Source organism: Leptinotarsa decemlineata, unplaced genomic scaffold (assembly GCF_025532065.1).
Source record: "Leptinotarsa decemlineata unplaced genomic scaffold, Ldec_3_MD MMD2_P_RNA_scaffold_6, whole genome shotgun sequence".
NCBI lineage: Eukaryota > Metazoa > Arthropoda > Insecta > Coleoptera > Chrysomelidae > Leptinotarsa > Leptinotarsa decemlineata.
In genome coordinates, this window is record NW_027412533.1 from 17,888,419 (window position 1) to 18,032,597 (window position 144,179).

The 144,179-nt window shown below is 34.8% G+C and overlaps 1 protein-coding gene across 1 annotated transcript; it reads right to left on the reverse strand.

Moving 5' to 3' along the window:
* Positions 1–1,401: 1,401 nt before the first annotated feature.
* On the reverse strand, positions 1,402–61,440 carry LOC111505065 (glucose dehydrogenase [FAD, quinone]-like). Its single transcript, XM_074170072.1, has 3 exons — positions 61,285–61,440; positions 60,991–61,206; positions 1,402–1,964 (listed from the first exon to the last, which is right to left on the reverse strand). Exons 1-3 carry the CDS (start codon positions 61,331–61,333, stop codon positions 1,402–1,404), a joined length of 828 nt encoding a protein of 275 aa, XP_074026173.1. The 5' UTR covers positions 61,334–61,440.
* Positions 61,441–144,179: the final 82,739 nt, after the last annotated feature.

Genomic DNA, 144,179 nt, shown 5'->3' on the forward strand with positions numbered 1-144,179 from the left:
CCACTAAGGCTGATCCGTGTTTCAGAAATATTTAAGGATCTTACCGCGACTGCGACAATTTTGTTGTAATTTAATTTGGAAAAATAACTTTTTGAAAACTTTTATAAATCGTCAAAGGCTAACGGAAGTTATCCATTGAGATGATAATAATTACAATAACTTATTGACTATCAAAGCAATAGGGATAATCATCAGAAACAACTCAGAAGGTGAATAAATAGCAAGCACCCAGAAGACGTCAGACCTCGTGCATTGATGAATTTAGTACACTTACCTTAGAGTTGCTATCTAGTATATGATGAGTCCTTGTTCAGAAAGATCGCCACACTACATCACAATAATGTACAAGACTTTTCGAATATAATAATGGGATGAGATAAGAAAATTAGGTTTGGTTATTATAAATTGTCTCTTTATTGTTAATGAAATTTTCTTAATGGAAAGTACAATTTTGGGACGAATTATATCACTTAACAGTTATAATTGAATTTTCGACAAACTACAACTCACATTTTTCCGTAGGACATTTTCATTACATCAGCAATTTTCTCAGCAATTATATAAGTCGGTGCATTGGTATGCCCCCGAATTATTCGGGGAATCACACCAGCATCTACAATCCGCAACCTCTCCATATTATGTACCAAACAATCCTCATTCACAACTGAATTCAGGGGAGATGTTCCCATTTTAGTGGTTCCAACTCCATGGTATATCGTGGTAGAGGAATGACGGATAGCGCAATACCAATACATTCTCTCAGATGGATGATTCTTCAGGTGCTCACATCCTGGATAGGTGCTAACAAAAGTGGCGTTGATTTTTCTGAAATCTTTCGTGTTAGCTAAGCTTCTGATGAACTTGATTCCTTGATACATGGTTTCGATATCCTTGTTACCTTTATCCGAAAAGTAATTAATGTTGATATATGGAAAATGTATGGCACTATTCGATTTCAAGGTTACTGTTCCTCTAGACAAGGGTTGAAGTAGAGGCACGAGAAAACTGAGATCTGTCAAGGAGTTGTAACCTTGATAAACTTCTTGGAGTTTCTCATTGAAATTATTCAAATCTTTGACGTTAGGTGGTACGGAGGCTGGAGGTGGTAATAAAATAAATTCTATGTCTGCATCACCTTTCTCAGGATTTTTTGTGTTGATAAAACCTACGTATTCTAAACCAGCTCCATTGGTAAGAGGAGTTTGGCCATTGAGGTATCTGTGGAGATTTTCCTCCAAACTTCGGTTAAGTGAAGTCAAGTTGGTTCTGAAGAATAAGTTGATGAACATTAGATGGTCCTGGAGGTTTTTTCCTACTAACGGTAAATTTTTCTTAACTCTAATACCTAGTTTTTCCAATTCTTTTTTCGGACCAACTCCTGATAGAAGCAGAAGTTGTGGGCTATTGAATACCCCGGCAGAAAGAACGACTTCCATCTTTGAAATATCTTTGACCACCCTTCACAAACTCAACCCCATAAGCGACACTCTTTCTCAACAAAATTTTAGTAACGAAAGCATTCAATGTGATATTCAAATTGGATCTACCTTTTCTGATGGGATCTAGATATGCTCGTGCTCCGTTACTGCGTTTGTTGAAATTTATATTGAATTGAATTCTGGATACACCAAGCTGACTCTTTCCGTTATAATCTATTTCTTTGAGGCCCCGTTCGTGAACAGCTTCAACTAAATATTCGGCTGTACTAGAGGGCGGTGCTGTATAGTTGACATGAATCAAACCATCGGATCCGTGATATCCTTTATCAAAATTTTTAAAATCTACAACTTCCGATTTCAAGAAATAGGGTAAGACATCTTTGTATGACCAACCGTGAACATCAAAGTCTTTTTCCCAACTTTCGTAATCTGATGGACTTCCTCGAACATACATTAGTCCATTTATTTCTGAAGATCCACCAAGAACTTTGCCTCTTGGCTGTACACATTGATGATTATCCATACCTGAAACAGAGTTTTAATTTAATTTTAACAGAGCCAAAAGTATTGAATTCATGATTCTATAATAGACAGCTCTGGTTCGATTCACTATATATTTTATTATTCGTACTAGACCAGATATACATTGAGTCTTGAGGAACACCATCATATAGACAGTATTTCCTGAAAGATCGAGCAATTTTGTTCTATAGAAACAGTTTGCATACGATTATGTTGTCCACGATGGATAGCAATGAGTGATGTGTCATTCGATCGAAAGATAATATGTGTATTGTAGATAATATGTATATCAACTTTTTAGTTTTTTCATAAAATAAAAACAACAATGAAAATTAAATGGCGCTTCGGGGCGACTTCATTGATTCCAGTGGCACATTTGCTTTTTCAACTGCAGGAAAACCCGGAAAAACCTGCAGCACCACATCATCTGAAGATCTTGATCCAACAATGTCCTCTCTCTTATAAAACAAAATGTAGGGGGTCTCCAGAGGCTCCAATAAATTCAATGCATCGCCAGAACACTTCGTGACACGATTATCGTCAAACTTAAACCAGTCCGTTTTTTTATATTTTCTCGAAGCAAGTCACTTATTGAGTATATAATTTTCACTTCAATACTCAATATATGAAAAGAAAAACCATTGGTTCATGGTCACTAGAGAAAAATAGAGGGGGTAAGAGACTTTTGGAGCGTATTCCCTAGGGGACGTACTTACGGTAGTGAGTGGGAAAGAGAGATGTGCGACATGATCGACGCATAGAAGGATGGAATGAGCATCGAGTAGATTCATTTGATAGATAAGGGCGCGGTGGAATTACAAAAATAACGGTATAATATTGATAATGAACGAAAAATCGGATTAAAGAAGAAAACATGGCCACGGGCGTTAATGAAAAAAACACGGCTGTCAACGTAATAGAAAAAAACATCGCTGCCATACAGGGCGTCTCATCGTTATTTTCCACGTCAGCGTGGAAAATAACGGTATAATATTGATAATGAACGAAAAATCGGATTAAAGAAAAACACATGGCCACGGGCGTTAAACAAAACAACATGGTTGTCAACGTAATAGAAAAAAACATGGCTGTCATACAGGGTGTCTCATCGTTTAGGAAAAAACATGTACGTTGGCGTGAAAAATAATGGTATAATAATAATAATGAATGAAAAAGAGGATTTAAGAAAAAAAACATGACGTCAATGTGTACAGGGTGTCTCAAAGTACGTCAATTTGGAAACATGACAGTTTAACGAGGCTCTATGGTTTTGGTGTGTGATTCTTCAATGTATAGAGGGTGTCTCATTTAGGAAAAAAACATGCCAGGTGGGGGCCTAACGTGTTAGCGTGCGATCCTAATGGAAAACATTTGAAAATGGGGGCAATGGTGGTATTCAGCAATGACATTTCAAAATACGTCAGATGCGCCTTTTCGTGTTAGTTAGGAAATGGGGGAGTGGGGGGGGTAAAGAAAACACATGGGAGGGTAATATTATTTTTTAGAAAGCATGTTAATGTCGTTAAACAGTTGAAATATTCAGTGATAAAATAATATCTGAAGAATACATACGGAAAGTTGGAGAGTTTTGTAAACGTGTTCAAGAATTAAAGAAAGCCATTTAATTTTTCGAAGAAAAAAAGATTGTTTCGAATCGGTTGGATAATTTGAATATTCAAGACAGAGTGTTCGATCGAAAAGTGCCTCAAACGAGATATCCGCTGCGAAAAATTCAACCTCACAGCGTAGGTTATGTTGCCGCCAATGCTGAGATTGAATTTTGTGCTTTTAAGTGCAATAATAAATAATGTTTTGTATGTGAACGTACCAAAGGGCGTTAAATTTATGGCAATTTGTGTGAAGCCCAATAATTTCGATCATGGATGCAATAGAACACAATGGAAATTGATGAGTTCAACATTTGTCAATGACGACCATCGGCAGTTTTAGCAAGTAAAGTCCCCAAAAAATACCTCCTTCAAATATAAACTGAGGCTGATATTCCACATCTTCGAAAAATTGAATCAAAAACTGTCGAATTCATTCCAGAACACGCAAGGCTAGCCAAAAAGAAGTCAAAAATGGAATTTGACCTTTATAGAATTCTCATTATAGTATCTACGATATTAGCATGTATTTTGATCAGAGTTTTTCAAGAAATAATTATGAAATTGAATGAAATGTATATAATTTGGTTTAAATGATAAATATTTGAATATTCACAAATATTCGTTTTATTTCACATTTCGAGTCAAGGATGAAATATAATATGGGGAGTATGAGGCGGATGTTTGCTACGGTTAGTAGTGGGCCATCTGCATGAAAACGGTTGCTTCATCAGTTGTTACTGTGCTTCTGTTGCGTTTGTGTGTGTACATTATCTTCAATAAACAGATGTAAGTACGGAATTTGTCTTGAAAACAATGTATAATCATGTATTTTATTTGCGAAACTCAGTGAAATGTTAATTGAAGAGCCTTCAAAATTTTTGGTCAAAATTGCGTGTGTAATCAAAAAATTTCATTTTTCATTCCAAAACTGAAATTTGTTTCCCAAGGTGTTTGTACTTACTTATAAATATTTCGAAAAGTATTAAAAATTTTTAGTTGAAATTGCGTGGGTGTAATAGAAAAATTCCATTTCCTTTTCAGAAAGTATTCAAAATTTTTGTTTAAAAGTGTGTGTGTGTAATCGAAAAATTTCATTTTTCATTTAAAAACCAAAATATTTCGTTTTCTGTAAAACGTTAGTTTAAAATTGCATGCGTTTGTGCAAATAAAAAATTTCATTTTTCATTTCAAAACCAAAATATTTCGTTTTCCAAGATGTGTGTACGTATTTATAATTATTTCAGACAGTCTTCAAAATTTTTGCTCAAAATTGTTTGTTTTTCATTTCAAAACCGAAATATTTTGTTTTCCGTAAAATGATATCAAAATTTTTGTTCAAAATTGTGTACTATACAGTGTTGGCGCAATCAAAAAATTTCATTTTCCATTTCAAAGCCGAAAGATTTCGTTTTCCAAGGTGTTTGTACTTACTTATAATTATTTCAGAAAGTATTCAAAACTTTTTTTCAAAATTGCGTGTGAGTAATCGAAAAATTTAATTTTTCATTTCAAAACCGAAAGATTTCGTTTTCCAAGCTGTTAGTACTTACCTATAATTATTTCAAGAAGTATTCAAAATTTTTGCTCAAAATTTAATTTTTCATTTCAAAACCAAAATATTTCGTTTTTCAAGATGTATGTACGTATTTATAATTATTTCAGACAGTCTTCAAAATTTTTGCTCAAAATTGTGAGTTTTTCATTTCAAAACCAAAATATTTCGTTTTCCGTAAAAAGTTTTTAAAATTTTCATTCAAATTTGCGTGTGTGCAAACAAAAAATTTCATTTTCTCATTGTAAATGGATCTAAACAAAATTAACGGAATTTCTCTTGTAGACACAGAGAATAAGGAACCTGTGGAGAAATTACAAAATTTTCCGCTATGAGAGCCGCAGAAAATTTTCTAAGCCGAATCGTGCAGAAGAAATTTGGAAAGACAGTACTGCTCGAGTTGGAGAAGCATATAAAGTTTCTACCGCAGAGAGTTACAAAGACCTACGAGGGATTGATGAATCATTTTGAAAAAGAGAAGTACGCCCCTACAGCATATGCAGGAATAACTTCAGTGAAGAATCCTGCACTGACACCTGTCGGATATAATCCAACGCCCTTCGTGGTATTAGCCAGGGGAGTAGTTGTTTTCTGATAGGTGTCAGTACATTAAACTACTGTGTAGGGTGTTGAGACTGGCCTGAACGAATTGTTCTTTTAGATGATTTGATTTATAGCCAGTCTTCAAGTATGCCCACTGACTATACGTGAAAGTACACATAAATATTTTTCAATAGTGTGCTTTGGAAAAATGAATAAATCAATTATTTAATGTCAGACTTTCGTTGGTGGTTTTGACTGATTCTGATAGCTACCAATTATAATAGAATAATGTCAAGATTTGGTTACAGTAATGAAGATTTCTTGAATTTATTAATAATTTATGGTGAGTGCAATTGAATTGCAAGTGGAACATGCCGAGTATTTCATGAAAGATATCCACAACTTCCGAAGCCGAATTATAATGTGATAAATCGACTACTAAAAAACTGTAGGTTGAAAGGAACCTTCCGTCCAAAAATCATTCGTAAGAAGACTAAAGTGGATGATGATGACAACAGTTTTGGGATACTTTCATGCATTTCCAAATGCTTCTCTGCACGAGGCTGAAAGGGAGATAGATATACCCTACGTGACAATTTGTCGAATTCTTAATGAGCATAAATGGCATCCCTATAAGTTCTACTGTGTCCAACATTTGAAAGAGACTGATTCACCTCGTAGAGTGGAATTCATTGAATGGTTACTTGTCATGACTCAAGAGGATGAACATTTCCTTGACAATATCATATGGACAGATGAGGCCAAGTTCACAAAAAATGGAGTTTTCAATAGACACAACAGTCATTATTGGGCGCCAGAAAATCCCCATGTTGTCCGCCAAAGGAGTTTTCAAGAAAGATGGCAATTCAATGTATTTTGTGCCATAAAGAATGAGTCAATTTTTTATATCGAGTTTTATGATGATAATTTGAATGGATCAAAATATGAAGATTTACTGAGGAATGGAATTCAAATGATTTTAAATAATAGACCAGGAAGAGAACGTGTATGGTACCAAATGGATGGTGCTCCACCCCATAATTCTCATTCAGTCAGCGAAGCTTCAACCGAAATCTTCGAAACCAGATGGGTTGGTAATAATGGACCTTTTTGTTGGCCTCCTAGAACACCAGATGGCAATCCATTAGATTATTTCGTGTGGGGTTTCATCGAAAATATGGTTTACTCTACTCCAATAACAACAATGGAAAATATGAAATCGAGAGTAACAACTGCTTTCAATAGTTTGACTCCAGACTTGATCAGATCATGTATAGCGACATGACAATCTTTTGAAGAGATTACATGTTTGTTTAAGAAGAGGTGGAAATGTGTTTGAACATATTCTGAAATATACTGACGATTGAATTAACTCATTAGTTTATGGGTTTATTATTTTCAGTTTGTGTTTCAGCGTTAATGAAACTATTGTTTGAAGAGAAGTTTCATTCGATGGTTGAGGAGTATTTTAATAATTATCATTTCATTGTATCATCTGTGACTAATTGTGAAATATCAAACGAAATCTGTTTTACAAAAATGAGTGATGAACAAGGAAAACATGTCAATTTCCATTTGAAACAGTTTATCTCGAAAACGGTTCAAAATAGAAATAGTATTATCTGGACAAAATTAATTTAAAATTGGATGTAGAGCTCAAAAATGTTGAAATATACAGGGTGTTACATTTGGAAAAATTGAGTTCCACTCATTTTTTCATGAGATCAAAGTATCTGCATTTTTTGAAGACCCTGTATAAGGCAAATGAAAATATGACTCGGAGTGAAGATCCTCATAGTATCACTCCACTCCATTTCAAATTTGATCGTTTTAGTGCAAGAGAGTTCAAGATTATCAGCATTTATAAAAGTTCATGTTTGGTAAAAAAAATATCGAAATCAATTTATATCTTCTAAACGGTAATAGATAGTTATAGAGAAATAGTATATGAATTGGTTGACAAAGTGATAATGAATTATAATATGATATTATATACGGGGTGTTCCATTTGAAAAATCAAAGAAGCCGCTACTTTATAGTAGAAGTGATAACGCCGTTTCGTCTGAATTTTCAGGTTGATCCGTTGAATAGTTTGCCAGAAACGGCTAATTAACCCTCATCATGAAAAGCCCTGTATAAATGAAGCAAGTTCTTTATCGGTTTCATCCACATACTTCTTATTAGCAACATCGTAATCAGTGGTGGGGCTCTTCACATGACACAATTTCACCACAATGAATATTACCATCCGAGGTATAATGCAACAAACATCCTCCAGAGGGCGTTGGCAATTTTCGCTTTCTGTTGCTGTCGCTGCGTCCAAACTTACCATAACCATTTTGAAAATGATGATGTATTGGGGAACGTAGTGTATCTTATAAAATTATTTTTGCCCCTTTGAGTTCAAAAAAATGGCAATGATTTCATTGTCGTGTGGAGTATTTCCTGCATCTCGAGAGGCTAGCAATAATTTGTAACGTTCGCATAGCTCGTTGGGATCGTCCCAATAAATGTATTTAATGGGTTTCGTCTTGAATGTCATTGCAAGAGGTGACGTTTTGGGTAGACATGATGTCATCGCAGAAGTAGTAGTAAGAGGTGTTTTAGGTTGAAAAAACCCAGTACCAGTTTTACGACGATTTCCTGCTGTAGGAAACAACGGTTTGATTAAGTTGGTGTACTTGTATCTCTGTGTGCCTTTTAGATGCCCAGCCGAATTTTCGTGAGGGCTCGATAAATCCAAAATCTTTTTGTATACATTCAAATCCTCAGTATTATAATTTTCAAGCATGTCGAGAAATAACAGTTCATATATACCGGGTGTTCCTTTCCAGTGATATCCAGCCAATTTTATGTATCCGCTATGCTTGTTAAATTCAATTTCCTTTTGGCCTGGGAACCATTTTGAAGATACCCCATCATATATGGAACCGTAGTCGGTTTCTTTGTCATTACCCCAATGTTTTTCAATGTACGGTTGAGACATTATCGAATATTGATCTATATATTCTTCTAAAACTTGTTAATTTATGCCTGACGCAACTGTCGTCTTGTTCATCTTCTGCATACCCACTAAAGACGTTTTCATCATCATCCTCATCTGTACCTGAAACGAGGGGTTGGAATGGAGTCGTTAGGCTCTTCCACTGTCTCTTGTTTGTGTTCGGTTTTTGCCTCAGTTTTCAATGGGGTAGTAGCTTACTGTGTTGCTGTTTTATTCGCTATTTCACTCAATGGAATAGACAGAGGTTTGAAAGATCTTTGCAATGACTCATCTTCTTCGGATTTGCTCAATTTCAGAGCCAAATATTTTTTTCGAATGACGCGTGCAATTTCGTTGATTTTATTCTTTCGAATAACATCAACTTCTTTGCTCAACGGTTTCATGATGGTGAATGATACTACATCACACACTGTGTATAATTATATATTTGTCGAATCCTTGACGATAACGTCCACCATTCTTATCGGAATCTTTCATTATTACAACGGTTTCATATCGATGTTGCCAACATTCGGCACACATTCTCTTGAATTCATCGAAAGACATGTCGGGAGAGACGTGTTCATCGAATACATGTTTCAAATTCATTTCATCCTGTTTGAAAAGTACAATCATATTGCAATTGTCTCGTATCAATTGTTTGGTGATTTTTGAATATGTCTGACAAAGATAGGCGGCGTCCATGTTGTTATGCCTACATACAGAATAATATTCGGGAATTTTCTGTTGACCATCGGATGCGATATCATCGAAAATGAATATGGAATTTGATTTGGCTTTGTGAGGGCTTATGATAAACTCATTTTCCCTGAACGGATAATATCCCAACCCCTTAACTTTACTGAACATTTTTTGAACCACTTGATATTTAGGTTGATACAATGATTTTGAATATAAGTAGATATTTTCAAATTTGGCGCCATTCGGGTGGAATAGCAATGTTCAGATACCGTTTGTCTTTCCACAACCACTCGGCCCACAAATTATTGCACGAAACGAATTAGGAAATAATATACCATGCTTCCCAACCACACTACTATTGTTGGCTTCATTCAAAAAGTCTAAATTTTCAATAGGTAATGTCTTGTCTTGTTGAACGACTTTCATGATGTGATGCAAGACTTACTCTGGTGCAGGTTGCGTCAATTCGCTTATCAATGAGCTCCCGTTCGAATTACATCTAGCTGGTTATCAGTTTTGCTGACCAGGTAAATCCTTTGGACGAATATTGTAAAGATCACGATATTGCGTACTCTCAAAGCGACTCCTTAGAAGACCGTCATAAAGCAGATCAAGTGTTGGAAAATAGAGCTTGGGAACGTGTTAAATCGAAAGACGCTAGATTTGGTGAAAAAGCTGCAGCTTGGCTCGTAACTACAACAATGAAAGCGAAACGTAATCTCGGCATAGGGTTGTCCTTTCGACGTAATATGCTTCAAAAAATTACTAGAAATTGGAAGTCACAACCTACCAATATTAAGAAATCTAGTGCTTCGGCTTTGCGAGCTGCTAAAACGGCATTGAGTCAAGCTAGAGGACGTAAAAACATACGGATACCTAGGATAATCCCATTCGAAGCAAAATCCGGAGGACTCTTTCCCCTCATACCTATATTCGCTGTCCTTTCAGCTTTGGGTTCGTTGGCAGGTGGAGCAGGCGCTATCGCAAAAACCGTAATAGATGCTGAGAATGACAAAAAGAAACTTGAAGAAGATCAACGTCACAATAAAGCTATAGAACATTTAGGTTCCGGTTTGTACCTACGCGAAACACCTCGAGGATTTGGTCTGTTCCTAAAGAAACAACAGCAACGCAAAGGGCGAGGTCTTTACTTGTAAAAGCAAAAAAACTCCTACTGAAGCTACCCCATAGAGCATTATACGATTGGGAAATTCAAAAATGTGCCCGTCAACTGAGAATTCCACATTTTCGTGAAGTCTTTATGCGCGATACGTTGCCAAGTCGTGGAGAATGTGCTCTATTGAACTTGGATTCTCGATTGAATAAAGGCACTCATTGGGTAGCTTACATTAAAAACGGCAATGCTGTACAATATTTTGATAGTTTTGGTAATCTCGGGTCAAACGATTACATATAACAATTATCAGTATCAAAATTTCGACCAGAGTTATTGCGGACATCTGTGCCTACAGTTTCTGCTCCATAATGTCTGCAAAAATGGTTGGAGATAAATCTTTGCGAGATTTAACCGATGCTGAATTGAAAACTTTATCTATCGACTATTTGATTGAGAATGCTGAACCTTGGGAATCATTGGATGTTTGGCATAGATTACCAAAAGACTACCAACATCGATTTGCTTTGCAGATTCGTTTACCATGTTTCATCCATTACCGACATGAGGTACCACCACCTACATCAGCTGCGTCATCGATACAGAAAGCAATGTATTATGGTCCTGTGAGTTCACAATTAGAATGTTATTATTGTAGAAATAAATGATTTTTATTCAAAATCTTGTTTTTGTTTCAATACTTATTTAAGGAGATGTCATAATGACATTATATCAGTCTTGTCTATGCTATTAACGCTAACGAGTCGTTTTTTGCCGCTCTCCATCAATTTTAATCCACCCATTCGATTAGATTCTGATTCTGAATATACTTTGGCTTTGCTTAGTTTCCATTCGTACAACACTATACCCAACATTGAAGAAGGTACGACATTTCACTTCTATGAAAACGCTGACAAAACTAAACAAAAAAGCATCGATATCTCTGTTGCATCTTACGAAATTGGTGACTGAAGAAATAATAAACAAATACATCTCACCTAATACATCTCAAGGAAAACCCTGAGGATTTTTTTTGCAATTGACGAAAAACCTAATTACCCCATTTACCTACCTATTGCACATAGAGACGAAATAAACAATATTACGCTGCGAGTGCTCGACCAACATTCTAGGCTCATTGATTTACGAAACGAAGAAATAATAACTCGTTTGGAATTGAAGTGGAAGTATGGTGCTGACTATCTATAAAAATAATTCACCTCCGTACCCCAAGTCAGTCTTCACCAAGACCTTCACTAGTTGACAACTATTGACAACGAAAAATAAATTGTTTCTGTAATCTCTTGGTTATCATGTTGTCCAATCAAGTGTTCAACATTTTCCGAAAACTGCAAATCGATGAGCAATCTGCTAGTTATGAGCAGAGTGGTGAGAAAATGGAAGCAGTTCGTGAACTTGGAATTGTAAGTATTGTTAGAGGCTTTCTCATCTATACCGACGAAGATATCAAACACTTGGCCTCCTCCGGTTGGTCTTTTCCCAACAATACAGGCGTCATCAACACAGCTCATCTAACATTAAACCCATCAAGCATTTTTTGAATATCTTCAACGATTATCAGTGTGTTTCCTACGGTAAACATACCATTCGATTGGTACGAGCTGGAGATGATAGCAACTGTTTCAAAATAGAACAGACTCCTGCTGCACTAACGCCGAAAACGGAAGTTGAATTGGAAATTGAAAATATCGAACTGAAAGTTAAACGAATCTTTCCGCATGATCAAATTGAATTGCAACTTTTGATAGCTATCCAAGCAGACCCTCCTATTCTCATACCGTTCAGAAAATTAGAACTTCATATGCTGCCTGCTCTCACACAAGGTGCAAAAATGAAATATGGACCGTCAAGACTTCCTCGTTCCTCGAAAGCCGTCGCTATGTGATTGTATGTTTCTAAAAAAATCGTGACTACACTGAAGTCAATAATGATCCAACAATATTCAATCATTTGAATATCACCAATATAACGCTCACTCTGAACGATGAGAATTACCCCAAGCAAAATATGCATTTGAATTTTGCAAAGGGGAATTTTTCGCAAGCTTATTTCAACTACTCACAATTTGGTCTCAGCTACAAATTGACTAATCAACATAATTCTCTTCTCACTTCCACCGTCTTTACGGACCAAGCTGTCTTTGTCATCGATTGTTCCAGAAGGGACGAGAGCATCAAAAGTTCCAGTGTTGATGTAAAACTTGAAATCGAAGCATCCGAAGAATTTCCTCAAAATACTAGAGCCTATTACATCATTGTGCACGACACTGTCATAGAACATCTCCCACTCAGCGAAATTATTAAAAAATGGAACTGAGCATGTGATTTTGCTTCAGTATCAATCGAAGAGTCAACTGTTGTAGTAGATATTCAAGGTTTCACCGTTGAGCAACAATTCCACCCTAAAGAAATAGCCATCAGGATTGGAATTCAGTGTAGTGACTTTTTACTGCTGCCAAACACACCATTTTCCTGTTTGAGTGAAGAAGATCGCCGTACCGCCTGTTATTTGGAGCGAAACATGCACAGATTGAGGTATTCCTCTGGTTTTGTGGAATATAATCAATTGAATGCCATCCTCATGGAAAATCTACATCTAACTGAAAAATTTCACGAGTTGAATATACCTACACACGTTGTGAATTTGGAGGGCTATGACAATACAACATGGATGGTTCCTACGTTCGACAACCCTGTATGCATACATTCGCAACCGAACCAACTACAATTGCAGTCTCCGAAACGTAGATATTTTATACAAATGGCTTTGTGATATATTACCAAAATAAAAATGTATAATAAATTTCTATTCGAATTCATTTCTTCTTTTTCATCTAACCTCACCGCCTTATGACAATATACCCTCAACAAAAATAGAAAACGTATGCAAAACGAACAAAAGCGCACGAAAAACGATTGAAAACGCACGAAAAATAATCGAAAACGCACGCAAAATGATCGCACCCAAAACGGGCGAACGCTAAACGATCGAGAACGGTCGAGAATGCACGAATAACGGTCGAAAACGCAAACAAAACGGTCGAAACTTATGCAAAATGTCATTGTCGAATACTTCGCTCCCCCATTTCCCTCACGTTGAGTCCACAACGCTTAACCTCTCGACACTTTTGGATGCAAAACGATCGAAAACACACGAAAAACGATCGAAAACGCACGGAAAACGGTTGAAACTCATGGAAAACCACGTATTTTGAAATGTGATTGTCGAATATTTCGCTCCTCCATTGCCCGCACATTGAGTCGACAACGCGTAACCCCTCGACACTTTCGGGTGTCCTCTTTCTCCTGATGATGCTAACTTGGTTAACAAAGATACGAGACATGTTGGAACGCTAGACTTCTGTTAAACCGACATGTTTTTTCTTAAATGATATATTTTTACGCACCTTGTACACTTCCACGTCATGTTTTTTTCTTTTAATGATGTATTTTGAGACATCCCATACATCCCAGTCGTATTCCTAACCCTTCATTATCAAACCGGCAACGCTACATTACTCCACAAATAACGATACATTTTACAACTGGCTAGCAACCGGTAAAACCTCAATACCATCTCCATCTCTCTTTGCATAGATTATGTCACACGCGTCTCTCGCTCTTACACACACATACACATCTTTACATGAAATATTAATTATTTCCCAAATCTAAGTATATTTTTCTATCTTCAATATGATAATGACGATTACATTCTACGGAAATAAAAAAAAATGCTGTGTATAATGAATGAGTCAATTTCGGTCCCGATAAAACTAACGCTATGAATACCCAACATTCGCAGTTACTTTCAATATCTTACGTTGATGTAGAGGCTAAGGACAATGTCTACCACGCGGACGTCGTGGGTTCGATTCTCATAACTATAAACTTTTTTTAATCAGAATCACGTGACTGGAACGAGACAAGGGGGCCGAGGAATGAGGCGGAGTCCCAAAGGGAGCCGATCGGTGATGCGGAGTACTAAGTGGGCCGAGTTTCACGCTTGAATCGCTACGATACTCATTTCATCCTGCGTCGATGACGTCACACGTGTCTCTCTTCCACTCACTAAAGTTTCTCTCTAAAATACTTACCAGCGACGCACGACCTTGAAGTGGGATCGTACATACATTGTTGACGGATGAACAGGTTTTTCATCCAACACACCCTAGCCAGGTAGGGGTACCCCGTGAAGGGCAGTACTGATGTCTGAGGACTTCATGCCGCCAATATCCCCTCAGTCATGAACTCATTTGTCCTTATTTGACAAAAATCTGCTAAAAGGGTAAGGAAGCTGGGCTCCAACCTGAATAAATTGAAGGCGCTTGGTCAAACTTTAGTCAGTTGATTTTTGAATACGAACCAGTACTAGGCGCTCTTGAAAAGTTGGAAGATTTTTCAAGCTATAAAAATTTTGAATCGACATTCATTGAAGAGAACTACAGTGGCAGTTATATATTGGAATATTTTGATTCGCTAAGTATTGGAGTTCTTGCGAGAACTAAGCGAAGATTTTTCAACAAGGAGACTTGCCGTCTGAGAGTCCATATATAATACTTTGACTGAACCACATGGCCTCAATCCAAAAATGTATCTTCTCGGCTATCAGCCTATTTTGTTTTATATAAGTCAAATATTACAAATGTGCCATGTACTTATTCTGATACTTCCTGTTGCTTGACAAGTGAGCACTGATGATGACGAAAGTCGAAAGCGCTTTGCAATAATTTCATAATTATACACTTTCATACTGAAACCTCTTCGATTCATTCATTCAATAAGTGTATTCAGCTTTCCAAATCTATTAACAATCACTAAATTCTTATACTTTTAGTTTAAACACACAAATCTTATTATTTAACCAATATTTGGCATTTTCAGCCATTCAATTATTGAATAATGAACACTTCTATTATTAAATAATAAATGAAGCTGTAGTCGTGATGTTTTATTGAAGTTTTTGTTTGAATTGCAAAATGTCGTATGTTAAATTTTCCTGGTTCTTTGAGGTTATTTGATACGGTGTATAACATACGACTTTTTGCAATTGAGCGTAAAACTTTTTTTAGTATTTGTTTGAAGGTGATTGACAATGTTTCATGATGAATTTCACGAGTTCGGCCTTCTATTGTCTACTATATAAAATGATTTGAAATTCCTGAAACAACTAAAAAATTAAAAAAGAAGAATTATATTAAACAAAATAAACCTGAAATGAAATAATAGTGAAATAAAATACAAGTAAAAGTAAAACAATTGAATAAATAAAAATGAAGAAATGAAAAAAATAAAAATAAAAAAAATAAAAAGTGGCGAGATTCCAAGTCACGTTAGTTCACGAAGTTTCAATTGTTAGTATCTACAATCGTCTTCGGGTGATGACTGGACTGATTCCTCCGAGAGATGACTATTTATAGGTCGTTCGAGTACTTTCACTTATCCCACTTTACATTTTCCGCTTCACTGGTTCCGTGGGAGATGACCGTTTGGTGGGAATCGGTAATTTTTCGCTTCATGATGGGTTTTCATATGTTGCGTATTTCTACGCTGGCTTGGCTGAATACGTTGTTGGACAACATGTATGCGGCTTCCTTGAATTCTCTCCTAAACCAATGTTTCTCTCTGTGCAAGATCTCAGCTTGGGACCACTCGATGTTGTGTTGATGGATCCAAACATGGTCTGCTATTTCTGATTTGCTGGTTTCCCCTCGCTATGTGTCTTTCTTGTGTTTGGCAATGCGAACATTCAATGGCCTCTTAGTTTCACCAGTATAGGATTTTCCGCACTCACAGGTAAATGCAATTCTTGGAATAGCAGTCCGCGTTTGGTGGCCTGGTTTTCGTGAGGCTGCTACGGATAGTGTTCCCAGATGTTTCCCACTTAGTGTCGGTTCTCTTCACCAAAACGTCTAAGAATGGCAATTCGTTGTGGATTTCCTTCTCCATTGTGAAAGTGATGGAAGGTCTCACGCTGTTGATGTGTTTCAGGAAGGCGTCTAGTTTAGTATTCCCATGGTTTCATATTATGAAGGTGTCGTCAACATATCTCAACCAGACTCGAGGTTTCTTGTGGGCTTCTTCAATGGCCAGAGTTTCAAACCACTCCATATATATGCTAGCTATGACTGGTGAAAGTGGCGATCCCATTGGCAGTCCTTCATCTTGTGTGAATAATTCGTCCTTCAGTGGGAAATAACAGTTTCGTACACAGTATCCTAGTACTTCCATAATTACTTCTATAGGTAGATTCGTTCTCTCTTTCAGGTTCCTGTCTTCGGATAGCTTTCTCTGTATGATTTGGAGTGCTTCTTCGACCGGAACGTTGGTGTAAAGGCTTTTCACGTCGAAACTTATTAGTTGATCTTCCTGTGTGACCTCAATTGACCCTAGTAGTTCGACAAAATTTTATTTAGAAATCGAATGATGGGGACGAAATTGTTGATCGTAAATATTTCACTACACCAAATAAAGTTATCGATTCAGGTACGGACTTGACTGCTTGGTACAATGAAAACGCTGTGGATGTTATATTGAATGAATTAGGTGAATTTGAAGAACAATTGTCGGGGTGGGCTTTGAGTAAAATTCTTTTGTTGGAAGTAGCAATTAATAAATATGTCATTGGTAACGGTTCTTCTTTCATTTCATTGCCACAAGAAATCGCAAGGAAGAAGGCATGCATTAATGTACAAAACAATGACAAAATGTGCTTCTTTTGGAGTATTATTAGCGCCTTGTATCCTGCAGCAAAAGATCCACAAAGGGTGTCAAAATATCCACACTATTCTTTAGTTTTGAATACTACAGGGCTGAATACTCCAATGGACTTACATCGAATTTCCAAATTTGAAAAACTTAATCATATTTCTGTAAATGTTTACTCTTTAGAATTGAATCAAGCAAAGGAAAAATCATTTTTTGTAGTAGTACCTGCCAGACTCACGACAACAAAACGAGACAGACATGTTAATTTGTTATTATTCAAGACAAACATTTTCCAAAATTGAACGATTATGAGGCTCCACCCATTAATGACGATGACGAGACTGAAATTAGATTCCATTATTGTTGGATCAAAGACATGTCTAGACTATTTTCAAAACAAATGAGTATACATAGAGGACAAAAGTTTTTTTGTGATAGATGCCTAAATTATTCTTCAAGTCAGCTAAAATTAAATGATCATACTGTTTTGTGCGAAAAAGTGAATGATTGTAAAATTTCCTTTCCTTCATACGATTATGTGGAATTTCGAAATTATGTTCATAAACAAAAATGCCCGTTTAAAATTTTTGCTGATTTCGAGTCACTGTTGCAAAAATGTAACGAAAGCATATCTAACAAAACTACAAAATACCAAAAACATATACCTTTCAGTGCAGGCTACAACTTCAAGTGTTCCTATGACGACAGTCTCTCTAATTTCAAAAGCTATCGAGGTGAAGACTGTATGAAATGGTTTGCCGATGAGTTGTCTGATATTGCAAAATTTGTTGAATCTGAAATTAAGAATTTCGAGCCGATGACAGTGCCTTTAAATAATATCGGTGCTGCAACGACTTGTCATATTTGCGAAAAACCGTTCGTCCCCAAAGATGTTATCGTGTACGATCACGATCACTATACGGGGGCGTTCCGCGGATTCGCGCACCAAGCCCCCTGTAATGTCAACTTTCGAAAATTATTCGTGGTACCCATTACTTTTCATAATCTTTCAGGATACGACAGTCACTTCATTATCAGAGATATCGCAAAAAAGGCTGTGTGAGCATACTTCCCTCAAATAAAGAAAAATACATTTCCTTTACACAAAAGGATGCTGAAACTAAAATTAAATTTCGATTTATAGATTCTTTTCGATTCATGGGAACATCGTTGGATGAATTAGTATCCACATTGGATCAAAATGATTTGTAAATTAAAAAAAAAGAATTTAGTCATTCAGATAATGAGAAATTCGCTCTTTTCACCAGGAGAAGATCACCGAGTTACCATCACGAGAAGAATTCTATAATAAATTAAATGATGAATACATAACAGAAGAGAAATATGCTCACGCACAAAATGTTTGGGAATCATTCAAAATAACAAATTTGGGATCGTATGCGGACCTATATTCGAAAACAGATATTTTATTACTGGCAGACGTTTTTGAAAATTTTCGTCAAAAAAGCATGGCAACTAATGGGTTGGACCCCGCTTGGTATGCCTGGGTACACGTGGGATGCCATGTTGAAGTATACGAAGTGTAAATTACAAATTTCAAAAGACAATGACATGATTATGTTTGTAGAAAAGGGGATATGGGGCGGAATATCGGTTCGTTCGAATAGATATTCTGAAGCAAATAATAAATATATGGAAGCATACAATCCCCAAAAACCTTCAAAATATCTTTTATATTTAGACGTCAATAATTTGTATGGGTGAGCAATGTCAGAATTTTTACCTCACGACGGTTTTCAGTGGGTGGAAAATTTTGACGAAGATGTAACTGAAATTCCTGACAATGCTTCAGAAGGCTACATATTGGAAGTTGATTTGGAATACCCTGAGAGGTTACATGATTCACATAAAGAGTTTCCGTTTCGTCTAGAACATCAAGCACCACCAAATTCCAAACAAAAAAAATTAATGGGTACCCTGTATAATAAAAACAAATATATTTTGCATTATCGCAACTTGAAACAATCATTGAAAAACGGTTTGATTCTAACCAAAATTCATTGGGTTTTGAAATTCGAACAATCTGCATGGCTGCGTCTCTACATCGAGTTGAATACACGTCTAAGGGCTGCAGCCACCAGTCCTTTTGGCAGAAATCTATATAAACTGATGGTAAATGCTATTTTTGGGAAAACGATGGAAAACATTCGATTACACAGGGTGGTCAAACTTGTGAATTCCTGGAACGGTCGTTATGGCGCCAAAAATTTAATTGCGAGCCCTCGATTTCAGAGTCAAACTGTTTTCGATACAGACTTGGTGGCTATTGAATTGAAAAAGACTGAACTCGTTCCCAATAAACCTCTGTACATCGAAATGGCAATTTTAGATATTTCAAAAACATGCATGTTTGATTTCCATTACGATTTCATGGTGCCCACCCTAGGTATAGAAAATTGCAAGTTAATGTATACAGATACAGATAGTTTCATCTACGAAATAACGTGTGAAGATGTCTATTCAGAACTCATCAAAAATAACCTATCGAAATTTAATACTTCCGATTATTCGCCCGATAATAAGTTTCAAATTCCACTTGTGAATAAAAAAATTCCTGGGTTAATGAAAGATGAAGCAAATGGTAAAATCATCACGCACTTTGCAGGGTTACGTTCCAAAATGTACACCTACAAAGTGCAGGGTGGAAAAGTTATCAAAAAATCAAAGGGAATTCGATTTAATGTAGTCAAAAATAAAATTGATCTCAAAGGTTATATCGATTGTCTCAGAAATTTAAAAGAAAAAATATGTGAGCAGTTCACTATTCGATCATATGCTCACAACGTTTTCAGTGTAAAGCAGGTGAAAATAGGCTTGAGTCCACACGACGATAAACGTAAATTGATCCCCAAATCATCCGACACTTTACCTTGGGGGCACTATAACTTGAAATGAGGTTATCATTTGGATTTTATTTATATTGATGTGATTTATCGAAAAAATTTATCCTTGTTTGAATATGACTGATAGGTGTGTGTTATTCTGAGAATTTTCAACAGCGGTAGGAGACCACCAACTTTTCAAGAATTGACTGCAAACAGAAATATGTTTGAGTATTTCAGTTTTTGTATACTATTTATTATTGTACATGTACACGTTGATATAATTTGAATGGAATATATTGAAATTTTGTATACTTATGTATTGTTCTACACACACGTTGATAAAATTTGAATAAAATATATATTGAAATTTTGGTGTTTTATTCTATCAAATAACTTTTTAAAGCTGATTTTTTTTTACCTTATACATTAAATGAAACAAATGTTACATTTTCTCATTTATTACATAAATCATACACTATTTTCTGTTTATAATGAAATAAATATTCACGTAAAGCATAGCATACAGACTATCTAGAGCTGAGGCTTGACAAAAACCTTCTATGATTTCTTCCAAAGTTAAATTAGTTTTATTCTCACATAACCATGATTTTATTATATTGAAAACACCTCGATAATAATTACAAAAGTTCAAAGCATCCAGCATAGCGATACGGTCAGAGAGCACACCAAGGTGAGTATTCAGGATCTCGTTTACATCTCGTTGAAACAGCTCCATGTTCGTGGTGTCCTTGGAAATGAAAACTTGTTTGGTATTACTTTCGATGTACTGTGTGACGTAAATGTAATCCCCGCAACGTGGTGTAATTGGATCATATTCGTCTTCATATCCATCGATTTGTGATTCAAAGAAATTTTCCTTTATTTGTTGCAGGATGTCAATGAGGGTCGCCCATTCATAACTTGTTAAATTAATGGAACGAATGGAGAACTGCTGCTTCAAAATTATGCATGGGCTGAAGTCTCTGCATGGACTTAGGCCACATCGAATTTCATAAGATGACATGGGGAATGCCATCAACAGCAATTGATGTTCGTTTCGAGCAGCCATTTCATATTGCTCCAACGCTATGTCTATTGCATTTAGAGTTCCATTGTAATATTCACCATCACTTTCGAACATTACTTCAACTTCACTACCGTAACCACTATAGAGAGACATTTTCAAACTGAATATCCATCTGTGTTTGCATGCGCTCTTATAGCTTCAGATCACGTGGTCCGTTTCAGATATTGTGCGTTTGTTGAACACACAAATATATCTTCACTGAAGGCCCTCCTAATACATTGTCAGTGTGCTTGTTTTCCATAAGATTCTATTCAAAATCGACATTTTCGATCCAACTGTTGTGTTTGTTATCCAAACCCAGCCATTTTACGTACATTTTTTATCTTTCTTCCTCAAGACTTTTTCAACGAGATATATATTAGGATTTGCAGTTTTTTGTAATTCTTCTCTATAAAAAGCACCCCTAATAGGTGCACCCTGCATATCTTCTAGCATGGAGGAGGTGGGGTTGGTAATATTGACTTTAATAATTTTGAATAATTCCGTAGTCCAATTGAGCGTATAGCCCTTTTAAAAACGTGTTTTGTCTAACTGACTCGTACAACATCACCGACTTTGAATTTTCTCGGTCCAGCTATTTTCACATGGGTGTATGTTGATTTGAGAATTTGTTTTTCGTTAGTTTTGGTGATTTTCGAAGGTTGTATGCCCGTCTTCGAGTGTCGCGTATCATTGTAGGATTTTGTGATTTCAGGCAAAACAGTCAACCATTTGTAGGTGCCATTCAAACTGAAATATTTGAAAAGTCTTTCTATTAACGTTCTAATGATACGTTCAGCCATAGAAGCCTTAGTGATGCTGTACGTATTGTAGTGATTTATTCCATGTTTTTTCATCAAAGTTTGAAACTTGTTGTAAAATTCTTTACCTCGATCGGTTTGTAAATTTTTTGGACAACGTTTCGTATGTGTCAAGATATCTGCAAATGTTTTCGTAATTTCCTCTCCCGTTTTTGATTTCAGCGGTCGAGTCCACACAAATTTCGAAAAACAATCTATGACGACTAGAATCAGTTTGAAATTTCGATTTTGGTGAGCGATCGATCTCATCTCAGCCAAGTCCATCTGCCATAAGTCATCTATTCCTTTGATAACTGTACGGCGTCGAGGAAAATTTTTTCTAATTGGTTTATGTAGTTCGTTGACAAGTTGAATCTTGTCTTTGGAAATCATGACGACTGATGGTGAAGATGTGTGAAACCCGCTCTTTTATTACGGTTATGCTTGAACTTCATTTTGTATCTTTTTGATTTCCTTGATAGTAGATTGTACCTTCGAATTTATTTCGGTAATTTGTTTGGAGATGTCACGTTGAAATTTGGTTAGTTTTTCATTTACTTGGATCATTTCTTTTTCGTGTTTGTTAGCTAGTTGATATATAAATGAAGCAAGTTCATTATCGGTTCCATCCACATACTTTTATTAGCAACATCGTAATCAGTGGTGGGGCTCTTCACATGACACAATTTCACATCACAACAATGAATATTACCATCTGAGGTATAATGCAACAAACATCCTCCAGAGGCCGTTGGCAATTTTCGCTTTCTGTTGCTGTCGCTACGTCCAAACTTATCGATAACCATTTTGAAAATGATAATGTATTGGGGAACGTAGTGTATCTTATACAATTATTTTTGCCTCTTTGAGTTCATTCAAAATGGCAATGATTTCATTGTTGTGTGGAGTATTTCCTGCATCTCGAGAGGCTAGCAATAATAATCCAGTCATTTAAGCTTAAATTAGGTAAGAATCTCGGAATTCGAGATACCCAGCTTTAAGTCTGTAAATACTTGTATATTGACACCCTGGAAGTTGTCTCAAAACCTACATATGGTAGGATGTAAGCAACTATTGAATTTCAAGGTCAAAGGTCACAAAAATCGGTTTTTTGCGCTTTTTTTGGAAATATCTCATTTCCTATAAGTTTTTTGCAACTTGTATTTATTATCAATATTGTAAAATATAAAATTATCTACAAATTTTGTTTGAAAAAATTTTTTATACGGTGAACCGTTTTCGAAATAGAGGGCGGAGAGCGCGCGGTCGCAGCATCACTTCAGGTCAACCGGTGCCTCCGGTCGAAAACGCGCCTTATATAGTTGATGAACTATCGATAAATCAATGATTATAAATATTTGTCAATTTTTATAAACTATTATATTATATTTTATCATTTTCTTCATGAATTAAATCTATATCTAACCGTTTACTAAAATTAAAAAATAATTAAGAGAAAAACTTAAATCATAATATAATTACATTTTCATTTACATTAATGACATTTTAAATAGAAAAAGTTGGGAAAGGTAATGTAAAAACGGAGATATACTCGACTAAAAGTTTTGATAAATATCCTCATTCTAAAAAACATATTTTATTTCTGCACGCATTAAGTAGCTGTGACACAACTTCTGCGCTTTTTAAAAAGGGAAAAAATCATTTTTAAAAGTTTTTGGGAAACTGACAAATTTGGATGAACTAGCTGCAGCATTTGAGGAAGAAAATTGTTCGGCCCAGAGATTATTAGAGAGTGGAACTCGAACCTTATTGGCAGTCTATAATGCTCCAAAATCTGTGAAAAGTCTCGATCATCTTCGTTATATGCATTACGTCAAGTCTACAAAACTCAATAAACCTGTGCAACTTTCAAATATTCCACCAACAAGTGCAGCTGCTCATCAACATTTCAACCGTGTATATTATCAAGTTCAAACTTGGTTAGGACATGATTTGGAACCCCAGGTATGGGGTTGGGCAATGCGAAACGATTTTCTGGAGCCTATCATGACAATTTTACCACCTGCTCCAGAAGATTTGCTAAATACAATTTTCTGCAACTGCAAGAGTGGTTGTGGTTCGCGATGCGGATGCAGGAAAGCGGGCTTGCAATGCTCTTTAGCTTGTGGCCAATGTAATGGGCAAGCTTGTCTCAATGCTCTACCATATCAGAGCGACATTAACGAAGATGGAACCTTTGACCCCAAAATCATGGAAGAACTTGAGACAAATGTCGTTGAAGACGATAATGAAGACCAGTTTGAAATTTACCAGCAGCCAGAAGACGACGATGAAGAGGAAGAAGATGATTAAAATTATAAATTGTAGATTTTGTACCCTTTATTCCATTTCTTTACTTTCAATAAAAATAAATGTATTCAATGATATTTTTTAATAAAAAGAATAATTCCTAATTTAATTGTTTTTTTTTTCATCATGTAAGAAGTTATAAATATTAATTAGGTTAAAATTCAAATATAATTCCTATATTTTCATTAACAATTCTGCAATTAAATGGGCAGGTAAGTATTGTTGAATAAATTAATACTGAATAAAAAGTGGATAAATTAGTAAACAAATTATAGAATATAATATAATAGTTAATAAAAATTGAGAAATATTTATAATCATTGATTTATCGATAGTTTATCAACTATATATGGTGCGTTTTCGACCGGAGGCACCGGTTGACCTGAAGTGATGCTGTGACCGCGTGCTCTCCGCCCTCTATCTCGAAAACGGTTCACCGTATAAAAATTTTTTTCAAACAAAATTTGTAGAGAATTTTATATTCTACGATATTGATAATGAATACAAATAGCAAAAAACCCATAGGAAATGAGATATTTCCAAAAAAAGCGCTAAAAACCAATTTTTGTGACCTTTGACCTTGAAATTTAATAGTTGCTTACATCCTACCATATGTAGGTTTTGAGACAACTTTTAGGGTGTCAATATACAAGTATTTACAGACTTACAGCTGGGTATCTCGAATTCCGAGGTGAACTTACTATAATGACTGGACTATAATTTGAGACGTTCGCATAGCTCGTTGGGATCGTCCCAATAAATGTATTCGATGGGTTTCGTATTAAATGTCATTGCAAGAGGTGCCGTTTTGGGTAGACATGATGTCATCGCAGTAGTAGTAGTAACAGGTGTTTTAGGTTGAAAAAACCCAGTACCAGTTTTACGACGATTTCCTGCTGTAGGAAACAACGGTTTGATTATGTTGGTGTACTTGTATCTCTGTGTGCCTTTTAGATGCCCAGCCGAATTCTTGTGAGCGCTCGATAAATTCAAAATCTTTTTGTATACATTCAAATCCTCAGTGTTATAATTTTCTGGCATGTCGAGAAATAACAGTTCATATATACCGGGTGTTCCTTTCCAGTGATAACCAGCCAATTTTATGTATCCGCTACGCTTGTCAAAATCGATTTCCTTCTGGCCTAGGAACCATTTTGAAGATACCCCATCATATATGGGACCGTATACTTTGTTGATTTCCTTGTCATTTCCCCAATGTTTTTTAATGTACGGTTCAGACATTATCGGATATTGATCTATATATTCTTCTAAAACTTGTTCATTCATACCTGACGCAACGTTGTCGTCTTGTTCGTCTTCTGCATACCCACTAAAGACGTTTTCATCATCATCGTCATCCTCATCTGTACCTGCAACATGTACGAGGGATTGGAATGGAGTCGTTTCAGGCTCTTCCACTGTCTCTTGTTTGACTTCGGTTTTTGCCTCAGTTTTCAATGGGGTACTAGCTGACTGTGTTGCTATTTTATCAGCTATTTTTCTCAATGGAATAGACAGAGGTTTGAAAAAGCTTTGCAATGACTCATCTTCTTCGGATTTGCCCAATTTCAGAGCCAAATATTTTTTTCGAATGATGCGTGCAATTTCGTTGATTTCATTCTTTCGAATAACATCAACTTCTTTGCTCAACGGTTTCATGATGGTGAATGATACTACATCACGCACTGTGTATACTTATATATTTGTCGAATTCTTGACGATAACGTCCACCATTCTTATCGAAATCTTTCATTATTACAACGGTTCCATATCGATGTTGCCAATATTTGGCACACATTCTCTTAAATTCATCGAAAGACATGTCGGGAGAGACGTGTTCATCGAATGCATGTTTTGAATTTATTCCATCCTGTTTGAAAAGTACAATCATATTGCAATTGTCTCGTATCAATTGTTTGGGGATTTTTGAATATGTTTGACAAAGATAGGCGGCGTTAATGTTCTTATGCCTACATACAGAATAATATTCGCGAATTTTCTGTTGACCATCGCATGCGACATCATCGAAAATGAATATGGAATTTGATTTGGCTTTGTGAGGGCTTATGATAAACTCATTTTTCCTGAACGGATAATATCCCAACCCTTTAACTTTACTGAAAATTTTTTGAACCACTTGATATTTAGGTTGATACAATGATTTTGAATATAAGTAGATATTTTCAAATTTGGCGCCATTCGGGTGGAATAGCAATGTTCAGATACCGTTTGTCTTTCCACAACCACTCGGCCCACAAATTATTGCACGAAACGAATTAGGAAATAATATACCATGCTTCCCAACCACACTACTATTGTTGTCTTGTCTTGTTGAACGACTTTCATGATGTGATGCTGGATAATGAGTGCGCTACGGTTATAAATAAAAACATCACAGTCATCACCTAATCATTCTCAATGTTGACTAACTCCGGTGCAGGTGTCATCAATTCGATTATCAATAAGCTCCTGTTCGAATTACATCTACCTGGTTATCAGTTTTGCGGACCAGGCACCAAATTGAAAAAGAGATTGGAACGCGGTGACACCGGTGTAAATCCTTTGGACGAATATTGTAAAGATCACGATATCGCGTACTCTCAAAGCGACTCCTTAGAAGACCGTCATAAAGCAGATCAAGTGTTGGAAAATAGAGCTTGGGAACGCGTTAAATCGAAAGACGCTAGATTTGGTGGAAAAGCTGCAGCTTGGCTCGTAACTACAACAATGAAAGCGAAACGTAAGCTCGGCATGGGGTTGTCCTTTTGACGTAATATGCTTCAAAAAATTATTAGAAATTGGAAGTCACATCCTACCAATATTAAGAAATCTAGTGATTCGGCTTTGCGAGCTGCTAAAATGGCATTGAGTCAAGCTGGAGGACGTAAAAACATACGGATACCTAGGATAATCCCATTCGAAGCAAAATCCGGAGGAATCCTTCCCCTCATACCTATATTCGCTGCCCTTTCAGCTTTGGGTTCGTTGGCAGGTGTAGCAGGCGCTACCGCAAAAACCGTAATAGATGCTAAAAATGCCAAAAAAAACTTGAAGAAGATCAACGCCACAATAAAGCTATGGAACATTTGGGTTTCGGTTTGTACCTACGCAAAACACCTCAAGGATTTGGTCTGTTCCTAAAAAAACAAAAGCAACGCAAAGGGCGAGGTCTTTACTTGAAAAAGCAAAAAAACTCCTACTGAAGCTACCCCATAGAGCATTATACGATTCTGAAATTCAAAAATGTGCCCGTCAACTGAGAATTCCACATTTTCGTGGAGTCTTTATGCGCGACACGTTGCCAAATCGTGGTCCTCGACTGCGAGAATGTGCTGTATTGAACTTGGATTCTCAATTTCAATGGAATTGGTCAGATATTTTGGAGGGGGTATAACGATTACATATAACAATGATCAGTATCAAAATTTTGACCAGAGTAATTACGGACATCTATGCCTACAGTTTCTGCTCCATAATGTCTGCAAAAATGGTTGAAGATAAATCTTTGCGAGATTTAACCGATGCTGAATTGAAAATTTTATCGATCGACTATTTGATTGAGAATGCTAAACCTTGGGAATTATTGGATGTTTGGCATAGATTACCAAAGGACTACCAACATCGATTTGCTTTGCAGATTCGTTTACCATGTTTCATCCATTACCGACATGAGGTACCACCACCTACATCAGCTGCGTCATCGCTACAAAAAGCAATGTATTATGGTTCTGTGAGTTCGCAAATAGAAAGTTATTATTGTAGAAATAAATGATTTTTATGTAAAATGTTGTTGTTGTTTCAATCATTATTTAAGGAGATGTCATACTGACATTATATCAGTCATGTCTATGATATTAACGCTAACGAGTCGTTCTTCTACGCTCTCCATCGATTTCAATCCACCCATTCGATTAGATTCTGATTCTGAATATACTTTGGCTTTGCTCAGTTTCCATTCGTACAACAGTATACCCAACATTGAAGAAGGTACGAAAATTCTACTACTATGAAAACGCTGAAAAAACTAAACAGAAAAGCATCGATATACCTGTTGGATCTTATGAAGTTGGTGACATTGAAGAATTAATAAACAAATACATCACGCCTAAAACGTTCAAGGAAAACCCTATCTAAAACCGAATAATAATACGCTGAAAAGTAAAATATTCTGTCTGAAGCACTCGATTGATTTCCAACCTGCAAATAGATTGGCTCACATACTGGGGTTTTCATCTACTCTTCTCAAACCAAACTTACATCACGAATCCGATCTACCTGTGGATATCATTAAAGTACGCACCATACACATAGATAGCAACATTACGTTTGGAGCCTTCTACAACGACACACCGACTCATACGATATACGAATTTGCTGTTGGTGTTGATCCGGGGTATGCAATTGACGAAACACCTAATCACCCCATTTACCTACCTATTGCACATAGAGACGAAATAAACAATATCACGCTGCGAGTGCTCGACCAACATTCTAGGCTCATTGATTTCCGAAACGAAGAAATAATAATTCGTTTGGAATTGAAGCGGAAGTATGGTGATGGTGATAGTTATCATAAAATATAATATCTTTAACCTATTTTACTGTACTAATGTTTCCCAAAGAAACAAACAACAAGTATGTTTTTATACTTTTATATATTCGCATACCAGTCCTCAATAAAGCAGTTCTCTAGCAAAAGTCGTATGATTTAAAACCTTTACATGGCGCAGTCAAAGTAATTGATATAAATAAGTTTAAAAAGTGAAAATGCCTAATTCATTGAAAGAAGAATCGGTTGTGTATCAGCACATTAATACTAATATAAAACAGCCAGAGCCAATGAGTATGGAAGGATGTCTCTCTGACAACTGGAAGTTTTTTAAACAAAAATTTGCATTTTTTCTTCAAGCAACACGAACTACGAATGAGCCTTCTGAATATAAATCATCGCTACTGTTAACTTGTATAGGAGACAAAGTTCTGAAGATATACAACAATTTCACTTACGAGGCAGGAGAAGACAAAATGAATTTTGAAGTACTGGATAAAAAATTTGAAGAATATTTCAACCCAGAAAAAAATGTAACCTATGAACGGCACATGTTTCTTTCAAGGGATAAAAAGCCAGATGAAAGCATCGATGATTACATAACGGATCTTAGAGATCTGAGTGCATTATGTGAATTTGAAACCCTTACCGACAGTTTAATCACCAGTAAATTAATTTTGGGACTTAAGTCGGACGTAGAATTACAAAATAAATTAATAAGAACAAAAAATATCTCCCTTTCAAAAGCTGTTGATATCTGTAGAGTAGCAGAAAGAACTAAGGAGCAACTGGAGAAAATTAGTAGTGTAAAAAGTAACAACTTAACAGTAGACAAAATAAAGAAGAGAGGACATCATGGAGAAAATGGAGCAGCTGTTACAAAATTCACTTCAAAAGAAACTCGTTTTGTACCCTGGCCATCGACCAGTCAAGGCACATCAAGATGTCAGAGGGTGACAAATGAAAGTGTGCGTGTGAAAAATAATAGTGAATATGTGAAATCGGGAAAGTTTAACTGCTACCGCTGCGGAACTCAACACGAGAAAAATCGCTGCCCAGCCTTCGGAAAAATGTGTGCAAAATGTAGAAAATCGAATCATTTTGCTAAAATGTGTAAATTAGTTAGTGAAGTTCAGCTACAGGTATATGATGATTTGTTTATAGATTGTGTTAATGATAATGATGAAAATGAATGGAAAGTTTCATTAGATGTTCATAATGGTACAAAAATTCCATTTAAACTTGATACAGGTGCTCAGGTCAATATAATTCCTGCAAAATTTTTAGAAAAATTAGAAATTAATCCAAATAATTTAATCTATGATAAAGCTACTTTGAAAACCTATACAGGAGAAAAAATAAGAATTTTAGGAAAATGTAATTTAAATTGTAAATTATCTGAATACTTAACATTTTATATAGTAGATGAACAAAATATTGTACCAATATTAGGTAAAGAAGACTGTCAAAAATTGAAATTAATTCAGTTGGTCCATTCTCTGAAAGCAGAACACTCTAAAGATGCTCATTATGAAAAAATAATGAAAGAATTCAATGATGTATTTACAGGTTTGGGTTGTTTAGAAGGCACATTCAATATAGAATAAGAACCAAATGCTTGTCCAAAAATTCATGTTCCCAGAAAAGTTCCAATTGCTGTCCAAAAAAATTAAAAAATAAATTATTAAATTTAGAAAAAAATAAAATAATTGTTAGAGTTGATCATCCCACAGATTGGGTAAATTCTTTAGTAATAGTAAATAAACCAAATGGAGACAAACGAATTTGCATGGATCCTAAAGACCTTAATAGGGCCATCAAAAGAGAGCATTATCCATTACCATCAATAGATAACATAATATCAAAATTAAAAGGTGCTAAATTTTTCTCAGTTCTAGATGCTTCTGATGCCTTTTATCAAATAAAATTAATCAGGAAAAGTTCGATGCTTTGCACATTTAATACACCTTATGGACGCTATAGATTTTTACGACTTCCGTATGGGATAACACTTGCTTCAGAAGTTTTCGAAAAAAAGATTAAATTTCTGTTTGAAAATATACCTGGCGTAGAGTCTTATATCGATGATTTTTTGGTTTGGGGAACAACTAAAGAACAACACGATGAAAGACTAAATAAATTATTGATGCGATGTAGAGAAGTTAATTTAAAAATCAATTTAAGGAAATATAAATTTGGCATAAATAATTTAATTTTTCTCGGTCATAAAATATCAGATAAAGGTATCGAACCTGACTTTGATAAAGTACTGGCAATAAAAAATTTCAAAATTCCTTCTTGTAAAAAAGACTTAGAGCGATTTTTAGGAATGATTACGTACGTTTCAAAATTCATACCAAACTTATCAATGAAAACAGAAATTTTAAGAAATCTTTTAAAAAATGATGTACTTTGGCATTGGGAAGAATACCACCAAAACTGTTTCGAGGAATCAAAAAAAAGTTTGTCATCAAAACCTATTTTACAGTTCTATGATGTGAACAAACCTGTCACGGTTTCAGTTGATTCATCTCAAACTGCAATAGGACCTGTTCTTTTACAAAATAATTTACCGGTTTATTACGCATCAAAATCATTAACTCAATCGCAAAGTAGTTGGGCCCCTATAGAAAAAGAGACACTCGCGGTTTGTTTCGGTTTGGAACGTTTCCATCATTTTGTAAATGGAAGAAAAAATGTAATAGTCGAAAGTGATCACAAACCACTTGAAACCATTGTAAAAAAACCTTTAAATATGTGTCCACCACGTATTCAAAGAATGTTCAGTCAAATTCAGAAATATGATGTAAAAATAATTTATAAACCTGGATCATAAATGTACATAGCAGATGCATTGTCAAGAGGTCATGATAATAATTATAAATCTGAAGCAGATGAAATTAATTTTGAAAAAATATTCGAGGAAAATTTAAATGCTCAAGTTTTTCTTGTAACAAATAATTTACAGGTTTCTGAAAGTAAATGAGAAGAAATTAAAAATGAAATAAAGAAAGATCAAGAAATGGAAGAATTAATTAAATTATCAAAAAATGGCTGGCCAAGTGAAAAACAAAAAGTACATGAATGTGTAAGAATTTATTTTTCAATGCAATGCAGAAATTTCATATCACAATGATTTATTGTTTAAAAATTCAAAATTAATAATTCCTAGAAAATTAAGGAAGAAAATTTTAGAAAAGTTACATACTAGTCATTTGGGTAAAGAAAAAACAAAAAATAGAGCAAGAGAGATATTATTTTGGCCAGGCATGACCCGGGAAATAGAAAATGTTGTTGCTAACTGTACAGCATGTGCTATGTATAGTAAAGGTAATCCTTCAAAACCTCTAAAACAACATGAACTTCCGAAAAGACCTTGGCAAAAAGTTGCTTTAGATTTTTTTGAAATTGAAGGAAAACATTATATTTGTATAGTAGAATAATATTCTAAATATCCAGAGATTGTTAGATTAGATTCATTGACTTCAATAGCAGTGATTACTCAACTTAAAAATATTTTTGCTCGTCAGGGCATCCCAGAGATTCTGGTTTCAGATAATGGACCCCAACTAACCTCAAATGAATTCAGATGTTTTGCAAATGAATGTGACTTTATTCATCTTACATCAAGCCCAAAACATCCGAGATCAAACGGGTTAGTAGAGAGAACTATACAGACTGTGAAAAATATTTTCAAAAATGTGAAGTGGCAAAAAATGATTCTTTTTTAGCATTATTGGAGCTAAGAAATACTCCTCTGTATAACAAAAGATATTCACCCACACAATTATTATATAATAGATCTTTGAGAAGTATTTTACCTGTTGCAGATCATCATTTGAAACCAGTTGATATTAAAAGGAACTATTTTAAAAAATTTTTTGAAAAAAGACAAAAAAGTCAAAAATATTATTATGATAAGAGAACAAAAAATTTGCCAAAACTAAAAAAAATGAAATAGTTTATGTAAAAACAAATTCTAAAAATATTCCTGGAGAAGTAATAGGTAAAAATTTCAGACATAGATCGTATGACATAAAATTAGCCGATAATAACAGACAAATTGTTAGAAATAGGAAATATCTCATAACTCGTGGAACTTACAAAAATAAGCATGTAAATAATTCTTTCAATAACAATTATACTCCAAAGGTAGATTTATGTTCAGATGATGACAGTGATTCTGTAGAAAGTCGAACCTCTGAAAATGAGAATACATTGAATTGTTCCACTCCAGTTTCAACAAATAATGATTATGTTACTAGGTACGGTAGGCTTATCAAGCCTCCGCAGAGACTAATGGTTGGTTGTTTGGGGTAGTATAAGGATATTGTATAGGATAGTTTAAGTAGGGTAAAAACAAAAAATATAAAAATAGAAATTTAAAGGAGGGGATGTAATAGTTATCATGAAATATAATATCTTTAACCTATTTTACTGTACTAATGTTTCTAGTCGACAACTATTGACAACGGAAAATAAATTGTTTGTGGAATCTCTTGGTTATTGTTTTTAATGTTTGAATATATCGTGGACTGTATGATTTGTTTTGAATGAAAATTTTGTCTATAGATGATTGAACGTCTTTACTGAATGACAATTGCTTGTACACTGGTTTTTACATTAATATTCGATACGACCATCTTATCTACTTTTACAAAAAATCATTCATTTCACAGCAGGCACCTCGCAGGGTTGCCGGTTGAAACAAAAGTAATGAGAAATGTAATTAACATAAGTTTTAACATAGCCCCCCTTTGAAGGGCACCTTCAAAATATGACCTTGCATAAACACATTACTGACACAGAAGTGTTCAATGAATTGTTTCTGATTGAAGTGGCAGGATACACAAATGTCTTGTAGATCGCTTGATAACTCCTGAAGACACCTTGATTGTGGCTATACGTGCTATTCCATCGTGACCGGGTAGCAGTTCAATGATGCGGCCAAGCATCCAGTGGTTTGGAGGTAGCTTGTAATTTTTGACCAATACCAAAGTACCGTTGGTGAGTGGAGTTGAAAGTCCTTTCCATTTGTATTGCTGGTGTAGTTGAGTTACATATTCCTTATTGAAGCGAATCCAGAATTGCTGTTGCAAATTCTGCACCAATTGAAAACGAGACATCTTTCCAGTTGATACTTCGGACGAATCATAATCTGGGACTGAAGTGACAACTCGCCCGATTAGGAAATGGGATAGGGTAATAGGCTCAAGGTCATTAGGATCATTTGATAGGGCAAATAGAGGCCTTGAGTTCAACACTGATTCTATTTGAGTTAGTAAAGTACTGATTTCCTCATAGGTGAGGATTGTATTCTGCATTACTCGTTTCAGATGATGTTTTGTACTTTTCACCGCAGACTCCCAAAGACCGCCAAAATTTGGAGTATATGGAGGAATGAAGTGCCATTTTATATTCAGTAATGATGTTTGATTAATAATTGAATCAAAATGTTGAGATAAATATTGTCCTAGGCCATGTAATTCATTCTTGGCTCCAACAAATGTGGTTCCATTGTCAGAAAAAATGTGCGCTGGAATACCTCGTCTGGACGTGAAGCGTCTGAGGCATGCTATAAAACATTTTGTGGTCATATCTGTGACCGCCTCTAAATGTATGGCTTCAGTGCTGAAACATATAAATATACATATGTAACATTTAACAAGTTTGAAACCTCTACTTTTACGATTCTTCAGAGATAATGGACCGGCATAGTCTATTCCAGTGACCTCAAATGGAAATGATTTTTCAATCTTTGTTCGGGTAACTGACCCATTGGCATTGAAATCAAGTCGGGTTTGTACTTGAAACATGTTAAACATGATTTTACGGTTTGTCTGGTTGAAGTTCTGCCACCAACAACCCAAAAATTTAGATTTATATTATATATATATATATATATATATATATATATATATATATATATATATATATATATATATATAAATATATATATATATATATATATATATATATATATATATATATATATATATATATTTATAGATGACAGCAGTAACTGTGGCCCTGGATGAAGTAGTGTATGATGCTTATGAACAAATAATAATCTAGCAAGATTATGTTTGGCTGACAGTAAAATTGGATGTTTAATATTTGTATCAAATGAAGGAAGACGAAGACGTCCTCCTACTCTCAATAACCCAGAATCATCAATAAAGGGTGAGAGGGATGATAGATGATGTTTATTGTCTAAAAAACCTTTCTTGACTAAAATCATTATGTCATTCTTGAAGCTCTCTTGTTGAGATATTTTAATGAGCGCGTTAAAAGCGGAACTAAGCTCTGATATTGTTAATAGACCCGTTTCTATTTCCAAATTATCTTTTTTAAGTTTCAAATTCTGAATGAAACGGAAACAAAAAGCAGTGACTCTTTCCAATTTGCTTAAGCTAGAATATAAATTGAAAATATTGAATTCATTATTATGAGAATCAGTTTTTACAGTAGTAACCACTTGTGTTTTGACTTTCAACTCAGGGATCTCATCCATAGCTAAATTGAATGGTAGCTGGGGCCATTCACCCTGTGGAGAATATAAAAATTGAGGACCATCATACCACAGAGTTGAAGAAAGTAATTTTTCTGGATAGAGACCTCGTGAAGCCAAGTCTGCTGGGTTATCTTTGGTGTTTACATACTTCCAATCGGATACGTTAGTGATTTCTTGTATTTTGGAAATTCGATTTGCTACAAATACTTGCAATTGACTTGGATGTGTTTTAACAATTGTGCACCCAGAAGGGCAGCCGATAACTCGAGTTTTGGAATTGACACTGGTTTTAGTGGTGACACCTTTGATTTGGAACAGAGCAATTGTACCCTGAATTCACCATCAGAGCCTTGGCTCTTGAGATATATACATGTGGCATAGGCTTCTTGTGATGCGTCACAGAAGCAGTGTATATCAGTAAGAATGTAATCGGTTTTCAAACAGTTTCTGGGAATTTTCAGACTATTCAATAAATTCAATTGATATCTGAATGTTGTCCATCTCTTGGCGTAAGCTGATGGATGATAATTTGAGTTCCCATAAACGTTGTATTATAATTTTCGAGATAATTATACAAGGGCTGAGAACTCCGAGGGGGTCATAAATTCGTGCTGTATCCGACAGAATGTGACGTTTGGTGATTATATCAGGAGGATTATACAATGATATTACGAACCCCAAGGTGTCAGATTCACACAACCACTATACACCTAGAGTTTTGGTGCTTTCATGTTCACCCAAGTCAATAATAGCATTTTTTATATGCCAGTGTCCAATGTTGGATAGTACATTGGCGTCGTTTGATATCCATTTTCGAAGTTGAAAAACCCCACTTGATAAAATTGAGTTGATTATTCGACAAGTAGAATTCAACTCTTGAGAATCGTTATTACCAGTAAGTAAATCATCAACATAAAAGTCCCAATGGATTACTTTACTTGGATTGGAATGCTCATTTTCATATTCACTTGCTAGTTTTCTCAAACAGTTCATCGCCAGATATGGAGCAGATTTCGTTCCATAAGTCACGGTATTCAATTTATATATTGAAATATCATCATTGGGAGAATCTCTCCACACAATTTCCTGTAGATATTGATGCTCGTCATTCATTTTGATTTGACGATGCATTTTACTCACAAAATTGGACACCACAAAATTGTAAGTCCGAAAACGAAATAGAATAGGAAAAATATCGTTCTGAACTTTTGGTCCAGTATATTGGAGATCGTTCAAAAACCACCCAGAAGTAGTTTTGCATGATCCATCAAAAACCGCACGTAATTTAGTTGTTATGCTACTTTCTTTCAATACCCCATGATGAGGTAAGTAATAGTGATGATTGTCCTTGTATTTCATATCTGATTCTGATAGTTTGGACATATGACCTAATTCAATATATTCATGTAAGAATTCTTTGTACAAATTTTTGAAATGAATGTTTGATTCAAATTTTTTCTCCAAAGAGTAAAATCGCCGTTTTGCAATTTCTAGTGAATCACCTGAATTATTTGAAGAATATTTCAGTGGAAATTTGACAACAAAACGCCCATTATTGTCTCTAACCGTATTTTTCTGAAATAAAGTTTCACATTCGATATCATCGATTGACTGAATAAAGTTGTCATTAGGAACTTTTTCAATTTCCCAAAATTTTTTTAATAGATCATCTTCTCCTGGATGCAATTGAATAAAGTTACACACTGTTCTAGAAGATGAAGTCGGAACAGAACCTGCAATTACCCAACCAAACATTGTATTCTGTAAGAAGGGTAAACCCTTTCCTAAATTGATTTTATCGTCAAGTAGTATTCCCCAAAAAAGATTGGCACCTATTAGCATATCAATTTCTCCTGGCTGATTGAAACGTGGATCGACTAAAACAATGTTTTCTGGAAATTGGCATTTTGAACTATTGATATGTTGAGAGGGTAAATTGTTTGAAATCTGATGTATAATGTAGCATGAGATTTTTGTTTCAAATTCAATGGTATTGGATGAAATGGACAAATTGCATTTTTTGTTCAAATTTGATGTAACTTGGTTAATTCCAGAAATAATTAAATTCGTTTTACTCGAAAGTAAGTTCAATTTGCTAAAAAACGTGTTTGTTATCAAGTTGGATTGAGCTCCACAGTTTAATAAAGCTCTACAATAATGATCATTCTCGTAAACATCTTTTACCCGTAAAATAACAGTTGATAATAACACCTGTGAAGGATCAACATCAGGATTAACTAACATTACAGTACTTAAATATTACTGGAGTTTTTTCCCAACACCAAATCGTTATTTTCACACCTCGACACGTGTTTCTATCACCAAGTGATCATCTTCAAGAGGAAGATAAAACTAAAACAGTTTTAGAGTTTTTTCCCAACACCAAATCGTTATTTTCACACCTCGACACGTGTTTCGATCATCAAGTGATCATCTCCAAGAGGAAGATAAAACTAAAACTGTTTTAGTTTTATCTTCCTCTTGAAGATGATCACTTGGTGATCGAAATACGTGTCGAGGTGTAAAAATAACGATTTGGTGTTGGGAAAAAACTCCAGTAATATTCATTACTACACCAAAGGTTCCAAACAGTAGATCACAATTACAGTACTTACTGCTTGTTCATTTTGACTTGAAATATTGTCTTTATTGTGTATATGAAGCAAAGTATTGTGCCTTTGCTTACATTTTGGATAGGGTCTTAAAAACATTTTTCTTTGGGATGCCTTAACTTTAAGCAATTTAAACAAAGTTTGACTTTTTTTGCATTTTCTATTCTTTCTGTAACTGATAGATTTTTAAACGAATCACATAAATAGATAAGGTGTTTACCTTTGCAATAATTGCATGTAGGATTAGAAATAGAAACATTAACTTGAGATTGCCTTGCATTATTTTTATGAAAAAAAATTCTATCTTTGCTACCATGAACTTGATTAGTTTGTAATGTTTCCAATACATCGGCTTTAGATTTTAAAAATGAAAAAAGTTCATCCAATGTGGGCAGTTCCTCAACAGTTTTATTTTCCTCCCAGTATCAAGTAACTGTCTAAATTGAGATGCTGAATCTTTTGTGATCAGATCGGTACCAAAAATTGCTTTTATGTGATTGTTTACTAAAATTCTGGTATTATCAAATCTTTTACACAAGAGTTCCCAAGCAGTCTCATAATTTGACTCAGTGAATTCAAGAGTGTCAATAACTCGCTTAGCATACCCTTCCAATGAGGATCTTAAATACTGGAATTTCTGAATGTTACCTATGTTCAAATTAGTATGGATAATAGAAATAAAAGTAGATTTAAATTCAATCCAATGTTCATAATCTCCTTTGAATATTGGTAATTTTATAGTTGGCAATTTGACTGACTGCAAATCAAATGAATGAGACGAACTTGTTGGAACCGACAATGGATTTATTATGTTTTTACCTAAAACAGGTCCAGAAATTTGACCTAAATTTGGGCCTGCATTCTGAACGAGTTGTGGCAAATTAAATATATATTCTTTCAGAAAGGCTGAATAATGGATAATATTTATTTCCAAACTCTTCAGCGACCTCAATTTGTTCCTTCAATTCTTGTTCATCACATTCAGTTTCTATGAGAGACTGAATTTCTTGAAACTCTCGCAAAAGTGGTTCATAATTTTTTAATCGAAGTTCAGTTTCGATTAAACCTGGCCTATTTTCAGGAGCAGAACCTTTAATACTATTTACAAATTTTTCACAATTTCCTATTTTCGTTTTAATAACACCCCTCTTTCTTTTGAGAGCTGACATTTCTTCAATCATTTCACTAAACAATGTAATTAATAGCCGTAATTTTTCAAGATAATTGTAAAATATTACTGATAGTAATTAATGATTAATAAAACTTGAACAACTTGAGTTCAGAGCGCTTGAATGCGACCACACGAAACAGTTGAACTGTTTTATAACTGCAGAATACAACCTACCTTCTCTTTCTTTTGATTACAAATAGATAGCAAATATCAATCAAGCCTTGATATTTCAATAAATTTTAACACTAAGGAACTCAAAACATCGAAATCACAAATTAGGAAAAAATTGTAAAGGTTGATAAAGAATGAATAATGGAAAACCGGCTCACCGAATTGTTGCCAATTTTTTTTAACGTCCCTGCTGGGCCCCAGTTCCTTTTTTTGGAATAGAATCGTCGCTGTTCCACGTTGAATTCCAGCGGTTGAATGTAGGTAAACAAGCGAAAAAACGAAATATCGTTTAGTTCACTTTTTGATTTCTATGATTGATTCAAATAGAATCCGGCTCGAAGGACCAATGTTTTTAATGTTTGAATATATCGTGGACTGTATGATTTGTTTTGAATGAAAATTTTGTCCTTAGATGATTAAACGTCTTTACTGAATGACAATTGCTTGTACACTGGTTTTTACATTAATATTCGAATCGACCATCTCATCAACTTTTACAAAAAATCATTCATTTCCCAGCAGGCACCTCGCAGGGTTGCCCGTTGAAACAAAAGTAATGAGAAATGTAATTAACATAAGTTTTAACAGTTAACAGTTGTCCGTCTTTACGGACAAAGCTCTCTTTGTCATCGATTGTTCTAGAAGGGGTGAGAGCATCAAAATTTCCAGTGTTGATGTAAAACTCGAAATCGAAGTATCCGAGGGATTTCCTCAAAATACTAGAGCCTATTGTATAATTGTGCACGACACTGTCATAGAACACCTCCCACTCAGCGAAATTATTAAAAAATGGAACTGAACATGTGATTTTGCTTCAGTATCAATCGAAGAGTCAACATGAGAATTGCTGTTGTAGATATTCAAGGCTTTACCGTCGAGCAAAAATTCCATCCTAAGGAAATAGCCATTAGGATTGGAATTCAGTGTAGTAACTTTTAACTGCTGTCAAACACACCATTTTCCAGTTTGAGTAAAGAAGATCGTCGTACCGCCTGTTACTTGGAGCGAAACATTCACGGATTTGGTATTCCTCTGGCTTCGTGGAATATAATCAATTGGATGCCATCCTCAAGGAAAATTTACAAGGTTCGATGTCATTTATGTGAGGGGACATCAAAAACATGACTTTCTAACTGAAAAATTTCACGAGTTGAATATATCGACACGCGTTGTGAATTTGGAGGGCTATGACAATACAACATGGATTGTTCCCACATTCGACAACAACAAAGGTGTCTCACCCTGTATGCATCACATTCGCAAGCGAACCAACTACAATTGCAGTCTCCGAAACGTAGATATTTCATACAAATGACTTTGTGATATATTACCAAAATAAAAATGTATAATAAATTTCTGAATCATTTCTTCTTTTTTATTTAACCCACCGCCTTATGATACCCTCAACAAAAATTGAAAACCTATGCAAAACGGTCGAAAGCGCACGAAGAACGGTCGAAAACGCACGAAAAACGATCGAAAATGCACGAAAAACGGTCGTAAACGCACGAAAAACGATCGTAAACGCACGAAAAATGATCGAAAACGCAAGAAAAACAACGTATTTTGAAATGTCATTGTCGAAAACTTCGCTCCCCCATTACCCTCACGTTGAGTCCACAACGCTTAACCTCTCGACACTTTTGGATCTCCTCTTTCTCCTGATGATGCTAACTTGGTTAACAAAGATACGAGACGTAGTGCACTTTTGGCATTTTGGAATGCTAGACTTCTGTTGAACCGACATGTTTTTTCTTAAATATATTTTGACGCACCCTGTACACTTAGACGTCATGTTTGTTTTCAATGATGTATTTTGAGACGTATACAATGACGGATCGCAGGTTAAGTTGTCATATTTTTTCATAAATCTGATTCATTATTATAAAATATATCATTTTCGCGCTTTCAATTTTCGTCGAGTAGTTCACGCCTAATTTTCAAACCGACAACGCTACATTACTCCATAAACAATGATTTATTGTACAACTGGCAACACCTGCTTGCACTAGCAACCGGTAAATCTCGATACCATCTCCATCTCTCTTTGCATCGATTACGTCACACGCGTCTCTCGCTCTTACACACACATACACATCTTTACATGAAATATTAATTATTTCCCAAATCTAAGTATATTTTCCTATCTTCAATATGATGATGACGAATATATTCAAGTATAATGAATGAGTCATTTTCGGTCCCGACAAAACTAACGCTATAAATACCCAACATTCGCAGTTAACTTAAATATCTTACGTTGGTGTAGAGGCTGGAACGTGACAAGGGGGCCGAGGGGTGAGGAAGAGTCGCTAGAGGGCCTGAGCGGTGATGCGGAGTACCATGGGGGTAAATGGGCGGAGTTCCACGCTCAAATCGCTACGATACTCGTTCCATCCTGCGTCGATGACGTTTCCCCCACTCCCGTTTGCGCCAGAAGTCTCTTTGTTCATCTACTAATGTGACAGTTTAACAAGGTCCTAAAAACGAAAAACGCATGACAGAAAGGCAGTAAACCCTTCATGATAGAAACTAGAATCGAAATCTCCTTAGACTTGGAGAAAAATGAAATTTCATTAGATATTTGAAGTGTAATTTAAAGAAAGAGTATTTATAATATATAGTGAGAAATTCATTGTGATAGCATTCCCGTGTGAAACATAGGACCCCATAATCAAATTTTTTTTAAATGTGGAGATATCGTTCGTTCGCGGAGTGTTCGTCTGTTCGTTCGCCACATTGTGTCAGATACTGTATCATTTCTTAATTTTTTTTGTGTCACATTTTGCAAGTAATGAAGTACGAAAAAATATGGACAATTTGAAACAATAGTGATTTTCGAGTTATTGTTCATTTATATATATACAGAGAGACCAATTCGTTTGTTTGTTTGCTCGTTCATCTGTTCGTTTGTTGGTTTGTTCGTTCGTCTGTTCGTTCGTCTGTTCGTTCGTCGATTAGTTAACCCATCTGTTTGTTCGTTCACCCTTTGGTTTGTTTGTGGGGAACGTATACAGCTCGTATTGAAATACGACGTTTAGGAAAAAGAAGTGTACGTTAACGAAAACAAAGAACCGTTTTTGTTTTGCTCGTTCGCAGTGGGTCGTTCATTCGTCTGATAGTTCGTTACATCGCATCAGATATTGTTAACATTTTTTTGTCACATTTTTACTAGTAGTGAAGTATGGAAAAATATAAAAATTATACAGAGCTACCACAGTTAGTAGAAACGACTCATTAGTCTGTTTAGTAGCATCTTTTTACTCAAATGTATGGCTCTTTCCATTGAAAAGACTACACGAACACTAATCTTTAAATTGATAGAGGCGGTTCATTTATTCGTCTAGTGACATATTTTTTTTAAAATCAAATAGTATGGCTCTTTTCATTGAATAGACTACAGGAACACTAATCTCTAAATCAATGGGGATGGTTCATTCATTCGTCTAGTGGCATCATTTTACTCAAATAGTATGGCTCGTTTCATTTATCAGTCTGCAAAAACAGTAATCTCCAAATTGATAGAGATGATTCATTAATTCGTATAATGATATATGTCAATTTGAATTTTGTTAATTATAGGGATAGGTAAGGGACATAGGAAGTTAAGAAAGTTTATAAAATCTTAGTTTATGACGGGTTGATGCTTAGAGTGAAAAGTTTACCATCTTAGGGATCTACACCAACCACATAAAAATTTGTGAACTGAATATTTTTTCATCAGACCATGTAAAAAACTAGGACAATTTGATGTTTGTTTCAATGTTGTAATAGCAGTTTGTGAAATTTTTTGTGTTTGTGTTTAGTTTTTGATTTCTTGAAACCGTATGGTATGGAGGTGTTATAAGACTGGAATCGACGTTTCAGGCATACAAGTTTGTACTTTTTGATGAGATCAAAGGTAATGAACTTGTGTTCTTTGGAACATCTTATCTGTTGGCTTGAAATTTCGACGGAGGGTCCAGGGTTCAGAATTGTTTATTTTATTGAGTCGAAATTTATCATCTGTGAGGCATCGTAGTTTAGGCATATGCCCTTCACTTTGCAAACAACTTCAAAATCTTGCTCTCTAGTGCTCCAGAGTCTGAAACTGTGATTTTTGGAGCCTGCAGATACAAATTCGGTTATATGTGAACCAGAACCGTAACCTGCTAATTGATCGGTCATATCACCAATAAATTGTCCCGTGGTAATGTCATATTCCTTCGATTTCGACACGTAGATCACATAATCTATATCGTAATACAGCACTCTGTCATCAAGCCTTTCTAAAGAGTTGTATAGTTTCAGGCGTGCCAATGCTGTGACGTATGCAGCAATAACCACATTGACTGTTGAAAGACAATCAAAACTTTCACTTCTGAAAACCCAGTTGACAATTAGGGTGTCCTCATTGATTGTTAATACGGAATTAATGACACGAGAAGGATCAGTAATCATTTTGAAGAATTCGGCTGGCTGATTGACAATAGATGTTTTACGTTGATTCTCACTCTCACCAAACTTACCCCAAAATGAATTCAACATGAGCTCAGCCAGCGATCTCAAACCAGGGTTATCAGTAATTTTGGAAAATTCCAAAAGAACATTCTCACGCTGCAAAAACTCTTCAATGTATTGTTGTTTCTCCTCATTGGTTTTGCATTGTTGTGGCCAATTTGATGATTCTTGTTTGATTTCGATGAATTTATTCATCATATGAGTGAAAAGACCGACTGTGTTTTCATCAATCTGTACTGTATCATAGGACCAAATCTCCATGGTTTCGAGAATGCGATATTCCATCTCAACGGCTTTTACAATTTCTTCAATCACCCAGGTACCAGTTAATGCTCGCTCGCCATCAGAATGTTGACACTTATGGGAACTGAAGTTTTCACCACATCTTCGACAAAAAACAAACATTAGTTTATTGTTCATTTTATGTGGCAGAACAGGGTGAAAGAGACTTTGAGGAGGAAGTATCGTACACTTTATGAGTTCTGGGATGGAGGAGAGAGGAACATCGCATTCCTCTTCACCAACAAGTACTTTGGGATGACCAACAGAAAATTTACCATATTTATACACCCAAGGGTATAAAGAACAAACATCTACGTATTTGATTTGTTCACCCTCTTTGGCTTTGTATTGTTTGACAATATTTCCTGTACGACCACTATAGAAAGAATCTCGTGGGTTAAGTGGAAGATTTTTCAAAAGAGAGTGATTTTCGATGAATTTTTGAATTTTCTCAGAAAGTTCCCGGCGAAAATCACATTCCCTCTTCTCGATGATCTCATAACCCAAAGCTTTGATTTTATCTATTTTTGCAAGTGTCATGTCATAGCGATGAGCAATTGTTTCGGAAGGACAATTTGGAAATAATACCAATGTGAGAAAATTTCTGCGAAATAATTTATTGCATGTTGGGGCAATTGTTACGGCTTCCGTGAATGGACATACCTTCGTTTCAGTCAACATGAGTTGACGAAATTCCAAACAGGCTTTGGTCAAGATATTAACATCTGAAATACAATAATCTATGATTTCTCGAGAAAAATCGAATACATAATTTTCAGCGACTCTTTCCGAATGCCACTTTATAAGGAAAGAACGTGTGCCTCTGAAACACGATTATCCGGAGAATAAAATTCAAGAAAGGGAATAGGACCCTTATAATTCTGATTTTCCATACGGTTAAAAAGATGCCGGAAGTATCCCTTTTTCAATTCTGAAAATCCAAAAGATTTGGGAAGTTTTGCCAAAGCCATTGGGAAATAATTGAAAGAATCCAAAAATTTTACATTTCCAATGGTCATTGATATGAGCTTACTCCCGCGTATGATCAGATCATGGGTTAGATAAGTTCGTGTTAAAATATAATTCAGAATGAGTTGATGGTCAAAGCCTCTTCCATTGTGGGCGATGACTATGATTGTTTTGAATTTTTTTCTGATGGTCAACACATGGTGAACAAATGGAGAGATGGGATCGTTGCACTTGAGAATTTGTAGACGTGCACCACAGTTTTTGCAAATTTGTTGGTCGGTTTCGAAGCAAGCGTCACAGCATTGGTGGAAAACATACAAATTCGGCTCGTGAAGTACCGATCCATCGTCCTGCATACTCTCCTGACGAGTCTCCAGATCATAAAATATGAACAAGAGAATATCAGTCTGAGGCTTTTTTGTGTCCGGTTGAATATAACAAAGATTCCCGGCGGGACACTGTTTGTTGCAAATTTTGCAGAAGATCTCTCCGCAGACGTGAGAACGATTAGTTGGTACAATTTTGAAATATTCCTCGCATCTTCTTATTTTTTCACAATTATCCCGAATATGATTTTCGAAACACACTTGACCTCGAAAAGATATTCTGCATGACTTGCATGACTAGATTATTAGGACAAGCCGGTGAAGTCTGACACGAAAATCAAGTACCGCCGCACCGATGGTTTTTCTTATGATCGAAGGGAACATGACATTCTACACAGTAATAATGACAGCAGAACGCTGCAGTTAGGAAAGTGATAACATTATAATGACCCTCATGAAACAATAAGTTCAACGAAGCTCCAAAACCGTCACCTTTGAAAAACAAATCACGACCCTTGGTCCCATATTGATTGAAAGTTATTTTATATGAAGAGAGATGGCGCAACTGCTGCAACTCAGGTATTCCGCAGCCATCTACAGGTACTGACACTTTGGCATCGGTTATCAATTGCGGAGCCCGTTGGGTCTGCAATTTCCTGATGTTCTGTCGTACATCGTTACATCTGGGGTTTTTATTGGCGTATGCCTGAGCTACAACAAGCGCTCGAGGAAGGCACAAACTATCATTATTTTTAATGGTTATTATACCTCGACGTTTGTTAAACTCTTTTTCGTAAGTATTATGCAAGCGGTTTCGGCCTTTACCTTAGGCATCCTAACGGATGTGACACCAAGGCAGAAGGTCTCGGTGTTTAAGCCACAAGAGTTTGACTGGTAGATGGCTGATATTTTAAAAAAAAACATCATCCACCAAAATGTCAGAAGCATTTTTGAAGGAGATCCACCCTGAACTTCTCGTGAAATCTTTGGAACAAAAGGTGGCCTAAACACAGAGACCTTCTGCCTTAGTGTCACATCCGTTAGGATGCCTAAGGGTAAAGGCCGAATCCGCTTGCATAATACCTTCGAGGAAGAGTGTAACAAACGTCGAGGTATAATAACCATTAAAAATAATGATAATTTGTGCCTTCCTCGAGCGCTTGTTGTAGCTCAGGCATATGCCAATAAAGACTCCAAATGTAACGATGTATGACCAAAGATCAGGAAATTGCAGACTCAACGGGCTCTGCAATTGATTACCGATGCCAAATTATCAGTATCTGTAGATGACTGCGGAATACCTGAGTTGCAGCAATTTTAGCGCCATCTCTCTTCATATGAAATAACTGTTTATCAATACGAGACCAAGGGTCGTGATTTGTTTTTCAAAGGTGACGGTGTTGGAGCTTCGTTGAACTTATTGTTTCATGAGGGTCATTATAATGTTATCACTTTCGTAACTGCAGCGTTCATCTGTCATTATTAATGTGAAGAACGTCATGTTCCCTTCGATCATAAGAAAAACCATCGGTGCGGCGGTACTTGTTTTTCGTGTCAGGCTTCACCGGCTTGTCCTAATAATCTAGTGAAAATCCCCTGCAAGTCATGCAGAAGATCTTTTCGAGGTCAAGTGTGTTTCAAAAATCATATTCGGGATAAAATTTGTGAAAAAATAAGAAGATGCGAGGAATGTTACAAAATTGTACCAACTAATCGTTCTCACGTCTGCGGAGAGATCTTCTGCAAATTTTGCAACAAACAGTGTCAGTGTCAAAGAAGCCTCAGACTGATAATCTCTTGTTCATCTTTTATGATCTGTGGTGTACGTCTACAAATCTCAAGTGCAACGATAACGTCTCTCCATTCGTTCACCATGTGTTGACCATGAGAAAACAATTATAAACAATCATAGTCATCGCCACAATGGAGAAGGCTTTGACCGTCAATTCATTCTGAATTATGTTTTGATACAAATTGACCTAATCCCTGATCTAATCATGCGCCATTTCCCAATGGCTTTGGCAAAACTTCCCAAATCTTATAGATTTTTAGAGTTGGAAAAGAGATACTTCCCGCATCTTTTTAATCGTGTGGAAAATCAGAATTATAAGTGTCCTATTCCCTCTCTTGAATTTTATTCTTCAGATAATCTTGTTTCAGAGGCACGCTCTTTCCTTATAAAGTGGCATTCGAAAAGAGCCGCTGAAAATTATGTATTCGATTTTCCTCGAGGAATCATAGATAATTGTATTTCGGGTGTTGATATCCTGACCAAAGCCTGTTTGAAATTTCGTCAACTCATGTTGATTGAAACGAATGTATGTCCATTCACGGAAGCCGCAACGATTGCCTCAACATACAATAAAGTATTTCGCAGGAATTTTCTCAGGCCAAATACCATTGGTATTATTCCCAAGGGTGGTTATAGACGTCGTAATAATCAGTCTGTGGTAGCCACCCAATGGCTGCTTCGGGAGGAAAAACTGCGAAATATCAAAATTCAACAAGCATGTCGTTCTTCTGAGGCACTCTTTGGCAATTTCAAACTTGATGGTTGGTGTTCTGAAACCAATCAGGTTTTCGAGTTTCAGGGTTGTTTTATTACGGATTCCCAAGGTGTTTAACCATCAGAGAGATACTCCTCTCCAAAATTGTCCTTCCGGAACAATGACTCATCGCTATGATATACCCTTGTAAAAATAGATAAGATCATAGCTTTGGGTTATGAGGTCATCGAGAAGTGGGAATGTAGTCATTTGCGCCAGGAATTTCCTGAAGAAATTCAAAAATTTACCGAAAATCACCCCCTCTTGAAAAATCTTCCACTTGACCCAAGAGATGCTTTCTATGGTGGTCGTACAGAAAATATTGTCAAACATTAAAAAGCCAAAGAGGGTGAACAAATCAAATACGAAGATGTTTGTTCTTTATACCCTTGGGTGTGTAAATATGGTAAATTTTCTGTTAGTCATCCCAAAGTACTTGTTGGTGAAGAGGAATGCGATGTTCCTCTCTCCTCCATCTCAGGACTCATAAAGTGTACGATACTTCTTCCTCAAAGTCTCTTTCACCGTGATCTGCCACATGAAATGAACAATTAACTAATGTTTGTTCTTTGTCGAAGATGTGGTGAAAACTTCAGTTCCCACAAGTATCAACATTCTGATGGCAAGCGAGCATTAACTGATACCTGGGTGATTGAGGAAATTGTAAAAGCCGTTGAGATGGGATATCGCATTCTCGAAACCATGGAGATTTGGTCCTATGACAGTACAGATTGATGAAAACACAGTCGGTCTTTTCACTGATATGATGAACAAATTCATCAAAATCAAACAAGAACCATCAAATTGGCCACAACAATGCAAAACCAATGAGGAGAAACAACAATACATTGAGGAGTTTTCGCAGCGCGAGGATGTTCTTTAGGAATTTTCCAAAATTACTGATAACCCTGGCTTGAGATCGCCGAATTCATTTTGGGGTAAGTTTGGTGAGCATGAGAATCAGCCTAAAACATCTATTGTCAATCAGCTAGCCGAATTCTTCAAAATGATGACTGATCCTTCTCGTGTCATCAATTCCGTATTAACAATCAATGAGGACACCCTAATTGTCAACTAAGAATTCAGAAGTGAAAGTTTTTATTGTCTTTCAACAGTCAATGTGGTTATTGCTGCATACGTCACAGCATTGGCACGCCTGAAACTATACAACTCTTTAGAAAGGCTTGATGACAGAGTGCTGTATTATGATACAGATTCTGTGATCTACGTGTCGAAATCGAAGGAATGTGACATCCCCACGGGACAATTTATTGGTGATATGACCGATGAATTATCAGGTTACGGTCTTGGTTCACATATAACCGAATTTGTATCTGCAGGCCCCAAAAATCACAGTTTCAGACTCTGGAGCTCTAGACAGCAAGATTTTAAAGTTGTTTGCAAGTAAAGGGCATATGCCTAAAATACGATGCCTCACAGATGATAAATTTCGACTCAATAAAATAAACAATTCTGAACCCTGGATCCCTCATCGAAATTTCAAGCCAACAGATAAGACGTTCCAAAGAACACAAGGTCATTTCCGTTGATCTCACCAAAAAGTACAAACCTGTATACCTAAAACGTCAATTTCATTCTGATAACACCTCAATACCATACGGTTTCGAAATATCAAAAAACTCAAAAATACAAACTATCACAAACTGCTGTAACAACATTGAAACAAACATCAAATTGTTCTAGATTTCCACATGGTCTAATGAAAAAATATCCATTTCACAATTTTTTATGTGGTTGGTGTAGATCCCTGATATGGTAAACTTTTCACTCTAAGCAGCAACCCGTCATAACCTTAGATTTCATAAAACTACTATCCTTCCTATGTCCCTTACCCGTCCCTATAATTAACAAAATTCAAATTGACATGCGTCATTATACGAATTAATGAATCATCTCTATCAATTTAGAGATTACCGTTTTTGCAGACTGATAAATGGAAAGATCCATACTATTTGAGTAAAAAGATGCCACTTGACGAATAAATGAACCATCTTCATCAACATTGAGATTAGTGTTCCTGTAGTCTATTCAATGAAAAGAGCCATATTATTTGATTAAAAGAAAAAGATGCCACTAGACGAATAAGCGAACCGTCTCCATTAATTCAGAGATTAGAGTTCGTGTAGTGTATTCAATGACAAGAGCCATACTATTTGAGTAAAAAAAGCCACTAGACGAATAAATGAACCGTCTCTATTAATTTAGAGATTAGTGTTCGTGTAGTCTATTCAATGAAAAGAGCCCTACTATTTGAGTGAAAAGATGCCACTCAACAGAATAATGAATCATTTCTAATGATTTAGAGGTTAATGTTCATGTTGTCTATTGAAAAAGAGTCACACTAATTGAAAAAAAAAGATACCACCATTCTATGATAAGTTGTTAGTTTGAATTTTGTTAATTTTCCTTATGGTGTACAAAATGTTTTGGCCTTCTCGTTGGCGTGCACTGGTAACAATTTTTGAATTGGCAAACAAAAACATATTCACTTTCATTTCTAAAATATCCTATGTATGTGAATTGTTTTAACCAACCTTGTATTTTTCAACACGGTGTTTATGCATTACTATGAACCCTCGTATACAGGGTGTCCCTGGACTTCCTCTTTTCCTCTTGGGAATGTATAGATGGGGTCAAAATATCACCAGTACTTCATATAACTTTTTTTCCTAAAAGTCTTCGTAACCAAATAACGGGCTCTCGAAGTTACAAAATGAAAAATGTTTTTCTTTGATAACTTTTCAAGTGAATATTCAAAATCATCCAAATTTTGGTAATTGACTAAACAAATGAATTCCGTCGATGAGCTTTCATGCAGGAGTCAGTTGTTTTGCTACAAAGTCAGGAACGGACTACCCCCGATGGTCCACACCCCAAAACTTTGAAATGACAGATATTTTTCAATATTTTTCAACAAAATAAGGTTACATGGACAATTTTATGAATAAAAGTACTCGTGTGGAAAGTCGATCGGAGCAACGAGTCTTGATAAAAATGTAGTTCTACTCGACGACATCAAACCCGCTCGTCCACCATTATTTGAAATGAATAATTATCAAAGCAGAAATAATAATGATAACGTTAATTCAACAACATTTATAACAGGAATAATACAAAGTATGCTAAAATGAAGTCGTAAACAAAAAGTACAGTACCTATATGGAAGTTTAAGTCACAATTGTGATAGCAGATATTTTTTCAAAAGGAATATCAAGTTCTGTAGATTCGTGGTGTTTTTAAACTAACAAGCTACTCTACTATGAAATATCGAATTCATTCCATATTTTGTATGTACATAATACGTGTGGAATAATCACGTTTCGTGTTGATCAGTTATCTGAATCTCATGAAACTCAACATTCGAATGTTTCAAATTCTTCTTCACAGCTAAACTGTTGAGGAGTTTCACTGATAATTATAATTTTATGAGAGAAATTCTTTAACACGAATCTAAATTCAGCTGAAAAAACGCACATCGGAAAAAATATTTACTTTACTAATAAAAAGCAAACGAATGAACTACAAAAACGGCTGCACATGATCAGGTGAAAAATATCCAGGGAATAATTATGTTCCATTTATTTCTTTCACAGATGTTGACAAAAAAACCTTTTAGAAAGTTTTGATAAAAAATGAGAAACTGGAATGCGATTTTGTTTTGTTGAGTGGTGCGTTGTCATATGACTATCATTGTATTGTCAATATTCTATAGGATATTTTGAATTTTTTTGATATGGCCGAATAGTTTACATTCAATGAATATGCAGATATGCATGTATTTTATGGACGAGCATTTTGTAATGCTGCAGAAGCTCGTCGTCTGTATTCCGAGCATTTTCCCAATCGAACGGTACCGTCAAGAGAAACATTCGAGCGTGTCGATCGCAGCTTGAGGGAGACAGGTATGTAATCCGTTGTATTGGAGGAAAATATTTTGGAAGCCGTCGCTGATGATCCTTCAATGAGCATCAGAAATCTATCAGAACAGTTCCATACATCCAAGTCCACTATTCATAGAATAATTAGGGAACAACTGCTCCACCCATTTCACATCCAGAAGGTACATGCCATGACACCTCAAGATTTTCCAGCACGACTGGAATATGCCAATTGGTTCATGGATAGGCAAAGAGAGGATATGACTTTTATTAATCGAGTTTTATTCACTGATGAAGCAGGTTTCAGTAGAGATGGAGTTATCAACTCTCATAATCTCCATATATGGGCCGAAGAAAATCCCCATGGGATATTGCAAACCAAACACCAACGGAAATTCAACGTGAATGTTTGGGCTGGTATCATAGGAAACCATCTTATAGGACCATTCGTTCTACAGGACCGATTGAATGGAGAACGTTATTTGGAGTTCATTCAGAACGATTTGAATGGACTTTTGGAACATGTTCCATTGCAAACCCGAAGAGATATGTGGTTTATGCATGATGGCGCTCCTCCTCATTTTAGTTTGATTGTGCGTGACCATCTGAACCCTATTTTCCACAATAGATGGATTGGTAGAGGTGGACCATATTCATGGCCATCGCGGTCTCCGGATTTAAATCCATTGGATTTCTTTCTGTGGGGGCATCTAAATAGCCTTGTTTACGCTACACCTATTCACACAAGAGATGCATTGTGGAATAGAATAACATTACATTGTGAAGCCATACGAAACGACCCTGGAATGCTATTTCAAGTACAGAGAGGGTGTCTTCGCAGACTAAGAAAATGTATAGAGAGAGAAGGTGGTCATATCGAGCAGTTTCTGTAGCGGATTTTTCATTTCTGTTTGCTCTTGAGGCTCTTGAGTTTCGTTAGTTAAACGTGTTTGCATTATAAAAATTCGTTATGAACATTTTACCTATCATTTCCATTTTCCTTAAAAACTAATATTTTCGAATAATGGTAGACATCTCAGGATAAATGTTGTTGAATTAACGTTATCATTATTATTTCTGCTTTGATAATTATTTATTTCAAATAATGGTGGACGAGCGGGTTTGATGTCGTCGAGTGAAACTACATTTTTATCAAGACTCGTTGCTCCGATCGACTTTCCACACGAGTACTTTTATACATAAAATTGTCCAAGTAACCTTAATTTGTTGAAAAATATTGAAAAATATCTGTCATTTCAAAGTTTTGGGGTGTGGACCATCGGGGGTATTCCGTTCCTGACTTTGTAGCAAAACAACTGACTGCTGCATGAAAGCTCATCGACGGAATGCATTTGTTTAGTCAATTACCAAAATTTGGATATTTTGAATATTCACTTGAAAAGTTATCAAAGAAAAACATTTTTCATTTTGTAACTTCGAGGGCCCGTTACTTGGTAACGAAGGATTTTAGGAAAAAAAGTTATATGAAGTACTGGTGATATTTTGACCCCATCTATACATTCCCGAGAGGAAAAGAGGAAGTCCAGGGACACCCTGTATAATTTTTCGTTATTGCATATTTTCGACAACTTTTTCTGTATAAGACGAGTTTTCAAATTCTTCTTTATTTTTGTTATTTCATTGTTTTCAATTATATTCTATAATATTTGTATTCATATATACTATACCTTGTTTTACTCACTATCTTGTATTGTCACTCCAGAAATGTTCAACTAACTGGAGTAGCTCTGTATAATTTCTATATTTTTCCATACTCCACTACTAGTAAAAATGTGACGAAAAAAATGTCAACAATATCTGACGCGATGTAACGAACGAACAGACGAACGAACGACCCGCTGCGAACGAGGAAAACAAAAACAGTTTTTTGTTCTCGTTAACGCACACTTCTTTTTCTGGAACGTCGTATTTCATTACGAGCTGTATACGTTCCTCACAAACAAACCAAAGGGTGAACGAACAGACGAGTTAACTAACCGACGAACAAACAGACGAACGAACAAACCAACAAACGAACAGATGAATGAGCAAACAAACAAACGAATTAGTCACTTTGTATATATAGAAATGAACAATAACTCGAAAATTACTATTGTTTTAAATTGTACATATTTTTTCGTACTTCATTACTTGCAAAATGTGATACAAAAAAAAATAAAGAAACGATACAGTATCTGACACAATGTGGCGAATGAACAGACGAACACTCCGCGAACGAACGATATCCCCACATTCAACGAAATTTTGATTATTGGGTCTTTTGTTTCACACGAGAATGCTATCACAATGAATTTCTCACTCTATATTATAAATACTCTTTCTCTAAATCACACTTAAAATATCTAATGAAATTTCATTTTTCTCTAAGTCTAAGAAAATTTCGATTCTAGTTTCTATCATAAAGGGTTTACTGCCTTTCTGTGATGTGTTATTTGTTTTTAGGACCTCGTTTAACTATCACATTTTTCTCATATAATTTATCACACTTTGCACACATTGCCGTCATGTTTTCTTTCTTGATGCATTTTGATGCACGTTGAATGGTCATGTGTTTCCTTGGAACGACGTATCCTGAAACATCCTGTACACATTGAGGGATGGCATGTTGAAACGTTAGGAACCCGACACGAAAACAAAAAACGATTGAAACGCCTGTAAAACAACATATTTTCGAACGTTAACTCCACAATACTTTTGAATATGAAAACTTCTCTCATTGGGATGACACGCTGAAACATTAGGCTCCATGGCTTAGTGCCTTTCTGGCCGCAATCTTTGTTTTGTCTCTGTAGATGAATTCTGCATTTCTTCTCCTTCCATTTGACGTGCTGTAGTGACGATGTGACTTTTGTTAAGGAAAATGTGGCATAGTGCCCTCCTGGCCGCAATCTTCATTTTTTTCTCTGTCGATGAATCCTGCATTTCTCCTCCTTCTATTTGGTGTGCTGTACGTGGCCATGTTTCTTTTCATTAATCCAATTTTTTATTCATTATTATTATTATACCATTATTCTCCACGCTGTCGTATTTGAGACACCCCGTACACGTGTTTTTCTCAAACGATGAGACACCCTGTATGGCAGCCATGTTTTTTCTATTACGTTGGCAGCCATGTTTTTTTCTTTAACGCACGTGACCATTTTTTTTCTTTAATCCGATTTCTCGATCATTATTATTATTATACCATGATTTTTCACGCTGACGTATTTGAGACATCCCGTAAACATTGACGTCGTGTTTTTTTTCTAAACGATGAGATACCCTGTATGGCAGCCATGTTTTTTCTATAACATTGGTAGCCAAGTTTTTTTTCTTTAACGCCCGTGGCCATGTTTTTTTCTATAATCTGATTTTTCGTTCATTATTAATATTATACTGTCATTTTTGTAACTCCACCGCTCCGTTATCTGTCGAATGAATCCATTCGATGCTCTTCACGTTTTGCGCGCGGTAGCTTCTGATTGCTCGGTGAAAAGTGGAGGAGTGAGGGGCGCAGTAGGGGCGCGACTCCTACTCCCATCACTCAGTTTTTGATCGAAACTACTTTCAACTATACTCAATTGATCAATTAAATTGTTTAAACTATTTTTTCAAATATCATCATCAGTTTCCAATCTATTCAATTTACCCAGTAAATGTTGTAACTTTGCTTCAACAAATGTTGTTTCACTACTAGAAGCTGAGCGAAAAACATGACTCCTAGTTCGTCTCTAATCAACTTTGACACATCCATATTCATAAACTTCGATTACAAATATCAAAATTAGTTAATCAATAAAAAATTCAATCGTGAATAATATAAAATATCAAATTTAATAATGGTAAATGAATATCGTGCTACAAAAGCGATAAACAATCATACAATATTCAGTTCGTACAGCTGCAAAGATATACCATTAAAATATAAACAAAAACAAAATCCTTATCTTCACACTACAAAAAAAAAGGATTACAATTGGAACACGGTCCCACATTCGAGGCGCCACTCTATTACGTTTACCCGTGGGTTTGTTAATTTCCAGATAAAACGAAGTTACTTTTTTTTGGTTTAAGTACGGCCGGTTTAGTTACCAACTCGAAACATTCAACAGGGCCGTGGATCAAAGATGTTATCACCAATAAAATAGAAGATTTCTAATCAGAATGGGCGCCAAGTGATTTCGCCGGTTTTTATTACAAAAATCACTAAAATATACAAGAGAAAGCTACAAGATTCAATCCTAAACTAATACCCAGGGTATGACCTAATATATGGATATGATAAATAGATCACGATAAAGAAAAACTTCAAGTTCACTGATTCTTAATGTTCTAATCAACGATATAATGAGCCGATTCTTGCAAGAACTTCGGTTGGAAGAATTGAATGTGAACAGGCAACACATCAATCATTCAATTCTTCTCAACTATGAATAAGGTTTCTAGTATAACGTAAAATATGGGCATCGGTTTGTCGGTAATTAATTCACTTTACCCAAAGAATGATCTTTCGATTCTTATGTTTATTGCTTCCGTAACGATTTTTTTAAGAAAAAAAATCCTCTGCGAGGTACTTATCCTCGTCGATTCTATTATCCAAGTCCGTTGCATACAACCACCAGGTAAAAAGGTGAAGCAATACCAACTCTGAGTAGTCGCAATACTTCAGGAAGTAAAACAGGCTGAAACTTCCCTTTGGATACACGAGTGTAAGAAACACGTAAATATGGAACGTGGTTCGTGAGAAATGAAACGTCTTAAATTATGAACAATTCAAGGTATTTTCAAAGTTTATGTTTCTGAAAGAAAATGTCGAATGCTTACCTCCTTGTGTCGAGATCCCTAGCACAACAGGAGACGTTTCGAAATAAATTCATTATCTCAATCCATTGATATCCTGATATCATATCAAATTAACAAAAACAGCCTTTTTAGAATTATTAGATTTCATTTTTGATACTACTGTTTTCGTTTATGACAACGAATATTATAAACAAATACTTGGGACTCCAATGGGATCAACTTTATCATCTATTTTAGCCCAGTATGTGATGGATGATTTATTATATGAATGTATTCCAAAATTATCATTTCAGGTTCCTTTTTTAAAAAAGTTTGTGGATGATATAATATGTGCTGTACCTTTTGAAAAAATTGATGATATAGAAACCATTTTTAACAATTACAATCCGTCTATTCAATTTACCATAGAAAAAGAAAGGAACAAAATAGTACCTTTTTTAGATACTCTTTCAATCAGGAAAGATGATAACTCTGTTATTTCAGATTATTTTACTAAACCCACTAATTCAGGCAGATTTACAGGGTGTTCCTTAAACACATGCTAATATTTAAGGAGGTACTTAGACCCATTTCAAAAAAAAAACTTCCTATGGACGTATGTCCTAAACGCCTTAACTTTTGAGATACAGGGTGGCAAAGTTTTCAAAAATAATCAGTGTTTTAATAATAACTGAGATAATTTTGTAGACATCTTTGGCATATTTGATACATTTGTTCCAAGCCTCAAGGCGCATTTTCTGATGTACACAAATTTGTATTTTTTCAAACAGTGGCATCCCTACGGGTTTCGCATTGAATATTTTTGGGGAAAAAGTACTACGCCAATGCTTTCTTTTCAAAATAAAATCATTTTTAAAATCCTCATTTATTTTTGAGAAAATCTTCTGGTATTTTTTTGTCCGACGCATGATTTTCACTCAAAAAAATAAAAATCGACAGAAAGCAAATTGAGAAATTAGATCAATTCTAAAATGAATGAGAATCTGAAAATTGCTTCATAACGCATTACCAATTCCCTAATAATATTTGAAAACATAATCTTCACAAAAACCAGTTTTATTTTATTTTGTGACAGTAAGTATAAACGAATAGCACAAATTTGTTAATTAGTAATAATACCAAAACTGATTAAAAAAATTGTTGGAAGCATGCACTTAGTATGCATGCTTCCGCCCTTCTACGCATGGAATTACGCACCCCGTTCAAATATTCCCGGCGTATTTCGTATAGTTTCACACGAGGCAACTATTCGCTCTTTTAAATCTTCTAAAGTATCAACGGGAGTTTTATGCACAAGAGTTTTAAGGTGACCCCATAAAAAAAATCTAAACTGTTGAGATCGGGGGATCTTGCTGGCCATTGCTGAGGTCCTTCGCGACCTATCCAACGATTGGGATAAACTGTATTTAAATGGTTTCGGACAATTACACTGAAATGAGCAGCATGTACCATATTCGATTCCTTAACGCAAGTGGCACATCTTCCAATAACCCAGGTAAGTCTTCTTCGAGAAAGTGTAAATAAGAACGACCATCAAGGTGTCCTGGTAGAAAAAATGGGCCTATTAGATGATCACCTATAATTCCTGCCCATACATTAACAGAAAATTGGTGTTGGAAATGGGTTTCGGTTATTGCATGGGGATTTTCTTCAGCCCACACATGATTGTTATGGAAATTTTGAATGGCATTCCGAGAAAAATTTGCTTCGTCTGTGAACAAAATTTGTGTCTCAGACTGCGGATTTAGTGCAATACTTTGTAGATACCACTGACTGAAGTTCACACGCTGTGGAAAATCTCTGGGGAGTAATGCCTGCACTCTTGAAATATGGTATGGGTATAACAAAAAATCAACCAAAATACGCCAAACAATTTGATGACATATATCCAGAGTTCTAGCGATCCTCCTCGTACTCGTCTCAGGATGTTCCTCAATTTCTTGCAGCACCGCTTCCTCAATTTCAGGAGTTCTTACTACACGAGGTCTTCCTTCCGGAACCCCATTCTTGAAACTACCAGTTTCCCCAAGTCGACGATGAATATTTGAAAAGGTTCGCCTATCTGGTAAGGCACGATTAGGATATCTTTCCTGATAAATGCGCCTGGCTTCTGTTGCATTACCATCGGCAAGGCCATATACGTAATGCATTTGCGCCATTTCCGCATTCGTATAATTTACCATATTTACTGATATTCAGAAAAACAGCGGACTACCAAAATAACTTCAATAACACTTCAAAATCAATCAAAACGCGCTGTGGCAGTTTTTAACACCAACACTTTACTTTAAACCAACATCAATATTAGCTACTGACGTTTGTACATACAGAGAATTCGTTTCTTATTGTTATGGTGGGTAAGCTGTTTTTTCTGCTTTCAATCTTTAAAAGAAATCACATATCGACAAACTCCATATTTCCAAGAGGTGCAGTAAATAAATTCTGCTACACGTCATTTATTCCAGAATAACTAAATTTATGTTTTCAAAAATTATTAAGCAGTTCTGCATTATGACGTAATTTTAATTGAGAACAGTGCATCTGACAACAAACAAATACCTTTTAGATCCTCAATCATTTTGCAAGATTAAGACTAATATTGTAACTGCATTAGCTTGTGCTAAATAAACGATACATAATGATCATTCAGTCAATTATACTAACACAAAAATTCATCATTTCGAACCAGATTCAAATAAAAGGAAATTTCTGGAAATGACTGAAATCAAAATTAAAGAAAACAATATCAACAAAAAGACAGACATCGACAACCTCAACAAAATTTATTCATTTTCACTAACAAAAAATATAAATCTGAATATATCCTGTAATATTAACACAATATAAATCACCATGATGAACGACAATAAAAAATTTGAAAAAGTATTCCACATTATTCAATGTCAAAAAGTTGTCATTTTGATGTTGAAGACTTCTTTCGAAATTGAAATTTCCAAATTAAATATCCTCACATAGCACAGGTATGCTGTTTTTATTTATATAAATATATATATATATATATATATATATATATATATATATATATATATATATATATAAAACATAATAACGGATAAAACAGCATATATATATATATATATATATATATATATATATATTCCCATTAGGCGGTGTTGCCTTTCATCCCATGTTCTCCTATATCTACTGATAGTAATCAAGAGTCATCTGGAAATGTGATCAATGATTTCCAAACCACGCTGAATGAAACCAAATTCAGTGAAGCCCATTAATCAGATATCCATGAAATCGTAGTTCAAATATAATTGAACGTCGACCAGCTACTGATCATTTCATCAGAAACCCGAATGCTATGAGATTCGTCAATTTAAAAACTTTCCTCTACAGTACCGTCTCTCCAGATGTTTTGGAAGGAATAACTTTTCCAATCACATAGCTATTTTCAATTACCCGTCAATAATGAAAAATTATTGAAAAATCACGTGAGATTACTATGCTTCCAAATCGCTTATGCAGTATATCAAATGTGGCATGAGTTGTGTGGCACGTAGTGCCATCTTGTTGAAATCACATGTTGTTGGTGTCCAAGAGTTGGTGATCATCGACTCATAGTGCTTGCCGTTATCAGTGATAGTCTGACCGAAGTGGTTTTTGGAGACATACGGACCGATGACGCCGCCAGCCCAAAATCAATACCAAAAACTGACACTCACGGCATGCATTGGACGCTCTTGGATCTCATGTGGATTAGTATCATCCCAAATTCAACAATTTTGTTTATTCACGTACCCATTCATCCAGAAATGAGCCTCATCGCTAAATATGAGTTTTCAATTAGAATTAGGGTCAGTTGCCAACTGCTTCAGACACGTCGTTGTCTATGGACATTTACCTAGGTCAGTTGAATTTTGTACAGGTGCAGACAAGTTAGGATTCAAAATTCGTCAATTAATGTGCAAGCAAAAATAGACCATTGGAACAAAAATGATATACATAGTGATAAATATGAACATATGTGAGCTAAACATATGATAGAAAACTTCAGAATTTGAAGTATCATGATTCGGGATGAAAATAGGCTTATAAGGTAAAGTATTCTATTCTCCCAATACAATATTGTTTGAATATGAAGAGTTTACATCTTGAAACTGGCTAACCAGGCGAATTTCGTACCAACTTTGAAGTGTTTTGTCAAGTTACTAGCTGAGTAATATTCACATATTTAGATTTCTGAAGCATGAGATCGGGCTAGACTGATACGGTTAGTGTTGCCAGCTCATTTTGATCTACAATTTTTTTCCAATTTTCCAAATGTTTCAATGATTCTTCTGCTATTTTCAGCAAACACTATCTAACATATAAAAAATAATGAAATTTGGTTCAGCAGTCACAATACGCGCAATTGTCTGCGCTGTAATACGTTAGCAAACTGAACTTGAATCGTTTTCACTTACCTTGACAACATGTCGCTTGCGGCGTAGTGAAGTATCCCCAATTCATATTTGTCTTACCAAGACTATTAGAGAAACCTGGAATATCACTAAAAGCATTTTTGTCGTCTCCAGCTTCCAGTAGTAGAACACTCCATTCAGGGACTTCGGATAACCGACTGGTCAAGATCGAACCTGCCGATCCTCCTTCAATTATTATAAAGTCGTAAATTCCATAATCTGAAAATATCGAATATATATATATATATATATATATATATATATATATATATATATATATGAATATGGAGAACTTACTAACGTGAGAATAAAATATAAAAAGGTTCAAAAACAGATAGAAAAACATGAAATGATGACAGTTGATAAAACTTTTTAGTTGACAATGTCAAGTGGGAAAATTCTGAATGAAACTCGAATTACTAGATCTTTTACATATTTCAGTAGGTACGATAAAGAAAATAAAAGATCTAGTAATTCGAGTATCATTCAGAATTTTCCCACTTGACAATGTCAACTGAACATTTTTATCAACTGTCATTATTTCATGTTTTTCTATCTGTTCATCTATTCATTTCAGAGATTTCAAATCATATCTCATTAGACAATGGAAGGCTGAACTAATGAAATTCAAAATCACTTTTACTTCCGTCATATATCCCGATCTTCAGAGAGTATTGGTATCTTCGCAGGATGGAAATAAATATCGACGACACATTCCGGGATCCATTGGATATTATGTGAAATGCTCTCATGATGATTCGCAGAATTCAGGGTAGAAACTCATTGCTTATATGCTACAAACCATAATCATCTAATACCTGAAAATAATGATCGTTGACCATCATACAAAGAGTGCAATATAAACTATCAGGATCATCAAACAATTCCCATCATGTTTCATAACTTGTCGAGATACGATGCATATTTCATTATAAAAAATATTGCATTGGGTATCAATGAAACTGTCGACGTTTCGCCGATAACAAAGGAAAAGTATATCTGCTTCACGAAAATATTTCTGGTAGCGAGATCCACTTCAGACGTATCTACTCATCCCAATGTACTCCATTAGAAGCATTCGTAGTGTTGTAATATTGGCCAAAAATGCTAGTAGATAACACTCTTCAAGACCATCTTCCACTGTTTTCTCCTCATATTTATCTTTTATCAGGCTGATTATAGATGCAATATATTCCACCATATCAGCAAACATTTTTTTTTTCAATTGCAGAAGCAGGTTCAATAATAATTGATAGATCAAAGTGGAACCAGGAAATATTCCTCAATCAGTAAATTAGAAACAGCACCACCCAGCGGGGAGAACTTTGCCTTAAAAGTCATCAAATATGAATAGTATGTCAGAAGGGGGATGGATTTCATATTCGATATATTAGTCTAAAACACTATATTTACAGGAACAATAGTAAAATGTTGAAAAAAAATCTCATCATACTATGAGCGCCACGTTGCATAGCGCCAAGTTGTATTTTTTTATCTTCATCAATCGGCAAGTATATGTGATTGTGATTGAGAGAATAGAGAAATCAACATGAAATTACACATACTTCTATTCATTCGTTGTGTGAAAACTTCATATTGAATGAATTGAACCGAAATGAGTTCTTCGAGATACTCTTGTTCTGTCTAATGTATTATAATTGAATATAAGTTTGTATCGAACTCCTAGTGTTGCACTTAGAATTGATATGTCATGCTACAACATGTGAAAGTTAGTGTGAGGTATGCGTGTGTATGTGTGAAAAATATGTGCATTGTGTATCATTTGGCAGCTTACAGACCCGTCTAGCAGTACATCGATAGAAGATGACTTTGTATTCAAGTTCAAGATCAAACTCCACTTCAAGGTCAGATCTTGGAATGGTGAAGGAGAGGAATCAGTTTTCAGGTCAAAGTGGTAGAAAACATACTTTTCAACGGAGGACATGATCATATCATATGCCATGTTGGTTCGAATCTTCGATAAAATTGGGTTTCAAGAAAATTATAGTATTACTTTTTGAATGGAAACATGTGTATTGCGACATGTAAAAGTTAATGTGTAAAAGGAATGTAGATACGATAAATATGTTTTTTTCCACTGTAAACTGGTTTGTTCTGACTATATGCATTTTGTTTTGTGAAATTTCCAAACCTCTTTCATCATGGCGTTCGCAAAGGATAAACTTGTATTATTTCCGCAGTCAAACTACACTTCACCGTCAGATCTTGTAATATAGTGTTGCATTTCAAATAATTAGATTGTACTGTGATATGTGAAAGTTCTTGGAAGGTGAGCATATGCATGTGTGAAAAATATCAGTCTATTCTATTGCGGAATGGCATGTGTTTCGGAATTGTTACAAATCTTCGTCTGACTTGATGATGTCAGTAAATGACTTCACATTCAATTTCAAGGTCAAACCAAACTTCACTTTCAGATTTTACCATGGTGGAGGAAGAAACAGGCCAAAGTGAGGCTATCTATACCTACTTTTCAGTTGAAGTCTCATCAATACCATCTACTATATTGCTTCAAATTTGTAATAAATTATGTTTCAAAATGTATGTAGTCTGACATTTTGAATTATGTTATTACATCGTATTTAAGCATGTAGAAGTTCATGTAAGCCATGCATATGTGTGAGTAATATCAGTCTGTTCTCCCGATGAATGTCAAGTGTTGACGCTACACATCTACAAAACTCAGTCCAGCACGCCATTGGCAGAGAATAACTTTCCATTCAGTTTCAAGGTCGAACCATACTTCACCGTCAGATCTTGCCAATGTGTGAGGAACTTCATGTCAGACATGCCTATGCGTGGGAAACATCTGTCTATTCATAATTCTAGTTTGAGGAGAATGAATCTTATTGATATTCCAATGCATAAAAGATATATTGAAATCCTTCTTCCCTTATCAGATTGCTATAACCACCTCTTCACTGGATATTCCCAATTGTGCATTGTCTTCGAATTCAAAAAAATAAAAGGAAAAAAATTGTTGGCACATCAATGATATAACCTAGTGAATAAAATACATCTTTAGAGTATTACTAATTCATTTTTTACATTTTTTCAGGGGAGTGTGAAAGAATCGGTCAACTGACCTAACACTACTCCTTTGGTTTTGCTGTCTTCTTCAGGTTAGGTTCTACATTTCTGTAATTATTCAACCGCAAGCAATAAACAATTTTTCATCATTATTATTCTTTTTACCAAAGTAGGCGCTGGTCAGGTCCCATCCTCCGAAGCCCCGATACATTCAGGAGGGCGCGCCAGCACTATCAACCAACGACCACTCCCCACACCGTGGGGTAAGTGATCATTGGGTCCGAGAATCATATTCCCTGAGTGAACGCAGTTAGTAAGAATGACAGCCTTCTGCATCTGTCCGGCTAGCATTTCTGCCATAGTAGGGAGTGCATTATTTCACCAAGGACACCAATAATCAGAACAGCCATCTCAACAGAGTGGTCTGGATAGAGTCTGTGATGTTCGAAGAGAAAATTTCGATATTTTATTTGTTTTTCCTCTTTTCGGACGATATTCATCTCGCCAGGAGCTCCACCACAAATATCGTCTTGGTCTGGTGGTCAAGAAGGACTACATCAGGCGTATTAGCTTGTATGAGCCTGAGGGTGGAGAACGAATAGTTTCAATAAATTCGGCACTTTTCGTTCCCCATAACGGATTTAATATCCCCCGGAGTGTAGAGCAAAACCGGTGTCTCGTCAATTCCATATAAGAGTATCGTAGATGGTAATATAGCACTCTTAGGGCAGCGTTATATCGATGGATATAGGCTGAGACCGCATATGCTGGATATGCTGAAAGCAAGTGCATTAGGGTCTGGGCGCCTCGTGGCAGACCTTGCACATTGTGTGCAATACTCATTACGCGACTGCGCATTATTATTATTGTCTTCTAAAATATCATGTGTTTACTCTACACCCGTCTAGCATGACGTCGGTAGATGATACTCTTGCATTAATTTCAGAATAATCGATAAGAGTGATGGCATATCTTAATCTCAGTTATAGTTACGCCAATGTCATATGCTGTGAAAGTCATGACTGAATGCAAAATTTATGTGTAATACGCAAGAAATGACAAGTTTCTTGTTATACGTGACCTCGAAATACAGACATAAGCTATAGAAAATCGGTCGATCGAAGCAGTTGCCTTTTCCGACAATTTTTAAGTTGTAACTGGACCTCGAAATTTTTCCCAATACTGAAATATTTTTTTTCTGAATATGTACTCTGTAATTCTATTTAACTCTTACAGCATTATCAGTGTTTTCCCTACATTAAATAGACCTAAATAATAATAGTAAATAGGCTGCAAGAGTTCTAAAAGTTTTCTTATGGAGATTAACATGGGAAAACGGCTAAGGTTCATTCTGCAATTTTTGGTTCCTTTCAAGGTCACGCGTACGGCAGAGTCCAATCAGAGCGCTCCAAATTGTCACGTGACCCAGATGCATCGTCGCGAGTACACCACACTGGCGCCACCTATGAGTCACTAGCTGAACTATCTATTGGTTGAAGAAGGACACTGTAAACACTAGACTCATAAGACGGCATCTGTCAAATGTGAATACATGCCAGCATGGCAGGTTGGGCGTTGCCAGTTGTACAATAAATCATTGTTTATGGGGCAATGTGGCGTTGCCGGTTTAGGAATTAATCGTGAACTACTCGACGAAAATTGGAAGCGCGAAAATGATATATTAATAATAATGAATCAGATTTAATAAAAAACATTACAGATTAATGAGGCTGTATCGTTTCAAAGTGTGATCCCTCAATGTTACAAGGTATCTCAAAATACATTATTGAAAACAAATATGGCGTCGAAGTGTACAGGGTGCGTCAAAATACATCATTTAAGAAAAAACATAACAGTTCCACGAGGCTGTAAGTTTTCAACGTGCGATCCTTCAATATGTACAAGGTATCTCAAAACACATCATTGAAAAACAAATATGACGTCGAAGTGTACAGGGTGCGTCAAAATATATCATTTAAGGAAAAAAAATGTCGATTTGAAATATGATATTAATGTGTATACAGGGCGTTTCAAAATACATCATTTAAGAAAAAAACATGTCGATTCAACAGAAGTCTAGCGTTCCAACATGTCGGAAGTCTCGTATCTTTGTTAACCAAGTTAGCATCATCAGGAGAAAGAGGAGATCCAAAAGTGTCGAGAGGTTGAGCTTAGTGGACTCAACGTGAGGGCGCGAATGGGGGAGCGAAGTATTCGACAATGACATTTGAAAATACGTTGTTTTCCATGCGTTTTCGATCGTTTTTCGTGCGTTTTCGATCGTTTTTCGTGCGTTTACGATCGTTTTTCGTGCGTTTTCGATCGTTTTTCGTGCGTTTTCGACCGTTTTCCGTGCGTTCATTCGTTATCGTTTCATCGTTATTGTCGTAACGGTTTTTCGTGTTTCAATATGACAGTCATTTATCATTTAACGCGTTTCGCTAACCAAGCTAGCATCATTAGGAAATGACTAAAGTCCATGCTTTGTCATATGAAGATTCATTTTGCGAATTTTCAGACTCTTGAACGGAACCTTGTGGAACACCCAACCTAACTTCTGTTTTACAGAGTAGTGTCGGTCATCCAATCAGAATGGAGACATCAAATATTGCTCGATTGATTGTGCTAGATGAAATTGAACTGGAGAATGAGGGTCGAATAATAATAATAATAGTGATAAAACATTAAAAGCTTGAAAGTGACGTAGTCAGCGTGGGAGGTGGTGGCGTGTGTGAGGATTTGTGGAAATGAATGAGTTATTACAAAAAATAATAGCGCAACTGTCAGAAGGGCACTGAGTTGTATATTCACTAATAATGATCGAATCGTCGCACACAGCACGTCAAATGAAAGGATAAGAAATGGAGGGAGAATTGCAAATTCAACAAACTTGTAATTAAAAAATGTTGGGTTATGAACAACTATAAGTTTATTCCAATTGCAGAAGCTTGATTCAAAACGCAGAATTTATTGAGAGAGAAAATGAAAAAAATCATTGGATACTGAAACATATGATATATTTGGATTCCTTAGGGTGGGAAGATTTCGAATCCATCAAAAAACGACCACTTCCGGTTTCCATTTCCGGTCCTCCGATTTCGATGATTTCAACATCAATGGATTCGTTTAGATGTCAAAAAACGTAGTTAATCATTTGTCGAAGCCAAAAGGGCCTTATAACCTATTTTCATTATACTAGCAGCAACAGACCGATGTGGGTACTCATTTCAAATGATTTCATTTGTAGATTATGAAAAGTATGATATACAGTGCCCAATGTGGAACAGCATAGAAAGAATTGCACATTTAAAGAAAATCATTGAACATATTCGAAATTGAAAGTTGTTGGGTTACGAACAACTACGAGTGTAATGTAATTGCAAAAGTTTTATTCAAAACACATAATTTGTTGATAAAAAAAAATGAAAAAATCATCGTATACTGAAACATATGGTATTTTTGGATTCCTTAGGGTGAGAAGGTTTCGAATCCGTCAAAAACAGGTCACTTCCTGTTTTCAATTCCGGTCGTCCGATTCCGATGATTTTGACATCAATGAATTCGTTTAGATGTCAAAGAACATAGAACATAGAACAAAGAACAGAATGCCAAAAGGACCTCATAACCTATTTTCGCTATACTAGTCGCAACAGGTCGATGTGGGTACTCATTTCAAATGATTTAATGTGTAGACTATGAAAAATATAATGTCGAGCGCCTAATGTGGAACAGCATAGGAAGAATTGCAAAGAGAACCATTGAAAAAACTTCGGATCGTCACGTACATCATGTCGAATGAAAGAAGAAAAATTGCAGAATTCATCAACAACGAAAAAACAAATATGGTGCAACATGTCAGAAGGGCACTAACCCACATCTTCATTGATGATAATTGAATCTCAACGTGCAGCACATCAAATGAAAGGAAAACGAATGCAGAATTCATCGACAGAGAAGAAGCAAATCTGACGCAACATGTCAGAAGGGCACAAAGCCACATTTTCGTTAATAATTGTCAAATCGTCTCGTACAGCACGTCAAATGAAAGAAAAAGAAATGCAAAATTCATCGACAGAGAAAAAACAAATATGGCGCAGTATGTCAGAGTGACACTAAGCAACATATTTGTTAATGATAGTTGGATCTCAACGTACAGTACATCAAATGGAAGGGAAACGAATGCAGAATTCATCAACAGAAAAAAAACCGAGACGATGCCAAGAGGGTACAAAGTTGTATCTTCACTAATAATAGTCGCATCATCACATGTAGTACTTCAAATAAAATGGGAAAAAAAGCAGAATTCATGTGTTTGTTGCGCTATTCAAATCCAAGGTGACATGGATCAATGTCAACGCTGAATATGCATATAACAAAGACTCTTTGATTTTCTTTTGTTTCATTTCAGAATATGTCATCACTAATTTTTATATTCAAACCCAAAGTGACATTGATCACTGTCAATGTCGAATCTACATCCGGAGATACGCAGTTCTCAAAGCGACGAAACAAAGGCTCTTTGTTTCACTTTAAAATATGTCATCACTTATTTTACTATAAATACGTCATGCATGGCGAAATGAGTTAGTTGCATCCGTTGAAAGTGATACCAGTGACAAGTGCACCGATTCTATTTGAAAGTAAGTGTTTTAGGTTTGACTTTTTCCTCAGATGAATTTATTCAAATGTAATTTATTTGAAAATTGGTGAGAATTGTTGAATCATTTGATTTCCAAAATTTTTCTCGATATATATATGTTGGATGATTTCAGTCAAATGTTTTACATGTCGTGGTTTGTTTGAGATAGTATTCGCATATATTGTCAATCAAAACATGAAGCTTTCATTTTTTATTTTTCACAGATGGATTTACAAAAGTTGAATGCAAGTTCGATCGTGAAGAGAAAGCCAAGTATCAAAGTAGTAGATTTGCCTGTGGAGATGCCGCAGAGGATATTCACTGCCAAAATCGTGAAAGGAAAATTTGGTGAGGCGGTCTTGTTAGATTTGGGAGATAAAGTATCATTTCTGCCCCACCGAGTGACGGAGGCGTATCGTCCTCACTTAGAAGAATTTTCATCAGGAAAATACGCTATTGTGTTCAAAGGGTTAATGGACATTGAGAAACCGAATCTTGTCGTTTCATTTGAGATTGTACAAAATTAAGGTTAGTACTGTTTCCAATTTTTTCTTTGTTTTATAGGCAAAGAGTTTTTGGGTGTATACAATATTTTTCATTCGAGTCAAAAATTCTCACTCACAGATATGATCCGCATAAAGTAGTGTTTCCATACAATATTTTTCCTTCACTTGGTACGTGCAGAATATGTGTTTTAAATTCTTTATTTTGAATGACACTTGATTTTTTATTTTCATTATGAGTGTAGCAATTACTTCATAAAAGACATTACCCTCTCTGTTGCCAAAACATTTTTTTAGTGTATGTTTTTATAGAAAAATCGAATTTATTTCAGTGTATTTTTTATTGAAAAATCGAATTTATTTCAGAATAATACATCAACGTGTGCAGTATCAGTCAGAGTCATCTCAACAACAACATTCAAAACCGTCGTAGCAACTTTTCCAGAACGAGTTTCAAATCTAAGCAGTTTCCATTTTTTTCAATCTATAGAGGCTTGAATTTGTCGATATTCAGTGATTTGTTGGACAAACTGCGTCTATTCAATATATACACAACCGTAATGAATTTGGAAGACTTTGAAGATTCATCATGGTGTGTTCCAAAATTCAAAAAAAACACGCCGTTCTGTATGGGTCATTTCAAAGGAAATTTGTTCAGCTGCAGTCTCAATAACGTTGATATTTTATATAAATGGCTTTATAATATACTACCAAAATAAATACAATACATATCACACACATTTTTTTTGAAAATGAAAACTTATCTTATACAGGGAAAGTTGTCAAAAATATGCAATAATAAAAAATTATATACCAGATTTTATAGAGATGAAGAAACATCATATTGAAAGATACTAAGTTGACAAAAACAGGACATTTTAGAAATAAAGGAAATAAGTTTGTCAGTCATTTTAAATTCTGATTCGTTTTATATATCATTGACATTTGTCATTAAATTTCAAGTGTCATATTTGGAAATTCATTTCGTATTGTAGTTTTTTCGAAATTCCCATTCAAAATAGCATCCTTTGATATAGATACCGAGTTTCAATTGTTCGGAGTTCTGAGTTCTTGTACATATAAACATAATAAAGTAACGATACAGACAAATATGAAAAATCGTCATAAAATAATTCAAATCCATTCAAGTGAAAGATAGTTTAACCTCAACTTCGATATTCTGAAACAAAAACACACAGTATTCACAATTCCATCTTTCGTTATTCCAAGTTCATAGTTATCAAAATTGATACGATTATAATATATATAGGAATATAAAACTATCTTCAAATACAGTTGCATGAATGCACATCAAGCATTTTGTCGTAGTACGGTGACCGGGCAAAGTTACAACTTCAGCATAATATGAATGTTCATAAATATTAGAGAAGGTCAAGATCATCAACAGGTATTAAGAAATTCGTTCGGTGTCCAAAGCTTTCGGAATATAATGCAAATAATTTTCTTTATGACTATTCGTTCGATATTAAATATTATTACCTCAAAATATATCGAAATCATAACACGTTTGCGATTCATTTTTTCAGTTACATTTGAAAAGTGAGTTTCAGTTTGCAGAAATAATAGCCCACACATGTTGGAAATTTTGCCATAGTGTGGTGAAAATCGTATTGAAAATTCTACGAAATATAAGCGCATACATACAGAGTGAACCAATATTTGAAATATGTCGTTTGGAACCCCCCATAACCCTTCTCTATCGAATTTTGGCAGAAATAATGCTGAGTCGTATTGTAGAGTTAACGTTCGAAATTGGGGAAAGTGAAGTATTCAACAGTTTTGCGTGCGTTTTCGAACACTTTACGTGCATTTATTCGTTATCGTTTCGTCGTTATTATCGTTTTTTTTCTTTCTATCTCAATATGACAGTCATTTAACACTTAACGCGTTTCGCTTACCAAGTAAGCATTTCCACAAATCCTCACACATTTTCTACCACGCCACCACCTCCTACGCTGACTACGTCACTTTCAATGTTTTAATATTTTATCATTATTATTATTATTTTTTGACCCACATTCCCCAGTTCAATATCATCTAACACAATTATTAGACCGATATTTGATTCCTCCATTCTGATTGGCTGACCGACACCACTCTGTAACACAAGTTGAGTTTTAATGTTTTATCACTGTTATTATTATTATTCGACCCACATTCTTCAGTTCAATTTCATCTAAAACAATAATTCTACTGATATTTGATTTCTCCAGTCTGATTGGCTTACGACACCACTCTGTACCAGAAGTTAGGCTGATTGTTCCTCAAGGTTCCGTTCAGGAGTCTGAAAATTCGCAAAACGAACCTTCATACGACAAAGCGTGGACTTTATTCATCTCCTGATTATGCTTACTTGGTAAGCGAAACGCGTTAAGTGTTAAATGACTGTCATATTGAAATAGAAAGAAAAAAAACGACAATAACGACGAAACGATAACGAATAAATGCACGTAAAGTGTTCGAAAACGCACGCAAAACTGTTGAATAGTTCACTTTCCCCAATTTCGAACGTTAACTCTACAATACGACTCAGCATTATTTCTGCCAAAATTCGATAGAGAAGGGTTATGGGGGGTTCCAAACGACATATTTCAAATATTGATTCACTCTGTATGTATGCGCTTATATTTCGTAGAATTTTCAATACGATTTTCACCACACTATGGCAAAATTTCCAACATGTGTGGGCTATTATTTCTGCAAACTGAAACTCACTTTTCAAATGTAACTGAAAAAATGAATCGCAAACGTGTTATGATTTCGATATATTTTGAGGTAATAATATTTAATATCGAACGAATAGTCATAAAGAAAATTATTTGCATTATATTCCGAAAGCTTTGGACACCGAACGAATTTCTTAATACCTGTTGATGATCTTGACCTTCTCTAATATTTATGAACATTCATATTATGCTGAAGTTGTAACTTTGCCCCGGTCACCGTACTACGACAAAATGCTTGATGTGCATTCATGCAACTGTATTTGAAGATAGTTTTATATTCCTATATATATTATAATCGTATCAATTTTGATAACTATGAACTTGGAATAACGAAAGATGGAATTGTGAATACTGTGTGTTTTTGTTTCAGAATATCGAAGTTGAAGTTAAAATATCTTTCACTTGAATGGATTTGAATTATTTTATGACGATTTTTCATATTTGTCTGTATCGTTACTTTGTTATGTTTATATGTACAAGAACTCAGAACTCCGAACAATTGAAACTCAGGTTATCTACACATAATAGACTCGTCCGGCATCTATATCAAAGGATGCTATTTTGAATGGAAATTTCGAAAAAACTACAATACGAAATGAATTTCCAAATATCACACTTGAAATTTAATGACAAATGTCAATAACCTATAAAACGAATCAGAATTTAAAATGACTGACAAACTTATTTCCTTTATTTCTAAAATGTCCTGTTTTTGTCAACTTAATATGATGTTTCTTCATCTCTATAAAATCTGGTATATAATTTTTTATTATTGCATATTTTTGACAACTTTCCCTGTATAAGATAAGTTTTCATTTTCAAAAAAAATGTGTGTGATATGTATTGTATTTATTTTGGTAGTATATTATAAAGCCATTTATATAAAATATCAACGTTATTGAGACTGCAGCTGAACAAATTTCCTTTGAAATGACCCATACAGAACGGCGTGTTTTTTTTGAATTTTGGAACACACCATGATGAATCTTCAAAGTCTTCCAAATTCATTACGGTTGTGTATATATTGAATAGACGCAGTTTGTCCAACAAATCACTGAATATCGACAAATTCAAGCCTCTATAGATTGAAAAAAATGGAAACTGCTTAGATTTGAAACTCGTTCTGGAAAGGTTGCTACAACGGTTTTGAATGTTGTTGTTGAGATGACTCTGACTGATACTGCACACGTTGATGTATTATTCTGAAATAAATTCGATTTTTCAATAAAAAATACACTGAAATAAATTCGATTTTTCTATAAAAACATACACTAAAAAAATGTTTTGGCAACAGAGAGGGTAATGTCTTTTATGAAGTAATTGCTACACTCATAATGAAAATAAAAAATCAAGTGTCATTCAAAATAAAGAATTTAAAACACATATTCTGCACGTACCAAGTGAAGGAAAAATATTGTATGGAAACACTACTTTATGCGGATCATATCTGTGAGTGAGAATTTTTGACTCGAATGAAAAATATTGTATACACCCAAAAACTCTTTGCCTATAAAACAAAGAAAAAATTGGAAACAGTACTAACCTTAATTTTGTACAATCTCAAATGAAACGACAAGATTCGGTTTCCCAATGTCCATTAACCCTTTGAACACAATAGCGTATTTTCCTGATGAAAATTCTTCTAAGTGAGGACGATACGCCTCCGTCACTCGGTGGGGCAGAAATGATACTTTATCTCCCAAATCTAACAAGACCGCCTCACCAAATTTTCCTTTCACGATTTTGGCAGTGAATATCCTCTGCGGCATCTCCACAGGCAAATCTACTACTTTGATACTTGGCTTTCTCTTCACGATCGAACTTGCATTCAACTTTTGTAAATCCATCTGTGAAAAATAAAAAATGAAAGCTTCATGTTTTGATTGACAATATATGCGAATACTATCTCAAACAAACCACGACATGTAAAACATTTGACTGAAATCATCCAACATATATATATATCGAGAAAAATTTTGGAAATCAAATGATTCAACAATTCTCACCAATTTTCAAATAAATTACATTTGAATAAATTCATCTGAGGAAAAAGTCAAACATAAAACACTTACTTTCAAATAGAATCGGTGCACTTATCACTGGTATCACTTTCAACGGATGCAACTAACTCATTTCGCCATGCATGACGTATTTATAATAAAATAAGTGATGACATATTTTAAAATGAAACAAAGAGCCTTTGTTTCGTCGCTTTGAGAACTGCGTATCTCCGGATGTAGATTCGACATTGACAGTGATCAATGTCACTTTGGGTTTGAATATAAAAATTAGTGATGACATATTCTGAAATGAAACAAAAGAAAATCAAAGAGTCTTTGTTATATGCATATTCAGCGTTGACATTGATCCATGTCACCTTGGATTTGAATAGCGCAACAAACACATGAATTCTGCTTTTTTTTCCCATTTTATTTGAAGTACTACATGTGATGATGCGACTATTATTAGTGAAGATACAACTTTGTACCCTCTTGGCATCGTCTCGGTTTTTTTCTGTTGATGAATTCTGCATTCGTTTCCCTTTCATTTGATGTACTGTACGTTGGGATCCAACTATCATTAACAAAGATGTTGCTTAGTGTCACTCTGACATACTGCACCATATTTGTTTTTTCTCTGTCGATGAATTTTGCATTTCTTTTTCTTTCATTTGACGTGCTGTACGAGACGATTCGACAATTATTAACGAAAATGTGGCTTTGTGCCCTTCTGACATGTTGCACCATATTTGTTTTTTCGTTGTTGATGAATTCTGCAATTTTTCTTCTTTCATTTGACATGATGTACGTGACGATCCGAAGTTTTTTCAATGGTTCTCTTTGCAATTCTTCCTATGCTGTTCCACATTAGGCGCTCGACATTATATTTTTCATAGTCTACACATTAAATCATTTGAAATGAGTACCCACATCGACCTGTTGCGACTAGTATAGCGAAAATAGGTTATGAGGTCCTTTTGGCATTCTGTTCTTTGTTCTATGTTCTATGTCCTTTGACATCTAAACGAATCCATTGATGTCAAAATCATCGGAATCGGACGACCGGAAGTGAAAACCGGAAGTGACCTGTTTTTGACGGATTCGAAATTTTCTCACCCTAAGGAATCCAAAAATACCATATGTTTCAGTATACGATGATTTTTTCATTTTTTTTATCAACAAATTATGTGTTTTGAATAAAACTTTTGCAATTACATTACACTCGTAGTTGTTCGTAACCCAACAACTTTTAATTTCGAATATGTTCAATGATTTTCTTTAAATGTGCAATTCTTTCTATGCTGTTTCAAATTGGGCACTGTATATCATACTTTTCATAATCTACAAATGAAATCATTTGAAATGAGTACCCACATCGGTCTGTTGCTGCTAGTATAATGAAAATAGGTTATAAGGCCCTTTTGGCTTCGACAAATGATTAACTACGTTTTTTGACATCTAAACGAATCCATTGATGTTGAAATCATCGAAATCGGAGGACCGGAAATGGAAACCGGAAGTGGTCGTTTTTTGATGGATTCGAAATCTTCCCACCCTAAGGAATCCAAATATATCATATGTTTCAGTATCCAATGATTTTTTTCATTTTCTTTCTCAATAAATTCTGCGTTTTGAATCAAGCTTCTGCAATTGGAATAAACTCATAGTTGTTCATAACCCAACATTTCTTAATTACAAGTTTGTTGAATTTGCAATTCTTCCTCCATTTCTTATCCTTTCATTTGACGTGCTGTGTGCGACGATTCGATCATTATTAGTGAATATACAACTCAGTGCCCTTCTGACAGTTGCGCTATTATTTTTTGTAATAACTCATTCATTTCCACAAATCCTCACACACGCCACCACCTCCCACGCTGACTACGTCACTTTCAAGCTTTTAATGTTTTATCACTATTATTATTATTCGACCCTCATTCTCCAGTTCAATTTCATCTAGCACAATCAATCGAGCAATATTTGATGTCTCCATTCTGATTGGCTGACCGACACTACTCTGTAACAACAGAAGTTAGGTTGGGTGTTCCACAAGATTCCGTTCAAGAGTCTGAAAATTCGCAAAATGAATCTTCATATGACAAAGCATGGACTTTAGTCATTTCCTAATGATGCTAGCTTGGTTAGCGAAACGCGTTAAATGATAAATGACTGTCATATTGAAACACGAAAAACCGTTACGACAATAACGATGAAACGATAACGAATGAACGCTCGGAAAACGGTCGAAAACGCACGAAAAACGATCGAAAACGCACGAAAAACGATCGTAAACGCACGAAAAACGATCGAAAACGCACGAAAAACGATCGAAAACGCATGGAAAACAACGTATTTTCAAATGTCATTGTCGAATACTTCGCTCCCCCATTCGCGCCCTCACGTTGAGTCCACTAAGCTCAACCTCTCGACACTTTTGGATCTCCTCTTTCTCCTGATGATGCTAACTTGGTTAACAAAGATACGAGACTTCCGACATGTTGGAACGCTAGACTTCTGTTGAATCGACATGTTTTTTTCTTAAATGATGTATTTTGAAACGCCCTGTATACACATTAATATCATATTTCAAATCGACATTTTTTTTCCTTAAATGATATATTTTGACGCACCCCGTACACTTCGACGTCATATTTGTTTTTCAATGATGTGTTTTGAGATACCTTGTACACATTGAAGGATCGCACGTTGAAAACTTACAGCCTCGTGGAACTGTTATGTTTTTTCTTAAATGATGTATTTTGACGCACCCTGTACACTTCGACGCCATATTTGTTTTCAATAATGTATTTTGAGATACCTTGTAACATTGAGGGATCACACTTTGAAACGATACAGCCTCATTAATCTGTAATGTTTTTTATTAAATCTGATTCACTATTATTAATATATCATTTTCGCGCTTCCAATTTTCGTCGAGTAGTTCACGATTAATTCCTAAACCGGCAACGCCACATTGCCCCATAAACAATGATTTATTGTACAACTGGCAACGCCGAACCTGCCATGCTGGCATGTATTCACATTTGACAGATGCCGTCTTATGAGTCTAGTGTTTACAGTGTCCTTCTTCAACCAATAGATAGTTCAGATAGTGACTCATAGATGACTCTGTGTGTTCTATAACTTTGGTGTTTCCATATACTTTTGTATCGATGAATCGAGCGCCTATTTTTGTGCGGTTACTGATAATAGGACATGAAACAATTCTGTACGATAAATTATTCAAATGAATCTCTCAATATACGCAAAGCCACGTAAATTTGTGCATCGATTACGTCACACGCGCCTCTCGCTCTTACACACACACACATGCACCTCTTTACATGAAATATTAATTATTTCCCAAATCTAAGTATATTTTCTTATCTTCAATATGATAATGACGATTACAATCTACGGAAAAATATCTCTTACAGTAATTATTGTACCGCACAATTTGTTTTGATGTTAGATGGCTATGAATACCCAACATTCGCAGTTAACTTCAATATCTTACGATGGTGTAGAGGCTAAGGACAATGTCTACGGCGCGGACGACCCAGGTTCGAATCTCATAACTATAAACTTTTTTTAATTAAAATCACGTGACTGAAGGGGGCCGAGGGAGCTGATAGGTTAGGTGGAGTACCAAGGGGGCCGATAGGTTAGGTGAAGTACCAAGGGGGCCGAGGGGCGGAGTTCCACGCTTAAATCGCTATTGTACAACTGGCAACGCCGAACCTGCCATGCTGGCATGTATTCACATTTGACAGATGCAGTCCTATGAGTCTAGTGTTTACAGTGTCCTTCTTCAACCAATAGATAGTTCAGCTAGTGACTCATAGGTGGCGCCAGTGTGGTGTACTCGCGACGATGCATCTGGGTCACGTGACAATTTGGAGCGCTCTGATTGGACTCTGCCGTACGCGTGACCTTGAAAGGAACCAAAAATTGCAGAATGAACCTTAGCCGTTTTCCCATGTTAATCTCCATAAGAAAACTTTTAGAACTCTTGCAGCCTATTTACTAATAATTATTTTTCCATTTGTCATTTCTTATTTTTTGCGTCACTTTATGAATACAACATTGTTTAAGAATCAGACCTTAAATTCCATTGGAAAGTTATAAGCAACAAGAATTCATTTTCTGAACTCTTATTTCTTATCACTTGTGCTTAATTAGTTTATTCCATATTGAACCATTTGAATGAACTTTTAACAATGCTCATATATTAATAATTCATAACCTATCCATCCAATGTTGTTATAATAGTATTACGTTTTTCCCCGTGGGTTGACCAATAGTTGACCACACTAAACAATAATCAAACTTTACTTCATTTCGCTTTAAATACAACAGATACTTCAACTGAAACTGCAACTATTATTCGAATGTATCGCCTTACTAGATCGCTTTGCGTATCGCACTGTAACTTCGATTTGACTGTGTCGATATGCTCGTGGCTAGTTTATATATCGTAATTGAATGCGCTAGAAAATTTTGCCAAAATTCTATCGAAATCGGTAGCACTTTTCTCGCCACATCTAGAACGGCAGCGAACATCGTACATTCGCGTGCTCTTAGCTACGTCACGATTGGTTTATGGCTACCCGTGGCGGCCGGTGTTATTTTTTTCAGGGCATGATTTACAACCCTACCCCATTTCCTGAGGTTGTTTGCCCCGAATAACATTCCAAGAGGGGACACATGTGAAGACTCAGCCTCTATGTGGACAACTTCAGGGTTGCTTCTAGGTGACAATTGGATTCTGTACACCAGATCATTTATCTTTTGGTTACCAAGTAAGGTCCTTGCCATGGTCTCTGCAACTTGGGACACGAACCTTTCCGACGTTGGGGTTGGTAGAGCCACACTGCATCGCTCTTCTTGAAGCTCACTTGCAGCGACTTTTTGTCAAATCTTATCTTCATCCTGTCGCTGGAAAGCTGAAATTTGGTCCCCGCAAATTCGTGTACAATTTCCAGTCTCTGCTTTAGGACATTCACATACCCTGAAAAAGTACCTCTTGAGATTCATCGAAAGGACTGCTACACAATACATCCATCTCAACATGACGCGAAAGGTTACACACCATGTATGTGATGTCTCTTTTGTTTTCCGAGACAAAATATCAAGAGGTAGTTATTAATGGTGCGATTATGCCTCTCGACCATTCCACAGGATTATGGGTGAACATTAGTTGTTCTTGTCTTCTTTATTTCCAACAGAGTCATTATTTCTTTTCATAAATCCGATTCGAAGTTGCGGCCCTAATCCGTGTGTACTCTTAGAGTACTCCGTGCCTGGCAATTACGTTCTGCAACAGGACTCCTGCCACCGTTTCAGCCTCTTGGTTGGGTAATGCTAATATTTGAGGCCATTTGGAAAAGTTGTCCATCACCACCATGAGGTACTTGTTACCAGATATAGTCATAAGGGGTGGTCCCAAAATATCGACTGCGATTCTCTAGAAAGGACACCCACTGATATATTGCTTTAATTTTCCTTTTTGCTCTGTCTTCAGAACCTTTCTCGATGAGCAAAGGTTACAGCGCTTACACCAGTTTTCCACGTCTGGACGGCAATTGACCCAACAGTACCTGTCACGCACTCTCGCTAGAGTTCTAGCTACTTCGAAATGCCCTCCAGTGCGACCATCGTGGAGCTGTTCCAGTATACTCAAGATACACGTCTTAGGAAGGATCATCTGGAATTTGTGGGTTCTTCCATCCGGGCTCTCCGATATTTGAGTGAGAAGGTCCGGCCGATCTTGGAAAATTCTTGCTGGCCGAGATTGGAAATCTCTTGCCATTATGAACAAGTTCATATTTTGAAATTTATCATTTACAATTCTACTTCATGTACAATCTCAATGAAAACACCTGAATTCAACTACATTTATTTATCAACAACTCACAAATTTTGTATATCTCTTCTCATTCCTGAATAACTCAATTTTCTCAAATCATCATCCAACATTTGTATCTAAGGAAAATTTCTACCTCTCGTTCTTCTAAACATTCCCTCAATTTAAATCAATCCCAAAGATTTTATTCTATTTCCGCAAATTTTCTACAACAGACATCTGGTTGGTTCTAATTTACAAGTTTTATCTGTTGTAATTATTCTGAAAAATTTGATTTTCAAATTTTGAAATCGACATTTATGTCGTTTAACAATGTAGAATTGAATATTGGGGAAAAAATTTCACAAAATTGGCGCATTGATGTTAATGATGTCATAATTTTCAATTATCATGTTCAAAGCTTACTATAATGATAAGAGTGACATTATTATTCAAAAGATTTCTATCTTATAAATGCTCATTGAATGAATTTTTTACGACGTGTGACTATTTCAAATTGAGAATATTACCGAGATTTATCTATGTCTAGCAAATAATTACAAATTTTTCCAAACCAATCCATATCCCAAATCAAGAATATGAAGAAATAGCAATCAGAGAACCAAAAATCAAAAAAGAAAAAAATAATAATTTGAATATATTTATAATTATATAAGAAAAAGGGTAAAACATTTTTTATCAGAAAAAGTCCTACGAAAAAAAATACAAGAAAATGCAAAAAATTACATGATATAAAATTATCGGAATCATATTCAATATTAAAATAGGTACTAAAAATTATAAATAATATATTTATCAGTATATAAATATAATTATGTATGATCAACAAAATAAAATGAATTACCTATTAATACATATTATGTTTATATAATAATATAAAATTATTTGTAAAAATAAAGGTTTCATCATCCTCAATATACTAGAAAATATTTATATAATTAAAGAATGAAAATCATATGAATTGAATTATTGCAAATGAAAATTTATTGGTAAAATTATTGAAAATTGAATTTTGAAAGTTTTAAGTGCTAAATTCGTTAAAAAATTAGTGATGAGAAAAATATTTTTAAAAAAATTAGACGGAATAAGTATCAAAAAAATTATATAAGTTATAAAAATAAACAATTAAAAGCAAAAAGAACGAAAAATAAGACTCAATTTTGACCGATTTTAAGGAGGGTGCCTTTAAAAAATTGCAAAAATTTCACTTGTTTCCATAGAATTTTTATAATTGGCTGAAATTTTCTCAAAATTTGTGCAAAAAATAATTTTTGCAATAAATGTTGAATATAAAAGGAAATCATCAAAAATTTTTGATAATAAGTTGAAATAGTTTCGAGGTAAAAATATGGTTTAAAAATTGGAATTTGGGGGAAATTTTGAGGAAATTTCTATTCAAAATAGGGATAATTGAAAATGTTACCAGTGCTATTTTAGGCTGTTGAATAGATAGAATTTTGGAGAAATTTCTATTCAAAATAAGGATGATTGAAAATGTTAGCGGAGCTACTTGAGACTGTTGAATAGATAGAATTTAGGGTGAATTTCTATTAAAAATAGAAATAATTGAATGTGTTAGCGGAGCTACTTCAAACTGTTGAATAGATAGAATTTTGAGGGAATTTCTATTTAAAATAAGGATAATTGAAAATGTTAGCGGAATTACTTGGCTGTTGGAGAGATAAAATTTTGGGGAAATTTCTATTTAAAGAGGGATAATTGAAAATATATTTCTATTCAAAATGAGGACAATTGAAAATATCAGCCGAGCTACTTGAGACTGTTGGATAGATTAAAATGATATGATTTAATCAATAATAATTAATTGGTATAAAACATTTTTTGAAAATAAATTTATAAGATGAAATTTTAAATTTTTTTGAAATTTATATGTTATAATGAAGTTAGAAAATTCAATGAATAAACTAGGATGAGATATTATATTATTTCAAATGTAGAAAATAAAGATTGAATTAGTAATAGTTAAGTTTTCGAAAATTAAATATTTTGGCGGTATTCTAGTCTACTCAGAGGAACCTGTTTAGTAATTGATAATACACGATTCAAATTACTTTCTTTCTTAGTTTGTATATCGTCGCTGTTTGAATATTTTAAATGAGAAATAATATTCAAAATCTTCAATTAGAGAGGAAATCAGATCAAGGTGTCACATTTTATGAAAATAATTCACCCTTCAACGAAAAAATTTGGAGGTTTATGATTTAAGATCATCTCTTGAATGATTACAAAATTTTCCTCCTGCCGAACATGATGACTCAGAACTACCTTATCTAACTTCTAAATTCTAATATGGCAGATTAGTGCACTGGATTCAAACCCCATTTATGAAGTTCAAACTATTTTCATAAACGATGACTTGAAAAACTATAATACTACAAGATAGAGCTTTCCCCTTGATAGTACAATCAACTTATTTCCATGATCATAATGATAATACATGAATAATTCCAATTATTACTACTGCATTAGTAGGCCAAATTATTATAAGATTATTTTTAAATGAATTTTCACATCGATACCTATTAGAAGGACAAACTATTGGAATAATTTGAACCGTCTTACCTACAATTACTTTGATTTTTATTGCTATTCCTTCCTTACGTTCAATTTACATTTAAGATGAAAAAATAAAAATAAGAAAAAATCAAAGCAGAGATTTCAAACCAAGCTACTTCACGACACGTTCCAATTACCAGTATCTACAATTGTCGTCAAATGAAAACTGATGAGTATTTCATTTTCATTTTTTATATTACTTTTTCATTTATCGTTTGAACCATTTATTTTCATTTCAGACCACAATAATTAGTTTTCTTCAGAAATAAGGTCGGTAGCCGGGCGGTTCGACGTGGGTGCTTTGTTCACTCTCTCAATCCACCGATGGTTCAAGCCGCAGCGCAGGCTGAACGATCGATTTTCACTTGCTATTGTCCAACCCGTGTTAGGAATCATATGTTAAAAGGTAAGACCTTGTCAGTCCTTAGCTCGCACAAGTTTCGATTTCTTAGGGTTGTCGTTCGTAGGAGTGCGACAGCTGGTCAACGAAAAAACATATTTTAAAAATAAGCATTTAAGTGTTCTATTTTTCAAATTTCTTTCTAATTGTTCATTCATGATTGATAGAAACATCATGCTTCGTAAGGTTAAAGATTTGTTTCCAGGATTATATTCGTTCTTAAGTCAGTGTTATAAATCAGCTTCCTATTTGAGTTTTGGTGAACATCTGATTCTGTCTGAGAGAGGTGTTCAACAAGGTGATCCCTTAGGACCTGCTCTTTTTTGTCTGACCATCAACGAACTCACTAGAAGCTTATCATCCGAATTTAATTGTTGGTATTTGGACGATGACTCAAAAACAGTGTTTCAAAGGATTTACAAAAAATCATCGATTATTCAAAACATCTTGGACTTGAACTAAATTTTGAAAAATGCGAGTTGATTACTCTTTCAACTCCGAATAATATTTCCGAATCCATTTTGAAATTGGCTCCTGGCATAAGAATTTTAGAAAAGTCTAAATGGAGTCTTCTGGGTGCTCCTCTCTCTAAAGATTCACTTTCAGAACATCTTCGAGAAAAACGGGAATCACTCAAATTGCTGACCACCAGATTGAATGAACTTCCAAAACACGTTACATTTTTTCTTTTGAAAAATTGTTTGGCGATTCCAAAACTCATGTGCGCCCTCAGTTGTTCCCCTACTTGGTCAAGTCAGTTAGAGCTTGACGAATTTGATAATTTACTCCGCCACACGACGGAATAAGTTACAAATAATCATTTCAATAATGATTCATGGCTCCAAGCAACTCTTCCTGTAAACCTTGGCGGATTAGGGCTACGTTCGGCTTCTTCCTTAGCTTTACCAGCGTTTCTGTCATCAGTCAATAGTGTTTCCGATCTTATCGATTCCATCCTTCCTTCCATATTTATCAATATCAAAGACGTTTTTTATTCTGAAGGTGAATCACTTTGGCATGCTGCAACTAATATTGCTCCTCCTACAGATAAAAAGAAAATACAAAGTGTATGGGACCGACCTCTCCTGAACATTATAACTGATGAACTTCTGGAATCTACAAGTGTATACGATAAGGCTCGTCTGAAAGCAGCAATGATCAAGGAATCGGGTGCTTGGCTGTTGCATCTCTTGGAACACTATTAGACGATGAATCTTTCAGAAAAGCAGTAGGACTTAGGATGGGTTCATCTATTTGTGTTTCTCATACTTGTGTTTGCGGTAGTATAGTTGATGAGAAAGGTACACATGGTTTGAGTTGAAGGAGAAGTGCAGGGCGTACATCTCGACATCACCCAGTGAACGACATATTAAAACGAGCTATGTTGTCAGCGGATGTTCCTGCAATTCTGGAACCCTTAGGTACCAGTCGATGGTAAACGACCAGATGGTATGTCTCTCATACCATGGAAATACGGTAAACCTGTAATATGGGACTTTACTTGAGTTGACACGGTCGCGGCTTCCCATCTAGCCGAAAGTTCCAAGACTGCTGGAACTGCAGCATTGTGTGGCGAGAAATTGAAAAGGAAAAAATACCAAAATCTTGGAAACAACTATCTGTTTCATCCAGTAGCGGTTGAAACTTTTGGTGTTTATGGCCCGGAGTCTCTGTTATTCGTTCATGAACTCGGAAGGAGAATAGGCCAAGCAACGAAAGATCACCATTCTACCTCTTTTTTGATAGAAATAATTAGTATTGGTATTCAACGTGGCAATGCTGCTTCAGTACTTGGAACTATTCCTCCTCCACATAATTTTGATGAGATCATGCATTGCCCTAATTTCAGTACGGAACTGAAACCTCTTCGAAACAAGTGATTGATCCACCTTCTTCTTTTTCAGTGCGGTCAGCGGACTCAGGTCATTCTTGCGTCCAAAAAATGAGTTGCAGTCCTCGTAGAACTGGTACCCTTTCAGTGGCAGAGCTTCTTGAAGCAAGAGCCGAATCGATCCCTCTACGAAACCCTTCTTCACTTGGAAGGATCGATCGCAGCTTGAGAAATGGTTCTTATGGAGATTCTGTGAAACATGTTCTTCCTTACGAATCAGTAGATAGTTCTCCTGAAAATTTAGAGAAGAAAATTGGATCGGATAATTTAGGAAACACTTGCTATATGAATAGCATTTTACAAGTGTTGTTCATGACGAAGAATTTCAAGAACGACGTTTTAATGATGAACGAGAACGGGAATGTTTCCTACTTATTCATCAAACTCAAACAACTGTTCATGCAGCTGCAGTTTCGTAAGAAGGTATCATCTTTCCCTCCAACCGATTTCCTGGAGTCTTTGAAGTCCACTAGATACTCGTTAGGACAACAAGAGGATTATTCCGAATTCTTGGGGTTCTTGTTGAATACTCTTCGTGAGCAAAACAATAGAAAAATCAATACTCCTGACCGCTCTGGACTGAATGATTCCGTACAACCCATCTCGTCTTATGTTTGTAAATCTTTTGCTGGAAAAATCCTCACTTGTTTACTTTGTGGTAAATGCTCAAGAAGTACTGAAAACTTATGTGAATTTCTGGAACTTCATCTAGCTTTTCCTAATACGACTAATAAACAGTCCGTGAAAAGCTTATTGTTAAATCATCTGAAAATGGAATTTTTAATAGGTGATGATCGACTGTATTGTCAAACATGCGCCAAACTAACCAAAATAAGTGATCATTATATGACAACAAGTATAGTGAGGCACCAGTCAATCTAATAATAATACTGATGATTTTCAAACAAGACTCAACCTCTAACGGAAGCAAGAAACTCTTTGGAAGGTTCGAAATAGATGAACATTTCAACCTAGCAGACCACTATTATAATATTCATGCAGTCATTGTTCACTGTGGTTCTGGCGTTGAATTTGGTCATTATTACGCCTTGGTCAAAGAAGAAACGGACTGGTTTAAGTTTGACGATAGTCGTGTCACAAAGTGTTCTGGCGATGCATTGAATTTATTGGAGCCTCTGGAGACACCCTACATTTTGTTTTATAAGAGAGAGGACATTGTTAGATCAAGATCTTCAGTATGCAACTGTTGAAAATAACTGAAATCCAACAATGTTTTTGCTACCAATTTTGATTGTAATCAAATCAAAAATAACGAAATTCGTCCAACATTCTAGAGCCTCCATCTTAGTATTTCTTAATATGAAAATATCATGAAGTTTTGTCCCTAGTAATGAATACCTATAAAATTTCAAGCCAATCGGAAGATATAAGACTTGCAAGATTTGATACAAACGTGTACACACGCAAACATACAGATAGGTAAGTTGAAAACTATCTGGTTATTGTAGAAATTTTATTATTTCAATCTTTCGTTCGGTCAGAATGACTTTTATCTATTCCCAATCCGACCCTGTGCTACATTTTACAATGGCTCTATGATACTCTCTCTCTCCCTCATCAGACGTGTGGGAGGAGCTACCTGACGGGCGTGTCATTTAAAAGAAATTCATTTACTATTCTGACTCCAGATTCAAAAGTAATAATTAGTTTTCACTAGTCGACGGCTGAAGCAAAACTTTATTAGTTGACTTTGATCAAATTCGATATTTCCCATTTCGAAAGGCATAATGCAAGGAAATCAAATTTGTATAAATAACACATTCTTATTAAATTGATAACAAAATAAAGGAAACATTAAAAAGAAAAATGAGAAAGTTGTTTAACTGAGAAAATGATAGGCTTCAATACCGAAATGGAATAACACCAAAATATTCGTTAGTTTTGATGGTGGAATTGAAGAAAAATGCTCAAAAATGAGAGAGAGAATATTTTTTATTCATCTAATATTCGAAAAAAATTTTTTTTATTATTTTTCCTTTATACCCTCATACAATCTTTCCTCAATCAGAATATGAAAAATCGTTTCTGACTCCTTTTTTTTCAGGGATGAAGACCCTTAATTATTAACATGACTATTAAGAATTTCGTTCACTCAATTAGATACAATTTTGTACTGAATTTGGAAGTTGGATTGCTTTTTAAACATTATTCTTCATCTCTGTTCATAACTTTTTTTCAAAATTTTCATAAAACTTGCTCATTTTCGTCCTAACATATGTCGGGAGAGACATAACATGATTGAGAGTGGTGAAATCTAAATTTAAATAGGTATCTTCCGACTTGATTCTTTGGCAACATCGCGGATGCAAAATAGTTGTTATGTACGAATAATATACATTTGCGGATGCAAAAAAGTGCTAGACATGTGAACAAAATATACAGAAAGGATTCAATATAGATATTGAAGCGAAAGGAAGCAAAATCCATTGAAAGTGAAGAAATCGAATATTTTTATTTTGAAAATAGAGAAATATGAAATAGTATCTCGTTTCTGAATAACATAAATAATCAATATACGCAATTATATTCATCTTATAGACATTATTTCTGGTGGACTCAAAATGCGTCGTCTGCGAAAGGACGCGAAATGCTCGCGCGGTGCAATTGGCTGCACCGCGCTGATCAGGCCAATAGCCCCAGAAACACGTGTATATATATATATATATATATATATATATATGAAGTGGATAATCTTAGCGACTGGAGAAATGTACAGCAAAATGAGAGACCCGTCAATCCATTTTGCTATATATATATATATATATATATATATATATATATATATATATATATATATATATATATATATATATATATATATATATATATATAGGTACTAACAGAGTGGAAACTTTGGGATCATTCAACCAAACTGTCACGGTTGACGGAGAGTAGTGTCACCTTCAACTGCACGTTATTCCAACCTATACAACCAGTTTTAGGGCTATAGTTGGAAACAATCTCCTGAGTCAAGTGGATGTTAGCATAGGAAATGATCTTCCTTGTATCATTGAGGTGTCAAAACCTTTTTTAGTGTGGTATCTTCTTAATATATATATATATATATATATATATATATATATATATATATATATATATATATATATATATACATATACATATACATATATATATATACATACATACATCCGTCTATCATTTCTGCGTCTTTACATGAAGGTTGTGATTCTGCGTCCATATGAGTATATACTATTTCAATATGCTAGATGTGAAGTTCAGGCTTTTTTCAACGGATAGCTACAAAGTATATTAAACTAACCTTAAAATTAAAAGAGTTTACCACAAATTCATATCACACCAACTTTTTTGAATCCGCACATAATGAAACCGATTCGGCTTCCTTGTATATTTTGAATTCCGACATATCAATCAACCTTTTTTGCGTCCTTGAGTATTTCATTTTTCAATCTGTGATCATTTCTGCGTCCTGCAGTGTTGCCACTTTTACTCGACTAGAATAGAGTGGAAGGGGTTTATATCCAGAATACCAGTATATGCCTAGAGAAGTTGTGTTGATTCGATGTGTACCTCTGGAATACTAGTTGTATACAGTGTGAACGTAAAAAGTTCTTGAATGTTGCTAGTTAGGACTTCCATTTCATTCACAGTAAAAAAATGAAACAAAAGAAAAATATATAGACATATAAAAATAATCTGAAAATAAAAAGGAAAAATTGAAAGATTTCAAATCAAGTTATTTGATGACGTTTCGATTGTTAGTATCCACAATCGTCTTCGGGTGGTGACGTCATCACAAGAAGTTACTACTTGGTTTGAAGTAAGTTGGTTTGAAATCTTCAAATTTTCAGCTTATTTCAATAAATTTATATATTCTTCTTATTTTATTTTCTGTGATTTTTTTTCTGTCTTTTGTTTGTTTTTATTATCACGTTTTATTGGTAATTGTAATTATTATCTTAGCTTTTGTATAAACCGTAATTGATTTATTTTAATTTTCATCTTACAATAAATTTGTTTTTTTACAGCATTGATTTCGAACCTGTTAACAACATATTAGACAATGGAAGCCCGAACTAGCAACATTCACCACGAATCATTGTCAATCACTTTCAGACAAACGTAAAAAGTCCTTTATTCTCTCAACTTCTGAGCGAAACAAAGTCGGACAAAGCTTATGTAGAAGGGTAATATTTTTAATAAATGCTGCCCTTTCTGCTCCAAGAAGGTACCGTGAACTTTTTTCATATGGAATGGGAGGTTGTATTATATACCTATACCTCATTTAATCGGACTCTCAATTTTCTATCCATCATTGGTTTATTTTTCATAAAGAGATCGGCCGTACTTGAATAACTGATGGAGTTACATTCTTTTTGAAAATCTGCAAACGACAAGTGAAAAATTAAAAAAAAAACTCATTCGGAATTGCCACCGGTTTATTCCATCAATTTTCAAAATGTGAACAGACGTTTACAAACTCATTTCTTACATTATGAATTGTTTGTGAGGTAATTTCGTTACAAGTAACTGTTATTCTAAAGTTGAGCTCAAGAATATACTGCAGTGGTGTATCATAACTACACTTTATATTCGTGAAATCTGAAGTAAAAGTTACACAACCGCAGTCATTTCGATGCCTTACGGCTAGAATAAAAGATGCTTTGTAACAAAATTATCTCAGAAACATTCGATAATGTAAGAAATACATTTGTAAAAATACTTCATTATTGTCAGAAAGTGAATAATGAACATTTATGTAGTGCATTGAAAAAATGAATCTATGTCATTACAACATGATGTAATGCCGATCAAATGAAGATAATAGAAAAGGAGATATGCTGTGACAAGAGAGTATCAAATTTTCACATTCCTGTCGTCTGGGAGGTTTCTTCATATTAATGTGATTCTGAAAGAATTTCGTAACAACTTTTTTTTGTTGATTTGTCCAAGGTACTAGCAATCGCTTTTTGAAGTTATTTGCATTTTTGTTCACTGTGGGAATTAATTCTCTTAAATTTTGTTGCGATGCCTCAATGTCTTCGTTTAGAGTATTGGCTGACTCAATTATATCCTCAATAATTTCCAAATTATTTTTCATGCCATAACTTTCTGCATCTTCCTCTTCCAAAATGTCATCATCCATCTACAAATCTATTTCATCTAAAGTTTTTCCTTTGTACTTTCCTGCTTCCCCTCTTTCCATTAGCATCAACAATTTGGCAATTTTTGCAGTCTGATATACATCATCAGGAAGACGATACACCTGTTTACGTACATCTATCGTATGACCCATTAATGTAGCTAACTGCTCTATATCATTTTGAAAACTTGAGTTAGAGTAGCCAGTTTTCTCAACTTTGTTGAGGTTAATGCCTCCGGATTCACCGCGCCACACAATCGCGCATGCTTCTGCATGACTTTGTATCCTATTAAAGGCCACTCTTTTGATGCAGGATTAGAAAATAAAAATAAATTAGATTCATTAACAAATTTAGATCGTGCCTGACGTGACAATTTTATATGATTCTGTAAATCCGTACTGAAAAGAACTGGAACTCCTCTACCCTTTTTCCTCTAGTAACAACCCTTTTGAAATTTTTCAATAATAATTTCTCTTCTGGGGTTACAGCGTCGGCGAATTCCTCATAATTTTTATTATTACTTTTTTCTGTGTACATGTAAGTTGCCAGTTTCATTCTTTGCAGTTCCCTAACTCTCCTTCTGTTCAAAAGAAGTAATCTGCAGAATATAGTCTTCATCAAAATTTTGAAAGCTTTGAAGTTTTTAATATTATGTTTCAGGTTTTATGCTGCCTTCGTTCCCTTTTCTATCAAATCGTCCCTAAACAATTTTGTTTGTATATGTATATACTATAATAGTAGCATATTAGCATATTCCTTATGAATCTCTTCAAAATAACTGAAATTGGCATAACTGAAAGGATTAATATTCATTTCTGAGATAATAGTCTGGTTCACATGTATTCGATTTAGCTCTTTTTGGTGACATTTTTCAGCCCTGTCCAAAAATTACGACCAAGGTGTCATTCGATTCGTATTTTTGCCTAGAAAGTTATGAACAATCAAGTGCAAAAAAAATGAGGCGTTAGTTTTTTCTTAATATCTCGGAAAATTTTCAAAAATTTTGGAAATTTGAAAAAAGATTCGAAAAGATCAATGAATTTGCGTAAAAAAAGTCTCGACTCCCGAAACTGTATCTCGATTATTTTTAATTTTTACAGAGCCCTGAAAATAGTGCCAAAAGTGGGTAGACTGGCTTCCACGCGCCTTTCGTCACTCTGACATAAAAACAAAAAAAATCATTAAAACATATTAAATGTAAATATAAGGAATGAAAAAATTCATGTAATGTTGGGATACATCAATAAACAATAATCCGCAGTCAGAAAATGTTCATCCCAATTTTAACGTCAATTATAAATTTGTAAATTAATAACTTTTTCTGAATTGAAAGTTAATATAAAAATCCCTATAATTATTAAACTAAAACCCTGGCATTTTTTTCCTATGGTAAAGTTATCCTTGATAGGCAAAAAATAGATTATCGTTTCCAAAATAAAAAAAATTGTTATTTTCTATTTTTTTTAACAATTGAAAATTATAATTTTATAAAAAATTCATTACAAATTTTTTTTCTTAATTTTTTATTGTTTCAATGTCTCATGGCTAAAAACTAATTGATATTTGTTTTAAATTTTGTACAGCTATTGTTGATGAATTTATTATAAACAAATACATTGTTTATAGGCAATTCGAAAAATTTTTTTGCATTATGTTAATTGAAAAAAAATCATGATTTTTAGAAAGAAAATGGTTTCTAAAAAAAATTTTTTTGTTGCTAAAAAATGCGCTCGTTAATACAATCATTTTTTGCAATTAAATATTAAAATTAAGGAACCGTTTTTTTTTAAATCATAAATTCTATTGTTCTCTAAGGTTTTGAATAAACTTTTTTTTATTCTTTCAATTGTTTATTAAAAAAATTGTTATAAACAATTTTTTTTTAGTACCCAGTCATACAAATAAAATTTTTTAAAAATAAAAAAATTCCGTTCGTTCGGTAGCTACACTCAGAAGACAAAATTTTTCAAAATTTGTGTTTTTGCATTTTGAAAACACAGTGTCCAAGGTAAGAATGAACAGCGAAAAATCGTAATTTGAGAATTTCGTTTTTATTTTCTCCTAGATTTATTTTCAAAAGAAATGTAAAATAAATAGCACTTTGTCATGGCCACTTTTTGCGGACTTCACGTAAGCAGAATTTTTCTGCGACGTTTCGTCTTGTAGAAAACATCATCAACTTTGTATTTTCATATGTGCTTAAACTAAAGTATACCCTGTATACGACTCTATTTTTCATTTTGGATATAACAACGTATCACACAATATGATTTCATAACCATTTCTCGTGCAAAAATAAAAATGATCACTAAACCTGCTTTTCTTCAATTTTAGATAATACGCGCTGGAAAAAATGACACATAATGGTCTGTTGTCATAATAATACTGTTGTTTGGTAGAATTTTTGGCATATTACCGTTCCTACTTTTACATCTCGTTACCAACCTAACGTCACCAACAATGGTATTTTCAATAAGCGTTTCGATTTTAACATGTGGGTTGGGATTCTCGGTATAAATGTAATTAGGCCTTTCATCTACCAAAACAATTCAACAAAAGAGCGGTAGGTAAATGAATTTGGAAGACGCTTTAGATAATTTGCCTTTAGCGGTTACTCACAGCTGCTGGTTTTAAAAAGGTGGTAATCAAGCACATAACGTTTGAATTGCTTGTGATTATTTGAACTGTCGCTTCCCTGGACAATTAATCTGTACTCATAGTGACACATCCTGGCCTGCAAGGTCCCCCTACCTAATCCCACCAGACTTTATCCTTTGGAGGTATGCCAAGAATCAAACATAGTCTCACAATTTTCAAAATGAAGAAGATTTGCTAAGATTGGTTACTGCGTCCTTCAACAATACTGTTCCTAAAATGTAAACTCAAGTTTTAAATTCGTCTGTGAGACGAGCATACATGTGCTCAGAAAATATCGGCGGGTTATTTGAACCTTTGTTATGGGTTTCTGTTTATTTCTTGCAATACATTATACCTTCTAATTATTTCAATACCATTACATTTTGAATTGAAGGGGTTATATTTTTAGGAGTGAATAATTTTTTGGGAAAAAAAGTTTTTGGCTTTCTACTACTCCATCTGATACAAAAAAAAGATGAGAGAATCTTCCAAAGAAAGGAAGGAAGTAATTAATTTGAAACTCTATACATGGATGTGTAGATCATGCAAAGAAGTAACTTTCAGATACAAACTGAAAGAAAGTCCTCCTGAAACAGCTACTTTCATATAAACATTGAATTACACGAAAGAAAATAATATACAACAAAATATACTTGTGTCGACGCGAACACCCCCTAGCGAAGAAAGGCATGAACCACTTTCGGGAACTGGCTGTACATTTAACAACCTTTTTTGCGTCCTGACGTAACCATCATTCAGATCGAATTCGTGGTTTCCGACAATTTATGGCGCGAAAATATGAATCCCCAGATTAGCTATTACTGAATACTTTTTCGTGCACTGGCTTCATTGATATCATAACTATACCATAACAGAAAAACCTTTCAGCGTCCGTATACGGATGCAGAAAGGTGAAGTCCGCAGGATCATACGTATTTATACAATGTATGGACGCAAAAAGAATGGCGGGATTTATATATTATATATACATATATATAGCATATATATATATATATATATATATATATATATATATATATATATATATATATATATATATATCCTTAGCATCATTTTGCGTCCATCAATAGGCTCGGTACATTACATTTTGCTTCCGTGACTATTTTACGTCCGTATATCGGACGTAAAATAGTCATCATAAATATCTCTCTAGATAAACGACTGAAACCAACCATATTACAGATCCCCAACGGATATATTCATGGCTTGTTTCTGGTTCAGATAATTTTCCTTCTCTCCTTACCAGATGTCAGTAATAGACAATTCAATGGAAGTAAGTTAGTGCCAAAAATGAAAGTAAATATACATTTTTAGTTCATCATAAATCCGATTGGGAGCGCGAGCGTTATATACATAATGTATATTTTCATTTCACTCCACGCATTAAATTGACTCCTATTCGTGGCAACCCTGTAATACCCATTAAACGTGACTTCGGGACTCCCAGATCAGAATTTCCATATATTTGTATTGAAGTCTGAAAAGTTGAAGTTTATAAACTATAAAAAAGTTATAACAAAAGCATAAGCAGTTACGATAACATTATAAATTTGATTATTACCGATTGAAGTTCTAAGGTTTCTCAATTCTGCTCGAATTGAAATTCTTAATGAAGTACCTAATATTCCTGCTCATACTCCAAAAATAAAATATTAAAATATAAAGTTTCAATATTTTTATGATAAGTCGAGAATAACCATTTGTTCGGTGGAATGGCTGAGAATAAGCAATAAATTGTAAATTTATTTACGAAATAAAAATGTATGCCAGTCTTATAGTCAAAAATGATTTTAAATTGTAAATTTGAAGGTGAAATCAATTTTTAAGGCTTAAATAAAAATCTATTGTCAACTTTGAAGGTTGAAAGTTTGTACTACCTTGAATAATCCAACTAAAGTAAATCTATTTAATAAAATAATTCAAAAATTAACTTTTGAGGGGCTGATCAAAATTGATTCATTCATGAAAAAAGTTAACATTGAGGAAGTTATGCGAATATATAAGAACATAGGAATTAATGTAAAAGTAATTAGAATGAAACTTAAAAAATTAGCAAAATTTCAAATATATAAAAATAATGTATATTAAAATTAAAGAGTAAGTACAGAAATACCAAAATCAATTTTTTTTAATAAATAAAATTCTTGCTAATATTCGAGCTATATGATTATATATATCTTACTATAGCAGAAATAAAAATAAAAAAATTAATTGTATTAAGATTATACGTTAAAATAACTATCGGACTTAATTTTTGCTAAGTTAATTGAGTTAATGCTATTTTTGCTATTCTAATTTTTTATAGAAGGGCTGAATTCAATATTTAAATTATGGATAAATTTAAATTTCTGAAAATAAATTCATTTAAATTATTCAATATCAAAATTGAAAACAAAACAAGTACAGATGCCAATTGTTGTGTGATAAAATATTTTATTGCTAATTCAGGGGGGTATAATCTTTGCGGGGATTTCAATGAGGAAATGATTGAAAGAAGGTTAATTGCCAAACCAATCCATATTCCAGATCAAGGTTATGAAGAAATAGCAATCAGAGCACCAAAAATTAAAAAGGAAAAAATAATAATTTAAATATATTTATAATTATAAAGAAAAGGGGTAAAAATCTTTATAAATGGGGTAAGGATCCAGAAGCTTAATTAACTTATCTTTATACATTTTAGTATTAATGTACACAAATTTTTGATATTTGTAGAAATGGGTAATTATATATTATATTATTATATATTATATTTAAGTAGGTACTAAAAATTAAAAATAATATATTCATTAGTATATAAATATAATCATGTATAATTAACAAAATATAATAAATTATTAATGAATATAATTTTTATATAATACCATAAAATTATTCGAAAAAAAAGGTTCCTTCATCCTTAATATACCAGAAAATCTTTATATAATTGAAGAATAAAAATCATATTAATTGAATTATTGCAAATGATAATTATTTGATGAAATTATTAAAAATTTAATTTTGAAAGTGTTAGGTGCTGAATTTGTTAAAAAATGAATGATAAGAAAAATATGTTGAAAAATATAAAAAAAAATAAATAAAATTACTGGAAAAAATCAAAAATAAATTATATAAGTTATAAAAATAAAAAATTGAAAGCAAAATGTACGCAAGAAATGAACTCAATTTTGACCGATTTTGAGGAAGGTGTCTTTAAAAAATTGCAAAAATTTTACTAAGTTTCATAGAATTTTTGTAATGGGCAAAATTTTTTTCAAAACTTGTGCAAATTTTTTTTTTTGCAAAATATGAAAAATTAAAAAAAAATCAGAAATTTTTAACCTATTAAAATTTTTTTTATTCAAAATTTTTTCGAGGTGAAAATATGGTTATAAACTGGGATTTTGGGGGGGGAATTCTATTAAAAAAGATAGATGAAAGTGTTAGTGACTATTTGATTGTTGAAAAGAATTTTTTGGGAAATTTCTATTTGAAATGTGGATAATTGAAAGCATTAGTGAAGTTAAAAGAGATTCCCATTTTGTGCATTCATAAACTTGCGTTTCTAACAACTTAACCATGCCACACAGCTCCCTACGGCTCTGAGGAATGATTTTCTACAGCCCCCTACGACTCTACATAAAGATTCTACGACTGTGAGAAATATATATAATAGATCAGAGCCTCGGAAATGGTACACCGAAATATGTCCTGAATGGATAGAATTTTGAAGAAATGTCTGTTTGAAATAGGGATAATTGAAAATATTAGCGGAGCTACTTTAGACTGTTGAATAGATAGAATTTTGGGGGAATTTCTATTTAAAATAGAGATAATCGAAAGTGTTAGCGGAGCTACTTGAGACTGTTGAATAGATAGAATTTTGGGAAAATTTCTATTTAAAATAAGGATAATTGAAAATGTTAGCGGGGCTACTTGAGACTGTTAAATAGATAGAATTTTAGGGAAATTTCTATTCAAAATAGGGATAATTGAAAGTGTTAGCGGAGCTACTTGAGACTGTTGAATACATAGAATTTTGGGAAATTTCTATTTAAAATAAGGATAATTGAACATGTTAGCGAAGCTACTTGACTGTTGAATAGATAGAATTTTGCGAAAATTTCTATTTAAAATAGGAATAATTGAAAGTGATAGCGGAGCTACTTGACACTGTTGAATAGATAGAATTTTGTGAACATTTCTATTTAAAAAGGGATAATTGAAAGTGTTAACCGAGCTAGTAGGATTGTTGAAATGATAGAATTTTAGGGAACGTTCTATTCAAAATAAGGATAATCGAAAATATTAGCGGACCTACTTTAGACTGTTGAATAGATAGAATTTTGGGGGAATTTCTATTTAAAATAGAGATAATCGAAAGTGTTAGCGGAGCTACTTGAGACTGTTGAATAGATAGAATTTTGGGAAAATTTCTATTTAAAATAAGGATAATTGAAAATGTTAGCGGGGCTACTTGAGACTGTTAAATAGATAGAATTTTAGGGAAATTTCTATTCAAAATAGGGATAATTGAAAGTGTTAGCGGAGCTACTTGAGACTGTTGAATACATAGAATTTTGGGAAATTTCTATTTAAAATAGGGATAATTGAAAATGTTAGCGGAGCTACTTGAGATGTTGAATAGATAGAATTTTGGAGAAATTTCTATTTGAAATAAGGATAATTGAACATGTTAGCGAAGCTACTTGACTGTTGAATAGATAGAATTTTGCGAAAATTTCTATTTAAAATAGGAATAATTGAAAGTGATAGCGGAGCTACTTGACACTGTTGAATAGATAGAATTTTGTGAACATTTCTATTTAAAAAGGGATAATTGAAAGTGTTAACCGAGCTAGTAGGATTGTTGAAATGATAGAATTTTAGGGAACGTTCTATTCAAAATAAGGATAATCGAAAATATTAGCGGAGCTACTTTAGACTGTTGAATAGATAGAATTTTGGGGGAATTTCTATTCAAAATAGAGATAATCGAAAGTGTTAGCGGAGCTACTTGAGACTGTTGAATAGATAGAATTTTGGGAAAATTTCTATTTAAAATAAGGATAATTGAAAATGTTAGCGGGGCTACTTGAGACTGTTAAATAGATAGAATTTTAGGGAAATTTCTATTCAAAATAGGGATAATTGAAAGTGTTAGCGGAGCTACTTGAGACTGTTGAATACATAGAATTTTGGGAAATTTCTATTTAAAATAGGGATAATTGAAAATGTTAGCGGAGCTACTTGAGATGTTGAATAGATAGAATTTTGGAGAAATTTCTATTTGAAATAAGGATAATTGAACATGTTAGCGAAGCTACTTGACTGTTGAATAGATAGAATTTTGCGAAAATTTCTATTTAAAATAGGAATAATTGAAAGTGATAGCGGAGCTACTTGACACTGTTGAATAGATAGAATTTTGTGAACATTTCTATTTAAAAAGGGATAATTGAAAGTGTTAACCGAGCTAGTAGGATTGTTGAAATGATAGAATTTTAGGGAACGTTCTATTCAAAATAAGGATAATCGAAAATATTAGCGGAGCTACTTTAGACTGTTGAATAGATAGAATTTTGGGGGAATTTCTATTTAAAATAGAGATAATCGAAAGTGTTAGCGGAGCTACTTGAGACTGTTGAATAGATAGAATTTTGGGAAAATTTCTATTTAAAATAAGGATAATTGAAAATGTTAGCGGGGCTACTTGAGACTGTTAAATAGATAGAATTTTAGGGAAATTTCTATTCAAAATAGAGATAATTGAAAGTGTTAGCGGAGCTACTTGAGACTGTTGAATACATAGAATTTTGGGAAATTTCTATTTAAAATAGGGATAATTGAAAATGTTAGCGGAGCTACTTGAGATGTTGAATAGATAGAATTTTGGAGAAATTTCTATTTGAAATAAGGATAATTGAACATGTTAGCGAAGCTACTTGACTGTTGAATAGATAGAATTTTGCGAAAATTTCTATTTAAAATAGGAATAATTGAAAGTGATAGCGGAGCTACTTGACACTGTTGAATAGATAGAATTTTGTGAACATTTCTATTTGAAAAGGGATAATTGAAAGTGTTAACCGAGCTAGTAGGATTGTTGAAATGATAGAATTTTAGGGAACGTTCTATTCAAAATAAGGATAATCGAAAGTGTTAGCGGAGCTACTTGGGACTGTTGAATAGGTAGAATTTTGGGAAAATTTTTATTTAAAATGAGGATAATTGAAAATGTTAGCGGAGCTACTTGAGGCTGTTGGATAGATGGAATTTTGGACAAACTTCTATTTAAAATAAGGATAATTGAAAATGTTAGCGGAGCTTCTTGAGACTGTTGAATAGGTAGAAAATTGGGGAAATTTCTATATGAAATAGGGATAATTGAAAGTGTTAGCAGAGCTAGTTGAGATTGTTGAATAGATAGAATTTTGTGGAAATTTCTATTTGAAATAGGAATAATTGAAAGTGTTAGCGGAACTACTTTAGACTGATAAATAGATAGAATTTTGGGGAAATTTATATTTAAAATAAGGATAATTGAAAATGTTAGCGGAGCTACTTGAGACTGTTGAATAGATAGAATATTGGGGAAATTTCTATATGATATAGGGATAATTTTCAACAATCTCAACTAGTTGAGATTGTTGAATAGATAAAATTTTGGGGAAAGTTCCATTTAAAATGAGGATAATTGAAAATGTTAGCGGAGCTACTTGAGACTGTTGAATAGATAGAATTTTGGGGAAATTTCTATATGAAATAGGGATAATTGAAAATATTAGCGGAGCTACTTGAGAATGTTGAATAGAAAAAATTTTGTGGAAATTTCTATTTGAAATAGGAATAATTGAAAATGTTAGCGGAACTACTTTAGACTGATAAATAGATAGAATTTTGGGGAAATTTATATTTAAAATAAGGATGATTGAAAATGTTAGCGGAGCTACTTGAGACTGTTGAATAGATAGAATTCTGGGGAAATTTCTATATGGAATAGGGATAATTTTCAACAATCTCAACTAGCTTTGCTAGTTGAATAAATAGAATTTCAGGGAAAGTTCCATTTAAAATAAGGATAATTGAAAATGTTAGCGGAGCTACTTGAGACTGTTGAATAGATAGAATATTGGGGAAATTTCTATATGAAATAGGGATAATTTTCAACAATCTCAACTAGCTTTGCTAGTTGAGATTGTTGAATAGATAAAATTTTGGGAAAATTCCTTTTTAAAATATGGATAATTGAAAGTGATAGCGGAGCTACTTGAGACTGTTGAATAGATAGAATTCTGTAAAAATTTCTGTTTGAAAAGGTATAATTGAAAGTGTTAACGGAGCTAGTAGGATTGTTGAATAAATAGAATTTCAGGGAAAGTTCCATTTATGATAAGGATAATTGAAAATGTTAGCGGAGCTACTTGCGACTGTTGAATAGATATTCAACACACACAATAATTTGTTTTCTTTAGAAATAAGGTCGGTTGCCGGGCGTTTCGACGTGGGTGCTTTGTTCACTCTCTCAATCGACCAATGGTTCAAGCCGCAGCGCAGGCTGAACGATCAATTTTCACTTGCTATCGTCTAACTCGTGTTAGGAATCACACTTTAAAAGGTAAGGCCTTGTCAGTCCTTATCTCGCACAAGTTTCGACTTCTGAGAGTTTTCGTTCGTAGGAGTTCGACAGCTGGTCAACGGAAAAACATATTTTAAGCATACATATTTCAGTGTTCTAGTATTTTTTTTCAATTTCCTTTTAATTGTTCATTTAATTTCATTTCCCTTCCCATTTTTGATAAGTATTTCTCTGTTAATATCTCAACTGAATATTATTCTTCATCCCTGTTCATAACTTTCTCACAAAATTTTTACATAAAACTTGCTCATTTCCATCCTAACATATGTCGGAAAAGACATAACATGAATGAGAGTGGCGAAAACTAAATTTAAATTGGTATCTTACGATTTGATTCTTTGGCAACATCGCGGATGCAAAATAGTTGTTATGTACAAATAATATACATTTGCGGATGCAAAAAAGTGCTAGACATGTGAGCAAAATATACACGAAGGAGTCAATACGGATAGTGAAGCGAAAGGAAGCAAAATCACTTAAAAGTGAAAAAATCGTATATTTTTTTTTGAAAATAGAGAAATATAAAATAGTGTCTCGTTTCTGAAATAACATAAATAATCAATATAAGCAATTATATTCACCCTAAAGACATTAGTTCTGGTGGACGCAAAATGCTTTGTCTGCGAAAGGACGCAAAATGCTCGCGGGATGTAAATATATATATATATATATATATATATATATATATATATATATATATATATATATATATATATATATATATATATATATATATATATATATATATATATATATATATATATATATATATATATTATACGAATTAAATCGATATATATATATATATATATATATATATATATATATATTTTGCGTCCTTTCGCAGATAAAGCATTTTGCGTCCACCAGAAATTATGTCTTTAGGATGAATATAATTGCGTATATTGAATATTTATGTTATTCAGAAACGAGATACTATTTTATATTTCTCTATTTTCAAAAAAAAATATTCGATTTTTTCACTTTCAATGGATTTTGCTCCCTTTCGCTTCAATATCTATATTGATTCCTTCATGTATATTTTGTTCACATGTCTAGCACTTTTTTGCATCCGCAAATGTATATTATCCGTACATAACAACAATTTTGCATCCGCGATGTTGCCACAGAATCAAATCGTAAGATACCAATTTAAATTTAGATTTCACCATTCTCAGTCATGTTATGTTTTTCCCGACATATGTTAGGACGAAAATGAGCAAGTTTTATGAGAATTTTGAGAAACAGTTATGAACAGAGATGAAGAATAATTTTTAAAAAAGCAATCCAACTTACAAATTCAGTACAAAATTGTATCTAATTGAGTGAGCGAAACCCTTAATATTCATGTCAATAGTTGAGTTATTTGGATCAATAAAGGAAGTGGTACAAAATATTCAGCTGATATAGTTACAGAGAAATTCTTATCAAAAATGGAAAGATAAATGAAATTGAATGAACAATTAGAAAGAAATTGAAAAAAAGAACACTTAAACACGTATGTTTAAAATATGTTTTTTCGTTGACCAGCTGCCGCACTCCTATGAACGACAAACCTCAGAAATCGAAACTTGTGCGAGCTAAGGACTGACAAGGTCTTACCTTTTAACGTATGATTCTTAACACGGGTTGGACAAAAGCAAGTGAAAATCGATCGTTCAACCTACGCTGCGGCTTGAACCATCGGTCGATTGAGAGAGTGAACAAAGCACCCACGTCGAACCGCCCGGCTACCGACCTTATTTCTGAAGAAAACAAATTATTGTGGTCTGAAATGAAAATTAATGGTTCAAACAATAAGTGAAAAAGTAATATAAAAAATGAAAATGAAATACTCAGTTTTCATTTAACGACGATTGTAGATACTAATAATTGAAACGTGTCGTGAAGTAGCTTGGTTTGGAATCTCTGCATTAATTTTTTCTTATTTTTATTTTTTCATCTTAAATGTAAATTGAACGTGAGGAAGGATTAGCAATAAAAATTAAAGTAATTGTAGGTAAGACGGTTCAAATTATTCCAATAGTGTGTCCTTCTAATAGGTATCGATGTGAAAATTAATTTAAAAATAATCTCATAATTATTTGGCCTACTAATGCAGTAATAATAATTGGAATTATTTATATATGATCATTATGATCATGGGAATAAGTTAATTGTTCTATCAAGGGGGAAGCTCTATCTTGTAGTATTATAGTTTTTCAAGTCATCATTTTTAAAAAAGTTTGAACCTTATAAATGGGGTTTGAATCCAGTGCACTAATCTGCCATATTATAATTCAGAAATTAGATAAGGTAGTTCTGAGTTATCATGTTCGGCAGGAGGAAAATTTTGTAATAATTCAAGAGATGATCTTAAATCATAGGCCTCCAAATTTTTTCGTTGAAGGGTAAATGATTCTAATAAACTGCTGCACCTTGATCTGATTTCCTCTCTAATTGAAGATTTTGAATATTATTTACCATTTAAAATATCCAAACAACGACGATATACTAACTAAGAAAGAAAGTAATCTGAATCGTGGATTATCAATTTACAGAATAGGTTCCTCAGAATAGACTAGAATACCGCCAAAATATTTAATTTTCAAGAACTTAACTATTACTAATTCTATATTTATTTTCTATATTTAAAATAATAGAATATCTGATCCTAGTTTATTCATTGAATTTTTCAACTTCATTATAACAAATAAATTTCAATAAAATTTAAAATTTCATCTTATAAATTTATATTCAAAAAATGTTTTATACCAATTAATTATGATTAATCAAATCATATTATTTCTATCTATCCAACAGTCTCAAGTAGCTCCACTAATATTTTCAATTGTCCTTATTTTAAATAGAAACATATTTTCAATTGAATAGAAATTCCCCCAAAATTCAATATATCCAACAGCCAAGTACCTAGTTCCGCAAACATTTTCAATTATCCTTATTTTAAATAGAAATTTACCCAAAATTCTATCTATTCAACAGTCTCAAGTAGCTCCGCTAACACTTTCAATTATCTCTGTTTTTAATAGAAATTTACCCAAAATTCTATCTATTCAACAGTCTCAAGTAGCTCCGCTAACATTTTCAATCATCTTTATTTTGAATAGAAATTTCTCCAAAATTCTATCTATTCAACAGTCTAAAATAGCACCGCTAACATTTCCAATTATGGTGTGTGGACAGAACATCCAAAAAATGGAGGCGAACCGCGGACACGTGTTTTTGGGGCTATTGGCCTCATCAGCGCGGTGCAGCCAATTGCAAAGATGGACAACAACTGGTTACCAAAAATGAAAAACTTCACATATGCACGGTGTCACCAACAGGAGCTAACCGCACATTTGTGGTTTCAATTAAAAGACCTAGCATTCCCAGGCATCATCTAACATCACCACGTAGGCAGCTATAGCTACCTGCGTGACTTCTAGATCCAGGATATAAATACAGAGATAAAGATGTTATTGAGTATGTATGATATAAATCAAAAGGGAAAATTTGTGGACAGGCATCATCTAACATCACAAATGTGCGGTTAGCTCCTGTTGGTGACACCGTGCATATGTGACGTTTTTCATTTTTGGTAACCAGTTGTTGTTCATCTTTGTAATTGGCTGCACCACGCTGATGAGGCTAATAGCCAGCAACACTTGTCAACAGTTTGCCTCCATTTTTTGAGTGTTCTATTCACAAATTTTCCCTTTTGATTTATATCATACACATTCAATAACAGTTTCTCTGTCCTTTACTTTGGAAAAAAGTTCATTATCAGTCTTCTGATTTCTGAGAGCTGGTTTCACATGATCAAATTGGCTAAACTTTTGAAAGGTATTAAGAAAGACTACCTAAATGAGGTAATCAAAAATGAAAACTGAGTTGTGCTATTCAAATTATTGATAGTGTTATTATTATGAAAGCGATTATTATTATTATCATTATTTGAGGTTGAGAAGGTTAATACTCTGTTGAAGAGTAATTCATGAATGAGAGGTCCCGGATAATACTTATATTTTGACAGAAAATACTGTAACCCAAAATGAAATTCGCTGATTTAGAGTGAAATAGTAAAGTGTCCGTTAATAATGATACGTAAAAGTCACTATTCATCCAATCTTTTCAAAATCTACACACTCACTGTTTCGTTGACCAAAACATACGATAAAGCTTTTTTCGTAAATACTTTTTTCCATAAAATCCGTAGACCTGGGTTACAATTGTTTTCGTTCATTTTATTCCGAGAACGAAATGAATGAGTTCGCATGTGTGAGGATATTCAATACACATATGGAATGTTCTTTTGCGGCGCTACCCTGATATTTTGAAACTCGAAATCTTATTAAATACACGATGCAAACTCCCCCTTCACTCACACAATTTTTTTCAATCTAGCTTGATATCTTTTGTATGCCAATTACCAAGAAAATCACCAAGATATTCATCCCACGTACCATGATTATCTTATAAATAACCGAATCATGATTTTTCACAACACGTTTAACCCTTTTCATTGGATGTGCATGAGGATGGTAATGAGCATTTAACTTTATATGAGAGTCGTAGGAGAAAATTTACTTTTCAAAATATCACTTGCACATTTGCGACCGTTATCGCAAATTATTCGCTCGGGCACATGATATATATTTTTCCAAATGGTGGATTATAGCTGGCTTGATAAGTACGTCACACGAAGTAGCGAAGGTGACTTTGAAGAGGTGTTATAAGTTTGACCTTGAACGACCTTGACCTACGTAATACGGCAACGCAAACAAGGTGACTTTGACGTGCTGTTTTGGGTTTAACTTTGAATGACCTTCATTCTTTTTCCATATTTTCGACAAGATGACTTTGACTTCCAATGAATTCGAGCCAGTTTTGCACCTACACGACCTAACGTAATCAAGGTGACTTTGAACGATTGTTTTGATTTTGACCTCGAACGACCTTGATCAACGTTACACAACGCAGGCAAGGTGACTTTGAGGCAGTATTTTGGGTTTGACTTCTTTCACTTCCCATATTTTCAACAAAGCGACTTCGACTCTGAATGAACTCGAGCCAGTTACGGGGCTCGAGTTCATTCAGAGGCTTCACCTACACGACACAACGTAGCCAAGGTGACTTTGAGGGAGTGTTTTGTATCTGACCTTGAATGACCTCCAACTACGTTACGCGATAGAGACAATATTATTTTGGAGTAGTGTTTTCAGACACCCAGCTTGTGGTGAAGTAGTACCTTCCTCTTCTTCAACCACGTTCTATAAATGTTCCGAGGATCACCATTTCACATTCAGTTTGAATAACCCAACGTACTCGAATATATGAGTGAAAGTAGTGCTGCAAAGTGACAGAGAGAATTACGTCAGGAGTATACACAGCAATCCAAGTGAACATATTTTATATTTCTATAACATAATTCCACTATATTCGAAATAGATGATTTGAAATTTAATATCGAAAAGACCAATTCTGCAATAATTCAACAAACTGAGGCTATGGAGCGGAAGCCTTTAATATCTTTGACTATCGATAAAGGTTATAAAATTGAGAAGATGTCGATGCTGTCCACGCGATATGGTTAATCAATTCAAATAGTTTTTTTGGACAAGGAAAACAATACTTCTTTCAAATCATGGCTTCCAAAACCTGTCACAGAACATTTTACGGAAGGAATGAACCACGAAGTGAATTCATCTAAAGCCAAATTCATTTTTACATATATGGATCAAAGTTCTCAGGATTATCCAGGTGCAAAACCCGCTCACTAGTCAAATTCGATATTTCAGATTGAATATAACTTCAATATCTTTGTAAATAGTAGAAACATGGTATATTAATGTAAAATATGGATTAGCTTCCGCACTTCAAACATAATCAAATTTCAAGTGATTGCTTTTTTTTGCAACATAATTTCCAAACTGATGAATGCATTTTGTGTATTTTCAGAGTACGAACATGTGGATGCAATATTCAGCCGAAGAGTGGCCGGAAGCAGTCAATTTGGATTCTGCAATAAGGAGGTTGGCTTGGGAATCAGCCGACTTGAGTTTTGATGCTCTTCACTCATCAAACTATGATTTATAAGTGTATGTTATGATGCTGAAGAGGTACGAAAACTTTTGGAGCTCAGCGAGAAATATGAACTTTGTGTGGCACTGTGCCATAAATATTCGTATGGAAGCTAATGATTGAAGCAGATTTGAAGCATTTTCTTCACAGCATATCCGTCTACCTACCACAGAATATCATAGAGAAATATCAATTGGAACCACATAATCCCAATTCACAACCAGAAGAATCTTTAAATAATGGTGTTGTGAATATTTGAAATCTAATGTGTACGTTTTAAATAAAATTATGTTTCAATCCATGTTTGTTTATATCTAATTGTTTGGTAAATAAAAGGCAGAAGATAATTATTGAGTGTTTCATTATTTATCAATATCGAATAAGTACTCCATGGTGAATTACATGTCAATCTTATTACAATCCAGTCTGAACAGAGTCATTTAGGGCATTATAGGACAAAACAGCATCGTGTAGGATGAGTGCATATACTTTGGTGTTTGTTGGAAACTTCACCTTGCGTGTTTTGAATTCTATTTTGATGTCAACAGCATAGCATCGGGTTGGTGGGAGCAGTCGATGATAAATAGTGGATTGTTGCGAAAGCTACCAATATCCATCATCGGTTCACTCATAGCTTCATCGTAGTAGCTGCATTGGAAGTTTTCTTATGCATAGCAGGCTGACGAGTCTAACTCCTTGTCAAAATCCAGATCCCAACGCTCATATGGGTATACTTCAGGGTTTAGAAATAGTCGAATATTATTAATATTCGCATGTATGAATTTCGTCACATCTTTTGATACATTTTCAGATTGGTCGTTGCTTTGAAAGCCGATGATATCGATATCGAGGTCTTTCGAGGCTGTTGTGTTCATAGCCCCAATATCTGAGGATGTATCACGAAGTGTGGGTAATTCATAGAGGTCCCATATATGATTAGCCACCTTTACTTTTGCATTATTCGCATTTTTATTGATGCGATTCAATAGCTTCAGTTTCTGACGATCTTCCGGCACAACGTGTCTGATTTTTCATTCTATTTCGTTGATTTCCAAATTAGCATCGACTTCCCCAATAAAGGAATTTCTGAATAAGCGTGCAATAATCAAAATGAGCTCTTACTTCTCGTACAATACTCCTCTGTTGTAATCTTCAGCAAACACATGAGATACTTCAAGGGTAATTTACCGCTGAATACATTGCTGACATTGATGGGGTCTTGATGTTTATTCACATCAAGACCCCATCCTATCGGTAGTAGCGAATTTGCATGTGTTTGTCCAAATTATATCATCGTTTCCATCGTGGTAGTTATGCCGGGTTTTCGAACAACGGCCACTTGCTCTCCACCCATTTTATAGCGAATTTCGTCGAAGAGGAAGGAGAGGGCGTTATTGGCTAGGTAGCACTGCTTTGTGGCATCAGATGGTGTGAACTTGCCTCGATATAAATGTAAGTGTCTGCAATATCGAGTATGAGGTCTTGAAAATTGATTGGGATTCGGATTTTATCTGAATTTTCGTAATATGGTGATCCATACGGTTCATATGTATGCTCATGGAGGCTGATTAGAGAATGATCAAACATGGGCTCCTCGAATACCTCCAGCTTATCACTCGTGGTTATGGTCGCCATGTTATTACTACTTTTCATATGGCACCAATAGATTTGAGGAAGTTTGAACTACTAGCGTGGAAACGTGGAATGAATCGACGTTTAGATCTTCTCTTCTTTAAATGCACATGAGCATAGTCTCCACCAAATGCATTACGCTGATTCAACTGCTGCCGCTGGTGTAATCGCTGGCTATTGAAGCACAACCCCATTTTAGAAACATTTATGGTGGAATCAATAGCTTCATTAATTATTATAATCTGCTCAGGAAATGATAAGTACTGAGTTAAAATTTCGTCAACTCCTGCTTTATCCTGATTTTTTCACAGATGATCATCTCTCACTATCGTTTTTGTTAAATTGTTTGAATGCTTATCGAGGGTTGTTTTTTCATATCAGATTGCATCGATTTGAAATCCTTTTCTGTATGTTCACACTTTTTTACAATTCCAACTAATTTCAGCCCAAGCGTAATGAGATCTTTCCTGACTGATGCGGAATATTTTTATTCTCCATCTAATCTTTGAAACTGCCCTACTTCTGCGACCAAACTTATCGATGCTTCCTCCACTCATTTTTGTGATACACTTATGACGGTCCTCGATGTTGTGAATCCACATATGAGAAATGATCGTTATAGCCTAATCAATTCCAATTCAACTATTATTGTATCACCATTGAAATTGATTGGATTACCATTATCATCCAATATGCGTGAAGTGATATTGTCGAGGTACATACGACCGCCAGGCTAGATTGGCATATAAATAATATTTCGCGGTTCCTTGGTGAGTTTGTAACCGGGCTCTAAATCAATATCAAAATCAAAGATAATATGGATTTCATCACCATTTGAATATGCTCCAGCTGTAACCTTACAATCCACACGAATAATTATCACCTCATTGATATTTACGGGCAATGTTAATTCATGAGTTCCATCGATATTAAACACATCGCCTTCGAACCCTAAAAGTTCAGCAATAGTGTTTTCATGTTTGAGATGGATGTGATATTTCGACCTTATTTCACATTTCAGAGTGTTGTTGTTTGCGTGTATGAGAAATACTTCATCGATATTCTCCTCAGCTCCATTTTCCAAGTGCATTTCTTTGGATTTGATGAATTTTTGAATCACCTTATTGATTTCATCAATTTCATATGCTCCAGGTTGAATTTTTATAATGATAGGAGGTGAGTTAGCTTCTTCAGAATAGGCGATAACATTATTTTTCACATCCACATGTGGAATATGGAGTTGTAGGAATATACAATGGGTGGGTAGAAGTTGGCGCTCAACTCGATAGAGTGTCCCGACAATGAAAACGTGCGTGACATGACTGATAAATTTTTACTGATTCATATCTTTTTATTGCTGACAGCAGAAATTGTGGAGTAATCGTTGTTTTTTAGGTGGTTTGCCCATGTGCGACTACATTCACATCTCTTACTTTACAATAACAACAGAAAATTTTTCTGTTGCCGCTGGAATTATTCTGATGGTCTTCGCAGTACTGATACTTAAAGACATAAATATCATTTTGTAGATTTTATGGTAACTTATCCCATACAGATGCAATTTCATGCGATGCACACCCAATCAACACCTCTTTCGGCATATCAGCGAGTTGTTCTTTACTTATTTCTCGTAAAATTTAATCATTCGAGTGCTACATAGTGTGGACGACACTTCATTGTACACATATTTGAAGTGAATACATTATGGAGGGAAAAATGATGATGACATGTGTTTGAAAAGAAAGTTAATTGAAGCAACAGATGCCGTTCGGAAGGAATTCAATTATATCAAGAATAGGTGATCAATCAGTATTCGAAAGAATCTATGAGCCAATAACAACACCTTTGAAAGCAATATCTGCCAATACTGGAGGAAAGTCTCGAATAAATCAGGTGATGCAGACAACAAAGAGTGCTACACCACTCACCGCCAAAAATATAGTTAAAAGTGAGGTGAAACCGAAATTTGAAGAGACTTTCTCGAAGGATCTTCAAGCTTCTCCATCGACAACTTCATATTTAGAATCATCTTATGTACTTGATAAAGGTGATGAGGTACAAAAGCACATACAAAAGTTACTATCAGGAAATCCGTTATACGAGTTACGTATGCGATATACGAAAATACTTTTTTTTAAAAGACTTTATTTTAGACAAATGCAACGTTACAGTTCAGGCAAAGTAACAAGAATGAATGATTATTGAATTAACAAATATTTATAAGTTACGTTTTTTCGACTTAGCATGTAGTCGCGTCTGGAACAGCGGATGTAACTCTATCCCTGAGTGATGCTCGGTCAGCGAACTTGGGTTCATAACTCCTCCATCCCTAAGACGAAAACAAGAGGGATACTGGTTTGTTTTCGGTATTTTCGGTATGGACGGGTCCTTCTTCTTGTTTTATGGCGGTGGTCCTTTTCTTATAAAATTTCCAGATTGCGAAAGCAGCGGCAGTAACCATCAAGAGGGTTATAAGGATGCTTGCAAAACTGGAGACTGCAGGATGAATTACTTTGGTGTCCTGGATTTGAAGAAACTTAGCATCGTCTTGAAGTTTATGAATTTTCTTCAGGTCTATGGATTTTAGGTGAATTTTTCTGGATTCCAACTCTTCAGGGTCAATCTTGTTTATTTTGATTTCTGGAATGGTTAAAGGATGTCCTTTCACAATTTCTTTTTTGTTCCATAATTTGAAATCTCCGATTGTGATTCCGCAGTTGAATGATATTTCAACAAGGCTGGGTTCTTCTATGAGTGTGAATTCATCGCTTTGGCAGGTTTCCAGGATTTTCAGGGGTTTTTCAGCTGGGATTACTAATACGTGTTGACTGGAGATAGGTTCTCTGATGGGGTTGGCTACGTAGACTCCGGCGGTGCGGCAATTTGGATTGTCGGTTACTTTGATAAGGGCTGCTATACAATCGTCTATTTGTAGATCCCGATGATCGTGGCAAATATTCGTGTCCTCGATTGTTGGGCACATCTCATCCTCGTACTGTTGTTGGTTTTCTCCAAGTAGTAGGAACGGGTGACTTGGGACGATTGTGGAATTATTAATTGGGATAGAAAATAGGCGAAACATTTCAAATGAGTTTTGAGAGAAAATTGGAAAATGTATAGCAAATATAAGTTTGTTTTCTGAAAAGGTAATCCGTGTGCCCACCAATTTATAATATGAGTATAACTTTTGAATTGAGGAATCCTGTCTTTATTGTATAATGAAGATAGATGCCCAATTATCTTTTCTAGCTGCGTAGCTGAGATAATAGTGCTGTGTAATGCATTTAATTTTGCAAATGTTAATGCATCTTCTAAATTGTCTAGAAAAGTAATTAAATTTTGGCATTTTAATATAATTTGATTTAATGTATTTTGCGTTCCCAAATATTCTATCAGGTTTTGACTGATATTGAATTGAAGAAAATCTAGCCGTTTTTTAATTACTTCTTGATTGGTAGTAAGAAGAGTTATTGTATTATTGTAATTGTCTATCAGCTTTTTTGAAAGCGATATCTTCATTGTGATTTCCTTCAGAGTGGAATTTTGGTTACTCTGGAGTTCGTGAATACCATCGTTATATTTAACTTCATCGTCCAGAGTACCAAAAAGCCATTTGGAAGTTTTTCCCACTGAATTCAACAAACCGCGCTTCGAACGCTTTTGAGGTTCAATATTAATAATTTTGTTTTCTACTTCTAGAATAAGATACTCGGCGTGTTTCAGTAGATTGGACAAAATAGTTTGCGAAAGGTTACTTTTGACATTTTCTACTATTTCATCTATTATTTCATGATGGGGCATTTGCTGATTAGATTTCGCTACTTGATGACTTCTAACGTGGTCGGCAATTTTATTATAAAAGGATCGTAGATTTTTTAGTTGATTGATAATTGGGGATATTTCGACAAAATGGATGAAGGTGTGTTTGGTTTCGATTAGTTTGGAAGTTCCAAGGTGGGAAGGGAGCGAAGGAGTTTTCAGTGGTGAGACTTTTATGTCACTAGTCGCTATTCTGGACGTCGTTAGGAGTATGGCTACACGAAGCAATGGCGCCATCAGTTTCATTGTCCTGTGAAAGAACAGATACTTTTTTGGGTCTTTTCATTTGTGATTTGTGTACAAGTTTGTCTTTTTTCGTCTGTATTTTAGACCCTAGGTCTTCAATTATTGTTTTCTTTCTATAGCGGGGTTTACTTTTGTTTCTGGATGCTGTTTTATCTTTGACAAATGACGTGGTTCCAGGTTGGAATTCGGGCGGTTCTTCACGTTTTTCATTTTGTTTTTCGTTAAGTTTGGTCTTGTGATTTAGTGAGGTTTCGTGTATTTTTTCAAAAAGGATTTTTAGTCTTTTTCGATGGTCGATTATATACTGGTTCATTATAATTCCGTCAGACATATCTATGGGTCTAGAGCTTCAAATCGTCCGTGGATGATGTCAAAAGGTTTTTGTTTCATGACACTGTGAGTTGTGGAATTATACCCAACTATAGCGTATTACATTAATTGTTTTGGGCTCGCTCGTTGGGCTTTCATTTTAAGAACTCGAAACATTTCAATAATTGTGGAATGGAGTCTTTCTACTGGGCTGTTACTATTTGAATTCCCGGTGTTGTAAAATGAATTTTAATATTGTGGAGGGTACAGAAGTCTTTGAGTAAAGAAGTTTTGGATTCAGTGCTACTATCACACGTGATTGATTTGGGGATTCCGTGATGTGCAATGAAAGTCATTAAATTGTCGAAAACCACGCTTGCCGTGCAAATGGGTTCGAGGGGGTATGCTTGAGCGTACCTCGAGAAAATGTCGGTAATAGTCAAAAATTTGGAGTTAGAAATTTGGAATGTGTCTATGTGAATTGCTTCTAAGGGGTCCGTCGGTGTTGGGGTCAATGCAAATTTGATCTTAGGTGGATTTCTATCATATTTCACTTGTTGGCATATGTCGCAATTATTTATGTATTCTGTTATTTGGTTTTTCATACCTGGCCAAAAATATATTTTTCTAAGGGCTAAGAGAGACTCGTTTATTTCGCGGTGACACGTTTTTTCATGGTGATATCTTATGAGTTCTGTTCGTCTATCTTCGTCCGTTACGTCTTTGACGAACTGTGGCGAAATACAAAGTTTGAATGCTTGATTTTTGGAAAATTTTATGGAATGGTAGATAATTTTTGGGCAAGGTCAATTTCTGATTTATTAATGAATATGCAATGTAGTTTTTAGGGTACACGTATTCTTTGAAAAAATTCAATATTTTCTGTTCAAAGTTGCCAGATAAATAAACAGTTTGTCTGCGGCCTGTGCCGAAGGGTTTACTGCGAATGACATGATAGGAACCAGATTCTTTTTGATTGAATATAATCTGATTAGTAAATTTATTGATGCAATGCTCGGTTATTTTCATTTCGAGTATTGGTTTTCTATAGCAGAGTGAACGGTTTCACCGTCGTCGTTGTCAGGTGGCGGTGTTATATTACGAGGGGATGAATTCTGATTAGGAGGGGGTACTATTTGAATATCAGATATTATGTTTATTTTCTTGTTGTTTTCCATGTTGGGGTTGAATACCTGTTCCAAATTGTCCAGGTCTTCTGTGGATACGTCCAATGGTTGTTCATAGTTTAGATATTGATTTATATCATCATCTATGTCTCCAGGATTGACTAATATTGATTTACTGTCAATTTGATTGATTTCTACCTTAGACAAGGCATCGGCGTTTGTATTTTGTTCACCCTTTTTGTACATTATCTGATAGTCGTACTCCTCAGGTTTCAGTTTCCATCTCACTAAACGAGAGTTTGGTTCTGTCACCTCGCAAACCACAAGAGGAGACTAAATCATCTGTCGGTAACAAATAAGACAGATGGGTATCCGCGGCTAAGCTAAACAGTGGAGACGGGAGTGGGTTAAACAACTTAGCAAATTTCAAATAGATCTTAATGGGCGCCAGGTAAATTTAATCCTCCAGATACCCTAAGTAACTCACAATATCAATAACTTACCAATTAATATTGGAAATAAAAGATAAAGATCCCCAATATGATTTATTCAGTAATCCTAACTTACATGGATTAACCAACAACGCTTCTAAGACAACAATGCAATATTCACACTACTACGCGATGTTCAAATGTCAATACACGAGCGCGGTGTATATAACCACGAATTCAATCAGCCATAAATTACGGTAGTAACGACGCTCAAAAAAACTACAATACGTCGAGTAAAACTACCACGAAAATTGAGTAGGTGAAATCGTAAATACTAGTATCGGATGGTATGACAAACTCGTTTGCGTCGCGTGAGCTCAGGCGTAGGCGCATCGGTGTCAATCAGCAATCGTGAAAGGAAGAAAATACCTCAATTTCCGTTTCACAAATGCATCACTATATCAATCAGGTATAAATAAACAAACACTATATCAAACAGGTATCAATAAACATAAGGGCAACAATTATTTAAATAACTCAGTATAGCACAAATATTCAAATAAATCACTTATAACTTGCGTGCTCCTTTTGGGCCACCCGGTATATGGTGTTAGGCTACCCTGTAGTTCGACGGAGATGGATCACCCTGTAGCACCGGTGGATCACCCTGTAGTACGGCGGAGATGGATCACCCTGTAGCACCACCAAGATAGATCACCCTGTAGGGTACGACAAGCTGGACCAGTAATGGATCACCAAATAAGATCCAGAAAGATAAAAAAACTTAAGAAGAAGAAAAAAAAGAAAGGAGAAGAAAAAAAAAAGGAAAGGAGAAGAAAAAAAAAGGAAAACAGGAAAACAGGAAAAAAAAGGAAAACAGGAAAAAAAAAACCCCACGGAAGAAAATTCTCAATCAGAATCAGATAAAAACAAGGTGAGATTCAACCCCCATTCAATAGGGACTATTTGACTAATCAATACCACTGGTATATTTTCATTAAGCAAAGTAGCAAGATAACAAGAGTATATTTTTGGGTGCCCTGTATAACCATATGATCCGTAAAAATCAAGAAGATTGAATGAGTGTTGAAACCTCTCTTCAATACTAATATTCATTTGAGATATAACGATGGAATCAGAAATTACTAAACTCATCAAAAACACATTTATTGGTAAAATTCTTACCCTGGCCAAGGGGTTTTCTATACGTTTCTTCGTGTGCGGTGTTCTGCACGGAAGTCCTACTGGGACTTGATGAGTGACTGAGGGCCTTCTGTTTCTTATGAATCTAGAGACGAGAAACGAAGGTTGTAGAATTGAAGAGGTGATATCATAGCTAAGACCACATGAGAGATGCGACAGTGATTCAGACATACCTAATTTCGGAAATCCTTCCACCTGGCACGAGTTCGGTAACCACCACAAATCCTCAAAAGAGCTTAAGTTTCAGACTGCAAATATCCACACCAAAATGACCAATCAGTCTTCCACTATACAATCCTGACTTGTAGAAATAATCCCCGTGAAGGATGGCACAAATACAACCAAATATATCCTACAATCAGCCTGATGGTACTCTTTGAACTCCGAACCAAGCTCATCGAAAGCCAACTTCCGAATACTCAGGAGACTGCCACATCTGACAGCTAACCAGTTGTTGCCACAATGCGTCCAATATACACTACAAGCACCAAGGGGGCGCTGTGCACAACATCCTAAATCTATCAGTTCCTCCACAGCCACTTGAGACAATATCAACAAGTCCATGACCCATCAAAACTCCTTCTCAAAGCAATGCAACCCTTAAACAACCCTTGACAACTTGAGTAACCGATCAATCCCTCACCCGTGAACAACTGTAGAACTAGTTCGGTGTAAGTCGACGGAACGACACTACGAAAGTTCGGCAGATGTCAACCAACAGCTGTCTCTTAACCTTGTATTAGAATGTATACAAAAATATTGTTCCAACCTATTTTCAACTATTTACCAATCCTTATTCATGCGATGGAATAGAAACATATAAGGTAAGTCGCCATAACCTTCCCTTTCAGTACGAATATTTGAACATTCATCTTATGCAGAATATTTACCGAAAATATCAAACAGTATTCAGAAACCAGAGCTAACTAATATTGTTTTTCAGGCGATATGGCTTTAATATGTCAGTAATCCTTCTGGAAGTAATGAATAACGATCTATGCAAGAAATATTCTTGGAAAGGTATAGGGAATAAGGCAGACAACGGTAAAAAAATGATAGGTGAAGAAAACTGAGAAACAAACAATAACAACTATTTCAACCTAGCGAGGAATTTCGGATCTCCAACGTCGATTGGCAATAGGAGAATGCGTAAGTACTGGTCAAGCAGTTAGTCAGGGAGCATACATTTATTCTTGTACATTTCAGGTATGGTTTTCTATGGAACGGAAGATTCCCATTACTATGATGTTAAATGAATAAAATCAACTTGTAACTGAATTACATTGTTAATATCCTCTGAATAAAGATCTTAAAAGGTAAGGTAGTGTTTTTGAAAGGTCACATAAGAGCAGTTTGATCTAGTGCTAAATTGAAACGTAACAGTTCTTTTAGACTGAAAAGCCATTGGAGAGGTTTATGGTCAGTAAATATGAGAAATTTTTTGCCAAATAGATATGGTCTAAAAATGGTCTGAAATATTGAATAGTCCATACTATGGCCAGTAACTCCTTCTCAATCGTGCTGTAGTTTACTTCAGCAGGGTTCAAGGTTCGGGATGCATAAGCAATAGGGCGATCATTTTCTATTTTGCCTTGACTCAAGACAGCACCGATAGCGACATTAGAGGCATCTGTTGTTACTATGAAAGGTTTTTCGAAATCTGGGTATTGTAGAACTGGGTCATTGCACAGTATTCTCTTACAAAGGTCGAAAGTATTTATGAATTCTGATGAATGTTCTATCTTTTCTTCTTTTTTGAGACATTTGGTAAAGGGCTTTGTTAGTTCTGCAAAGTCCTTTATAAACCTACTGTAATATCCTAAAAGTCCCAAAAATGACTTTAAATCTTTGGCTGACCGGGGAATTGGAAACTTTTGAATTTCCTCGATTTTTCGAGGATTACGAAGTGCGAATTTATTTTGGGGGTTATTCGGTTGCCTATGGAATGTGTTTCTGGATGTGACTGACATTGGTTCTGGTTGATTTGGTGGTGTCCTCCCTGTAGGTTTGAAGACATTTGGAGGTGGACCAAAGACTTGTCTGTTTGTTGGGAAGTTTCTGTGGACAGGTCGTGTCTGAACATTGATAGATTGTCTGGGAAATGAGTTTGCAAAAAATGACTGAGGTGCTGAATGTCTCGTTTCGAATTTTGGTCTTTGGGGGGTGTTATAGTTAAAATTTGGAGTGTTATATGAAAGTTGTTGATTATTTCCAAAATTTTGAGGAATGTTTTGTGGGCTTGCAAATCTGGAAATTTGCGTGTTTTGAAATTGTGGTCTTGTGAAAACTTCCGTATGTTGAGGCATTATGGAAGTTCTAAAAAGATTTTAGGTGTATTGAAAATTTTCTTCTTCTATAATGTAAGTCATAGCGGCTTCTAAAGAATCTGGATTATTTATTCTAATCAAGCTCTGTAATGGACCTGATATACCTCTAATAAAAGTTCTCAAACAAATTTGTTGGTATTGTCTTAAATGAATTAATTTAGTAGCAGCATCCATTTCTGTGTCGGAAAATGAATTTATTTTTCGTATAAGAGTGCTTCTCAAAATTTGTAACCTTTTACCGAAATCCAAAGTGGATTCAATTCTCAGAGGTCTACACATGAGTAAATCTTGTTCTAGACATTGAAGATTTCGTTTATCACCAAAACGTTGAAGAAGAGCGGACTTCATTGAATTCCAAGTAGTTGATTCACTTCTACAACCTACTAATAATTGAGCTCTGTTGATTAATTTTGTTTGAATTGCTCTAATTATATATTTTTCCAAGATAGGATCATTTGTATTACTATATGTTTCAAAAAGAAAATCACAAGCTGATATGAAGCTGGTCAAAGTATTCATATCACCATCATAATTAGGTATCGTATCGACAAATATTTTCAACATGTTCAAGGTAACTATTGGGTTCATCGTTTGAGCAGGCGGAGTTTGACTTGGATTATTATTCACCATGATTTCAGATATGGAACTAGACACGTTTGAAGAACTGTTGAAGCTTTCTATTAACTCGTCTAAATTTGTTTGATTATTATTCATAAAGTTTCTCTAAAACTATTAATTGTTTAACAAAAATTAAATAATTCCAATTTTCCTCTCCAGGGAAAAAGAATTCGGGGAGGAAAGAAAGGATACTTGGACTCACCAATGTATTTTAATCTTCCGGTGATTCTGTTACCAGCTTATCTGCTTTGTTTGAAATGTCTGGACTCCTCCTTAGGTTAACTCAATCCCTTTTTGGTGCACATGAACGAAGAAAGTCACTAAAAGTCTTGATAAGTGCCGAAGAGTGAAAACCCACGTTTTTCTAGTCCGAAATCGGTTTCGATGCCGTGTATTTCCGACGAAAAACTGCACATATCCTACCGACTGCGCCAGTTACGTATGCGATATACGAAAATACTTTCTTTAAAAAGACTTCATTTTAGACAAATGCAACGTTACAGTTCAGGCAAAGTAACAAGAATGAATGATTATTAAATTAACAAATATTTATAAGTTACGTTTTGTCGACTAAGCATGAAGTCGCGTCTGGAACAGCGGATGAAACTCTATCCCTGAGTGATGCTCGGTCAGCGAACTAGGGTTCATAACTTACGATACCGTTTTTGGAGTACACATGAACACTGAAACGGGAAATTTACAAATTAGTGTAGCTGATGTGGAGTTCATCGATGACAAAATTATGTTCAAGAAGAATGGTGAAACTATTGCCACTTATCAGGGTACCCCAAAACTATATATATTATTATTCATGGAAGTACCATCGGTAAATATCCCCTCTTACGATATGACCACTCATGGTGATATACTCAAATTAACGAAGGCAACATATAGATACAATGAGAGAAAACAGGGTCTACTATTAAATAAGTGAAAGAAATATCGAGGAATAATCCTACCACTATTATACAATGGAGACCCATTGCAGAACCCCAGTAGAGAACGTGCCGGCATAATCAAAATACCCACTCAAAAGAAATATATCAGAAATAAGCATATAGATTATGTTCATTGGAATAAATTTGAAAAACTGGTTGATCGCCTTCGATTGCTTTGGAGTTCACGAATGGCTGGACATACCGGGCACGATAATGAAATATTGACCATAATTGAGGAATTACGTGAAGAAAGTCTATTGACCGTAATATAATAAACACAATGTATGAAGCTGACTCAGTTACTCACAGATGATCTAACTATGCATACCACTATTGATAAATTTGGGCGTAAAAACGCTGGTGTTAGTAAACCACTTCTTGAAAGATCGGGTGTTGGATTCATTCTCACACCACATGGTGATTATGACATTCAGAATAAGTGGTTGCAGAATATTGGTGAACCTGTAGACGGTGAAGAATCTGTCACTAAAAGATATGTTGACGATCACATTAAAGAAGCCAAGGAATCAACCCTGAACTATTTCCACGAATTCATTGCACCAGCGCTATGATATGTCAAAAAAAACATTGATTCAAAAAATACCGAACTGCGAATCATCATTGACAAAAATACACTCATCACTTCAGGATCAGCTGATCGATTGAGTAATCTGGAAAAGCAAATTGGTGTTAACCGAGTTGGTTGATACTTTTACTGAGCGAGTTATTGAAGTTGAACAGTCAGTCGTTAAACCTGTACGTGAACAGTAGCGAATTGAATCATCGACTTCATCACTTCGAAGAAGCCATATAGCAGTATTATGAGTGATACAAAATGGCAGGTTGTGAAGGAAATATATAAGCCGGCGCGTCGAAATTTTCCCCGTCGAAAGACAATAATAAAGGCATTTTATGACTTGCGGCATATGGATCTGATAGAGATGCAACCATATGCTGAAGAAAATGACGGTCATAGGTACATCCTCATAGTAATCAACTGTTATTCGAAGTATGTATGGTCAAGACCACTGAGAAATAAAACTGCTGATTCAGTTACTGCAGCTATGGCGAGTGTGTTGAAAGATGCCAAGCATGTCCCAAGGAACTTACAATCTGATCACGGTACCGAGTTTTATAATTCAAAGTTTTCATCGCTAGTGAGAGAGCACCGTATCAATCATTACTCAACATTCAGCACGAAAAAGGCTGCAATTGCGGAAAGAGTCATCAGGACGTTGAAAAGTTGACAGTTTATGCAAGATCAAAGAAGCAGCATGGAAATCGCGAAAATAAAAAGAATTTAAAATTGGAGATATGATGCGAATCAGTAAGTATGAAGGCGTATTCGAAAAAGTTATACGGGAAACTTTACAATTGATCTTTTCAAAGTTGTAAAAGTAAATAGAACAGATCCTATAACTTATGCGCTCGAAGACGTGAACGAACAGCCAATTAAAGGTTCCTTCTATGGTATGGAATTGAATAAAACCCATGATCCCAATACATATTTGGTGGAGCGAGTTTTGAAACGAAAAGGACGTCGTCTATATGTAAAATGGCTGGGATTCTCCGAACATCACAACTCATGGATCAATGAAAATTCATTAGTGTAATAGTATTATTATTGTACTTGAGGAAAAATAAAGTGGAATGTAATAAATTTGAATTTCATTATACATTTTCTGAAACTGTGGAATTTATTATTCTCCGCTGAATAAATAGTTTCAAAATACCAAAAATCAAACGAGTAATATTGTAGCAATGGATCTATTTATTTTATAAATCAACATACAATGAAATAAATTACAGTAACAAAATAAAGTTTGAATCAGCAAGTAGTTCCAAGGCCTATCTGGGTGTATATCAATATACGATTACCATGGATTCCTCGTCTCCTGATCTGCTCCTCTCGTGAATTCGACTGGGTTGCCATACCCCCTCTCTTGATCGTATAGAGCGAGAAGTGGGAGTAGTGTGGGGGCGCTACTACGACCACAACCGAATCATATAAAAGTCGAGTTCCGATTCTGAACCTCACTCAGTATATGAGAGCACATCAAGATGAATTCCGAAAAAATTGCCGCTGTGTTAGGTAGGATATCACTTGATGATGAGAATAATTGGACGGATGATGAGTCATTGAATAGGAATGAAATGGCTCCCAACAAAGAGTGAATTGTGGAAGAGGAAGTTGAAATTATTGGAGACGAGGCAGATATTGAAGTCGACGAAGATGCTGATGTTTTGGAGCATGAGGAGGTTGTTGAAGGGGATATCATCGAAGATGACCTGAGTGATGAAGGTATTGTGGCTGATTCATCTGAAGATGATGGTGCCTTAATGATCGGCGTCCGATGGCTCAACGTCACCGACACATTAGAAGATCACTGGACCTGTATTGTGTGACAGATGCGCACGTAAATTTCAGAACGATCGATGGCGGTATCCAGAAGTTATGTTGGTGCTGTTTTTGATTTCACTAGATACGGAATAACGGCGGCTGGTATCAACATGTAAACACCTATGATACGGTCTCTATGATGCAGCTGGGTCAGTATTGGTGTGAGGCATGTGAAAGACCGCTCACAAATTTCACAAGAGTGTCAGCATGCATAATATGCAATTGTGTCGAATCTGTGACACACTAATCGTGGGTCTTCTGGAAAAAAACAGCCCTTTTCAGGGCTACATTATTCATAGAAACAGTAGTAGTAGTAGTACACCAGGGAATATCGTCTCGCGGCATGAGACTCTTCTTCTCAGGTCTGGAAGTTGAAAAATGTTCACGTAGTAGTAGAATATGAAACCGGTTCACAGCTGAAAATATACAATTTCATTGAATAACTAGTCTATTTTTGATTTTACACGGAAAATAGTTATGACGAAAGTTGTATAAAATTGGATTTTTCACAATTGAGAATCAACTACAACCTGCTATTGAAATAATGATGCAGGTGCAACCGCGAATCAGCGACTATGACAGAATGAATGAATTGATTCACGGATTCATCGCCACTGTCGCGGACCCGCGAATAATCTGCTGATAAAACCGCGGGTCAGCGATAATCCGTGGAATAGATGGAAGTTCGCGATGTAGGTGAGAAATTGAGAAATTAAATACACTCTACTTTAAAGTTACGACGCGGTTCCAACCGCGGATCCGCGACTGCGGCGGAATGAATCACGACTCAATCCGTTGAATGAATCATAATTCGTGGGATAAAGATAGAGCATTGCGAACAAATTGTTGTTGTTAGAGACGAGTAATTTTAAGAAACTATTTATTGGGAATAACAATTATTTATTTATGAGTGAAATTGAAGATATTTTATCACGATTGAATAGTTTATCATTTCAGAAAGTTCAGCAAATAATAAGTACTGAAAATTTTGATAATACTTTTCAACCAACAATGGTTCCACCAGTTCCGATCCAACCAACTCAAATAAATTGGAACCTTTTCAAATCTAGAATAAACAATTCAAAAACTTTTGATGATGATAGCAATACATTGAACAAATTTATCAGTAGATGCGATGCTATAGTTAACGTGTACAATGTGTTTAATGATACTTCACTTAATGAATACGTTCTTGAATGTATTAAAATAAAATTGACAGGTAAAGCCGAGTATATGGTTGGTAACAGAACCGAACTTAATACTTGGGACGCCTTAAAATCTGCTCTGAAATAATGTTTTTCGGATAGGAGAGATTTGGACTGTTTAGTTCAAGAATTCACTAGAAGTCGACCCCATAGAGGAGAAGACCTGATGACTTTCGGTAGTAGAATTCAATTAACCAAAAGTAATGTAGTTCAAAGAGTCAGTAACAACCCAGACGTAACTCCAGAAGAAAAACTTTACCAAACAACTCACTACAATAAAGTAGCCCTCAGTACTTTCATTGCTGGTTGTCCTGGTATTTTGAGAAATAATATGCATCTCAAAAAGCCAGCCTCACTGATGCCATGGCATACGTAAACGAGTTCGAAAATTTTGAAAAAATGTATGGTTCGTTAAACGATTATAAACCAAAGTTCAATACTTTCGGTAGACAATCCATCATGCCAAACGTCAACCAAAATGGCCCTAGATTCATACAACCTCAAAGACAAAATTTTCAAAACAAAAATTTCTCTAACCCAAATTATTTTTCAAAAAATGAAAAACATTTTTCCAATCCACAATTCTCAACTAGACCTAATTGGCCAAGCCAACCTATTAATATCCAACCCAGACAAATACCACCGCAAAACCGAGAAATTTTTGGGACCTCCTCAGAATGTTTTTAAACAAAAAAATATTCCACCAAATCAATTACCGAAACCAGAACCCATGTCCACTACATCAAGAAATCCAACAAAAATGTCTCAAAGACCTTTTCCTCAACAAAACAGCACTTTTAGGAACCCTAATAATTACCGAAACCCTCAAAAAATGTTTACCGCAAGTCAAAAACCGAATTTTATATCTGAGGAATTATTTTCTAACGAATACGATGAATTTCCGCAATATAATGACACAGATCAACAATTTTATGATAATCCAAGCCTCAGTGAAGAAGCATACTCTTCAGAAAATGCTGTTTATTTAGAAAACGAACCAAATTCTCAGAATGAATACTTAAGCGACATAGATTGTGATGAAACTGGAAATTTTCATTTAACAACCCAATTCGAAAATCATACTTAGCTGAAATCAATGCATTTTGTAACAATGCATAACCTTATGTCGAAGTTGGTCACAAAAATAAAATTATTAAACCACTAATCGATACTGGAAGTTCAAGATCGATTATTGAACCATCTATTATTGAAGAATTATTCCCAAACAAAATTTATTACTCAAATACTATCATCAAAACGGCTTTAGGAAGTAAAAAAGTAAGGTACCAAGCCTCGATTCCTGCTTTTCCAGAGTTCAACACAAACTATGAAATTACTTTTATTTTATTTGATTTCCACGATTACTTTGACGGAGTTTTAGGATTAACAGACTTGATAAATATGCAACTGAATATAGACCTTGTAAATAAGAGACATATAGGAAATCATGTTGAAATTCCTTTCAAGTTCAGACAGTCTACAGATACGAGTTTTTCTTTCTCTGTCAACCCACAAGAAAGAGTACTTAAATATCTGCCTGTCACAGTTCCTGAAGGTGAAATTCTTACCCTTGAGGGAACACTTAATGATCTTTTCATTCCGCAAATATTGACAACTTCAAAAAATGGTCACGCCCTTATGGAAGTACAAAACTCCACCGATAGAACAATATCAGTAAAATTGATACAACCACTTCCTGTAGAGAGCTTTCAATCCTCTACTTTCGAAATGTATTCTTACGAAACTCTCGAAAATACAGGGACGGACTCACCTAAACTGGCAACCTAAATTAATATCGCTGATTTGATACGTACAGACCACATGAACAAGGAAGAAACAAATGCTATACTGAAACTCTGTAAAGAATTTTCAGACATATTTTTGAAACCCGGAGATAAATTAACATTCACCTCCAAGGTCAAACACGAAATCAAGACCACAGACGAAATACCCATACATACCAGACCATACAGGTATCCATACGTTCATAAGAGCGAAGTTCAGCGTCAAATAAGACATGCTTGAAAAAAATATAATACGACTAAGCTGTAGTCCCTGGCCTTCCCCGGTCTGGATAGTTCCAAAAAAGATGGATGCTTCCGGGAAGCCAAAATGACGTGTGGTAGTCGATTATCGAAAACTCAATAATGATAGAACCATTAGTGATCGTTACCCACTCCCAAACATAAACGACATTTTAGATAAACTGGGACGAGCCCTTTAGCACCCTCGATTTGGCAAGCAGTTTTCATCAAATCGAGATGGCCGAACATTCAATCCAAAAAACGGCTTTTAATGTAGAGCACGGACACTACGAGTACTTGAGACTTCCGTGTGGCCTTAAGAATGGTCCAACAAGTATTCAGCGCGTATTAGATGAGGTTCTGAAAGACCTACAGAATAAGGTATGCATGATTTACATGGACGACATAATTATTTTCAGCACTGGACTCCAGGAACATATCCAAAACTTAAAATTGGTCTTCTCTAAATTACGAGAGGATAAATCGGAGTTTCTCAGGAAAGAGGTAGAATTTTTGGGTCATGTTGTTACGCCCGAAGGCATAAAACCAAACCCAAAGAAAATCAGAGCTGTTCAAAATTTTCCAATCCCTAAAACACAACGGGAAATAAAGTCATTCCTAGGACTATTGGGATACTATCTAAAATTTATAAACAACTTTGCAAAACTAACAAAATCTCTCACAAGTTGTCTTGAAAAGAACGCAAAAGTTGAACACACTAAAGAATTTATCGAATGTTTCAATACTTGTAAATCAGTATTTCCTTCAGAACCGGTTCTCGCATACCCCGATTTTGAAAAATTCTTCGAAGTCACAACTGATGCTTCAAATTACGCCCTTGGCGCCATTTCGTCACAAAATGGACACCCAATTGTTACGCTTCTCGAACACTTGACCCACCTGAAATTAATTACTCAACTATCGAAAAAGAACTTCTTTCGATTGTATGGAGTTGCAAATATTTCAGACCATACCTTTTCGGCAGAAAGTTTACAATTTATACAAACCACAAATGCCTGCAGTGGCTTTTTTCGCTGAAGGAGCCTAATTCAAGACTTGTGTGATGGCGTTTGAAATTAGAGGAATTCGACTATGTTGTAAAATATAAGGAAGGAAAATGTAACCAAGCAGCGGATGCTCTTTCCAGAAATCCTCTTACAAATGACTTCAATGCTATCGAAACACTTTCAGTTCAAAATAATCCTGGAGACATAAACGAACTTATCGACATCTATTTGAATAACGATAATATTCCAGTCTTAGACAACGACGTTCTCAATGAAGTCCTGGAAGCGCAAGAACCGAAAAAACAAATTAACATATTATCTGATATTCAAATTGTTCCCCCAAAATTAAATGAAATCGAAAAAACATCGGATTCACAAACTGTTCACACTTCTCTCGAAGACCCTGTCTTTCAAATTCCCATTTCAGAAAGACCAGTTAATACATATAAAAATCAAATAATTGTAGCTATTGGTGACAAAGAAAAACTTAAATGTAGAATAAAAAAGGTATTCGAGAATTTGCGATCTTATATTACCATACCCTCTAAAAATCTGAGCGAGAATATTGTTAAACTTATTAAAGAATATATCGATCCAAAACAAACATTTGCCTTCCATTTTAAAAACCCAGCAGTCTCACAAATGTTCAATACAACAATCCAAAATTTACTCAAGAATTCTTCATTCAAAATTGTTCATTGTCCAACATTCTTAGAGGATGTAGAAACATTGAGAGAACAGAAAGAGAAACTTAAATGCTATCACATTAGGAAAACATGCCATAGAGGTATAAATGAAATGAGTACATCCCTCAGTTCACGATTTTATTGGCCAAAAATGGCAGAAGACATACAAAATTATAATAATAATTGCGAAACATGTCAGAAAAACAAATACGATGGGAATCCTCCTGTAATTAAATTCAACCTAACACCTACAACTTCTAAGCCATTTGAGCATGTTCACAAAGATACATTCAAAATTTCAAACGAAACTTTTTCAACAATTATCGACATATTTTCACGATATGGTCAGGAATATCCATTAAAATCCTTAACCGGAGTTTTAGTAGTCGAAAATCTACTCAATGTTATCACCCATCACGGTTTACCACTCAAAATAACCGCTGATTCAGGCACCGAATTCAAAAATAAAGATCTAGAGAATTTTTGTGAAATTTATAACATTGAGCTGCATTACACAACTTCAAAAAACAGTAATTCTAATTCACCAGTTGAAAGATTTCATTCAACACTGATATAGAGCATTATCGATGCTTAAAGGAAGAAGGAAAATCGTTCACACCGTTCACACCGTTCACACCTGAACAGTTGATGAAAAGAGCTGTTCTTGGCTATAATAATTCAATACATAGTGATACCAAATTTACACCTTTCGAAGTAATTAAAGGTCATATTAATAAAACAGACCCATTTGATTTAAATGATCGTATAATTGTTTCCGATTACGTTCAAAAACACAAAGAAAATGTCAAAAAACTGTATCAATCTATTCAAAATTCCAACCAAATTACTAAATAAAAAGTCATTGAAAACAGAAATACCCAACGAAATGAACCCCCAGAGTTTGCAAATCAACAAGTTGCGTATATTAGAACAAAGGCGCGAAATAAAGATCGACCGAAATTTAAGAAAACTGAAATTATTGAAGAGACCGATATAAAGCTCAAAACAAATGAAGGCACCTACTACAAAACAATAGCCAGAAAACCAAAAATTTCTAAAAAACTTTTGTTACAGGGAGTAAAAGAACATGAAGATACATGTATTGATACCGCTATACCTTCTACTTCACGTGCTACGAGTCCAAAGTGACGATATTCAAATAACCCCTATAACCAACCCCATCCTTCCCATACAGCTGGGAAATGCAAGAATTATATACAGCAAACATACATTTTTATATTACATAGAACTTAGCTCTATAATAAAACAATTAAACAAACTAGACGACTATTTCCAAATAATCAAAAATAATTTTGATAAGGGAATAATTAATAACCCAATTTCCTATCATGGATTAGCATATAGCCTGCTAGTCAGAACCGAGTATCTTATTGATATGACAAAAAAGAAATTAGAAAACCTCCAACGCCATATCCGTATTAAAAGGAGTATGATAAATATGTTATTGGAAAAATCGAAAGTTGGTTATTCGGTACTCTTGATGCTGATGATGGTAAACAATACGATCAAAGTATCGCTATATTGGAACGTAACCAAGAAAATATGATTAATGAGGTAAACATGCAAATCTCTCTGTCCAAAAAATTAATCAATCACTATAATAAAACTATCCAAATTTTGAATTCAAATCAAGAAAAATTAGAAAACAGTCTAAAAACATTTCAAGTTGCAGTTCAAAAAACCATTGGCGACCTGACGAATTACATTAGTTTTCAGGAAATTGTTTCACAAATAACCCTTGACTGCCAAAATATGATTACTTCTATCGATAATCTAGAAGATGCTATCACATTTGCGAAGTTATTTCAAAAGAGTGTAGAGTAATAAATCATGAAGTGTCATAAAATTTGCCTGAATTTCGTTGTCGTCCATGGGCGTAGGCAAATGTTAGGATTATTAAACTTAATAATTAAAGTAAATTAAAAATTACAGACATAGATAATAATAAAAGGCCATTTTTGGGAAGTAATTTGGTCTAAAACTAAGTACCTACATGTATTTAGGTAAGTAAAATTTCTTAAAAAAAGATTAAGATTAATTTTAGTGGTTCTTGTAAACTTATTTAATATGCAATTTGGGTTCATATACTTGAGCATGATTTCTCAAAAAAGGGTTAACACTTAGTTCCGAGGTGCCATGTCATTAAAATAATCCCTTTTTGACCCTGCCCACCAATCATGCAATACCTATTAAACCCAGGTAATTAAGAAAAAGGGTTTAAATATATTGTAATGGTGTCTTAAACATTCGAGTTATAATAGTAATTGTTACTACACCAATTAAACGTACAGTGTTATTGTGATATAGAAATAGTGAAAAAGTTATAAAATGGGGACATTTACTCCAAAGAAAAGAAGTGTTAAAAATTGTCCGCTATCTGTTTGCGAAAAAGTTATAATTTTAAATGTATATGATTGCATAAAACACGATCACCCTAGTTTGTCTGTGCAAGAAAGTGTTGAGCGATGTGCCCGAATGACTGGAATTGGACAGTCCACGATTTTTAAATTATTGCGAGAAAGAAAGATATCAGGCCAGGTAAGTCCATGCAAGAGAAAATCAGGAAGACCAATAAAAATCTTAGATGAAGACACCAAATGTGACATTCGAAGAAAAGTTCATTCGTTTTATTTTAAAAAGGAAATACCCACTCTTGAAAAAATATTTATCGAGATAAGCCAAGATAACGATATTCCTTTGATATCCAGAAAACTTTTATGGAAAACTTTAAAAAGTATGAATTTTGCCTGGGAAAAGCACAATCGAAAGGCACTATTACTGGAAAGTGATGAAATTGTTTGCTGGAGACGAAAATATTTGACAACTATAAAGCAGTACCGCAGAGAGCAAAAGAAAATTTTTTATCTTGATGAGACGTGGATAAACGAAGGTTATATAGTCAAAAAAATGTGGCAAGATAAAAATATAACAAGTTCTCGCCAAGCTTTCATAGAAGGCCTTTCGACGGGTATTAAAGTGCCTTCGGGAAAAGGGAAGAGGCTTATAATTGCTCACATTGGAAGCGAAGACGGATTTTTAAAAGAAGGTTTGTTGAGCTTTGAGTCGTGCCGGACGGGAGATTATCATGAGGACATGAATTCGGATGTCTTCGAAGACTACTTCGGGGAAATGTTAAAATTTCTTTCAGCTGATTCGGTCGTGGTTATGGATAATGCAAGCTACCATTCAAGGCGCTTAGAGAAGGTACCAACTTCAGCTTGGAGAAAGCAAGAAATTATTAACTGGCTGTCAAATAAAGGTATTCAGTTTGAGACGAATTCAGTAAAGAAGGAACTACTAGCCATAGTAAAACAACATAAATCTCGCTTCATGAAATATGCCGTAGAAGATGTAGCAGAAAAGTATAAAGTAACTGTGCTGCGTCTACCGCCATATCATTGCGAATTAAATCCTATAGAACTTATATGGGCACAAGTTAAAGGATATGTTGCAAGGCACAATACCACATTTAAAATGAAAGATGTCAAGGTATTGTTTGATCAAGCCATTATGGAAATCACATCAGAAAACTGGCAAAAAGCAATCCAGCATGTTTTAAAAGAGGAAGATAAAATGTGGGAACTGGACAACTTGGTCGATCAGGTGGTTGACCCTATAATTATAACACCAGGGGATGATGACAGTTCTTCGGATGAAGACTATACTGATGTAGAATAATTTAATTGAATTGTAAATATACTGTAGCGGGATAAGCAATCTGGACAGAGACCAGTGTATCAGTGACAGTGACACTTTTGCTTAGGTTAGGGTTTAGAATTAAGGGTAGTCTGAATAATTATTTTCTCGGAAGGTTCTCGAAAATTGTACCTAGTAATCTCTAGAACATTCAATTAGGGTATAAATAGAGTGTTGTCAAACGTTAAGGGAAGTTCACAGTTTTAGTATTGTTCAAGTGTCAAATTGTAATAACGTATCCAGTAAAGTTCTTGTCGTTTTTGTGAATAAATTGATTTAAAGTCCCCACAAGTGTTTCAATACGTAAAGTTCGTTCGTGTGTGTTTGTGAGTATTTCCCGATTTCGGTTCGTATAATGTATATGTAACAATAAAATATTATTGTTACATTTTATATTTTTTTAATAACACTGTTCTGCTGTATTAAATTTTTATTTCATTTAATATAATTTTTATGAATGCATATTCTTTTGGCAATTATCCCACTAGTGCGCCTCTGGCTCAGTATTTATCCGTCGATAACAATGGACAAATCCCTTAAAACAGGGTGATACCTACCTGCTCTTTATGAAACGACATAATTTTGCAATGCGGACTAGGGAAGTGACAGAATTTATTGACGGATCACCCTGTAGCGCTTTTGAATACTTAATGAGATTTTATTACTCTACACTCTTTTGAAATAGACTTTTTTTATAAATACCTTACATAATTCAATAATACCTAGTTCTGAACTGAAAGAAATAATAAATTATTTAAGCAACATCTACTCTGATTCAAAAATCCCGAAATTTGAAAGTATGTTGACATTTTACCAATTTTTCGGTGCACAAGTAACTTTTACGAATGACAGAATAATTTTCGCAATACACGTTCCTATTGTCGGAAACGAAGTTCTTATATTTTTCCACCTTTATCCTATCATCCAAAATCACAGTATTTTTATCCTAAAATACCCATATTTGGCACGAGCAAACCACAATATCCAATTCGAAGACAGTCCATACCCAGTATTAGAGAAAACGTATTATTGTCCAGAAGATTACTTTTCCGAAGACCAATGCACATCCCACCTGATCGAAGGCAAAGTCGCCGATAATTGTCAGCCTCTTCCAATCAATGTGGCAGAGTCGATTATCGAACAAATCACTCAAGAGAAATCCTGGTAATTCCGATACAGAGTGAAAGAATATTTTCCAAGTGTAAAACCAATCAATATTTTAAGTAAAAGCGCCCACCCTAGTCAAGATCCCGAAAAATTGCCAAATTGAAGTGAGAAACAAGATTTCCACCAACAACGTGAAAATAGGAACAGGCAAGCCACTGATCTTACCTAAAATTGAAATGAAAAATATCGAGAAGTCAACAATATATGAAACACAAAATTTCTCGAGACTAAATTTTGAAGAACTCTACGAAATCAGCAATATATAGTGGACCGATTGAAACCAATTCACAAATTTAACAACTCCGAAAATAACACTACCATTTTTGGCGTTTTTGCAGGAGTTACTATCACAATAATTGTCCTGATATTGGCAGCTTTTAAGAAAAATTGGATTAAAATCCGTATACTGGGATGTTGTTGCTTCAAAACACCCCAAAAAGAAGAAAATACCAATGACGAAGATATGGTTCCAAGCCGCCAAAATAATTCCATTATTTTTTCGGCCTAAGGAGGGAGGAGTTACGTAGTCCAGTCATTATAGTAAGTTCACCTCGGAATTCGAGATACCCAGCTGTAAGTCTGTAAATACTTGTATATTGACACCCTAAAAGTTGTCTCAAAACCTACATATGGTAGGGTGTAAGCAACTATTAAATTTCAAGGTCAAAGGTCACAAAAATCGGTTTTTTGCTCTTTTTTTGGAAATATGTCATTTCCTATGGGTTTTTTGCTATTTGTATTCTGTATCAATATTGTAGAATACAAAATTCTCTACAAATTTTGTTTGAAAAAATTTTTTATACGGTGAACCGTTTTCGAGATAGAGGGCGGAGAGCACGCGGTCACATCATCACTTCAGGTCAACCGGTGCCTCTGGTCGAAAACGCGCCATATATAGTTGATGAACTATCGATAAATCAATGATTATAAATATTTGTCAATTTTTATTAGTAGATGTTTACAGCTGATTCTCGGCCTCCCCCCACCACTATGACGTAATAATTGCTTATTTTTGTTGGTTTAGTGAAATCAAGGTGATGTGATCTTGAAGTGTCTGGTGCATGGACCATTCAGAATTTTTTCGAGATTTTGTGTGTGTGTGACGTAATGAAGTAATTGCATTTGGTTGTTGGGGCATATTTCAAAGATCATCCAAGTAATGAATGTTCCATCGGTGTGAGTCCACCAAGCAGTGTGACGTCACAGCAGGCAAGGTACAGGGTTTATCATGTGCATGTCTGTATACAAACATACGTCTGCATACTTCAAAGATCCTCCAAGTGATGAATGTTCCATCGGTGTGAGCCCACCAAGTTAGTGGTGTGACAGCTGCAACCGTTCAGCAGTAGGAGAGCGAGATGTGCACTCCACGGCGTATGGCTGAGTAATGCGTATTCATCGGTATGTCCTCACCTCTGTCTCGACATCTGTCCTGTACGCAACGCGCAACGCTGTCTGTTCGTATCGGCCTCCGTTAATGTGTCCAACTTAGAGATTGAGTTGGTGCATGTAACTGAGAGGTGGGGATGGCTATGTCGTCTTGACGGATACGATCAGAGTGTATTTAAGAAGTGGACCAGTGTAGGTTATGTTACCCGTTAGTTAGGGAAGCCACAGATTATGCTGTAGACGACCCCTCCCGATATAGAAGGCCCCGACACTCTGTCGAATGAGGCCCTCATGTCCCCCGTTAAAGGATGAATAACTTTTTCATCCATCCCACCCCAGCCAGGTAGGGGTATCCCGTGAAGGGCGGCACTGATGTCTAAGGACTTCATGCCGTCATCCATCAGTCATGTACCCATTGGTCCATCTCAAGGCCAATGATCAGCCAAAAGGGTAGGGGAGCTGGTCTCCAAATCCTGAATGAAATGAAGATGATCGACGGCCCAGGTTATGTTAGTTTACATCAAGTGAGTTAGTGAGAACGTATCATAGAAAATGTATTCCTGTGATTGTGGTAAATCTTTCACTCGTAGTGATAATCTTCGTCGGCATCAGCTCCAGAGTTGCCAAGGAGGGCCTGCAGTGAAACGGGTGAGAGTGGATAATGCAACACCTATGTATACGTGCAATTGTTGTAATGTGACAATTCCTATGACCCAAGTGAATTCTCACCGGAGAACCATGAGTCATAAAAATAATGCATGTGTTCAATTGTCTGACGGTGTTCAAGTTATAACGAATGCATTCAATTGCCGCATTGCTACATACAGGGTGGAGAGTTCGATTGTAGCCACTGACTACATATCATTTTTCGAAGAGATTAGACAGAAGGTCGTTGAATTACTGGAATCGGCCATCAGGATCCATAAAAGCATCAAGGTGAATATGGAAGTTTTTGGGAATTAAATTCTTCAGACTCAAAATATGAGGGACAGGAAGTCATTTAATTCCCAAAATAAAATAGTGGACCAATCTTCCGATTTGAATGACGTTATTGATGGATTCCGCGATGTAATTGTGGCTCAAACAACTGAATTCCAGGAACGTGACTCGGGTATTTATTTTTTAAAAATTTCAATAAGATTGAATAGTAATATATTTTTTTTATAATTCAGGTTGGACTTGTGAAAAAATATTGTTTCTCGAGGTCAACATTAATAAATACAGTCCACTGGAAGGACGTTCATATGTGAAGCTGACTGAATGTATTCGATGGAAGGAAGCTGTTGTGAATGTTCGTAATGAAGATCAATATTGTTTTGCTTGGGCTATAACATCAGCATTATATCCTGCAGATAGTCGAGTGTCCGAACTTACGTCATATCCACATTTTTCCACTGTTTTAGATGTCACAGGTATGGATTTTCCGGTTAAAGTTAATAATAAGAGTATTGACAGATTCGAAGATAGGAATGATATTTCAATTAATGTTTACGGTTTAGAGAGTACATTTGAGAAGGGTAAAATGAAGTATGAAGTGATTGGTCCATTGCGATACTCACAGAGAAGACTCCGGATACATGTCAATTTGTTGCTTATAACTGATGACTCCGGTAATGGTCACTATTGTTGGATCAAAGATCTTTCAAGATTAGTTTCTAATTAACTATCAGCTCATAGACAGAAAAAATATTTTTGTGACGAATGTTTGATATATTTTTCTGATGAGAGATTGGTTTTACGTCATAATATGTAATCACAACACCAACTACTAATTTAAAGATCAATAAATATGGTAGAATGGTTGCGGAAAATAAACTAATGTTTGAAAACTTTGAGAGACAAATGAGGGTGCCATTTGTAGTGTATGCTGATTTTGAATCAGTGCTTAAATCGATTCATGTGAATGAGCCAAATCCTGAAAGTTCATACACGATTAAAACATTCAAACATGCCCCATATTCATTTGCTTATTTGATAAAGTGTTCATATAATGATGATTTGTCAAAATTTGTTACATATAGGGGTGTAGATGCTGCTCAGAAATTTGTGAGTAGCATTGAAGATGATTTGAAAGAGATACATGAAAATCATCTCAGATACCCTAAACCAATGGATACACAAACTGTCGAAGAAGAAGAACAGTTTGCTGCAGCCAGAACTTGTAGTATATGTAATATAGCATTTATTGATGGTGAAGTCAAAGTTAGAGATCATTGTCATGTCACACGAAAGAAAAGATCACATGCCGCTCACTCGAAATGTAATTTAAATTTCAAAATACCAAATTTCATACCTATTATTTTTCATAATTTAAGTGGTTATGATTGTCATTTATTCATAAAAGAATTGTATAGGAATAAAGAGAAAGTTGATGTTATCCTGCAAACTAAAGAGAAATATATATCTTTCACGAAGCATCTCTTTACACACAACTATACCGATAAAGATGGTGTGGTTAGGAAGAATTATCTCAAAATGAGATTTATCGATAGTTATAAATTTATGACTAATTCGTTGGAGAAGTTGGATGCAAACTTGACCTCCGATCAATTTTTGGAGATGCACAAACATTTCCCACAAATTGAGAAATTCAATTTGATGAGACAGAAAGGTGTATTTCCATATAGTTTTGTTGATGATATCGACAAATTGAATTATCCATTACTTCCGACAAAAAATCAGTTTTATGACACACTCAATTGTGAACATATATCGGAAACTGATTATGATAGGGCTAGAAATGTTTGGAATTTATTCGAGTGTCAGAATTTGGGGAAATACTCTGATTTGTATTTGAAGTCGGATGTATTGCTACTATATGATATTTTTGAAAACTTTCGCACCACAAGTTCAGAGATATATAACTTAGATCCGGCACAATATTACACTGCACCTGGATTATCATGGGATGCCATGTTGAAGTTCACTAATGTTGAATTGGAATTACTAACTGACATTGATGATTCACTTTTTTCAAAAAGGTATACGAGGTGGAATTGGTCAATGTAGCGAGAGGAAACATATAGCAAATAATAGATTTTTACCGAATTATAATCCCAATGAACCTTCCACGTTCATTACATATTTAGATGCAACAAATCTATACGGTTACAGTATGTCACAACCTCTACCAACAAGTGAATTTACATGGTTGACACCAAATGAAATTCTTAATTTTGATGTGATGGATGTGAGTACTGATAGTCCGTATGGGTATGTGTTTGAAGTGGACATTCATTATCCACAAGAGTTGCATGATAAACATTCTGATCTTCCATTTTTAGTCGAAAAAATAATACCACCTCGTACACAATCGAAAATTCCCAAATTAATTTCAAATTTGAATGATAAAAGAAAATATATTGTTCATTATAGAAATCTACAGCAAGCTGTCAAAAATGGATTGATTGTAATGAATACACATAGAGTATTGAAATTCAACCAATCATTCTGGATGAAACCCTATATAGATCTTAATACTGAAATGCGTAATAGGTCTAACAACAAATCTGTTAAAAATTTCTTTAAACTAATGAATAATGCGGTATATGGAAAGACAATGGAGAATGTAGATAATCGAATTATTGTTAGACTCGTTACACATTGGGAAAATATAAAGAAAAATATGGGTGCCAGCACTCTCATAGCCAAACAAAATTTCAAAAATTGTTCAATTTTCACTGATAACTTCGTTGCCATTCAATTGGGTAGAGTTAAGGTTCATTACGATAAACCATTATATTTGGGATTTTCCATATTAGAATTATCTAAAACAGTCATGTATGACTTTTTCTATGGATGTATCAAACAACACTTTAATGAAAATGTCTCGCTCATTCTCAAAGTAAACACAGAAAATTTCTATGAATTCATGAAAACTAATATAAGTAGATTTGATACATTCAATTACAGTATAGTTAACCAATTCAATATTCCAGTAACAAGTTCAGTCTTGAGTAACTTCAAAGATGAATTTCCAAATGATCCAATCATGAGTTTTTATGGTACAGGTGCTAAAGCATATTATGTGAAATCTGTTGATGGTGAATTTAAAAAGCCAAAGGGGTTAAACGATCGGTAATAAAGAATGAATTGACATGCGAAGATTATCAAAAAATCGTCGAACAAGGTGGTATGATATTCAGAAAGATGAATTCATTTAGAAGCGTGTTGCATGATATGTATAATGAATTGAAAAATGAAGTTGCATTATCATACCACGACGATGAACGATTTATCATTCCGAATACTACCCACACTCTTCCTTGGGGTCATAATGATATTGAATTTTATGAAAACGATCCAAATGAGAACATTCGTTGGATAAGTAATATTATTCAACAACCACAATCTCAGGAGAGTCCACTGGATCAATTGATTAATTTATTGTCTGCCGAGATCAATGACTGAAATACCATTCAATATCATTAAAATCAACTCTTTTTTGCCACCGCGTGAATTTGTTTTGGGTGGTGGTGTGAATTTGCGTTTAGGTACCTCTTTAGGTACTTCTTTCGTAAATTTAATGCGTGGATGGATTTCATTCAAATGATTAAAAACAAATTCACGCGGTGGCAAAAACACTCATTACACGTTCGAGGAGGCTGGCAGACAACGATCACAGACAACAAGAGTTGAACACCATCGAAACAACGCTACAAATGAATAACTACTCAGAAAGAAGTATAAAAGCGGCTGCCAAGACCACACGGAAACAACAAAAAACTCGAGATACACCGGTCATAACAACCACACTACCATATATTGCAGGAACAACAGATAAAATCAGCAGAATTCTTCACCGACATAACATATCAACTTCGTTCGTACCAGAACGAACAATAAGGTCCATGCTTCGTAATCCCAAGGATCAGATACCACTGGAATCACAAGGAGTGTATGAAGTACCATGCCATGATTGTGACAGGACTTACATCGGCCAGACCAACAGACGAATCAACATTCGCAAAGATGAACACAAACTAGCAGTGAAGGGAAAAGTCACCACGTCTTCTCTCTTCCAACACGTACTTCAAACAGGACATAACATCAATTTCGACAACACAAAAATGCTAGCAAGCAACGAAAACTTTTACTCACGAACAATCAGAGAGGCAATCGAAATTGAAAAACGACCTAATAATATGAACAAGAGGGATGATGCGCAAAGATTACCATCAACATGGAGATCCGTTTTATCACTTCGCACAAGCAATCAGACCACTCAACTTCAGAGGCAAAACTCGGTACATGACAATACAGGTACAATAACAGAGACAGGAGAGGCAGCTCAGGTAATAAGACCAAAACAGGTAGTCGAACAAACACAGGTAGTGGCAGCAACGCAGGTAAAGGGAAACATCTATCCCTATAAATTGAGACACAGAGTTCGAAGTAATCAGTCTAGTTGAAAAAACCAGACATCACCAGAAGATGGCAAATGAGACTTTGCCGAAACGTTGTGAAAATAATCCTTATGGGGAGAAAATACACAGAACACGGAGCGAAACCCGAGAAAACAGCTCATCATACTTTATCCGTGAGAATCTTCGAGTTAACATATATATATATATATATATATATATATATATATATATATTTTGATTGATGCAACTAATATATATATATATATATATATATATATATATATATATATATATATATATATATATATATATAACACACATAAAAGGATGTGAGGCTTTATATCTTCTATCAATTATCTGCGAGCGCTTTCGACAGTTGGTAGTACCGTCATCATCTGGCACTCCTCAAACTGCAGTTTGAGGAGTGCCAACATTGAATGAAACACCCCGTATATTAATACATTGGAATCGCTCTGGTATTTTAATACGTTTTTGTTGATAATGTCCTATACCCATCTCTATCTGTTTTCGAGACAAAAAAATAAATTGTGCTAAATATGGTCCAAAACATAGCCTCAATTGAAATTAAGTTCATCAGTACTCTCAATTCATGAAAAGTTGATATTTTGATAATAGTTTGGACAAACTCGAAATATTCAAATAACAGCAAGAAATCGACTCCATATCATTCAGGGCGTGCTAAAATTACTATTATTTCCATTGTGCATAAAAGTAGTCGAAAGTTCATTTTTTCAAATAAAGCCCCCTGTATATTACTCGATCAATTCAAAGATGGTGAAAAGTGCTTCAAAATGATATACATATCCCTATACCTAAATCGTCAAGTTTTCTTAATGAAGCCGTTTTTGTGGAAAAATAGTTATTCATGTTTTACCTACAAGTGTTGAAAGTGACATTTCATTTTGTGAGTGGGGATTATTGCAAAACGACCGTCAGCAAGTGGAGCAAACTCTCGAGCAAAATAAAATCACTTATAACAAATGTATCATTCAAATTTTTTTGTATAACGTTACTGCTGATAATAGTAAAAATTATAGGGTCCATGGGATTTGAACACACGATCTTTGGATTACAAGGCATATGTTACAACTACATACGCCAACTCACGTTATTTTAAGGAGGATTATTGGTTAGTCATGAAGGACTTTCTACAGTTGGACTGAATACTACTTCGTCAATATTAATATTACCAATAGCATGAACTGCATGTGTGAACTTTTCTAAATGATTTTTTGGTAGGTGTTTTGATTGAAGTATTTCTATCAAAGAGATTTTCAATAACAGTTGTACAAAAAATACTGATTGATAAGTTAGAAGCCATAGGCATACAAGGAACTGTATTGAAATGGATCAGGTACTACCTAACTAATAACTTCGGTGTACCACAGGAAAGTGTCTTGGGTCCTTTATCATTCCTATGCTATATCAATGATATACAATACTATCATGACTGTGATTTTCTCAATCACATTCGCAGATGACACGTTACTGTCAATCTCAGGCAATGATCTGTAGGTACTATCAACAAGATGAAGGATCCCTATCAAAACTACAAGTATATTTCAATATTAACAAAATGAAACTCAATGTGACAAAATGTAAGGCAATGATCCCAACCACACCCTTCAAATACATAAACATCAACTCAAACCAACTCAATCTGGAAATAGATAACAATAAAATTGAATTCATAAACCAGTTTTAATATCTTGGATTCATACTTGATAATAGCCTATTATTGCATGAACATTTTTCGTACATAACTGAAAAAATTTGTAAGAAACTCTACGTCTTCCAACATACTCCAAAATTACAGTATAATACTATTATCCAGCCCTACTTTGATTATTGTGGTAGCTTACTATACTCCCTTGATCCTAATGAAATTTCACAACTACAAAAGCTGCAAAATCGGGGTATGAGAATAACACTGAAGTTTAATCGTTTTATCAGCGTTGCAGCCATGTTAGATTGTTTGCAGTGGGTATCGGTGAAAAACAGATTTTATAAATTAACAATGGTTTTCATTTATGAAATATTACATAAGCTACTTCCAGATTATCTAAGTAAATTCACCACGATTAACTCCCAAATACATAACTATACTACTATAGGAAATGATATGTTTTATCTGCCTAATTGGAAAATGGAAAATTCAATGAAATCGCTATTCTATAAAGGACTCAGTGAGTTCAATAAGTTACCACAAGATATCGAGAAATCTAATACCATTTATGTATTCAAAAGGAGGATCAGTTAACATATCCAGTCACTATAAATCACCAGAATGTATTACAACATAATCAATCCAGTTCACACGAATGTATATACTTGTGCATTATTTGTGCATTATTATTTTATTTTTTAGTATTTGTCTTTTCTTTTTATTATATAACTATCAGTCTAGAAACATGTTTGTATGCTACTTTTTTTTAATTTTTCATTAGAACATGTCCTATTAAATAAATAAAAATAAAGTTTTATTTCTTCTCCAGATTGCCACAACTCTACATATGCGTCTCATACTAATTTTGAATTTATTTCATCACATGTACATTTTATGCCTACTTGACATGACACGATGACGTTTCATCATCAATTTCAACATCCATGCCCCTTTCATATGCTTCACATCATAATTTGCCTTCGAAGATGTGAACTAGCGCTCTTTTGAAATGACGTTAGCTTTGAGTCCTCTTTATGAACATTATTTATTTTTTAGATGAATTATTTATGAATTTCCCTTCCATTTGACGTGCTGTGAGTGACAATCTATTTATTATTAGCGAATGTACCTACAACTCAGTGCTCTCCTGATATGTTGAGTCATCTTTCATTTTTCTCTGTCTCTGTCATTCGATGTGCAACAAGCGATGGTGTGATTATCATCAACGAAAATACAACTCAGTACCCTCTTGGCATCATCTCTGGTTCTCCTTTGTCGACAAACTCTGCATTTTTTTCTTATTCATTCGACGTGCTGTACGTGACGATTCGGCAATTATTAACGAAGATGCAGCTTAGTGCCCTCCTGACATGCCATCTTTGTTTTTTTTTCTTTTTTGATACATTCTGCATTAGTTTTTCTTCAATTCCACATGCTGTGCGTGAAGCTCCGATCATCATTAGCAAATATACAACTTAGTGCCCCTTTGACAGTTGGGCCATATTTTTTCTCTGTCGATACATCCTGCATCCGTTTCCATTTCATTTGACATGCATTTGACGTGAGGATCCAATAATTAATAGTGCCCTTCTGACAGTTGCGACATCTTTTTTTTGTAATAACTCATTCATCTCCATATTTTCTAACACGTCACCAACTTTCACGCTGACATCACTTTCAAAGTTTTCATGTTTTATTATTATGATAATCATCACTCGACCCTCATTTTTGAGTTCAATTTCATCTAACAAAAACAATTAACCAATATTTGTATCCTCCATTCTGATTGGCTAACCAGCACCACTTTGTACCATAAGTTGGGCTGAGTGTTCCACAAAATTCTGTTCAGGGATTCGAAAATTCACAAAATGAACATTCATACGGCAGAGCATGGACTTGTGATGCACTGTTTGGAACCTTTGGTGTAGTAATGAATATTACCGGAGTTTTCTCCCAACACCAAACCGTTATTTCATCACCTCGACACGTGTGTCGATCACCAAGTGGCCATCTTCAAGAGGAAGATTAAACAAAGCATGGACTTTAGTCATCTCCTGATGATATTTACTCAGTTAGCAAAACGCGTTAAATGATGGATGACAGATGACTGCCATATTGAAATACGAAAAAACGAAAAAGACGATGAAAGGAAACAATGTATTTTGAAATGCCACTGTTGAATACTCCGCGCCCTATATTGATCCCACCTTCAAATGTTAACTCCACAATTCGTAACTCCACGACACCTTTGGGTGCCATTTCCTCTTTCTCCTGATGATGCTAACCTTTTCAACAAAGATACGACTTAGTGTCCTTCTGACATGTTGGAATGCACGTTGAAACGTTAGACCCTTCTAGTTATTATCGTTGTTATCTCATTACCATACATTTTTTATCGAGTCGTATTCCTAACCCTTCATGCTTGATTCTGAAACAGGATTCGCTTCAAATGCTACATCGCCCCATAAACAACGATTTATTCTACAGCCGACAACACACACACACTCCTTTTCATGAAAAATCGATTTTTTCCCAAATCTGAGGATATTTCCATATCTTCTATATGAAAATGCCGTCACAATTTCTCTAAAATCATACGGATATCAAGAAATGCGATAGAATATATATAGAAAATGAGTCATTTTCGGTCCCAACAAAAAAACTGCAGGCCCCATTGGAATCCACAATTCGCAGTTGCTTCCAATATGCCACGTTTGTGTGGAGGCTAAGGACAACGTCCATCACGTCGACTATCTGAGTTCAATTCTTAAACCGATACCTACGTGACAAGAGAGCTTAGAAGTGGAGCCCTAAAAGAGGCCTGAGGGGTGAGGTGGAGTCCCAAGGGGGCACACGCTCTTTGGAATTGCTCCAATACTCATTTCATCCTTCTCTGCATCGATTACGTCACATGTTTCTCTCTTTCACTCAGTAATGTCTCTTTTCGAAAAATTTTCCAACGACGCGCGACATTGAAGTGTGCTCGTCAAGACGTTGTTCATCTACTGATTTGAAATTCCCGCTGTTTGGTGAAACTGTTTGGTGAAAATTTCACAATAAGGTGTTACATGAATACTTTATGGATTTTTATCATGTATCGGCCGATTCCATCACATGAAATGAGTGAATTTAAATTCGATTGAAAAAAAAACACATCCGGAGAAATCAGCTTTGAATTTTTTTTACCAGCACCAAAATATACGTGTTTCAGGCGAGTGAACAATTGCTCTCAAATTAAAAATGAAGACTTTTCTGGCTTAAATTATTTCAAAAATTTTTTATCATTACTGAGTTTTGTCATCCTTTTTCAAACTACTTTCAAAATGCATTTCGCCAATTATACTTGATTCTGTCATTTGGTATCTCAATGTGATTCGACTTCCTCTCGCTGTCGAAAAATATATTATATTCCGATATGGGGCTTTGGAGACCCATTCTCCTATTGAGACCCAGAATGTTTTCAAAGATAAACGAGTAATAGTCATAACACTCTTCATTTCACTACTTTTGGTGGACGTATAGAGATAATTTATAATTGTTTCCGCTCCAAATACTTGTCTATTTTTCACATATTACGGCGTTAATTCGACTTTCGTAATTTCCACCGAAAACGATTATATAAAGTATACCTACTTAGTAGAATGTTTTTGATATCGAGACGTTTTCCAGATAACGAATAAACTCAACCGCGACATGAAAACAGTTATCGCTTCATGAAAGACACATTTTTTGAGCGATAACATTATCATGTGAAACCGTCCTATTTGAATACGTCAAAATAGATAAAGTGGTATTATTATGGATGTCAACCGATAAATTTAAAAAACTATTTGACGATTCGCAAAGAAACTGAAATTTGATGTACTTATATTATAAATATATAGATCTTGGGGCGATTAGAAAGATTTTTTATGATGATTATTATCCAAACTTTATTGTGGTATTTACAGAATTCACCTCATTTCCATTTAGATTATAAAAATAAGGACAGTGAGAAGAATTTATAGTCTCAAGTAGAACTTAAAATTAGAACTTAAAAAATTTCATATAAGTGAAGAAATTTTCACCTCTTACTGATTCTAAGAATATTTGAAAACTACATTTTCCCCAAGCAATTATGTTTTAAGTTGTCATGATCAGTCAACAACAAAAACAAGGTAGTTTGATTTGAATACTTTTCGAAGTTGTCTATAATTAATGTATTATTACTTATTCATTGATTGATTTATTATATTCGCATTACTTATGTTATTATATATAATAAGTCAAATTTGTGAGCTTTAAATATCGAATAAGACCCTAACAATTTTATGTTAAAATACAGATCATGAAATTATAAAACAACAATATTTTTAGGTAACGAACATGTATTCGGGAAGAAAGATAACCACCATGGAAGTAAAAACCAAGGGAAGAAGCACTCAAATTGCTGAGTGACAACTGAAGTATGATAAACTAATGGAAAGATAAATCGAAGCGGGTTAGTGGTAATTTAGTATTCGTGTAGTTCACTTTTTTTTAAAAGGCATCTAACGTTCGATTTTCCAAATCAAAATGGTTCAGCGTTCTGTTTTAGTGTGTTTTAATAATAGTGAAAACAAAAGTGAAGCGTTTTTTAGTGTGACATTTCATAGCTCAGTTAATAAAATATTCGTATGTAACCGTTCGAGACCATAAAAATTATTAGAATATTATGTACCGTACTCGCTGGAAGATATAATTTTGTTTCATTATTT

Bases quoted from the DNA above. Each gene is read 5' to 3' on its own strand.
- LOC111505065 (XM_074170072.1), bottom strand. From the start codon at position 61,333: ATGTTTTTCTATCTGTTTTTGAACCTTTTTATATTTTATTCTCACGTT. The intron at 61,207-61,284 runs GTAAGTTCTCCA...CGATATTTTCAG, and splicing joins TATATTTTATTCTCACGTTA to ATTATGGAATTTACGACTTT. The intron at 1,965-60,990 runs GTAAGTGAAAAC...ACTCTGTTTCAG, and splicing joins GCAAGCGACATGTTGTCAAG to GTATGGATAATCATCAATGT.